Genomic DNA, 139,404 nt, shown 5'->3' with positions numbered 1-139,404 from the left:
ATAATGCAACTGGGAGACTTAGAAACAACAACAATGAATACTACTGGTATTTATTTGCTTGTGTGGTTTCCATTCCTGACAATTGATGAAGAGGCAATGGGTGGCCATTTCCAACTCACAGAGTGTTTGTTGTGGGGGAGGAAGGGAAAGGAGAATGTTAGCTGCTTTGAGACTCCTTCGGGTAGTGATAAAGCAGGATATCAAACCCAAACTCCTCTTCTTCCTCTTCTTCTATCCAGCTATGATTCTCATCCTTCAGGGTCTCATTCACGGGTTTCTTAGCCAAGGGTTCAGCAACGTGGCTGGAGAGCGAATGACCTGAACAGAGTCTGGATCAAACTGCTTATTCCCACAGGATTATCCAACTAGCTGTTCTATTCTAACTAATTGTTTGTCCCCCACCCCCCCCCAGGGTAGCTGCAAGTCTTGCTGGGCGTTCAGCGCCGCTGGAGCCCTGGAAGCTTTGCATTTCCGTCGGACTGGCAAGCTGGTCTCGCTGAGTGTGCAAAACTTGGTGGATTGCTCCTGGCGACAGGGCAACCAAGGATGCAAAACCGGATCCTCCTCAATTGAAGCCTTCCGATATGTTTGGCAGAACAACGGCATCGCCTCATGGGATGACTACCCATATACCGGAAAGGTAAACTGTGGACAAGGCCTGCAATTCTGCAATCGTGCAGCATACTCGTGAGGCTCAACAGAACCTCCTTCCTTTTATTTCCTTTCACCATTTTCACTCCTCCTTTAAACCAGTGCTTTTTTGGTGGGGGGACGCAGGGGTACCCATGCCTGTAAACATTTTGTGAATCTGACGCAGGGGTACCCCATACCTGTAAACATTTTTGTTGACATGCTTTCTGCAAAGAAGCAAAGCCCATGCTTCCTTGCTGCCGCACTTACCACGCGGTCTGGCCTGCAGTGCGCCTGAGCCAGGCATCTCTCCTGGGAGTGGCGCGGTGGTTCGGGGCCCCGTGCCGCCCAAAATGGCAGCGTGGAGCTTGCGCCCGCCAGGTAAACTCCATGGGCAGCTTGCCCCACATAGAACATAGAAAATGTATTGGTCTGCAACTTCTTTGCAGGTTGGGAAATGTCGATACCATGCCTCTAAACGAGCTGCCACAATCAAAGGCTTCAGACGGATTCGCGAAAATGATGAGGCTGCCTTGCTCAAAGCTGTGGCCACGATTGGGCCAGTTTCTGCTTGGCTGAATGCCTCCTCCATCAAGACGTATGCTCGAGGTAAGATGCCTCATGAATAGCAAAGAGGCTGGGCGGAATCCTAAATTTGACGCTGAATATCTTTGGTCTTGCCTTGACATTTGGCGGGGGCAGCAGCAGCAAAAGTGAGTTGCCTCTCTCAGAGACAACCCTGGGGTGTACCAGTAAGGGCCCCCCAAACTTCACTGCTTTTCATGATTGATTTGTTTCCCCTCCTTCCACCCACAATTCCTCCTTTATCCAGGAACCATTCTTTCCCGCTGTGGAGGTAAGATGGAACACGTGGTCCTGGTGGTTGGCAAATTGCTGCCGAAAGGTTGAACTGAATTTAAGACTGGATAAATGTGAAACTAAGAGCTGATATGCTCCATAGTCTGCCCCCCACTTACCGTATTTTTCACTCTATAAGACGCACCAGACCACAAGAGGCACCTAGTTTTTGGAGGAGGAAAACAAGAAAAAAAATATTCTGAATCTCAGAAGCCAGAACCGCAAGAGGGATCGCTGCGCAGTGAAAGCAGCAATCCCTCTTGCTGTTCTGGCTTCTGGGATAGCTGCGCAGCCTGCATTCGCTCCATAAGACACACACACATTTCCCCTTACTTTTTAGGAGGGGAAAAGTGAGTCTTATAGAGCCAAAAATACGGTAAATGCGTCACACTATCCTGCTGTGCCCTTCTTAAAATGACCCTCTCCCCCCCCACCCTCTTCCTTCCATAGCTGGGGCACCAACTGGGGTAATGATGGATACATGTACTTGCTCAGAGGAAGAAATATGTGTGGCATTGCAAGATACGCAAATTATCCCGTGTAACCAGCTAAGGCTCCGCGGTCCCTCTTCTTCTGATCAGCTTCAGAGCAACGAATCATCAGCAATCTTCCCCTTCGCTTCTTATTTCACGGCTCTCAGATCGAGCAGAAATAACCTCCTGGAAACAGACCGCGTAGAGCAGCATCTTCTTCATTCTTCCTTTTAAGCAATAAAAAAAAATTGAGCATCTATTTGGCTGCTTTGAGTGCATATTTGCATAGAGCCAAGGCTTCTCTGCATTTGTTTGTAGGTGGTGTTCTGTTTGAGATTTTTGTTCGCACCAGCAGTCCGCACTTTGGCACTCGTACCGAGGGCCGACTGAAGCAGGGAGAGAGTTCCACTCATACAATGAGTAAACAATGTGGATGAATAGGTGGAAATAAATCAGAAATGAATTCAGTTAGGTATATGGCTTTTATAAAATTGCTTGGAGGTTTTCACTTGATGTGCTCAGTCCAGCCCCTGTCGAAAAAGGGGGAAGAGGAGGAAGCCACTATCTGATAAAGGGGGAAATGCTCTATAGGTGGTGCCGGACGCCCAGTAAAATGGGCTAACATGTACAAGAGAGGGTCCAAAATGTGTTGGAAATGTGAAGAAGAGATCGAGGGAACTTTCATACGTAGGTGGTGGCAGTGTAAATATGCCCAGAAATATTGGGGAATAGTTTTAGGTAAAGGAAAAGGGACCCCTCCCCAATAGGTCCAGTCGTGACTGACTCTGGGGTTGCGGCGCTCATCTCGCTTTACTGGCCGAGGGAGCCGGCGTACAGCTTCCGGGTCATGTGGCCAGCAGGACTAAGCCGCTTCTGGCGAACCAGAGCAGCGCACGGAAACACCGTTTACCTTCCCATTGGAGTGGTACCTATTTATCTACTTGCACTTTGACATGCTTTCAAACTGCTAGGTGGGCAGGAGTGGCCTCTCTGTGGCCCCTCTACCCCTATTCAACCTCTGAGACCCCTCTACGTTTTTCATAGCTCTGTGGCCCCTCTACCTCTTTCATACCTCTGAGACCCCTCTACCCTTTTCATAGATATGTGGCCCCTTTACCCCTTTCCTACCTCTGTGGCCCCACTACCCTTTTCATAGCTCTGTGGTCCCTCTGCCCCTTTCCCACCTCTGAGACCCCTCTACCTTTTTCATAGCTCTTTGGCCCCTCTACGCCTTTCCATAGGTCTGTGGCCCCTCTGCCCCATTCTACCTCTGTGACCCCTCCACTCCTTTCATAGCTCTGTGGCCCCACTACCCTATTCTACCTCTGAGACCCCTCTACACGTTTCATAGCTCTGTGGCCCCTTTCCTACCTCTGAGATCCCTCTACCCTTTTCATAGCTCTGTGGCCCCACTACCCTATTCTACCCCTGTGACACCTCTACCCTTTTCATAGCTCTGTGGCCCCTTTCCTACCCCTGTGACCCCTTTACCCTTTTCATATCTCTGTGGCCCCTTTCCTACCTCTGAGATCCCTCTACCCTTTTCATAGCTCTGTGGCCCTTTCCTACCTCTGTGACCCCTCTACACGTTTCATAGCTCTGTGGCCCTTTCCTACCCCTGTGACCCCTCTACACGTTTCATAGCTCTGTGGCCCCTTTTCTACCCCTGTGACCCCTCTACCCTTTTCATAGCTCTATGGCCCCCACTACCTTATTCTACCTCTGAGACGCCTCTACCCTTTTCATAGCTCTGTGGCCCCTTTCCTACCCCTGTGACCCCTCTACAATGTTCATAGCTCTGTGGGCCCTTTCCTACCCACCTGTGACACCTCTATACTTTTCATAGCTCTGTAGTCCCTTTCCTACCCCCTATGACCCCTCTATACTTTTCATAGCTCTGTGGCCCCTTTCCTACCCCCTATGACCCCTCTATACTTTTCATAGCTCTGTGGTCCCTTTCCTACCCCCCCCTGTGACCCCTCTATACTTTTCATAGCTCTGTAGTCTCTTTCCTACCCCTGAGACACCTCTACACTTTTCATAGCTCTGTGGCCCTTTCCTACCTCCGAGACCCGTCTACCCTTTTCATAGCTCTGTGGCCCCTTTCCTACCCCTGTGACCCTTCTACCCTTTTCATAGCTCTGTAGTCCCTTTCCTACCTCTGAGACACCTCTATACTTTTCATAGCTCTGTAGTCCCTTTGCTACCCCTGTGACACCTCTGTACTTTTCATAGCTCTGTGGTCCCTTTCCTACCTCTGAGACACCTCTGTACTTTTCATAGCTCTGTGGTCCCTTTCCTACCTCCAAGACACCTCTGTACTTTTCATAGCTCTGTAGTCACTTCCTACCTCTGAGACACCTCTGTACTTTTCATAGCTCTCTGGTCTCATATGCCACATAGAGCGACCACAGAGCTATGAAAAGTACAGAGGTGTCTTGGAGGTAGGAAAAGACTATAGAGCTATGAAAAGTATAGAGGTGTCTCGGAGGTAGGAAGAGACTATAGAGCTATGAAAAGTATAGAGGTGTCACAGGGGTAGGAAGTGACTACAGAGCTATGAAAAGTACAGAGGTGTCTTGGAGGTAGGAAAGGGACCACAGAGCTATGAAAAGGACAGAGGTGTCTCAGAGGTAGGAAAGGGGCCACAGAGCTATGAAAAGTACAGAGGTGTCTTGGAGGTAGGAAAGGGACCACAGAGCTATGAAAAGTACAGAGGTGTCTCGGAGGTAGAAAGGGACTACAGAGCTATGAAAAGTATAGAGGTGTCTCGGAGGTAGAAAGGGACTACAGAGCTATGAAAAGGACAGAGGTGTCTCAGAGGTAGGAAAGGGGGCCACAGAGCTATGAAAAGTATAGAGGTGTCACAGGGGGGGTAGGAAAGGGACCACAGAGCTATGAAAAGTATAGAGGTGTCTCAGGGGTAGGAAAGGGACTACAGAGCTATGAAAAGTATAGAGGGGTCACAGGGGTAGGAAAGGGACTACAGAGCTAGGAAAAGTATAGAGGTGTCACAGGGGTAGCAAAGGGACTACAGAGCTATGAAAAGTATAGAGGTGTCTCAGAGGTAGGAAAGGGGCCACAGAGCTATGAAAAGTATAGAGGTGTCACAGGGGGGTAGGAAAGGGGCCACAGAGCTATGAAAAGTATAGAGGTGTCTCAGGGGTAGGAAAGGGCCCACAGAGCTATGAAAAGTATAGAGGGGTCACAGGGGTAGGAAAGGGACTACAGAGCTAGGAAAAGTATAGAGGTGTCACAGGGGTAGCAAAGGGACTACAGAGCTATGAAAAGTATAGAGGTGTCTCAGAGGTAGGAAAGGGGCCACAGAGCTATGAAAAGTATAGAGGGGTCACAGGGGGTAGGAAAAGGACTACAGAGCTAGGAAAAGTATAGAGGTGTCTCAGAGGTAGGAAAGGGCCCACAGAGCTATGAACATGGTAGAGGGGTCACAGGGGTAGGAAAGGGCCCACAGAGCTATGAAAAGCGTAGAGGGGTCACAGGGGTAGGAAAGGGCCCACAGAGCTATGAAAAGCGTAGAGGGGTCACAGGGGTAGAAAAGGGCCACAGAGCTATGAAACGTGTAGAGGGATCACAGAGGTAGGAAAGGGGCCACAGAGCTATGAAAAGGGTAGAAGGGTCACAGGGGTAGGAAAGGGGCCACAGAGCTATGAAAAGGGTAGCAGGGTCACAGGGGTAGGAAAGGGGCCACAGAGCTATGAAAAGGGTAGACGGGTCTCGGAGGTAGGAAAGGGGCCACAGAGCTATGAAAAGGGTAGAGGGATTACAGAGGTAGGAAAGGGGCCACAGAGCTATGAAAAGGGTAAAGGGGTCACAGGGGTAGGAAAGGGGCCGCAGAGCTATGAAAAGGGTAGAGGGGTCACAGGGGTAGACTAGGGGTAGAGAGCTATGAGAAGTGTAGAGGGATCACAGAGGTAGGAAAGGGGCCACAGAGCTATGAAAAGGGTAGAGGTGTCACAGGGGTAGGCTAGGGGCAGAGAGCTATGAGAAGTGTAGAGGGATCACAGAGGTAGGAAAGGGCCACAGAGCTATGAACATGGTAGAGGTGTCACAGGGGTAGAATAGGGGTAGAGGGGCCACAGAGCTATGAAAAGGGTAGCGGGATCTCAGAGGTAGGAAAGGGGCCACAGAGCTATGAAATGTGTAGAGGGGTCTCAGAGGTAGAATAGGGTAGTGGGGCCACAGAGCTATGAAAGGAGTGGAGGGGTCACAGAGGTAGAATGGGGTAGAGGGGCCACAGACCTATGGAAAGGCGTAGAGGGGCCTCAGAGGTAGAAAAGGGGTAGAGGGGCCATAGAACTATGAAAAGGGTAGAGGGGCCAAAGAGCTATGAAAAAGGTAGAGGGGGGTCTCAGAGGTGGGAAAGGGGCAGAGGGACCACAGAGCTATGAAAATTCAAGAGGGGTCTCAGAGGTAGGAAAGGGGTAGAGGGACCACAGAGAGGGGTAGAGGGACCACAGAGCTATGAAACGGGTAGAGGTGCCACAGAGACAGAATAGGGTAGAGGGGCCACAGAGCTATGAAAGGGGTGGAGGGGTCTCAGAGGTGGGAAAGAGGCAGAGGCACCCTTTGTAGAAAAGTGTAGAGGGGTCTCCGAGGTAGAATAGGTTTCAGAGATGGGAAAGGGCCAGAAGGGCCACAGAGCTCTAGGCCTTTCCTACCTCTGAGTCCCCTCTACCCTTTCCTACCTCTATTCTCTCTTGCAGCCCTTTCCCTACCCAGAACCCATCACTATTAACTTCGGAGTGCGTCTGTGTGAGTGTGTCACTCTTCCCTTTTCCTAGCTCCCTCTCCCTTCCGTCTCCACCCCTCTTTCCGCTCCCTCCTCCCCTCTCTACTGCTCCTCTCTGTCCGGGCCGCTCTAGCCCTCTCCCTCTCTCCTTTCCCCCTCCTTCCGGCTTCCCCCTCCTCCCTCGCATCCGGTTTTTTTCTTTGTTTTGGTCCAGTTCCTTTTCCCTTCCGGCCTCCTCCCTCTCCCCTCGACAGAAAGGTTCCGGCTGCTTTCCTTTCCTTCCCTTCCCAAGCTTGGCTGCTGAGGACGTTTCGGGACATTCTCTCTCTTTCTCTCTCTCCTTCACTCTCTTTCTCACTTTCTCTTTCTCACTTTCACTCTCTCTCTCTCTTTCTCTCTCTCTTCTCCATCTCTCTCTCCTCCTCCTCTCTCTCTCTCTCTTTCTCTCTCTTTTCTTTCCTCCTTTCTCTCTCTCTCTTTCTCTCTCTCCTTCGCTCTCTTTCTCTCTCTCTCTTTCTCTCTCTCTTCTCCATCTCTCTCTCCTCCTCTCTCTCTCTCTCTCTCTCTCTCTCTTTCTCTCTCTCCTTCACTCTCTTTCTCACTTTCTCTTTCTCACTTTCACTCTCTCTCTCTCTTTCTCTCTCTCTTCTCCATCTCTCTCTCCTCCTCCTCTCTCTCTCTCTCTCTTTCTCTCTCTTTTCTTTCCTCCTTTCTCTCTCTCTCTTTCTCTCTCTCCTTCGCTCTCTTTCTCTCTCTCTCTTTCTCTCTCTCTTCTCCATCTCTCTCTCCTCTTCCTCTCTCTCTCTCTTTCTCTGTCTTTCTCTCTCTCTCTCTTCTCCATCTCTTTCTCTCTCTCTCTCTCCCCCCTATCTTGATCTGCCCAGAGAAAGTGAAGGAAGGTGAGGACAGGTGACCTCACCTAGGCCCGAAGTCACCCCCCCCCCCAAAGCAGGCTCAAAGCTTCTCAAAATCATTTTCTCAGCAGCTAAGCATCAGAAACATTCCGCTCTGCTGTAACAAAGGTAGAGAACAGTCCATTGTTTCTCAGGCCTTTCTCATGTCTTCTGGCCTTGCTAAAGAACCACATTGCAACTTGCTTTCAGTCCAGGAACCATGCCAAAGCACAAGAATGAAACAACTGGAACACACTGAAACCCCCTCACCCCCTTTCCTGCCAAGAGTCCACAATAGTTCCAAGACAGCTTTCTGTACATGCTCAGGGGAACACATAATGGGGCAGGACTCCTGAGGGAGGAGAAAGGGGGAGGGAACTGGAAAGTGGTATATATGCTTGTGCACATGACTGTGAACTTCGTGCATGCTTTTGTGGACTATCACACTTGCTCCTTCTACCAGTTCATGGATGGTAGAAATAAAACCTTTTTCTCTGAAACTATTCCTTGAGTGTCTGTTGACTCCCACTTCCCTTTCCCAGGCGCAATATTTTTCCCACCCGAGGGCAAAGCCTCATAAGGCTACAAAAGGACACTGGGCCAGTGGCTGGGCGACCCAGAATGGACGATAAAAGAGGGGTGATAATCTCATTCCTCAAGTCTTTATCAAGAGCGCAAGCCAGAAGGGCATGTGCCACCAATTCGGGACTGCCGTCTCCATAGCGATGCTTTTCGTGTGGGATCTGTTGGCATCATCCCCTAAGTCCAGCCAAGGGCAAGACATTCAATCTCGCAAGAGTCAAAGCGCTTCTGTATTTTAGAATTGCCCGATTATGGAGATAGGGTGCCAGAGAGTCAGAATGGGAAGGCGGAAAATAGCCAGGCCATGGGCAAAATTTCCTTATTGTGGCCAAGTTGTTCCGACACTTGATATCATTTAGGCACTGACAAATTAGGTGGTTTGCTTTGCCAAAACCTAGACAGGTTTGCCATCACTTTTCTCTCTAGCCAGCCCTTGAAGCCTACAGGGCCAAAAAATGGGTTCATCCCAACATACAGTCCCTCCTCTGACCATTACGCTCAATCAGCTGCAATTCCTGCCTTGCCTTGAAAGGGGGTCAGACTAGATGACCAGGTGGGGTCCCTCCCAACTCTACATCTCCGCCATGCTAAGATTCTCTCCTTGGCAATTCCTGCGCCTGCTCCGAGGTTACACGGATTGCCTACTATCAGCTGGGGGGGGGGAATCACATTTATCCAGTTGATAGTATTTTTAATACTATCATGGATCATACTATATTTTTAATCCTTCATGGATCACTACCTTGCCGTGGCGAAGGGGCTTGAAGAACTCAGAGAAGCTATGAACTATGCCGAGCAGGGCCACCCAAGATGAACAGGTCATAGTGGAGAGTTTTGACCAAACGTGATCCACCTGGAGCAGGAACCGGCAAGCCACTCCAGTATCCCTGCCAAGAAAACTCCATGGACAAAGACAACAGGCATATAAAAGTTATGACGCTGGAAGACGAGCCCCTCAGGTCGGAAGGCGTCCAACATGCTACTGGGGAAGAGCAGAGGACAAGTACAAGTAGATCCAGAGCTGATGAAGCGGCTGGGCCAAAGCCGAAAGGACGCTCAGTTGCGGATATGCATGGAAGCGAAAGGAAAATCCAATGCTGTAAAGAAAAATATTGCATAGGAACCTGGAATGTAAGAACCATGAACCTGGGTAAGTTGGATGTGGTCAAAAATGAGATGGCAAGAATAAACATTGACATCCTGGGCATCAGTGAACTAAAATGGACGGGAATGGGCGAATTCAGTTCGGATGACCATCATATCTACTACTGTGGGCAAGAAACCCACAAAAGAAATGGAGTGGCCCTCATAGTCAACAAAAGAGTGGCAAAAGCTGTACTGGGATGCAATCTCAAAAATGATAGAATGATCGCGATACGAATCCAAGGCAGACCTTTTAACATAACAATAATCCAAGTTTATGCACCAACTACTGGTACTGAAGAAACTGAAATTGACCAATTCTATGAAGACTTACAACACCTTATAGAAGTGACACCAAAGAAGGATGTTCTTTTCATTATAGGGGATTGGAATGCTAAAGTAGGGAATCAAGAGATAAAAGGAATAACTGGCAAATTTGGTCTTGGAATTCAAAACGAAGCAGGGCAAAGGCTAATAGAGTTCTGTCAAGAGAACAAGCTGGTAATCACAAACACTCTTTTCCAACAACACAAGAGACGACTCTACACATGGACATCACCAGATGGGCAGCATCGAAATCAGATTGATTATATTCTCTGCAGCCAAAGATGGAGAAGCTCTATACAGTCAGCAAAAACAAGACCTGGAGCTGACTGTGGCTCAGATCATCAGCTTCTTATAGCAAAATTCAAGCTTAAACTGAAGAAAGTAGGAAAAACCACTGGGCCGGTAAGATACAATCTAAACCAAATCCCTTATGAATACACAGTGGAAGTGAGGAACAGGTTTAAGGATTTAGATTTGCTGGACAGAGTGCCTGAAGAACTATGGATGGAGGCTCGAAACATTATACAGGAGGCAGCAACGAAAACCATCCCAATGAAAAGGAAATGCAAGAAAGCAAAGTGGCTGTCCAATGAGGCCCTACAAATAGCGGGGGAGAGAAGGCAAGCAAAATGCGAGGGAGATAGAGAAAGATACAGGAAATTGAATGCAGAATTCCAAAAAATAGCAAGGAGAGACAAGAAGGCCTTCTTAAATGAGCAATGCAAAGAAATAGAGGAAAACAACAGAATGGGAAGAACCAGAGATCTGTTCAAGAAAATTGGAGAGATGAAAGGAACATTTCGTTCAAAGATTACCATAATAAAGGACAAAAATGGTAAGGACCTAACAGAAGCAGAAGACATCAAGAAGAGGTGGCAAGAATACACAGAGGAAATATACCAGAAAGATATGGATGCCTCGTACACCCCAGGTAGTGTGGTTGCTGACCTTGAGCCAGACATCCTGGAGAGTGAAGTCAAATGGGCCTTAGAAAGCATTACAAATAACAAGGCCAGTGGAAGTGATGGTATTCCAGCTGAACTATTTAAAATTTTAAAAGATGATGCTGTTAAGGTGCTACACTCAATATGCCAGCAAGTTTGGAAAACTCATCAGTGGCCAGAGGATTGGAGAAGGTCAGTCTACATCCCAATCCCAAAGAAGGGCAGTGCTAAAGAATGCTCCAACTACCGCACAATTGCACTCATTTCACACGCTAGCAAGGTTATGCTTAAAATTCTTCAAGGAAGGCTCAAGCAGTATGTGGACCGAGAACTCCCAGAAGTGCAAGCTGGATTTAGAAGAGGCAGAGGAACCAGAGACCAAATTGCAAACATGCGCTGGATTATGGAGAAAGCTAGAGAGTTCCAGAAAGACATCTACTTCTGCTTCATTGACTATGCAAAAGCCTTTGACTGTGTCGACCACAGCAAACTATGGCAAGTTCTTAAAGAAATGGGAGTGCCTGATCACCTCATCTGTCTCCTGAGAAATCTCTATGTGGGACAAGAAGCTACAGTTAGAACTGGATATGGAACAACTGATTGGTTCAAAATTGGGAAAGGAGTACAACAAGGCTGTATTTTGTCTCCCTGCTTATTTAACTTATATGCAGAATTCATCATGCGAAAGGCTGGGCTGGATGAATCCCTAGCCGGAATTAAGATTGCTGGAAGAAATATCAACAACCTCAGATATGCAGATGACACAACCTTGACGGCAGAAAGTGAGGAGGAATTAAAGAACCTTTTATTGAGGGTGAAAGAGGAGAGCGCAAAATATGGTCTGAAGCTCAACATCAAAAAAACGAAGATCATGGCCACTGGTCCCATCACCTCCAGGCAAATAGAAGGGGAGGAAATGGAGGCAGTGAGATTTTACTTTCTTGGGCTCCATGATCACTGCAGACGGTGACAGCAGCCACGAAATTAAGAGACGCCTGCTTCTTGGGAGGAAAGCAATGGCAAACCTAGGCAGCATTTTAAAAAGTAGAGACATCACCTTGCCAACAAAGGTCCGTATAGTAAAAGCTATGGTTTTCCCAGTAATGATGTATGGAAGTGAGAGCTGGACCATAAAGAAGGCTGATCGCCGAAGAATGGATGCTTTTGAATTATGGTGCTGGAGGAAACTCTTGAGAGTCCCATGGACTGCAAGAAGATCAAATGCATCCATTCTTAAGGAAATCAGCCCTGAGTGCTCACTGGAAGGACGGATCCTGAAGCTGAGGCTCCAATACTTTGGCCACCTCATGAGAAGAGAAGACTCCCTGGAAAAGACCCTGATGTTGGGAAAGATGGAGGGCACAAGGAGAAGAGGACGACAGAGGACGAGATGGTTAGACAGTGTTCTCGAAGCTATAAACATGAATCTGACCAAACTGCGGGAGGCAGTGGAAGACAGGAGTGCCTGGCGAGCTCTGGTCCAGGGGGTCACGAAGAGTCGGACACGACTGAACGACTAAACAACAACAACAAAAGAGTGGTGCTGAGAGTCCTTAGGAGGCACCTTGTCCCCCCCCCAAGAGCTACCATTCCCAGAGATTCCTGGGAAGAGGGATAGATTCTTAAGTCACTATTAAGTGACCAATTCTTCCATTCTTCCTTCCTTCCTTCCTTCCTTCCTTCCTTCCTTCCTTCCTTCCTTCCTTCCTTCCTTCTCTCTCTCTCTGTTTTCTGCCTGCCTTCCTGCCGTCTCACTCAGTTTCTTCCTTCCTGCCTGCCTGTCTTCTTTCTTCCTTCATTTCCTTCCTTCCCTTCCTTCCTTCTCCTTCTCTTTCTCTCTCTTGCCCGCTCGCTCTCGCTCTCTTCCTCCCTCCTCTCTTCCCTTCCTCCCTCCTCTCTCTCTCTCTCTCTTCCTTCCTTCCTTCCTTCTCTCTTTCTCTCTGTTTTACTGCCTGCCTTCCTGCCTTCTCTCTCTCTCTCTCTCTTCCTTCCTTCCTTCCTTCCTTCCTTCCTTCCTCCTGCAGCAGTTGGATCCTCAAGTTTCAAACGCCGCCGTTGGGCTATTGTATCGGTCGCGAGGAAGCCGACCTAGCTGGATAGGGTTACCATCAACAATAAGCTTCAGAAATACAATCACGCGCTCTCCTCTGCACACCCAGTTTCCTGGGCTGAGCTCCATATACATCATAGAAACGTCGAGTTGCAAAGGGACACCAAGTGGTCATCTATCCCAACCCGCTGCAAGGCCCACTCTCAAGGCAGAAATATATGCAGCCATCCCAGACAGGGATCAAACCTGCAACCTTGGTGTTACCAGCACCACAGTCAAGCCAACAGAGTTACAGTGGGACCTTGGATCTCAAACGCCTTGGTTCCCAAACACCAAAATCCCGGAAGTAAGTGTTCTGGTTTTCTAATGTTTTTCAGAAGCCGATCGTCCGACGCGGCTGTCGGCTATTGTTTCCGGGGCGCCTGCGCCAATCAAAAGCCGCGCCTCGGTTTCCGAACATTTCGGAAGCCAAACGGACTTCCGGAACGGATTAAGTTTGGCCCTTTTGCTCTTTATTTTGCGTTTTTGAGGCTTTTTCGGTTCATTTCTTTTTGTGACTGTGCAGAACCCAGATCAGCTACTGATGGATTGGTTGTGTGACTACGGAAATGGATAAAAGCCCCCCATCCCATCCAATCAATGACTATCATTAGTGCAGGTAAAGGGGAGGGGAATGTAATTGTAATTTTTATCATCTACAATACTGTCTTATTGGGGGTTGGGCTGGATGACCTCTTAGGGTCCCTTGCAAGTCGACAATTCTGACAGATATAGAGCTCAGCCAGGGCCGGATTTAGGTTTGATGAGGCCCTCAGCTCCTGAAGGTAATGGGGCCATTTATATGTCCAGCTGTCCTTTGTCAACAACAAATTGTCGCTGGTTTTTGTGTTGAATATATGCCATATGGCGCTGGAGGAGGCTCTTGAGAGTCCCATGGACTGCAAGAAGATCAAACGCATCCATTCTTAAGGAAATCAGCCCTGAGTGCTCACTGGAAGGACAGATCCTGAAGCTGAGGCTCCAATACTTTGGCCACCTCATGAGAAGAGAAGACTCCCTGGAAAAGACCCTGATGTTGGGAAAGATGGAGGGCACAAGGAGAAGGGGACGACGGAGGACGAGATGGTTAGACAGTGTTCTTGAAGCTACAAACATGAGTCTGACCAAACTGCGGGTGGCAGTGGAAGACAGGGGTGCCTGGCATGCTCTGGTCCAGGGGGTCACCAAGAGGCGGACACGACTGAACGACTAAACAACAACATATGCCATATGGCAATTTATGGACCTAATAGGTATCTCAAGCCATTTGCCCATGTGGCCCTGCAACCAGTCCATGCAGAATGTCGGCACCCTATATATAGAAAGGAGCAAACCAGTGATATTTTAGGGAGCAGGCGGGGCCCATGACTTACACCCTAGGAGCCTACACAACACAAAACACTGTTGCTGGATGTAGGTTTTATCTCATTTGTTTTTTATCTTACATTTTGGAAATGCACATTCAGTGTATTTTTCCCTTTAAATTTTTTTGGGGCCCCCAAGAGAGTGGGGCCCTAAGCTATAGCTTGTTTAGCTTATACGTAAATCCGGCACTGATCTCGGCCCAGGAAGCCGGCCAGGCGAAGGGGAACGAACGATTGTGTTTCCAAGGCTGTCGTTGGCCAAGGCGACGGGTAACCCGACCCGGCTGGTTCGCTTTCCTTGCGGCCGATACAATGGCAAAACGGCGTCTGAAATGTGAACCTCCTATTATGAGCGGACGGCAGGCTGACGGGAGATGCTTCCAGGAACCTCGCTGAGGCCACCCAGCGCCCAAAAGCGGACCGCGGGTTCGGCGTTTGCCGGCGGGACCTGGACACAGTGAGGATGGAGCCTCGGCAACAGGAAATGTAAGTTTTCTCCTGTCTGTTGTTTGCATGAAACCGGTGTTAGAAATTAGCCAGTAGCCAGGCGCGTTTTGCAACAGAGTCCAGTTGTGGCAGAACATCTCCGTACGGCTAGTTCCTCCAGCTCTCTCCAGCTAAGCAACTCAGTCTCTTAAGCCAAGAAAGGGTATTCTCTATAAGATATCAATATACGTATCAAGACTTTGAGATTAGACCACTGAAGGAGCCCAGAAAACTATCTTCAGAGCGTGCTACCTGCAAGAAACAGGTGCAAAATGCCGGCACCCTGTCTCTATCTACAACTCCATCCCCTCCAACGTTTCTCCCCTGAAAATAGGGACGTCCTATTCCATCCCCTCCAACGTTTCTCCCCTGAAAATAGGGACGTCCTATTCCATCCCCTCCACCGTTTCTCCCCTGAAAATAGGGACGTCCTATTCCATCCCCTCCAATGTTTCTCCCCTGAAAATAGGGACGTCCCATTCCATCCCCTCCAACGTTTCTCCCCTGAAAATAGGGACGTCCCATTCCATCCCCTCCAACGTTTCTCCCCTGAAAATAGGGACGTCCTATTCCATCCCCTCCAACGTTTCTCCCGTGAAAATAGGGACGTCCTATTCCATCCCCTCCAACGTTTCTCCAGTGAAAATAGGGACGTCCTATTCCATCCCCTCCAACGCTTCTCCCCTGAAAATAGGGACGTCCTATTCCATCCCCTCCAACGTTTCTCCCCTGAAAATAGGGACGTCCTATTCCATCCCCTCTAAAGTTTCTCCCATAGAAATAGGGACGTCCTATTCCATCCCCTCCAACGTTTCTCCCCTGAAAAGAGGGACGTCCTATTCCATCCCCTCCAACGTTTCTCCCCTGAAAATAGGGACGTCCTATTCCATCCCCTCCAACGTTTCTCCCCTGAAAATAGGGACGTCCTATTCCATCCCCTCTAAAGTTTCTCCCATGGAAATAGGGACGTCCTATTCCATCCCCTCCAACGTTTCTCCCCTGAAAAGAGGGACGTCCTATTCCATCCCCTCCAACGTTTCTTCTGCAAAAGAGGGATGTTCCGGGATCGACTCAGAAACCGGGGCGGCTTCTGGCAATCCAGGACTGTCCCTTTAAAACCAGGATGCTTGGAATCTCTGCTAGCTCTGACCTCTCTCTCTCTCCCCCCCAGGACACCCCAGTCTCCTCCGGAGCCCGAAGGCGGCGTGGAGGTGGCCGAGCTGCGGTCAGAGGTCCAGTTCCTCCTCTCGGGCCGCGGGAGCCCCAAGATGGACTGCATCGTCTGCTACTGCTCCTACGACCTGTCCGGCCGCCTTCCCCGGCGCCTCTACTGCGGACACACCTTTTGCCAGACCTGCATCCGGCGACTCCACGTCGTGGCCAATGAGCAGCGCTGGATCCCTTGTCCCCAGTGCCGCCAGAGCACGCCGGCTCCCCGTGGAGGGGTCACCATGCTCGACCTGGATCTGGCGGCCTTCCTGGCGGTCAAGTCGGAGAAGGACCACCCTCGGGCCATGGCCAGGACGGAGGCGGAGACGGCCTCCAAGTCGCCTGGCAAGGACCAGCCCGTCACCCAACAACCCGCAGGCCTGTGCCACGAGGCAGTGGCGCGGCCGTACTTGCCGCAAAACAACTGCTGCGCCGGCTGCCTCTGCTGCGGGACCACGGCAGATTTCCAGAGCTGACCGGGCACGTCTGGGGCCCCTAACTATTGGGATTTCAGCTCTGTTTGTCTGAGCTGATAAGGCTCATCTTCCTCTGAGTCCTCCCAGAACAGCATTAAAACAGCACCACAGCGGAAGGACGAGATAGGTATGAGCTACACGCCATGCTTTATTCCTAAGCTATGCAGAGAGCAAAGAAATATACATGTTCTCTCTATGAGAGCAGAGAGCAACTGAACAAAGAAAGCAAAGGAACAAAGGAAACAGGAAACCAGTCACGTCACATCCCGTCTCCCTTTCCCGTGAGAATCCAACAGTATCGGGACTCTGTGGAACGTAAACAGAGTCCTGTGGCTCCAAGCAGCTGCACAGTGATAAGAACAGAAACTAACATCCTCCCCCTTTCTGTGAACACCACTGGGCAGCGTGTTCGTACAATATCAGTGCAAACCCAACTTCTGCACATAGGTACAGTGTTGATCCCTTGGAACAACCTTGGACAATAACTCAGCAGGAATTTCATTACCTGGCATATAGGACACCGTTACGAGTCCTTTCTGAACACATTCTCTAGCATGTTGCAACTTCAACTGCAAGTGCTTCGTGCTTTGCTTACAAGCTTCAGAAGTCAGCAAAGCCAAACATGCTTTGTTGTCCTGATAAACCTGGATTGGACATTTGACAGGAATCTTCTTCGTTTTGGGAGACGATATACGACGAGATGGAAAAGGTGTGATGATCCCAAAAACGCCCCAAGCTTTTCCTTTTCGTCCCAAGAGATTGTTGTTGTTGTTGAGTTGTTTAGTCGTGGAAGACTGGAGTAAATATACGAACTATTTGAAAAGTAATTGTAATGAACGGATTACGCTAGTAGGACTGCAAGAAGTTTTGTAAGGAGGATTATCTGAAACATTGCAAGAAAGACTGTGAGGAGAATTATTTTTTTGTTGTTGTTTAGTTGTGTCCGGCTCTTCCTGACCCCCCGGACCAGAGCACGCCAGGCCCTCCTGTCTTCCACTGCCTCCCGCAGTTTGGTCAAACTCATGCTGGTAGCTTCGAGAACACTGTCCCACCATCTCGTCCTCTGTCGTCCCCTTCTCCTTGCGCCCTCCATCTTTTCCAACATCAGGGTCTTTTCCAGGGAGGCTTCTCTTCTCATGAGGTGACCAAAGTCTTGGAGCCTCAGCTTCACGATCTGTCCTTCCAGTGAGCACTCAGGGCTGAGTTCCTTCAGAATGGAGAGGTTTGTTCTTCTTGCAGTCCATGGGACTCTCCAGAGTCTCCTCCAGCACCAGAATTCAAAAGCATCAATTCTTTGGCGATCAGCCTTCTTGATGGTCCAGCTCTCACTTCCATACATCACGACTGGGAAAACCAGAGCTTGAACTATACGGACCTTTGTCAGCAAGGTGATGTCTCTGCTCTGTGGGCAAAGTGATGTCCCAAGAGATATGTGGCCACAAAGAACGGACTTTCCCGAAAAGTTCGGGTACGAGAAGACGATGAGGGAGAGCTCTGCTCCAAGGTCCCTGCAGAGGTCATTTTCCAGCACAAACCGGGGACATTAATTTATTTTGTATGCCTAGGGGGGCCTTGCTGCTATGCCAGGGTACTGAGACCCACCTGGGTCCGTTTGCAGGATTGCACCAAGGTCAGCGTTTTCTGGGCAAAAGTATATTTTTTCAGATCTCTTGGATAACTGGGCAAAAACCACCCACCCCTCCTTTTCGTCCGCATCTTTGGAATTTGTATGTTTTATTATTTACGCCTATATAACAAGGAACTAGTTTTCCATCCGACCACGACTTAAAAACTGCCAAATTTTGGGTGACCTCAGCCGGGCAGATTCCTCGCTACTTCTCAAAGCTGAGACTTGTCGAAAAAGTATTTTGTCTGCGGAGACCAAACTGCCCCTTCGGAGGAAAATCAGGTTGTCGGAGCCCCAAAAATGAATTTCAGCAAATTTAGGAACCGGACTTCGAGACCTGCCCAAGTCCACTATGTCAGAGCGAGACAAGGCTTGGGTTCAAATTTCCAGCTCCCCCTTTGCTTTGGTTTTCTCGACACCCCCTGGGTTCCTATTTGCTTTTTAAGAATTCCCAATACATTGATCCCGACAGACTTTGGGGCTCTGTCTTTTGTATAACGGCATTTCATTAGCAACCGCGAGGACGGAGATTTCTGCACAAAAGCAGGTTGGGCTAGATGACCCCAGGGTCCCCTTCTAGACTTAAGCAGTCGCCTAACCTACGGACTTCTGAGGACGCTCTTGACGGACTCTGCCACGTCCGCGATAGCCTGGCCAAAGATGAGACGCGGTTTGGAGAAAGAAGTTGAATTTTTAAAATTTTTATTATTATAGTAAAACCAGAGTAGAAGGTTTGCTCCCAATAAAGCAGGGTTTTTGAGGCTTTGGTATGTTTTGTGGCATGGGTTTAACTCCCTAATCCTATTGTGCCTGCTCTAACCACTGCTCCTTACTGCCCAAACTAGCCGTTCTCCTCCCTCTCGCCCCTCCCAAGCCCAAATCTTTTAACTGCCCTGTCACCTGTCTGTCACGCTCCCTCCTCAGCCAATCAGCATGCGGCGCACCCCAAAGCTCCCGCCCACTGGACTCCACCTTACCTTAAACCCCACAAATATCTCTTTGGGTAACACTTGGCCGTATGTCTCCTAATATACGAACCCTACACAAGTCGGTTAACAACGGCAAGCACCACACACACACAAACACACAGAAAGCAGGCTTGTATTGGGGAGTTTATAAAGTTTGGCGTTTTATTGTGTTTTTATATGCGCTGCAAGCCGCCCAGGGTGGCTGGGGAATAATGATGATGATGATGATAATAATAATAATAATAATAATAATAATAGGGCTCTGGCACCTCCTCCTTCCTTGGAGCTTTTGAAAGCAGAGTTTGGATGGCCATTCATCATGGATTCTTCCGCTGGGGTTCCTGCATCGAAGGGGGTGCACTGGATGACCTTTGGGGGTCCCTTTCAACTGTTATAAGAAAGAAAAAAACCCTGCTCCTTTTCCCTTACGGGGTATCCAAGAAGCCGTCTAGAGTCCTTAAATGGCTTCCCTATCGGTAGGAGGAAACGACAGCGGCCAAGCAGACGACACAAAAGGAAAGAGGGATGAGGAGGGATGAGGGAACCGAGCAAGCTCAGGCTCCAACTCTTCAACTTGTCGTTTCTGCAATCTCCAGATGTAATATCTGGTTATGCAATGTGAGAAACGTGAGGCTGGACCAGGCAGATCTATTTTTTGTGTTGAATATATGCTATATGGCAATTTATGGTGGTATCTCAAGCCATTTGCACATCACAAAATATGTATTTTATCCAAGTCATTGTTGAACTGGAATACAATTAAGAAGAAGTATATTAACAGTGAAATAATTACTCAGCTCTGACTTAAAATGATTTTTTTTATTCCCAACAAACTTAACAATGCAAACACATTGGCATTTGGCAATGACAAAAGTTCCTTTAGAAACGCAATTTACAAGGACTCGTCTCTAGAAACTTGCTATAAATTGGTGCAAACATATGATGCAAAGTACTAATAATGATAAATAGCAGAATGTCGGCACCCTATATATAGAAAGGAGCAAAGCAGGGATATTTGAGGGAGCAGGCTAGCAGGCGGGGCCCATGACTTCCACCCTAGGAGCCTACACAACACAAAACACTCTTGCTGTATGTAGGTCTTATTTGTTTTTTATCTTATATTTTGGAAATGTAAATCCAGGCTGTTTGTTCCTTTAATTTTGCGGGGAGTGGGGCCCTAAGCTAGAGCTTGTTTAGCTTATACTTAAATCCGGCACTGATTGATGCCTGAATATCCTCTCTTCAGCGCTCACAAAGAACAACTTTGCAAAGACTGGACGCTCCATAGCTTATTGGATCTTGTTGTTGGCTTTTCGCAGTGTAGTAGCGCAGAGAGCTTGCTGGGGAGAGCTTGCATTAAAAAGAAGGGACTCAAAAATAACTTAAACAAGGTTTTAATAAGAAAAACAAAACTCCTTAAACACTGAATACAAACAAACACGACCCAACCACCAACCCATCCCCAGGGTAAAATGGCAGAACTAGGTGCTGCTCCTTATATACTGCAGCCAATTCCTGACACAGCTTAATCAATGCAACTCAGCAGCACCTGCTATGCCTCACAGCTGCAAAGCTGGATCTCCTTAGTTTGCTCTGGCCCTTGCTCTGGCCCCTTAAAGGTATACACATTGGGTGAAACAATGATGAACCTTTAGATTTAAAGAAACAGTTCAACACTTGTGGGGAGACGCCTGGGACCCCAATTCACCCCATCGACTTCGCTATCTGTCCCCAGGTGACACCCCCCATTCTCATAGCGGTCAATGTTTCCCTTTTTTTAAGGGAAATTCCCTTATTCCTAATAGGATTCCTCGCAAGAAAAGGGAAACGTTGACAGCTATGGCCCTTGTCTGCGTTGTCCTTGAACCCCAATGATGACCTAGCACAGAAGCGAGTTTTCAAATCCATTGCCCCACCCACTTCCCCCTCTGGCTCCGCCCATTGCATACATGTGGCCCCTGAAAGCTTGCGCAGGAGGAGAAAGTGGCCCTCAGCTGCCAAACAGCTCCTTTGTGTCCCTCTCTGGCAAAATCCTTTCCCACCCCTTCCAATCCTGGGTGTCTCATAGGGTGTCTTCAGACCAGCAACGGCAGGGAAGCCGCCCCAGGCGACTCGAGCCAGCGAGCCCAGCCGCGCGGAGAGCGAGAAAAAGGAAAACCGAACAACACCAGGCTTGCTTTTGCAACCTTTCGGGTCGGGGACACCACAGAGAAGGCCCTACATCCCCGAAGAGACAAACCGCATCTCGACGTTGGCGCCGGGCTCGCATCTGCCCACCCGGCGCTTGGCGGCGAAGGGGAAGACTTTGCGGAAAGCCCTCTGGAAACTGGCGCCCATGAAGGCGTAGACGATGGGGTTGAGGGAGGAGCTGGCGTAGGACATGCAGTGAGCCCAGATTTTCAGCTTGTAGGTGTAATAGTTGCGGCGGAAACCGGCGCCGAAGGCTTGGGCGAGGATCAGAAGCTGCATGGGACCCCAGCAGATGGCGAAGAGGACGACAATGGTGCCCACCATCCGCGATATCTTGCCCCGCATGGCTTCCGAGCGCTCAGCTAGCTGCCGGACCTGCGAGGAGTCAAGAAGGGGACTTGCAATCAGATCGGCTTGGTCTCTGCGGTCTCGACTCTGCTGCCCATGGAGGCACAGGTCAGTTCTGTGTCTGCCAGCTCATCTGGTACGCAGGCTGAGACCCTCCCTGCCCGCAGACTGTCTGGCCAGAGTGGCACATGCTCTGGTTATCTCCCGCTTGGACTACTGCCATGCGCTCGACGTGGGGCTACCTTTGAAGGTGACCTGGAAATTGCAATTAATCCAGAATGCGGCGGCTAGACTGGGGACTGGGAGTGGAGACCACAAATCACCGGTCCTGAAAACCTACCTCCCAGGACGTTTCCGAGCACAATTCAAAGTGTTGGTGCTGACCTTTCAAGCCCTAAATCGCCCAGTATCCCTGAAGGAGTGTCTCCACCCCGGACACCGGGGTCCATCTCCCAAGGGCCTTCTGGCGGTTCCCTCCCTGCGAGAAGTGCGGTTACAGGGAACCAGGCAGGGGGCCTTCTTGGTGGTGGCACCCGCCCTGTGGAACACCCTCCCATCAGATGTCAAGGAAATAAACAACTACTTGACTTTTAGAAGACATCTGAAGGCAGCTCTGTTTAGGGAAATTTTTAATGTCTGATGTTTTATTGTGTTTTTAATATTCATCTGGTACGCAGGCTGAGACCCTCCCTGCCCACAGACTGTCAGGCCAGAGTGGCGCATGCTCTGGTTATCTCCTGCTTGGACTACTGCCATGCGCTCTAAGTGGGGCTGCCTTTGAAGGTGACCTGGAAACCACAACTAATCCGGAATGCAGCAGCCAAACTGGGGACTGGGAGTGGAGACCACATAACACCGGTCTTGAAAGACCAACTTTGGCTCCCAGACATTTCCAAGCACAATTCAAAGTGTTGGTGTTCATCTTTAAAGCCCTAAATGGCCCAGTAGACCTGAAGGAGCATTTCCACCCCGGACACCGGGGTCCTCCTCCCAAGGGTCTTCTGGCGGTTCCCACCCTGCGAGAAGTGAGGTTACAGGGAACCAGGCAGAGGGCCTTCTCGGTGGTGGCACCCGCCCTGTGGAACACCCTCCCATCAGATGTAAAGGAAATAAACAACTCTCTAACTTTTAGAAGACATCTGAAGGCAACCCTGTTTAGGGAAATTGTTAATGTTTGATGTTTAATTGTGTTTTTAATATCCATCTGGTACGCAGGATGAGACCCTATCTGCCCGCAGACTGTCTGGCCAGAGTGGCACATGCTCTGGTTATCTCCCGCTTGGACTACTGCCATGCGCTCTCCGTGGGGCTGACTTTGAAGGTGACCCGGAAACTGCAACTAATCCAGAATGCGGCAGCCAAACTGGGGACTGGGAGCGGCTGCCGAGACCACATAATACCGGTCTTGAAAGACCTACATTGGCTCCCAGGACATTTCCGAGCACAATTCAAAGTGTTGGTGCTCACCTTGAAAGCCCTCTATTTCCTAAATAACTCGTCGGAAAGATCTGCCTGGTCCAGCCTCACGTTTCTCACATTGCATAACCAGATATTACATCTGGAGATTGCGGAAACTACAAATTGAGGAGCTGGAGTCTGAGCTCGCTTCCTTTCCTCTTCCCTCCTCATTCCTCTTTCCTTTTGTGCTGTCTGCTTGACCTCTGTTATTTTCACCTACCGATAGGGAACCAACTTAAGGACTCTATAGGGGCTTTTGGATACCCCATAAGGGAAAAGGAGTGGAGTTTTCCCTTATAACATTTTGATAATAAACCTGATTTGCAAGCGGTGGTAGTGGAATAATTTCGACGGCGACTGTAAGATTGTCGTGCGATTGATACCTGGTTCTCGGAGGTCTCCACCGTGGGACGTCCCATATGGTACAACATAGCGGTGTAGCATAGGAGGATGATCAGCAAGGGGAGAAGGTAAACCACGAGGAAATTGTAGAGGATGAAGGCCCTCTCGTGAGTGGCGGAGGGGAAAGCCTCGCTGCAGTAGGTCCGGGGCCCGAACCAGTAGCCTTCGGTCAGCTGGTTGTAGACCAAAACCGGAGTGGAGACGGCGAAAGAACCTGCAGGCGGAAAGGCCAGGGTCCCAAATTCACCCAACGGTTCTGAAGTCTCGGACAGAACCGGCTCGAACCCTTGGCCAAGTGGGGCAACGTCCTCCGGCAGAGGATGTTCTGCTGGGGTTTGCGGCAAAGAAAATGGACTTCCTGGTCCGATAAGGTGCAATGGGCTTTCTATACAGAAGATAGATGGTATACAGTGGCGCCTTGGTTCTCAAACGCCTTGGTACTCAAACAACTTGGAACCCAATCACTGCAAACCCAGAAGTGAGTGTTCCGGTTTGCGAACTTTTCCCGGAAGCCGAACGTGCTCCGTTTTGAGTGTTGCACCTCTGATTTGAGTGTTATGCCTAGGTCCGTCTGGTTTTGCTATATACAGTGGTACCTCGGGTTACATACGCTTCAGGTTACAGACTCCGCTAACCCAGAAATAGTGCTTCGGGTTAAGATCTTTGCTTCAGGATGAGAACAGAAATCGTGGCAGCAGCAGGAGGAGGCCCCATTAGCTAAAGTGGTGCTTCAGGTTAAGAACAGTTTCAGGTTAAGAACGGACCTCCGGAAAGAATTAAGTTCTTAACCCGAGGTACCACTGTATTTGTTTTTGTGACTGTGTGCCACCCAGTTCAGCTATTGATGGATGTATTGTGAGTGTGACTGCGGTACATTGTTCATCGCTTTCGTTTTATGGATCAATGGTCTTGTTAGACAGCAAAATTTGTGTTAAATTGCTGTTTTAGGGGTTGTTTTTAAAAGTCTGCAACGGATTACAGTGGTACGTCGGGTTACAGATGCTTACAGACGCTTCAGGTTACAGACTCTGCTAACCCAGAAATAGTACCTCGGGTTAAGAACTTTGCTTCAGGATGAGAACAGAAATCGCACAGCGGCGGCAGCTGGAGACCCCATTAGCTAAAGTGGTACCTCAGGTTAAGAACAGTTTCAGGTTAAAAACGGACCTCCGGAACGAACCCAAGGTACCACTGTAATCCATTTTGGTACCTTGGTTGTCAAATTTAGTCCGTCCCAGCACCAAAGCGTTCCAAAACCAAGGCGCGCTCTCCCATAGAAAGTCATGCAAAACGGATTAATCCGTTCCAGACTTTTGCCCCGCAGGAGATGAGTGGCAAGGGCGCTGGCCGAGGTTTGGGCCGAAGCGAACGGGCAGGGACTCCCCTTTTGTGGAAGTCTGTCCCAGAACCAAAGCGTTCCAAAACCAAGGCACGCTCTCCCATAGAAAGTCATGCAAAACGGATTAATCCGTTCCAGACTTTTGCACCGCAGAGATGGGTGGTGAGGGCGCTGGCCGAGGTTCAGGCCGAAGCGAACGGGCAGGGACCCCCCTTTTGTGGAAACCAAGGGGTCCTCCATGCTATGCCCCCCCCCACTCACCGACCCAGATGCTGGCGCTGACAGTGGCCGCCACGAAGGGGGTGCGTTGCCGCAGAGCTCGAAGGGGGAAGACAGTTACGTACCAACGGTCAACGCTCATAGCGGTCAATGTGATGCATGTTGCTTGCACAGAGACCTGTGAAGCCAAAAAGACAGGGTGGGATGCTCATTACAGCGGAACCTTGGTTCCCAAACGCCTTGATTCACCAAAATCAGAATTGGCTTTGACAGCCCAAGTCTCCATCGAGGGACCCCTAAGTCCGTTATCGGTCAGAGAAAGATGGGATAATAATAATAATAATAATAATAATAATAATAATAATAATAATTTTATTTTATTTATACCCCACCCTCCACAGCCAAGACCGGGCTCAGGGCAGCTGTTAGACTAGCAGATGAAATTATTGGACTATATTTTTTTTGGGGGGGGGGAATGAATGAATTCGTATGCCCCACAATTAACCCAGAGATGCATTTTAAATACAGTGGTACCTCGCAAGACAAATGCCTCGCAAGACGAAAAACTCACAAGACGAAAGAGTTTTTCATTTTCTGAGTTGCTTCGCAAGACGAATTTCCCTATGGGCTTGCTTCGCAAGACGAAAACGTCTTGCGCCTTTTTCTTGAAACCGCCAATGCATCCCTATGGGAAACCGTCAATGCATTTCCTATGGGAAACCGTGCTTCGCAAGACAAAAAATTCACAAGACGAAAAAACTCGCAGAACGAATTAATTTCGTCTTGCGAGGCACCACTGTAAAAGGGCACATTCTATTCATGTAAAAACATGCTGGTTCCCAGACCCTCCGCGGGCCGGACTGAGAAGGCGATTGGGCCAGATCCGGCCCCCGGGCCTTAGTTTGCCTACCCATGGTTTAAAGGTTTTTGGGGGGCAGATCGCCGCTGCAAGCAGCCGCAAACTCACCTGCTGGATGTAATTCACAAATTTGCACATAAACTCCCCAAATATCCAGCCCGGAAGAGGATAAAGGACAGCCGTGAATGGGACGCAGCAGATCAGGAAAATGATATCCGTAACGGCCAAGTTCGCTGTTTGGACAAAGGGCACAATTTGGGAAAAGATTAGAAGAAGAAGAAGAAAAGATAAATTGAAGGGAGCAACTTCCCTGTAAGGAAAGCGTGGAGGTTTTTATCATTTAGAGGAAAAGCATGAAATTACGTCGAAAGTAACTAGAGGAAAGTTTTCTTCCCTTTCAGAAATGGCTAGCTTAACTGGTAGAATAAGGGACGGATCTACACAAAGGGGGCGGGGGGAGAAACGCTATAAATAAGTCAGAAATCAAATCGTCATAACGAAAGAAAAATACCGCTATGGAAAAACGGCATAGAATTTTTTTTACTCTCCTGCGCCCCCTGGTGTTGCATGTTTATAATGCTGATTTTTAAAAAAATCTAATGTAGCTGAGTCCTGGAAGAAAGTCTTTAAAGAAGAATGGGGGGCGACATTGAAACATTTGAAAAAAAATATTGTCAGCAGCTTGAAACGTTAGCAGGGCAAGAATAAATTTAGCGGCAAAATCATCAACGGAGAGAAAATGGGAGGAGGAAGAATAAGGAATAATTAGAATACGCGGCAATAAAGGGAAAATTGAAATGAACCATGGAAGAGGGAAGGGAAGTTGATGCTTGGCTTGTTTTTGTTTGAGAATGATAAATAAAATTTTTATATAAGTTTTTCTCCCTTTCTAATAACACCAGGAATCGTGGGCATCTCGCGAAGCTGAAAGATTCTGGACAGGTTAAAAAAAAAGTGCTTCCTATAAGTGTGGGGTGTGAAACACAAGAGCAGTCAAGTACAACATTCCTAGAGTGAACATGTTTTGACATGGGGAGGGATGTTTGTCCAGCCAGCAGGTAAACTTCCTGTTTCCTTTTAGGCTGGGACAGACTTCCTCTACATGTGACCAGAGGTGGGTGTGGCCTCACCTGTGCAGGTAATGATAAAAGCACAGGGCAGGGCAGCCATCTGTCTCTCTTTCACCACATGCATCGAAGACACAACATCTACTGAGCGAAAGATGCCCTCTTGACTCCCAGCCGAGAGAGGACAAAGGGACTGTCTTCTTAAAAGATAGATTCCAAATGTATGTTACTTCATTAAGCTTAAGTCTGCCTTCTGGGATCTGATTGTGAACAGAATGTGAGTAAACTCTTTTTATACTTTTGTAAAAGACTGTGTCGTCTCTTCTGTTTTATGAGGGAATAAGGGGAAATTACCAGAAGAGTTATTATAGAGGCTTTAGCAAGCCTGAGCAAACGCTGCCGTTGCAAACTTAAAATAAAGGGGAATGTTTACTCTGCTGAAATTGGGGGACTTGTTAACACAAGTTGGATAAGGATATAATCAGACAATATATCCTCTCCTGCATCCCTGAACATTCCCACAATAAGAACATCCCAAAAGAGCGTAAGAACTGCTTGGCCCAACTTGGCCAGCACCTTTTCTCCCAGCGGCCGACCAGATGCTTTTTGGAAACCTGCAACCAGGATTTGAACCCGTGGCACTACTGCTCCTGACCATGGATGCAGAGCAGAGCGGTCCTGGCTAGCAGGAAACAGAACAGGCACCAGCTAGTAGCCCTAGCAGCTTTGACCCTCCTTCCCACCCATCCAGATGCCCCCATTATTCTTACCAAACTCACCAATGTAGAAATTGGTCGCCGTCCTCATCTGCTTGTGCTTGGCGAGGACGTAGATCACGAGGGAGTTGCCCGCCAGACCCACCACCATCAGCACGGCGAAGACGAGGGGCACCAGCCACGCGTCCACCAGGCGCGGAGGGCTCCGGGGCTCCGAGACATTGGCGCACCACAGCCCTGCGGTGCATGCCGAGCTGTTCGGGAACAGAAAGGAATCGTTGAGGTCGGAGACAGAGGAGTCCACTAGCATGGCTCCGCTTTGCGTCGAGAGCAGCCTCTGCCAGCCAGGAGCACCGAATTGGGGCTTGGGACGTCCTTTGGCAAGAGTATTCAGCACCTCGGACAGCTCAGCAAGCAAGAGAGATGTTGCGCCACTCCTCAAATGGGGATCCAGGAAACTCTGGCGGACTCAGGGCTGAGGGACACTGAATTGGGGCTTAGGGCGTCCTTTGGGAAGAGTATTCAGCACCTCGGACAGCTCAGCAAGCGAGAGAGATGTTGCGCCGCTCCTCAAATGGGGATCCAGGAAACTCTGGCGGACTCAGGGGCTGAGGGACACGTTGGGGATCTCGTCCTGCCTTGGCGTCATCTTAAGAGGAGCCAATTCTGTGACAGTTATGACTCTCTCCTCCCCTGAAGTCTCAGAAAGAGACCTGCATCTCTCCTACTCCAGAGTCCTTCTTGCACATCTTTTGCAGTCTCCTCTGCTTCTCAGGTTCCTTGCAGAATGCAGGCTGCTCTCCTGAAACTCAATGAGGACCGGCAACGCACAAGGGACCAGTTCTCGGGCACAAAGGTGTCATCCGTCAGCAACACATGCCATCAAACGGGCACGCTCCTTTCAGAGCAGAGGGTTCTTATTCCGACCCAGAGGAATGGTGCTCCCATCTGAATGGGTTGCCAGTCCAACCATCCAGCCACCTGGGACCACCACCCAGCTCCGAAAGGACCCGGGCGTCCTGCAAGTTGGAGAAAGCCGGGAGGAAAGAAGGGCTGGTGGGTTTTAAGTGGCGGAGCGATCGCTCCCCTCCTGCTCTTTGCAAAAGCAGAATTTCTCCTCTCGGGTCTCCAAGCAGGCGATTGGCTGATTGTTCTATTTTTTCCTCTCTTTCTCCACCTGGGGAGGGGGAGATCTTGCTACCAGGCAACCCCATTTAGAGAGGACTCGACTGATGGGCTAATTCAGCAGGCATGGAAGGCATGAGATTATTAGGCCACGTGCAGAGAGAGAGAGAGAGAGATGGAAGGCACAGACATTTCATTTTGCTCTTTGTTCTGGCTTTGCAGACAAAGCGCACCAGATTCAGGAAAATCCACGTGCCGATTTTTTTTTCCAGAGTAAACTCTATTTATTTAAAGATAATTTTTATTAATTTTAACATATAAATTATAGTACAAACCACAAAATTTCGCCACCTATACAATCTTTTTTTTTTGACTTCCATCAGCACCTCTGATGATCCACCGTTTTAATCACTTCTTATACATTTCTTAACTTCATATTGCCTTTAATTATCATAACTACCATCATCCTCCCCTATATCCATTTTTGTAATAGTTCCAATAATACTCCTCACAAAACTTCTTGCAAACCTACAAACGTGGTCTGATCATCACAATTACTTTTCAAATAGTCTGTAAATTTACGCCAGTCTTCTGTGAATTTCTGGTCCCGCGGATTTTGAATCCTTCCTGTTAGTTTATCTAATTCTGCATAGTCCATTAATTTCATCCTCCATTCTTCTTTCGTCTGTAATGACCCAGAGGCTGTACGCCAGCTCCCTCGGCCAATAAAGCGAGATGAGCGCCGCAACCCCAGAGTCAGCCTTTACCTATTAATATACTTCTTAATTGTATTTCGGTTGAACAATGACTTAGATACACTACATATTTTGTTATGGGCAAAGGCTTGAGATACCTATTAGGTCCATCAATTACTATATAGTCAGATTGTTTATTTCCTTGACACCTGGTGGGAGGGCGCCACCACCAAGAAGGCCCTCTGCCTGGTTCCCTGTACCCTCGCTTCTCGCAGGGAGGGAAATGCCAGAAGGCCCTCAGGAGATGGACCCCGGTGTCCGGGGTGGAGACGCTCCTTCAGGGATACTGGGCTGTTTAGGGCTTTCAAGGTCAGCACCAACACTTTGAATTGTGCTCAGAAACAGAGTGGGAGCCAATGTAGGTCTTTCAGGACCTGGGTTATGTGGTCTTGGCAGCCGCTCCCAGTCACCAGTCTAGCTGCCACATTCTGGAATAGTTGCAGTTTCCGGGTCACCTTCAAAGGCAGCCCTACAGAGAGCGCATATTATAAAAGGTACATTCTCTTCCTCTAACTTTTCCATCTCTTTTGTTTTTCCATTTGCTGGATTCCCCAATGCAAAGCTGTGTGCGAGAAAGACTTTAGATTACAGGGGTCAGCAAACTTTTCCAGCAGGGGGCCAGTCCACTGTCCCTCAGACCTTGTGGGGGCTGGACTATGTTTTGGGAGGAAAAATGAATGAATTCCTATGCCCCACAAATAACCTAGAGCTGCATTTTAAATAAAAGCACACGTTCTACTCGTATAAAAACACCAGGCGGATCCCACAAATAACCCAGAGATGCATTTTAAATAAAAGGACACATTCTACTCATGTAAAAACACACAGATTCCCAGACCGTCCACGGGCCGGATTGAGAAGGCGACTGGACCAGATCCGGCCCCCGGGCCTTAGTTTGCCTACCCATGCTTTAGAAATTGCCCAGGCGCTTAGCCAAAGACCGCCAGAAAAGCACTGGTAAGAGGCAATCTGCAACAGAAATTTGCGAGTGAAGATTGTCTTTTGTCTCGTAATGTGGGGAATTCAGCTAAGCACCCCTTCCAACCTCTGCTTTAAAAGCTAAGAGAGGCCACAGGCCTAACGTTCCCGAGTTTTCACGAGGACGTCTTCGTGCAAACGTGGAGATTTAAAGTTTGGGGGGTGAGGAATGGAAAACAGAGATACAAACCGAAATTGGCACCTTTGGAGCACAGATGCTAAGCTTTTTTCTGGCAGCGGCGAAATAAATTATCCGGTGTTTTTGTTTTCTGGGAACAAAGACCTTCACCTGATGATGCTCCAATTTCAACCACTTTGGGAGCGAGGGAGAGAGTCAATTTTGGCTGCGTTTTGCCACTTAGCACTCTGCATAAGTGCTGGTCTCACATGCCCTCTATTCCCTTCGGGTCAATGTGCACCCGAGACAAATGTTGAAGCGTTTTTCAAGCACCTGGAAGCAGCAAACACGCCTCCTTCTTCACGGTGTTTAGGCAGAAAGCTGCGTTGGCTGAGAATGATTCATTGCTTTGTTATGCTTCTCCTTCGGCGACCCCTCGTAGCCAAATAAAATTGACTTCCATAAACACGGTTTTAACAGTGAGTCCGTAAGGGACTGTGGAGGCCAGTTCTGGACCCACACGTTCTGGACCCACCCCAACCCATTGGTTTCTGGGCGGGAGTTGATCCCGGTGTGGATTTGCCCAGCGTGTCTTCCTCTTAGCACGTTTCTCCCTTGCGTCCTGAATTCGAGTGTCTCCAAAGTCCACGACACCTTTGGTAAAGGCTGTTCTCCAACTGGAGCGCTCGCAGGCCAGCGTTTCCCAGTTGTCGGTGTTTATACTATATTTTTAAAGATTTTCCTTGAGAGAGTCTTTGAACCTCTTTTGTTGACCACCAACATTACGCTTTCCATTTTGAAGTTCGGAATAGAGGAGTTGCTTTGGAAGACGATCATCAGGTATCCGCACAACATGACCAGTCCAACAAAGTTGATGTTGAAGAATCATCGCTTTGACACTGGTGATCTTTGCTTCTTCCAGTACACTGGCATTAGTTCGCCTGTCTTCCTAGGTGGTGTGTAAATTTTTTCAGAGACACCATTGATGGAATCTTTCGAGGAGTTGGAGATGGCGTTTATAAGTGGTCCATGTTTCACAAGCGTACAGTAAGGTTGGTAGTGCAATAGCTTTGTAAACAAGCATTTTGGTTTCCCTGCGAATGTCCCGGTTCTCAAACACTCTGCACTTCGATCGGGAGAAAGCCGAACTCACAGAGCTCAGGTGAAGCTGGATTTTGGTATCAATTTTGGCCCTTGTGGAAATCGTGAATATTTCCCGCTGTAAAAACAGACAAGGCCAAGAGATGAGATAAAGTAAAGCTAAAGGGACCCCTGACCATTAGGTCCAGTCGTGGCCGACTCTGGGGTTGCGGCGCTCATCTCGCTTTACTGGCCGAGGGAGCCGGCGTACAGCTTCCGGGTCATGTGGCCAGTAGGACTAAGCCGCTTCTGGCGAACCAGAGCAGCGCACGGAAACGCCGTTTATCTTCCCGCTGGAGTGGTACCTATTTATCTACTAGGTTGGCAGGAGCAGGGACCGAGCAATGGGAGCTCACCCAGTCATTGCGGGGATTCGAACCGCTGACCTTCTGATCGGCAAGTCCTAGGCTCTGTGGTTTAACCCACAGTGAAATACAATTAAGAAGAAGTATATTCATAGTGAAATAATTATTAACCTCCAACTTAAAATGAGCAGGGGCCCAATTCTCCAATCTGTTAGTCATCTTAAATCTCATTTCTGTCTTCTGCGGCATTTGTTCCCCATCCCAGTTTGGCGTCATCTGCAAACTGGGAGGCATCGTTGATGGCTGAGTGGGGTCGGGGTCCTTCGCAGCGCAAGGGCCGCATGCCTTTGTGCCCAACTTCCAGAGGGCCGGTAAACCAAGTTTGATTTCACCTCTTCCTCCTGAGATAGCTACACTCACCCTTTCTGCCTCCCAACTTTCACCATTCTCAGGCTCCTGCAAATCAGCAGCGACCTAAATGCAGAAATCCACCACCTCACCTGTTGGATTTCTGTCTGCGGCTTGGAAATGCGAGCCTTTCCCCCCTCAACCTCCCCAACGAATCCCCTTTCTGCATTTAAGAAAAGCAATACTGCAACGCAGCTCTTAAAAGCACGATTTTTAATTATTATTATTTACACAAAAAACATCTTACGCGGAACGACGTTTTGTTCTTCCGGAAAATGCAAAGTTGGTTTGTACATTCGGCAGAAGGTCTCAGCGCCGTTGTAGTGCAAGAAAAGTGTGTATTGGGGGGGGTGTTTCGTGTTCAAATGCCCCCCCCCCCCCAATTCTTCCTGCACGTGGTAAATTAGAAAGGTTGGGCAGTAGTTTCCTTGGCAGATTAGATTTCTGCAGGAAGGGAGTTTTTCCCCATATAGGGGGAGCTTGCAAACTTGCAAACACCCCCCCCCCAAAGTATATTTCAGGGGAAAATGTGTTTCCTCTGACTAAGGGCCAAGTTAATTTGGCTGCCCTTCCACAAAATCCCACTGTTTTGACACCATCGTGGCAACACGAGAGGAAGAAGAGATCGATCAAAAATACCCAGAAATTGTGGCATCGTCTCGGAAAAAGTCTGAAAAATCACAATAAGTGCAACAACTCTCAATAAGAACATTTGCAAAGGGACATTGCAGATAATCATAAAACCGCACACACACTCACACAAAAACTCAACTTTGGTATAGTTTTCTGAGCATGCAACAATCAAAATAAAAATCCACATCTGATCAGTAGCCGGGGCGAAAAAGGACAATAATTTAACTGATTTATAAGACCCTCTATTTCCCGATGATTCCTAGTTGGAAGGGTCCCTCAGAGGTCATCCAGACCAACCCCGTGCAATGCAGAAATCTCAGCCCATATCTTTATTGATAGCCAGTGGTTGAAGCCTAGGCTCCCGAAGGTCAGAAATCGATCCCCTGTACAGATAGGAATTCAAACTAGCATGTGAAGGGCAGACCAGTATATCAGACAGAGGCACAGCGCGAAGCCTCCTCCAGGTTCGCCCTCTTTAAAGGATCCAATCGCATCCGATGCGAAGAGCCTTTGACAAAGATGCTTCAGGGCTGATATCCTGGGAGGTTCCCTGTCGCCTCCCTGCCTGAATTATTTTTATTTTATTAATTTATTCAATTAATGATGACCCTCGGGGCTGATATCCTGGGAGGGGGTTCCCTGTCGCCCCCCTGCCTGAATTATTCTTAATTTTATTCATTTATTCAATTAATGATGACCCTCCAGGTCCCTTCCAACTCTACAGTTCTACGATTCTAACAACAGAAAGACCACAGGTTTCCCTTCCCTGCCCTACGGAGGGAAAGGAATCCGTTCCCCAGGAACGGGCTCGGCTAAATTCCTTTTTGAGGTCTAGTAACTTGCGTAGACTTCTTTGGAACCGGCGGCGATGCACGTTTCAATTGAATTTAATATTTTTAAAAACTCGCTTTATGGCACGACAGAGCAAATTGGGGGAAACCAAACGAATGAAAGAACCAGCGGCAAAGATAATTAATTATTATTATGGTGCCAGGGTCATTTCATCAGTAGATAGCAATTTGGGGGGGAACTGAAAACAAAATCCGAATCCATTGGCCATAAAACATACGGATACACACCTATTATCTTTAAAAATACACTATATTACATTTTACAAAACGCGGGCTGTCTTCTGACAACTTGGGAGGCGCTTGGCAAAAAAACGGGGAAACCTGCAACTGTCATTCATACGTTTAGAAAATGAGGCAGTTCGGCTGAGAACGGATGGCTGCTGTGGTTTTTTTTTGGGGGGGTGTAGTTTCGCTACAGACGGGATGCCACCCGACCCCCAAAATTCAGAGAAATTCGGATTACGAATCGAAGCACCGTTAAGGCCAGTTAGAAAAGTTTTTCCTTCTTTTGCAGGAGGCACCCAATTTCCAAGAGGCGTTGAGTCCCCCGCCATCCCATAATAAAAGAGCGTTGAGACAGACACTAAAGAAGCCCGTTGAAACCAAGAGAGAGAACCTCCAGTCCCAGAAGCCGGATCGGATTGGCAGCCGTTTCCTGGCACGACCCCCCCGCGAGGCGGACCCGATCCTCTGCCAAAAGGGTCTTGCGCACCCCCCAAAAAAAATTATTCAGAATTCAAGGCGCTTGTGGGAAAACCCAAATTTTGCCGCTTTAAAATCGAGCCGAGCCGAAGCTGTAGCCAGCCATTATAACGCCAGCTCTCTAACATTTGCTTTTCAAAAACCAGGGATATATATAAACAGAAAAACATCTCCAGGAGGTCAGAACGGTGACTGCAAAAACGACCGATAGGAGAGGCGTTGATAGTTCTTTCCAGAAAGCTTGCAGGGGAGAGGAAAGCTTTTCCTGAAAAAGCAAAAAGCGAAGGATTTCCCTTTTTTCGTATTGCAAAAACGCAAAATGAAAAAACAACTGTGTCAAATTGGGTTGGAGAAGTCGCCCCTTTTCAAATTCTCCAAATCTGAGATGCGATGCTTTTATTTCCAGGGGGGGAAACGAGCTGTGGCCCATTCGCACTGAGCCATCTATAAATCCCAGTTTTTTCAAAAAAGGAGGGACCTATTAAAAATATACGCATTTTTATAAATTGCCTGCAGACTAAATTACGGGCGGCATTTTAAAATCAAAGGATTGTTTTAAAAATCAAGCGACCTGGGCCACTTGAGTCTAACGACGCAACACAACCCTACTTTTGGGGTGCGCGGCCTTAAAAAAGGGACGAGTTTTCACCCAGGCCCCCCTCAAACTTTGTGGTCTCCCACCAGCCCCAAGCAGCTTCATTCACTACGAACCCCAAAATCCAGGACCCCCCCCAAAACTGGTGCCAAAGTTTCACGGTCCTTTTTTCGCGGTGAAGAAACACCCTGCGTTTTGCGGCACCCCAAAAAAACAGAGCAATAGATAGACCCTCAAACCCGGGGGGTCACCCCCCTTAAAACCCCAATGAGTTTAAGGGTCTATGGCGCTGCAAAACGCGGGGTGTTTTCGCTGCGAAACGTTTGCCCGGCTATGATTGGGAGCGAATCGGATGACATTGGGTTTGGGGGTGACCCCGTGACACCCCCCTCCCCGGTTTGTGGGTCTATGGCTGTCTGTGGGGTGCGGCAAAAAGGGGGGGGGTTCTCTGCAAAAAAACCCCCACAAAAACCGACTGCAAAACTTTTACACCAGTTTTGAGGGGATTCTAACTTTGGGGGTTCGCAGTGAATGAAGCTCAGCATTGTTTGGGGGTGATGGAGGTGGGGGGGACCCCACATCCAGGACTTCCCAGGCAGAATCGGGGCCTCCGAAATGGGCCAGGGAGCTCCTACTCTGAGGGAGGGACTGGTAACAAAAGCATCAGTGGCTGGCCTGCATCTTTTGGGTACCCGAGATGGGAGGCGGTTGCTAGGCAACCACAGACAACACCTTCCTTCCAGCATCTCTGGTGAGAGGCGCCCTCCCCGCCAAAACTCATTTGCCTTTAAATACTTTTTTAAAAAGCCAACGGAAGCAGAAATTTCGAAGCGGGGGGGGGAGGCAGGGGGGACACCCCCGGAAGACGACCCGGAACCGCCATCAGCTCATTTGCTCCAGGTAAGTCGAAAGCAGCGGATCCGGAGGTAGGAAGATGGTGTGCTTGTTGCTAACTTTCATCTGGCGTTTGCCTTCGTAGTCAGAACCTAAGACGGACAATATAATAATAATAATAATAATAATAATAATAATAATAATAATAATAATAATATTAACAACAACAAGCTTAGTTGGTCTCTAAGGTGCTACTGGAAGGAATTTTTTGTTTGCTTGTTTGGTAGTAATAATGATAATGATAATGATAATTTTGGCTTATTTAAACACCTTGAAAAACAGGTGTTCTTTTCCAAAAGGAAACAAGCAAATACAGTGGTACCTTGGTTCTCAAACGCCTTGGTTCCCAAACGCCGCAAACCCAGAAGTGAGTGTCCTGGTTTTCGAACGTTTTTCGGAAGCCGGACGTCCGACGCGGCTGTCGGCTATTGTTTCTGGGGCGCCTGCGCCCATCAGAAGCCGCGCCTCGGTTTCCGAACATTTCGGAAGTCAAACAGACATCTGGAATGGATTAAGTTTGGCGCTTTTGCTATTTATTTTGCGTTTTTGTTTTTGAGGCTTTTTCGGGTTCATTTGCTTTTGTGACTGTGCGGAACCCAGTTCAGCTACTGATTGATTGATTGATTGACTGCAGAAATGGATAAAAGCCCCCCATCCAAACAATGACTATCATCAGTGCAGTAAGAAAAAAATATATTTTAATTTTTATCATCTACAATACTGCCTTATTTATTTCATAGTACAGCACATTGATTATTGCTTTCGTTTTATGGATCAATGGTCTCGTTAGATAGCAAAATCCATGTTAAATCGCTGTTCTAGGGGCTGTTTTTACAAGTCTGGAACAGATTCATCCGTTTTGCATTCCTTTCTATGGGAAAGCGCTGCCTTGGTTTTGGAACGCTTTGGTTTCGGAACGGACTTCCAGAACGGATTAAGTTTGAGAACCAAGGGACCACTGTAGAATGAAAACCTTAGGAGATTTTTTTGGGGGGGGAGGGGGTTGGGCGCGGAAGAAGAGCTTTCCAATTGCAATTTTTTAAATAAAAAAAGTTATTTTCCACTTATCACTCAGCCACGGAGGCCGGAATGGAAGGCGGATCAGAAGGGACTCGCCCCTCCTGCAAGGGAGAGATAGCCCCGTTCGACACAGGCAAGCAAGTTTCCTTCCAAAATAAATACGAAATATTATCAGAAAGGAGCCCTTACTGGCAGAAGCGAGGTCCATGTATTGGCAGACGGCGTGAAGGAGAAGCCTTTCGAAGCTGTAAGAAAAGAGATCGAAAGACACGTTTTTATAACTTTCTGCAAGTTCTTTCCTTAGGTTCAATTCACAATTCTGGTTCCCAATTCTTTCCTTATATTCCCAATACTTTCCTTATGTTCCAATTCACAATTCTGGTTCCCAATTCTTTCCTTAGGTTCAATTCACAGTTCTGGTTCCCAATTATTTCCTGAAGTTCCCAATTCTTCCCTTACGTTCAATTCCCGTTACGTCGATTGATTGATTCCGGCCGTACGTTTACAAAACGATATTATATATACCTTCGCGGAACGGAAGAATTTGCAGCATCACCCCCCCCCCCGTCTGTTTTAAACCATTACTTATTTCTATATTGATTTCTCTTCCTTATCATCTTGCGTTGGGCAACTTCCCCTCCCCTCCAGAAAATTAACTTTCTACTCTCCATCCTATGTAATAATAATAATAATAAATTTTTATTTATATCCCGCCCTTCCCGGTTCAGAAAACCGGGCTACCGACAAATTTAAAATACTTAATTGCTGCAACAAAAAACAGCACGAAATGCAGTATAAAACGTGAATAACGATAAATTCAGAATTCAAAAATCAATTTAGGGGGAAAACCAATTCGATAAACATTAGGGCTAGCTGGCTAAATTAGTCCTATTTGGGCCAGCGAGGAGACCAGGGAGAATTAGCTGTGGGATCCCAGAGCGGGGAATCTTCATAAAAAGGGAAGGAAGGGGAATAAGAGATCAGGCTAAGTTCCAATTGAAAGCCAGGAAATTAATAATAATAATAAATTTTATGTATATCCCGCCTCCCCAGTCGAAGCTGGGCTCAGGGCGGCTAACAACAATAAAAGAATACAACAGGAAATTATTAATAGGAAATAATTAATAGGAAATTAACTTCCTATTTTCCATCCTTTATAGATCCTTTGCTCTGGATACGTCCGGTTCCCAACAGCTGTTGGCTTTATCAGTACGAAAAAAAAACCATGTTGTGCATTGCCTTCTGTACTACAATTCCCATCCGGCCGCAGCGCCCGGCGCGAGAACCGTTTTGTCACCTGTTGTCCATCATTGCCGTGTAGACGGAACGAGGGCTGGTCGAGAAAAAGGCCAATAGCTCATCTTCGAAGCATTCCAGGGTCCCCTGAGGGGGGAAATAGAAGCGGCGGCAAATAACAACAAAGCCGTTTTATTATTTGTACCCCATGCCCAGGCAAAGCTGCAACAGCAAAGCTTCCCAAGTGCTAGTTTCTTCTTCGGTCCTGCGTTCGAAACCTACCATCGGGATGCGGCTCCGCTTCAGCGTGGTCCTCAGGCGCCGGCTGATGCGCTGGAAACACTCCTGAGGGGTGTAAGGGGCGTGTTCTGCAACGGAAAGAGGAGGAAAACAGGTCTGCGGTTTCTGCATCGCACGGGGTTGAGATGGATGACCCTGCGGTGTCCCTTCCAGGTCTGCACTTTTGTGGTTCTAAGGGGAAGAACAGGGACCAGGGGCTTCTACCTTGTTTAGATTATACAGAAATCCGGCACTGCCAGGAAGGGTAGGGAGTCTTCCCCCGGCTGTCGCTCCTGAACAGGGAGCGTTCGAGGGTAGACCGCTCTTGCATATGGAGGTTTGGCTGAAAGCAGAAATCTCTCTTCCTCCCTCCAAGAGGAAAGATGGTCTGGAAATTTGAGTGGGGAAGACAGATCCCCACTTGACTGGAAGGAAGGAAGGAAGAGAGAGAGAGAGAGAGAGAGAGAGAGAGAGAGAGAGAGAGAGAAGGAAGGAAGGAAGGAAGGAAGGAAGGAAGGAAGGAAGGAAGGAAGGAAGGAAAAAGAAACTGAGAAGGAAGGAAGGAAGGAAGGAAGGAAGGAAGGAAGGAAGGAAGGGGAAGGGAGAGAGAGAGAGAGAGAGAGAGAAAGAGAGAGAGAAGGAAGGAAGGAAGGAAGGAAGGAAGGAAGGAAGGGAAAGAGAGAGAGAGAGAGAGAGAGAGAGAAGGAAGGAAGGAAGGAAGGAAGGAAGGGAGAGAGAAAGAGAGGTGGGGAAGGAAGGAAGGGAGAAGGAAGGAAGGGGGAGAGAGAGAGAGAAGGAAGGAAGGAAGGAAGGAAGGAAGGAAGAGAGAGAGAAGGGAGGGATTTTTTGCCCCGGAAATGCAAACCAACCCTGCAAGGCAGCCCAGGCCAAACCCTCCATACCGTTCCACTTGGCATCTGCTTTTCCGGCCAGTTTGCCCTTCTGCTGCTTCTTCTTCGCCTCCTCTTCCAGGTACAGGAGCACCCTCTCTTGCTCCTCGCCGGAGCGGTTCATGAAGTCGTTCCAAATCTTAGCCAAGACACAGACACACACAAAAACGAGAGAATCCCATTAACGCACAACCCTCTCTGCCCATCCTGAGTCAAAAACCCAGCGACTGGAGCGGGAAAAAGAGCTGCGTTTCGCAGGGCCGATAATTTCATTTTATTTTCCCGTCGGAAGATCAATCCACTTTCGAGTTGATTAAGTGGGCGGAAAGCCGAAGAACCCAAAGTGTGGTTTGTGCAGGTTCCAAGTGGAACTTGAGACTCTGAATATCAGGGTTGTGGGTTGTGTGCATAAAAATCAGTGACTTTTTTAAAAATTTAAATCGGATTTTTTTTAAAAAAAAATGGATATATATATTTTTTTAAAAAAATGCTTTTGGAGAAAAAAATCTTTCTAAACGTAGTTTTCTATTTAAGTTAAAGTCCAAAGGCCTATAAGGATTTGTTTTAAGTTTTTCATGTGTGCTAAAACTCAGTCTAAGTTGTTTTTTTTAATGCTTTTAACAAGCACAGATACGTATACTGCAATGTTACTGTTTTTGATTTAAATTGGATTTTTGGAACGGACTTCCGGAACAAATTAAGTCTGAGAACCAAGGTTTTTAAAACTGAGTTTGTGTATTTATTTTAAAATAGGGTTTATGTATTTATTTAGGTTGGCCGAGTTACGGCAAACTGCACATCAGGAAGAACTTTCTGAAAGTAAGAATTGTTCGATTGTGGGTGGTTTTTAAGGAGGGGTTGCAATTGTGCAATTTAAGTCTTTTCGGCAATCGCTCCACGTAAGGTAACTCGAAATAATTTTGCAATTAAAAAGACACGTGCAATAAAAACAGCCCACACGATTTGATACATAAGGCGAAACAATTAAAAGATCGCTTTCGTACGCAAAAACGTTTTGAAGTTTTGCAGAAACAAGCTGCAATATGTAAAAAAAAAAGGTCTTAAATCTGATACATGCTATTAAAACAACAACAATGCCTCCTTTATCTCGCACCATCACTCCCAAGTGGAACCCGAGTTCGAAAGACGAATTCCCGACCCGGGTACGGAAAAAAGGCTTCGGAATTCAGAACGCAGACTCGTTCAGATCCCAATTCCTGCCTAGGACTGAAAACGACAAGAAGGGGCCACTTCAAAGTCCACAAAGCTTTCAGAATTAAAAACGTGCAAAAGCGGCTGAGGTTTAGCAACGCTCTCTTCCCATCTGGCAGCTCAGGTCCGGCAAAGTTCCTTTCCCGTCGCAGCTGAGGTCTTGCAAAACGATTTGCTTTCACCTCGCAGCCAATTTGACCGAATGAATCAAAACCGAATTTGGGCGAGATGCGATTCCCAGCTACGAAATGAAAATCTGAAATATTGCTGAAATTCCAGCTACGAAATGCAAATTTGAAATGTTGTTGAATTGTTGATTCGTTTGAATACAGAAAAGATGCAATTTGCAAAATAATAATAATAATTTAATATTTATACCCCGCCCATCTGGCTGGGCTTCCCCCGCCACTCTGGGCGACTTCCAAAAAAATATTAAAATACTGTGAAACATCAAACATTAAAAGCTTCCCTAAACAGGGCTACCTTCAGATGCCTTCTAAAAGTCTTTGACATCTGGTTGGAGGGCGTTCCACAGGGCGGGCGCCACCACTGAGAAGGCCCTGACCCTGGTTCCCTGTAACTTGGCATCTCGCAGGGAGGAAACCGCCAGAAGACCCTCGGGAGATGGACCCCGCTGTCTGGGCTGGACGATGGGGGTGGAGACTCTCCTTCAGATATACTGGGCCGAGGCCGTTTAGGGCTTTCAAGGTCAGCACCAACACTTTGAATTGTGCTTGGAAACGTCCTGGGGGCCAATGTAGGTCTTTCAGGACCGGGGTTATGTGGTCTCAGCGGCCGCTCCCAGTCCCCAGTCCGGCTGCCGCATTCTGGATTAGTTGCAGTTTCTGGGTCACCTTCAAAGGCAGCCCCACGTAGACCACATTGCAGTAGTCCAAGCAGGAGATAACCAGAGCATACACCACTCTGGCGAGACAGTCCGCAGGCAGGGAGGGTCTCATCCTGCATACCAGGTGGAGCTGCCCTGGACACAGAACTGACCTGCGCCTCCATGGACAGCTGTGAGTCCAGAATGACCCCCGGGCTGCGCACCTGGTCCTTCGGGGGCACAGTCACCCCATTCAGGACCAAGAAGTCCCCCACACCTGCCTGCCCCCTGTCCCCCCAAAACAGTCCTTCTGTCTTGAGCTGAGCTGTGCCTCTCAAGGAAGAGAGCTGGAATTTAACGAAAAGAGACCACAACGCGTACCTTGACGTACGTCTCGTTGTTGCAGGCTTCGGTGAAGATGCTCGGATTGGCCGGACGCACAATCTCCCCGTCTTCCCCTGTGCATTCGTCTTGCTCCAAAAGAGTCATCAGATAACGTGCTGGAGGAGAAAAGCAGAAGTCACGAGACACCGCTGCAGGTTAGCAATGGGTCCAAATGACTGTACAAAGCCGAAATCTGCATATATTGCCCCTCCCACTTTTGCAGCTGGCCCCGCCTCCACTGGCCTGCTGCCCCGCCCCCAGAACGGACTTTGGCCCCCGGCCGGAAAATGCTTCCCCTATCATTATGCACTGGGACGTGGGTGGCGCTGTGGGTTAAACCACAGAGCCTAGGACTTGCCGATCAGAAGGTCGGCGGTTCGAATCCCCGCAATGACGGGGTGAGCTCCCGTTGCTCGGTCCCAGCTCCTGCCAACCTAGCAGTTCGAAAGCACGTCAAAGTGCAAGTAGATAAATAGGTACCACTCCGGCGGGAAGGTAAATGGTGTTTCCGTGCGCTGCTCTGGTTCGCCAGAAGCTGCTTAGTCCTGCTGGCCACACGACCCGGAAGCTGTACGCCGGCTCCCTCGGCCAGTAAAGCGAGATGAGCGTCGCTACCCCAGAGTCGGTCATGACTGGACCTAATGGTCAGGGGTCTCTTTACCTTTACTATCATTATGCAACACAGCTCAGTTGGCAGAATCACAGAATTGCAGAGGTTCCAAACCTGTGCAATTCAGGAATCGAACCCGCAGCCCTGAGAATCTCAGGCTCAAGCGACTGCAGCAGTCTGGAGCTTTTTAGCTTAAGGGGAACTGCGAGGAGAGGAGAAGGGACCCCTCGCTGGGGGTCCTGTAGCCCAACGCCGTGCAATGCAGGAATCTTTTGCCCAAGGCGAACCTCGAACTCGCAACCCGGAGTCTCAGGCTCAAGCGATTGCAGTGGCCTGGGGCTTTTTAGCACAAGGGGGGCTCGAACCCACAACCCGGTGTTTATAAGAGCCTCCCATTCCACGGACCGAGCTCTCCCCGGCTCAGAGCAGCTTGGTCGTGGGTTCGAGCCCCGCGGGTTTGACTAGATGACCCCTGGTCCCTCGCGACTCCCACTGGGCAAGGAGAGGCGCCCCTAACCCGGAACTCAACTGTTCTCGAGGCGCTGCAAGCTCTTCCGCCCTTTGGCCCGGGGGATGAGATCAGAGTTGCGTATGGCTTGGTTGATATAGTACTGTTTTCGCTTCGCCGGGGAAAACCTCTTTGCTGTGGGGCTGGCCAGCGGCGGCAGGCAATCCTCAATCCTTCTGCAAAAAGGGAAAGCGAAGCGTTTTTAATAATAATAATAATAATAATTTATTATTTGTTCCCCGCCCATCTGGCTGGGTTTCCCCAGCCACTCTGGGCGGCTCCCACAAAGACCAAAAATACACTAAAATGTCACACATTAAAAACTTCCCTGAACAGGGCTGCCTTCAGATGTCTTCTGAATGTCAGGTAGTTGTTTATCGCTTTGACATCTGATGGGAGGAGAGACTTTGGCCACCTCCGGAGAAGAGAAGACTCCCTGGAAAAGACCCTGATGTTGGGAAAGATGGAGGGTGCAAGGAGAAGGGGACGACAGAGGACGAGATGGTGGGACGGTGTTCTCGAAGCTACCAGCATGAGTTTGACCAAACTGCGGGAGGCAGTGGAAGACAGGAGGGCCTGGCGTGCTCTGGTCCAGGGGGTCACGAAGAGGCGGACACCACTAAACGACTCAACAACAACAAACTCTGCAATTTCTATGGATAAAAATCAAGTTTGCAGAATTCACAGCTCTTGCGGCGGTCCAATAGATGCCGCAAAGCTCTCCCCCAAAACTGGCACTTGCAGGTATTTTACAGGCTCTGGCAGTTGACGTCATTCGAGGAAGTTTATTCAGAGATGAGTAAGCGAGGTAGGGTCATGTTGTCCCAGATACATTGTGTATGTGTGTTTGTGTTTGTGTTACCTAACAACCCAAATCATCCCTGGTGAAACCATGGCAAAAGGCTGCCTGCAACGTACCGTCCTCCCGACGGAACTACCCGCCACAAGAGATGGTTTCAGTAGCTTTTAGGCCAGGCAATGAGGAAGGGCTCCTTCTGCCAAGCAGAACCTCCAGCTTTGAGGCGCCGTCAAAACGTCTGGTAAGCCAAACCGGCCGGGTGTGTGTGTGTTTGCATGTTGTGTCCCGCACACCAAGCTCACGGTCTGCCCAGGGGCTGCTGTTGTTGTTGTTTAGTCGTTTAGTCGTGTCCGCCTCTTTGTGACCCCCTGGACCAGAGCACGCCAGGCCCTCCTGTCTTCCACTGCCTCCCGCAGTTTGGTCAAACTCATGCTGGTAGCTTCGAGAACACTGTCTAACCATCTCGTCCTCTGTCGTCCCCTTCTCCTTGCGCCCTCCATCTTTCCCAGAATCAGGGTCTTTTCCAGGGAGTCTTCTCTTCTCCTGAGGTGGCCAAAGTCTTGGAGCCTCAGCTTCACGATCTGTCCTTCCAGTGAGCACTCAGGGCTGATTTCCTTCAGAATGGAGAGGTTTGATCTTCTTGCAGTCCAGGGGACTCTCAGGAGTCTCCTCCAGCACCAGAATTCAAAAGCATCCATTCTTCGGCAATCAGCCTTCTTGAAGGTCCAGCTCTCACTTCCATACATCACTACTGGGGAAACCAGAGCTTTAACTATACGGACCTTTGCTGGCAAGGTGATGGCTCGGCTTTTTAAGATGCTGTCTAGGTTTGTCATTGCTTTCCTCCCAAGCAGCAGGCATCTTTTAATTTCGTGGCTGCTGTCACCATCTGCAGTGATCATGGAGCCCAAGAAAGTCAAATCTCTCCCTGCCTCCATTTCTTCCCCTTCTATGTGCCAGGAGGTGATGGGGTACCCTTCTCCAAATCAGGAACCCCCAAACGGGGTCTGATCCGGCAGAGCTCTCCGCACCCCGATTTCCTGAGTTGTGCCTCCGAAATGGAACCTCCAGTTACAGGAGAAGTCTATCTTAGGAGATGGATCAACTTGCTTCCTCCCGGAAGGAAACAGCTGTTGCATTACCTGTTTGTTTGCAAGCTTCTTGCAAAGGTTCCTGAACCCACCATGCTTTTATTATTTTAAAGAAATCAATTCCTTTTTTCCAAATAATAGCTACAGATATTCAGTGGCAAAGCTGTCCCCCTTACTCACCCATAGGGCTGGTTTAGGGGGGCTCCCGGTTGCTCCTCGTGGCCGGCTCCTCTTGCAGCGCCAGGATCTGTCCCCTTCAGCACCACCATGGCTCCAACCCCAACCCTGCAAGATCCTGAGGTCTGGGACCCGGATACCACCCCAGGTTTTTGCAAAGGCACCCGGCCCAGCCGCCTCCCCGGCTGCACCGCCCCAGGAAGACGCGTCAGCTCCGGGGGGAGGAAGGGAGCAAAGGGCTGAAGGAGGAAGAGGCGGCGCTACGGGCCGGGAGGGAGTTAAGCCTCCCTTGCAAAAAAGCAAAAGCTGATGCAACGAGCGCTGCCGCCTTTGCAAGATGCAGTTTGCTCCGGGCTTTGCAGGGCGCGGCGTTGCACGGGATGTGTTTGCGTGGCGTTGCATTGCATTGCATTGCAGCGCGTGAGAGTTTTGCATTTGCATTGCACAGAGTGTGTGTGTTTGCATTGCACGGAGTGTGTGTGTGTGCCTTGCACGGAGTGTGTGTGTGCCTTGCACGGAGTGTGTGTTTGCACTGAACGGAGTATGTGCGTGCATTGAACGGAGTGTGTGTGTTTGCATAGCACAGTGTGTGTGTGTGTGCCTTGCACCAAGTGTGTGTGTTCGCATTGCACTGCAAAGGGCTTTTTTTGCATTCCACTGCAAGTCGTGTGTGCTTGTGAGCTGGACAGCACTGCAATAGATCTCCAGTTGTGGCCGCTGCGAGGACCTCCAGATGTTGCTGTCCTCCTACCTCCCAATCCCCAGCCCCTTAGCCAGCATGCCCAATGGTCAGGGACGAGGGGAGTTATAATTCAGCTGTGTTGTTGGGTCTCCCTGCCAGCAGCTTGCGCAAAGATCAGGGCTGGATGGGAGTCCAGCAACCTCTGCAAGACCCCTGCACCCCGGTTGCACCACCTGCAAAGGAAACTCCTTGTTGCCCCTCTGCATGAGTGCCTGCTCTGCCTTGCATCAGGATTGACAGCCCCAACCAGAAGCCCCTGCAGACATTGCAGGACTCCAGGGATTCCTCTCAGCTCCAGCCAATGGGCGTTCCCATAGGAGAGGTGACGACAACAGCTTTCATTTGCATACTGCCCTCCCCACAATTCAATGCGGTTGGACCCCATTAGGAATGTACCATGCTTCACATATGTGTTGGAAATAAAGCGCCAAGTTATCTTTCGGAAGCGAGAAGATGATTTAAAAATAATAATAAAATAAGCAAAAGATTTGGTAAATAAATAAAAGGGCAGTTCATTTTAGTTCGCCATAACGTCAAAGTTCTCTTCAAGGAAACCTTTAAATACCAGACGGAGCAGAGATAGGTTTGTGCTCGCTTCGGCAGCACATATACTAAAATTGGAACGATACAGAGAAGATTAGCATGGCCCCTGCGCAAGGATGACACGCAAATTCGTGAAGCGTTCCATATTTTATGCGCCCCTGCATTACTTTTCTTGCACGGCATCCTCAGGCCAAAGACACGCCTTTTTTCCTTCCTCTCCCCCCTCATTCTTCAGCTTGCAAACTCCACATTAGTTGCGCCATCCTTGCGCCAAAGGGGTATTTATGGTTTGATTGCAACGTGCACCCCATAATCTGACATTTTGGGAAATTAGGACGCCCCGGAAGGGTTTTGAACAAAGGATGAAGCAATAAATAATAGTATGTTTTGCTGGTCTTAATACAGCCCCATGCATAGTCAAGCCGCAATTGTCACCCCTTAAATGGCTAAGGCTGGCAAATATTTAAAAAGAGCCTTTGGACGATGCAAAAAAAAGGAGGAGGAAATAATAATTAACAGCACGGTCTGGTTTGCTGGTCTTGAATCAATAGGAGTATAGCATCTAGATCAAGGGAAGTAATAGTGCCACTGTATTCTGCTCTGGTCAGTCCTCACCTGGAGTACTGTGTCCAGTTCTGGGCACCACAGTTCAAGAAGGACACTGACAAACTGGAACGTGTCCAGAGGAGGGCAACCAAAATGGTCAAAGGCCTGGAAACGATGCCTTATGAGGAACGGCTAAGGGAGCTGGGCATGTTTAGCCTGGAGAAGAGGAGGTGAAGGGGTGATATGATAGCCATGTTCAAATATATAAAAGGATGTCACCTAGAGGAGGGAGAAAGGTTGTTTTCTGCTGCTCCAGAGAAGCGGACACGGAGCAATGGATCCAAACTACAAGAAAGAAGATTCCACCTAAACATTAGGAAGAACTTCCTGACAGGAAGAGCTGTTCGGCAGTGGAATTTGCTGCCAAGGAGTGTGGTGGAGTCTCCTTCGTTGGAGGTCTTTAAGCAGAGGCTTGACAACCATATGTCAGGAGTGCTCTGATGGTGTTTCCTGCTTGGCAGGGGGTTGGACTCGATGGCCCTTGTGGTCTCTTCCAACTCTATGATTCTATGATTCTATGAATATGCATGCACATTATTGTATCAATTGCTGCATGCATGCATTAATATATCATTATTTGGGTGTAATAGCCACGTTGCAATCAGCTGGCATTTTTGGAAAGGTTTTTTTTGGGGGGGTTGGGGGTAAAGAGGGATGCCAAAGGGGTTGCAACTAATGTGGAGTTTGCAAGCTGAAGACTGAGGGGGGAGAGGAAGGGAAAAAAGGCGTGTCTTTGGCCTGAGGATGCCATGCAAGAAAAGTAATGCAGGGGCGCATCAAAATATGGAACGCTTCACGAATTTGCGTGTCATCCTTGCGCAGGGGCCATGCTAATCTTCTCTGTATCGTTCCAATTTTAGTATATGTGCTGCCGAAGCGAGCACAAATTTACCCTGTACCGCAGCCGTATATAAACCTCTGAATTGAAAATATTTCCAAGTCATGGTATAAAAATATTAGCTTCGTTCTTTCCTGTGTGTTGCTCCTCTTGTTCTGATTCAAACCCCCACCAAGATACCCCTTAGTCTCCTCCACCTTCTCAAATTAATCCATCCTATTTCTTTTAATTTCCCGCACCCCGATGCATGCTGGGAGGCCGCCTATGCAAATATGACCCCTCCTCAGCCTTTTCCTATTGAACAGGCGAGAGGCGGGTTGAGAGAGGCCCTCACTTTGTCTATTGAACTGCCTGAAAAGAAAAGGGGAGATTTGAATCGCCCCACTGAAACGAGCCCGTTTTGACAGAAGAGGGAAGGGATGCGTCTAGTTGCCGTGAGGTTTTTTAAATTATTTTATTCCGGCGGTTTGTTTGTTATTTTTTCAGGCACTCCTGAAGACAGCTGAGAGGAAGGGGTCCTTAACTAGGGCAGCAGGAGTTGGCGCAGGCGCAGAGAAGCTGGGCAGCCTGGATAGAGCGTTGGTGAGTAGGGGGGGAATGGAAGAGTTCATTTGTTACCCCTGGGGGGGGGGATGTCACAAAAACTAGCAATTTAACCCCAATAGGTGATTTTCAGGGCAATTTCCAACTCCAGGGGATTTTCTCCCCTTTTTCTTGCTGGGGCAATTAATCTTTGCGGTGCAATTGAATTAAACCTGCTGTTGCAATTCCTTTGCACTCTTAATTTTGCAGATTTAAATGCATGCCTTAGCAGCTGGATTTGCAAAATTAAGAGTGCACTGATTTCTCCTAAAAAATTAATTTAAAAAAACCGGTTTGGAAAAACGCTCCATTGGCCTTCTTAAAAAAAAAATGAACTCACCATTTCATTGCCAGTGAAATTCAATTTTCCCTTTCTTGCAAAGCAAAGCTTTTGGGAGCCAGCGAGAAAGGGGTGGTCTTAACCGAACCAAACACTAGGAATTAAAATTGCAAAATTAAGGGTCCTCCCATTTCTTGCTTTCTTTTATTTTTAAATGCTTCCTGGATTTGCAAATAAATGATTATCGGGTCATTGAGCGCATTCAAAATAATTGCAGGTGCAAAAACATTTCTTTTCACTCCCTTCTTTCCACAAAATGAAATTGATGGTGACAGCATGCTATAAGTGACTTTCACCGGAAACTTAAAATAAATAGGGTTTTGGTTTATCAACAGAGGTGTTGGGCAATGATTCAAATTTGGGGCTTTCCCCATGCAACCTTGTAACAAAATACAGGGATACCTTGGTTTGCCTTGGTTTATTGGTTTTCCAAAATTTTAAACAAACAAACATACATCTTAACTGTACTCAATCCAATCTTGGTAACATTGTTAAGTGACTTCCTCAAATCCCCCTGGCTGAGTTTCAATGTATATCATTGTAACGGTTTTCCAAAACCAAAATTAACTTCATCACTTAACATCATACTTTATCTTCATTTGGACTTTAAACATATTATTCTCTAACATCCCATAATTAAATCCTAAGCCTATCTGGTATTTGCAAGTTTTTCCAGTTAAGTTATTTTAGCATATTTAACTAAAGAGTCCTTGAATTTCATCCATTCCTTCTGGTATTCCTCCTCCTTCTGGTCGCGGACTCTTCCGAAAAGTCCATCATCTTCATCTGCCATTCCTCCACTGTTGGGACTTCTTGTGATTTCCCATTTTTGGCCAACAAAACTCAGGCTGCACTTGTGGCACACAAAAACAATCTAACATCTGGAAACGATGCCTTATGAGGAACGGCTAAGGGAGCTGGGCATGTTTAGCCTGGAGAAGAGGAGGTTAAGGGGTGATATGATAGCCATGTTCAAATATATAAAAGGATGTCACATAGAAGAGGAGGGAGAAAGGTTGTTTTCTGCTGCTCCAGAGAAGCGGACACGGAGCAATGGATCCAAACTACAAGAAAGAAGATTCCACCTAAACATTAGGAAGAACTTCCTGACAGTAAGAGCTGTTCGACAGTGGAATTTGCTGCCAAGGAGTGTGGTGGAGTCTCCTTCTTTGGAGGTCTTTAAGCAGAGGCTTGACAACCATATGTCAGGAGTGCTCTGATGGTGTTTCCTGCTTGGCAGGGGGTTGGACTCGATGGCCCTTGTGGTCTATTACAACTCTATGATTCTATGATCTTTTTGGGGCAATTCCAAGAAGAAAGGCCTCTGGTTTCTTAATAAATGTATATTTCAACATTTTTTTTCAATTAATTATAAATCTTCTCCCAGAAGTCTTTCACCTCGGGGCAAGTCCACCACATATGATGAAAGGTACCCTCTTTTTCTTTGCGTTTCCAACATAGATTATCAACTCTTGCCCCGCGCTGCTGATCTTGGAGCGAGATGGACCTAGCTTACGTCTGCGAGTGGGAAAAGCGCCCTAAAAGCAACCACTGTCCCTCCATTCCTCTGGTCTGCGCCTGGTCCTGCCGCAACCTGATCGCGTTCACGACGGACCTCAAGAACGAGGAAGAGAAAGGTAATTTCTTTGCAGGGGAAAGCCTGTAGAGAAAACCCAGAGCGGCTTCTGCTCTCCAGGTGAGCATCACTCGTAAGTCTAAGGCTGGCTCCCCTCCTTTCTTTTTGCCTTCTTCCTTAGACCTCACCCACATGATTCACATCTTGGACATGGAGCACCCCTGGGACGTCTGCTCCATCAATTCCGGACACGTGGAAATCATCACTTGCTTGGAATGGGATCAGTCGGGTAAGGAAAGCCTCAACGCGGTTTGCAAAATGCACATAGCAATGAAATATATAAGCATAGCAATTATGTGTGTATGTGTTTTTGTGTGTGTGGTGTGTGTGTGTGTGTGTGTGTATGTGTATATATATGTGTGTGTGTGTGTGCGTGTGTGTGTGTATATATATATATATATGCAGGTTTTGGTGTCCTCGGGTGTCTTCCCGTGTAAAAGTTGGGGTGTCTAGGCGACGTTTCGACGAGGTCTCACTCGTCATCTTCAGGCTGGTGCTTTCGGCTTCTTGTTACTGGAACAGAGCAGGATCTCAGTGTTTGAGTTCCTATAAATACTGTTGAGGAGGTGTGGTGTATAGCCTCCAATGTTCTGGGCAGAGAGGAGGTTCCCAGGCTAGTGTGCCTTTTCTTCTTTTGTTCCTTAATTACTTGAGGGATATCTTGAGTGATTTCTTGAGTGATTTCCTGAATCCCACTTAGGTGGGTCATTAGGTGTGGATTAGTTGCTAAAGCCTTTGTGTCTTGAACTCTTGAACTTTGTGAAGAGTTTTTCTGAGAAGATGGCTGTACTGCACTTGGTTGTGCTCTGGCTTGGCTTCGTGTATAGGGGCGAGCTGTGGTTTTGTGGCCTGTGCCAGCCAGATCTGTGTAGGGATTGCAGGGGGGTGCAGCATCCGGAGGTGCCACCCTGGTTTGGCTACTGGATGGTGTCTGTAATTTATCTGTGGAGAGGGTCTGGGTTTGGGTCTGGTGTGGTTGATTGGTGATGGCGTTCTGTGTGCCTCTGGATCTGGTGTCAGATTTTGTGGGGAGGGCTAATTTCCAGATGTCTGGCAAGCGGGATGTGTCGTCACGCTTGTTCATGTTGTGAGGGTGTTTCTCTATCTCGATGGCTTCCATGATTATTCTCTTGTGGTGATGTTCCATGTTAAAGAGCAATTTGGAATCTGCAAAATTAATTTCGTGTCCTGTTTCTTTCATGTGTTGGAAAAGAGAGGAAGTTTTTTCTTCTTTTTTGACGGCATTCTTGTGTTCTGCGATCCGTGCATTTATTCGTCTGTTTGTTTGTCCAATGTACGTGGCTGGGCAGACTTTGCAGGGTATTTCATAGACCCCTTGGTTTTCCAACTGAATTTTATCCTTGGGGTTTCTGAGGATATTGGCTATTTTTTGGTTGGTGCAAAAGGCTGTTTTGATATTGTGTTTATGGAGGATTTTGCTAATTTTATCTGTAGTGCCCTTGATATAAGGAAGGAGGGCTATGCCATTGTTTTCTTCTGTGTCTTGGTTTTTGGGGGGTGTTTCTTTTTGGATTAGCTTCGTAACCCTGTTTTGCTGGTATCCATTGGCAATTAACACATTTGAGAGATTCTGTAACTCAGTTGTCAAGTGGTCTTCGTCAGCCAGGCGTTTGGTTCTGGAGATGAGAGTCTTGGCTACGGAGTTTATTTGTGCAGGGTGGTGGTGTGATTGTGCATGTAAGTAGCGGTTGGTGTGTGTTTTTTTCCGGTAGATAGTGTGTCCTAGGGAGCCATCAGGTTTTTTGTAGATTAGGACGTCAAGGAAGGGAAGTTGGTTGTTGGCTTCTATTTCCATAGTGAATTGTATTTTGGGGTGTAGGCTGTTGAGATGTGTGAGGAAGCTATCCAGTTTTTCCTTCCCGTGTGGCCAAATTACAAAGGTGTCGTCAACATATCTGAGCCAAAGTTTGGGTTTGTGTTCTGACTTGTCTAAAGCATTGGTTTCAAAGTGTTCCATGTACAGGTTAGCGATGACCGGTGAGAGGGGTGATCCCATAGGTGCTCCTTCTATCTGTTTGTATCTTTGTCCATTGTGGATGAAGTACGTGTTGGTTAGGCAGTGGTTGGTCAGGTCCAAGATGTATTCGGGGGGATTGTATTTGTTTTGAATGGCTGTCAAGGCTTCATTAATGGGCACTTGTGTGAAGAGAGATACAACATCGAAGCTCACAAGTAGGTCATTGGGTTGTAGGTTTTGCTTCTTTATTGTTTCTATGAACTGGAAGGAGTTTGGAACGTGTGAAGAGATGGATTCTGCATAGGGCTGAAGTTGCTTGGCGAGAAATTTAGCGAGATTTTGTAGAGGTGAGCCTATGGAGCTGACTATTGGTCTGAGTGGTGTTCCTTCTTTGTGTATCTTGGGGAGGCCGTAGAGTTTGGGGCATCTGGATGATTTTTCTCTGGGGATGATTCTTAGCTGGATTTCTTCACTGATAGGAGAGGCTTTTATTTTGGATTTGGTGGTTTTTTCCAGATAGGTGGTGGGATCTGTTTTTATAGGTTGGTAGGTAGGGTCTTGGAGTAGATTTGATAGTTTTGCTTGGTAGTCCGATGTGTTCATCACAACAGTGGCATTACCTTTGTCTGCTGGGAGAATGATTATGTTGTTGTCTTTCCTCAGGTTGGTGAGTGCTTTCTGTTCTTCTTTGTGTAAATTGCTTCTGGGTGGTTTGCTGGAGCAGAGGATGTTGGTGACTTCCTTATATCAAGGGCACTACAGATAAAATTAGCAAAATCCTCCATAAACACAATATCAAAACAGCCTTTTGCACCAACCAAAAAATAGCCAATATCCTCAGAAACCCCAAGGATAAAATTCAGTTGGAAAACCAAGGGGTCTATGAAATACCCTGCAAAGTCTGCCCAGCCACGTACATTGGACAAACAAACAGACGAATAAATGCACGGATCGCAGAACACAAGAATGCCGTCAAAAAAGAAGAAAAAACTTCCTCTCTTTTCCAACACATGAAAGAAACAGGACACGAAATTAATTTTGCAGATTCCAAATTGCTCTTTAACATGGAACATCACCACAAGAGAATAATCATGGAAGCCATCGAGATAGAGAAACACCCTCACAACATGAACAAGCGTGACGACACATCCCGCTTGCCAGACATCTGGAAATTAGCCCTCCCCACAAAATCTGACACCAGATCCAGAGGCACACAGAACGCCATCACCAATCAACCACACCAGACCCAAACCCAGACCCTCTCCACAGATAAATTACAGACACCATCCAGTAGCCAAACCAGGGTGGCACCTCCGGATGCTGCACCCCCCTGCAATCCCTACACAGATCTGGCTGGCACAGGCCACAAAACCACAGCTCGCCCCTATACACGAAGCCAAGCCAGAGCACAACCAAGTGCAGTACAGCCATCTTCTCAGAAAAACTCTTCACAAAGTTCAAGAGTTCAAGACACAAAGGCTTTAGCAACTAATCCACACCTAATGACCCACCTAAGTGGGATTCAGGAAATCACTCAAGAAATCACTCAAGATATCCCTCAAGTAATTAAGGAACAAAAGAAGAAAAGGCACACTAGCCTGGGAACCTCCTCTCTGCCCAGAACATTGGAGGCTATACACCACACCTCCTCAACAGTATTTATAGGAACTCAAACACTGAGATCCTGCTCTGTTCCAGTAACAAGAAGCCGAAAGCACCAGCCTGAAGATGACGAGTGAGACCTCGTCGAAACGTCGCCTAGACACCCCAACTTTTACACGGGAAGACACCCGAGGACACCAAAACCTGCATTCCTGTACCCGTGAAAATCTACGAAAGCATATATATATATATATATATGGATAATCTCATTGCTCTGTGTTTGTGTGTGGTATGTATAATATATATGTGTGTGTGTGTGGAGGCAGTGAGAGATTTTACTTTCTTGGGCTCCATAATCACTGCAGATGGTGACAGCAGTCACAAAATTAAACGAGAGAAAAGCAATGACAAACCTAGACAGCATCTTAAAAAGCAGAGACATCACCTTGCCAACAAAGGTCCGTATAGTTCAAGCTATGGTTTTCCCAGTAGTGATGTATGGAAGTGAGAGCTGGACCATAAAGAAGGCTGATCGCCAAAGAATGGATGCTTTTGAATTCTGGTGCTGGAGGAGACTCTTGAGAGTCCCATGGACTGCAAGAAGATCAAACCTCTCCATTGTTAAGGAAATCAGCCCTGAGTGCTCCCTGGAAGGACAGATCCTGAAGCTGAGGCTCCAAGACTTTGGCCACCTCAGGAGAAGAGAAGACTCCCTGGAAAAGACCCTGATGTTGGGAAAGATGGAGGGCACAAGGAGAAGGGGACGACGGAGGACGAGATGGTGGCACAGTGTTCTTGAAGCTGCCAACATGTTTGACCAAACTGCGGGAGGCAGTGGAAGACAGGAGGGCCTGGCGTGCTCTGGTCCAGGGGGGCACGAAGAGGCGGACATGACTAAACAACTAAACAACAATGTGTGTGTGTGTGTGTGTGTATGGATAATCTCATTGCTCTCTCTGTGTGTGGTGTGTATGAACATATATATGTGTGTGTATACATATGGATAATCTTATTGCTCCGTGTGTGTGTGTGTGTGTGTGGTGTGTGTGTGTGTGTATATGTGTGTGTGTGTGTGTGTACGGATAATCTCATTGCTGTGGGTGTGTGGGCGTATACACACACACACACACACACTGTTTTACAATTTAAAGTGCAGTGGTACCTTGGTTCTCAAACTTAATCCGTCCCAGAAGCCCGTGGAAAGTCATGCAAAACGGATTAATCCGTCCCAGGCTTTTAAAAACAACCCCTAAAACAGCAACTTAACATGGATTTAAGATTAACCTCCAGGCGCAATGATGCATTTGGGACGCAGAGCAGGACAGTGAAAATTGGCCTTAAGATCTTCCACTTGAAAGCTTTCGTAGGTCCAAGGCGAGAGCCTGTCCCAATCTGTGGGGAGGTTTTTTTCTGGTGCTTCTTCCAGACGGAGGAATTGCCATGAAGGGGCTGCTCCGAGCTTTTTCGACTCTCTCCCGCCGCAGGATCCCGGCTGCTGTCCGCCGACGCCGACGGCCACATCAAATGTTGGAGCATGGTAGAGCACTTGGCCAACAGCTGGGAGAGCGCCGTGGGCAGCGTGGTCGAAGGCGACCCCATCGTGGCCCTCTCGTGGCTGCACAACGGCGTGAAGCTGGCTTTGCACGTGGAGAAGGTGAGCGAGGCCAGGCGGGAGGGTTTTGTCGTCTAGGACTTGCTGATCAGAAGGTTGGCGGTTCGAATCCCCGCGACGGGGTGAGCTCCCATTGCTCGGTCCCTGCTCCTGCCCACCTAGCAGTTCAAAAGCACACCAGCGCAAGTAGATAAATAGGTACCGCTCCGACGGGAAGGTAAACGGCGTTTCCGTGCGCTGCTCTGGTTCTCCAGAAGCGGCTTAGTCCTGCTGGCCACATGACCCGGAAGCTGTACGCCGGCTCCCTCGGCCAGTAAAGCGAGATGAGCGCCGCTACCCCAGAGTCATCCACGACTGGACCTAATGGTCAGGGGTCCCTTTACCTTTACCTTTAAACAAGCTCTAGCTTAGGGCCACACTCTCTTGCGGACCCCCAAAAAAATTTTAAAGGGAAAAAACCCAACTGGACGTACATTTCCAAAATACAAGATAAAAAACAAATGAAATAAAACCTGCATGCAGCAACCGTGTTTTGTGTTGTGTAGGCTCCTATGATGTAAGTCATGGGCTCTCTAAAATATCACTGATTTGCTCCTTTCTATATATAGGGTGCCGACATTCTGCTATTTATCATGATTTGTAGTTTGCATCATATATTTTACACCTCTTATTATTTCATGCAATAGCAAGTTTCTAGAGACTGGATTATGAATTTTTCCCAGTTGTGCTTCTAAAGGAACTTTTGCTATTGCCAAGTGCCAATGTGTCTGCATTATTCAGTTTGTTATGAATAAAAAATCATTTTAAGTTAGAGCTGAATACATATTTCACTATTAATATACCTCTTCTTAATTGCATTTCAGTTCAACAATGATAAAATACATATTTTGTTATGTGCAAAGGGCTTGAGATACCTATCAGGTCCATAAATTACCCTATAGCATAGATTCAACACACAAAAAACAGTGACAATTTGTTGACAAAGGACAGCTGAACATAGAAAGGGCCCCATGACCTTCAGGAGCTTAGGGCCACATCAAACCTCAGTGCAACCCTTGATTTTTATCTACTCCCTTTTTTAAAATCATTTTTATTGGTTTTCCAATAAAAACCTTCTAATTAAATATCCAATCATAATTAGAAAAATAAAAAAACTAAAATAAAAAAGATCGAATGGTATTTATTGATTTCTCGATTTTTTTTGTCCCGCAGTCGGGAGCGTCGAACTTTGGCGAGAAGTTTTCGCGGGTCAAGTTCTCCCCGTCGCTGACGCTTTTCGGGGGCAAGCCCATGGAAGGCTGGATCGCGGTCACCATCAGCGGCCTGGTGACGGTCTCTCTGCTGAAGCCCAATGGGCAGGTGCTGACCTCGACGGAAAGCCTGTGCCGCCTGCGGTGCCGCGTGGCGCTGGCCGACATCGCCTTCACAGGCGGGGGCAACATCGTGGTGGCCACCTCGGACGGCAGCAGCGCCTCGCCCGTCCAGTTCTACAAGGTCTGCGTCAGCGTGGTGAACGAGAAGTGCAAAATCGACACGGAAATCCTGCCGTCGCTCTTCATGCGATGCACCACGGATCTCGCCCGCAAGGACAAATACCCGGCTATCACCCACTTGAAATTCCTCACCCGGGACATGTCCGAGCAGGTGAGGGCTTCCCGGGTGGCGAGTTCGAATCCCCCCCCCCCGCCGTAACTGTCAACTGTCCCTTATTTGGCGGGACAGTCCCTTATCCCAGCGCCGTGTGCCGCTGCTGTCCCTTATTGATGATGTCACTTAAATTTCCCGGGTTTCAAAGGAAGCAGCTCCTCTCCCTCCCTCCCTGCCGGCCCGACTTGTTGCCCTATTGTGGTTTTGTATACAGTGGTACAAGGGATGTGGGTGGCGCTGTGGGTTAAACCACAGAGCCTAGGAATTGCCGGTCAGAAGGTCGGCGGTTCGAATCCCCGCAATGACGGGGTGAACTCCCGTTGCTCGGTCCCTGCTCCTGCCAACCTAGCAGTTCGAAAGCATGTCAAAGTGCAAGTAGATAAATAGGTACCGCTCCAGCGGAAAGGTAAATGGCGTTTCCATGCGCTGCTCTGGTTCGCCAGAAGCGGCTTAGTCATGCTGGCCACATGACCCGGAAGCTGTACGCCGGCTCCCTCGGCCAATAAAGCGAGATGAGCGCCACAACCCCAGAGTCGGCCACGACTGGACCTAATGGTCAGGGGTCCCTTTACCTTTACCTTATACAGTGGTACCTCGGGTTACATACGCTTCAGGTTACAGACTCCACTAATCCAGAAATAGTACTTCGGGTTAACAACTTTGCTTCAGGATGAGAACAGAAATTGTGCTCCGGCGGCACGGCAGTGCAGCAGGAGGCCCCATTAGCTAAAGTGGTGCTTCAGGTGAGGAACAGTTTCAGGTTAAGAACGGACCTCCGGAACGAATTAAGAACTTAACCCAAGGTACCACTGTACGGCGTTTTCCTCTGCTCACCCCCCAGATGTTGCTCTGTGCCTCCAACCAAAACAACAGCAATGTGGAGTGCTGGTCTCTCCGGAAAGAGGGCTTGCCGGTCAACAATATCTTCCAGCAAATCTCCCCCACAGGTGAGTTTCTGGAGCTCAGGTGATGCTTCCCTGCATTTGTAAACGTTGCCCACCTGACTGGATTGCCCCAGCCGTTGATTTCTCCATCTCTCTATATCTCCTTTCCTCCCTTCTGTCTCTCTTCCATCTCTCTGTCTCTCCTTTCCTTCCTTCCAACTCACTTTTCCATCTCTATCTCTCCTTTCCTCTGACAACAACCCTGCGAGGTCAGTTGGGCCAGAGGCACAAGTGGCCGGCCCCCTGAGGCGTCGCCCAGAGAGCTCCGCGGCCGAGAGGGGGAATTCGAACTCAGGTCCGACTCTCTTAACCACTACGCTGCGCTTCTTATTCTCCTACCTTCTTCTTATTTCTCAGTCGGCGACAAGCCGCCCATGATTTTGAAGTGGCGGATACTCTCGGCCGCCAACGACCTCGACCGCGTTTCGGCCGTGGCTCTCCCGAAACTCCCCATCTCCTTGACCAGCACAGATTTGAAAGTCGCCAACGACACCAAATTCTACCCTGGCTTAGGTGAGGAAACCTCTCCCTGTGCCCTGGAAATGTTGTCATTATTATTCTTATTTCGCGATATACCCGTATTTTTCGCTCTATAAGACGCACCAGACCACAAGACACACCTAGTTTTTGGAGGAGGAAGACAAGAAAAAAAATATTCTGAATCTCAGAAGCCAGAACAGCAAGAGGGATCGCTGCGCAGTGAAAGCAGCAATGCCTCTTGCTGTTCTGGCTTCTGGGATAGCTGCGCAGCCTGCATTCGCCCCATAAGACGCACACACATTTCCCCTTACTTTTTAGGAAGCCCCACAGAGAGTGCATGGCAGTAGACGCTCCTTCAGGTCTACTGGGCCTTTGAGGCCATTTAGGGATTTCAATATGGGACGCAGGTGGCACTGTGGGTTAAACCACAGAGCCTAGGACTTGCTGATCAGAACTTTGGCGGTTCAAATCCCCGCAATGACGGGGTGAGCTCCTGTTGCTCATTCCCTGCTCCTGCCAACCTAGCAGTTCCAAAGCACATCATGTGCAAGTAGATAAATAGGTACTGCTCTGGTGGGAAGATAAACGGCGTTTCCGTGCACTGCTCTGGTTCGCCAGAAGCGGCTTTGTCCCGCTGGCCACATGACCCGGAAGCTGTACGCCGGCTCCCTCGGCCAGTAAAGCGAGATGAGCGCCGCAACCCCAGAGTCGGCCACAACTGGACCTAATGGTCAGGGGTCCCTTTACCTTTATACAAACAAACCGATCGATTGGTCGTTTTGCGAGTGATTTCCAGGGAACGCATTGTGTTGAGTGTGTGGGTCTTGAGTTCCACTTTCCCTCTGAAATGTCCCCCACCTCGTGCTGTTTTCCCCCCCTCCTCCGCCGCCCAGGACTCGCACTCGCCTTCCATGACGGCAGCGTCCACATCATCCACCGCGTCTCCCTGCAGACCATGGCGGTCTTCTATGGCTCGACGTCCCAGCGTCCGGCGGACGAACAGGCCATCAAGAGGCAGAGGACGGCCGGACCCCTGGTCCACTTCAAAGCCATGCAGATGTCCTGGACGTCACTGGCCTTGGTCGGCGTCGACAGCCACGGGAAGGTACATAGAAAACTTACAACTACAACGACTAATCTTTATATCACAACACTTTATATGTTTTCCAATTCTAATATAAAAGGTAAAGGGACCCCTGACCATAAGGTCCAGTCGTGGCCGACTCTGGGGTTGCGGCGCTCATCTCGCTTTACTGGCCAAAGGAAAAAGGATTCTGGAATTTTAACAAAAGCCTTTTTAAACATTTTCTTTAACTCGTTATATATCATTTCCCAGAAAGCCTTTACCTCATTGCAAGTCCGCCACATGTGGTAGAATAAACCTTCCCTTTCTTTACATTTTCAGCACTCGCTAGATCTTGCCTTAGACATTTTAGCAAGTTTAACTGGCATTAAATACCATCTGTACATCATTTTATTTAAGTACACTGCATGCAGTTAAATTAATGCCTTCCTTCCACAACCTTCCTCAAGATCCTAACTGAATATTATATCCAAAATCTTTAGCCCAGTGTTCAGCAAACTTTTTCAGCAGGGGGCCGGTCCCCTGTCCCTCAGACCTTGTGGGGGCCAGACTATATTTTGAAATAAATATATGAACGAATTCCTATGCCCCACAAATAACCCAGAGATGCATTTTAAATAAAAGCACACATTCCACTCATATAAAAACACCAGGCAGGCCCCACAAATAATCCAGAGGTACATTTTAAATAAAAGGACACATTCTACTCATGTAAAAACATGCTGATTCCCAGACCATCTGTGGGCCGGATTGAGAAGGCGATTGGGCCGGATCCGGCCCCCTGGCCTTAGTTTGCCTACCCATGTTCTAGTAGCAGGTGGTTCCCCAGGCTTGCTTGCCTGAACTGAAGTTCAGTATGGATAAGACAGGTTCTAGTCCAGGGGTCAGCAAACTTTTTCAGCAGGGGGCCGGTCCCCTGTCCCTCAGACCTTGTGGGGGCCGGACTATATTTTGAAATAAATATATGAACCAATTCCTATGCCCCACAAATAACCCAGAGATGCATTTTAAATAAAAGGACACATTCTACTCATGTAAAAACATGCTGATTCCCAGACCATCCAGGGGCCGGATTGAGACGGCGATTGGGCCGCATCCAGCCCCCTTGCCTTAGTTTGCCTACTCCTGCTTTAGTCCATTGTATCGCCACCCCTTTAACCTCTTCATCTTGAGTATGATTACGTTTCCAACGCTTATTTGGTGGTTAAATGGTTATCTTCCCTTCCGACCTCTCCGCAACACCAGCTCAGCATGCTCCGGATCTCCCCGTCTATGGGCCATATCCTGGACATGAACATCTCCCTCCGCCACTTGCTATTCCTCCTGGAGTATTGCATGGTGACCGGCTACGACTGGTGGGACATACTGCTTCACGTCCAGCCCAGCATGGTGCAAAACCTGGTGGAGAAGCTTCACGAAGAATACATGCGCCAGAATGCGGCCCTTCAGCAGGTGAGGCCGGAAGGGGAAGGGAGGAAGCTCCTTCGCCCCGACTGCGTTGGAATTGAGTGGACGGCGCCAAAGGGTGCTGGCATGCATGGAGGTGCCTTTTCGCAACCCACCAGCAGGTGGCGCTAGCCATCTCGAGCTCCTCGGGGATAGGAAAGGGTTCCTTTGCGACGGGCGCATACGTCTTTATCTACTTGCACTGGTGTACTTTCGAACTGCTAGGTTGGCAGGAGCAGGGACCGAGCAACGGGAGCTCACCCCGTCATTGCGGGGATTCGAACCGCCGACCTTCTGATCGGCAAGTCCTAGGCTCTGTGGTTTAACCCACAGCGCCACCCGCGTCCCCTTAGACAGGGTGGACTTGATTGAAATCAAATTGATTTCAATCAAGATTTCAATCGTTAGCCAGTAAGACTTGGTTTAAATCATTATTGCTGGTATCGTCTTAATATTTACAACCAGACGACTGGATTTCTTAGGGACAGGGCCAATCCTGAATGTGACCATTATGCTCATTTGCCTTCAGTCCCAGTGAAGCTCTGTTGGATGAAATATTCATTGCCTCTGGTCTATTCTGGGGGGATCCTGCAATGTGTTTTAAATTTTTACTGCGCTGACTAACACGTCGGAATCTGCTCTGGGTCAATATCGTGTGGAATTTCACGACAGCATAACTCTTTTTTTTTTTTTTGCTTTGGCAGGTGCTCTCGACTCGGATTATTTCCATGAAGGCGTCGCTGTGCAAGCTCTCCTCCACCACCGTGTCTCGGGTCTGCGACTATCACGCCAAGCTTTTCCTGATCGCCATCAGCTGCACCCTCAAATCGCTCCTCCGTCCCCCGGTCTTGAATACCCCAGACAAAAGCCCTGGCGACCGTCTCACAGAAATCTGCTCCAAGATCACCGACGTGGGTGCGTGACTCCGCAGTGACATACCGTATTTTTTGCTCTCTAAGACTCTCTAAGACTTTTTTTTTCTTGTTTTCCTCCTCCAAAAACTAGGTGCGTCTTTTGGTCTGGTGCGTCTTATAGAGCGAAAAATACAATGATGATGGTGATAATAATAATAATAACAATAATAATATATCACAGGCATGTCCAGCAGGTCAATCGCGATCTACTGGTCGATCGCGGGGTGTCCCTGGTAGATTTTGTAATCTTGATCGATCTCCCAAAAAAACAACAACAAAGAAGGGGGGAAAGGCTCAACAAATTTGGGTCTTCCTCTCCAAAAAAGGCTCAACAACTTTGGTCAATCCAATATGTAGATCGCTGCCAGTTTTTTCATAGTGAGAGAGTAGATCACAGTCTCTTGGGAGTTGGACATGCCTGATATGTCATAACAACAACAACAACAACAACAACAACAACAACACGATAACAGGGCCGGGTTTAGGTTTGATGAGGCCCCCACCTCCTGAAGGTGATGGGGCCCTTTATATGTCCAGCTGTCCTTTGTCAACAACAAATTGTCGCTGTTTTTTTGTGTCGAGTATATGCTATATGGTCATTGATGGACCTAATAGGTATCTCAAGCCATTTGCCCATGTGGCCCTGCAACCAGTCCATGCAGAATGTAGGCACCCTGTATATAGAAAGGAGCAAACCAGGGCATATTTTAGGGAGCAGGCGGGGCCCTTGACTTAAATCATAGGAGCCTACACAACACAAAACACTGTTGCTGGATGTAGGGTTTTTTTTTATTTCCTTTTTTTGGAATTGGACATCCAGGTTTTTTTTTCTTTTAATTTTTTTGTGGGGCCCTAAGCTAGAGCTTGTTGAGTTTATATTAAATCCGGCACTGGCCAACGTTCAATGTTCCCTTTCCAGATATCAAGAAAAAAGCACAACAAGAACTCAGGCCAATGTAAGTTTCAATAGCGGGAGCAGTCCCTACTCACAATTCAATAGTCAATCGAAACAGAAACGAATCCATTCCAAAGTATGTATTGTAATAAAGATTCCAAACTCAAATAGAGATTACAAACTCTAACAGAGATTAGAAACTCAAAGAGATATGTATAAAACTCTTAATTCGTTACAAAGGTTTTTTTCCTTTTCACCCAACAATAATGCTCAGTGATTGAAACTGAGTCTCCATCTGCAAGCTGAGAAATCATAAGGATCATTGATTGTGGAGTGAAAAGGCGGAAATATTTCTAATTACAGTTTTATACATATCTCTTTGAGTGTGTAATCTCTGTTAGAGTTTGTAATCTCTATTTGAGTTTGTAATCTTTATTATAATGTTGTTTTTGAGTTGTTTAGTGGTGTCCGACTCTTCGTGACCCCCTGGACCAGAACACGCCAGGCACTCCTGTCTTCCACTGCCTCCTGCAGTTTGCTCAAACTCATGTTTGTAGCTTCCAGAACACTGTCCCACCATCTCATCCTCCGTCGTCCCCTTCTCCTTGTGCCCTCCATCTTTCCCAGCATCAGGGTTTTTTCCAGGGAGTCTTCTCTTCTCCTGAGGTGGCCAAAATATTGGAATCTCAGGATCTGTCCTTCCAGTGAGCACTCAGGGCTGATTTCCTTCAGAATGGAGAGGTGTGATCTTCTTGCAGTCCATGGGACTCTCAAGAGTCTCCTCCAGCACCAGAATTCAAAAGCATCCATTCTTCGGCGATCAGCCTTTTTTTATGGTCCAGCTCTCACTTCCATACATCACGACTGGGAAAACCAGAGCTTTGACTATACGGACCTTTGTTGGCAAGGTGATGTCTCTGCTTTTTAGGAGGCTAAAAATATTATTATGTATTATAATATTATTTATTATAATACAGACTTTTGAATGGATTCGTTTCTGTTTCCATTGACTATTGAATTGCGAGTAGGGAACCCCTTCCACTGCTGAAACGTCCATCGGCCTGAGTTCTTGGTGTGCTATTTTCTCGGTATATTTAATAACAAGAACTCCCTTTCCAGATATCGACAAAGTGATGATCAACTTGAAGACGGAGGAGTTTGTCTTGGAAATGACCACTTTGCAGTCTCTCCAACAGCTGATTCAGTGGGTGGGCGACTTTGTCCTCTACCTGTTGGCCAGCCTTCCGAACCAGGTGAGACCCCCTGAGACCCCCATTGCGCCAACGGTTTCCCAAATTGCCTTCCGGGTCGACCGGCAATCCGACTTTCCGGGGACGGCGCGTGAAAACCCAAAATACCTCCAGCTCCGAACGCTCATCATATTACATAGCTTTCCTTATCGTACATTTTCTTATTCATAAATTTAATCCCATTTTAGTCCTAGGCCTAATTGTTTCTTTCTTTCTTGAATATTACAATATTTATTCCAATAGTCTTTAAATTCCTTCCAGTCTTCTTGGTATTCCTCTTCTTTCTGGTCGCGGATTCTCCCGGTCAGTTTGGACCTTCCTAACTGTAGCCTTATTGGAGTTCACCGATTGGGTCTGCGTTGCTCCGGGACAGGAGGAAGGAAGTCAAATGACACCGAGGTTGATTCCAAGAAAGAGTTTATTCTGCTCTCCGGATAGCAGAAGGCACTTGCGTGATCAAGTCCAAAGAAATCACAAGTTTCACGCAGTACATATATCCTCCAGGCACCCTTTCCCTCCTTCCCATATAAATCCATCCACGTCATCCTATACACGCAGGTTGACATCACATATGTTCTTGCTCTGGTATTCTTAACCATAAAAGGGAATTTCTTCCTGTACTTCTGACCATAAAAGGATCTTTCTCCTCTTTATCTTGGAGGAAGAGGTCGTCATCTCCGAGAACACACTTTTGGCCTTCTTCCGGACTTAGGTCTGCGCGTCTTTTGTGGTCAGCACATAAGATAAGGCATGGACGTGTCTTCTCTGTTCTACTGATACAGTCAAGGCCATCCCTGCCATCACAAACTGATAAAGGAGAGAGATTTGAGCACAGCCGGGTTTTTGGTTATACATTGACTCAGAGCTCAAGTTAATGGATTTTAGCTAAGGAAAAATAGGGATTTTGGTGCAGTTTCAAACTGCCTGCGCACTCAGTTTTGGGTTTGGGAAACCCATTTATTCAATAATAATAATAATTTATTATTTATACCCCGCCCATCGGGCTGGCTTTCCCCAGCCACTCTGGGCGTCTTCCAAAAAAAATATTAAAATACTGTGAAACATCAAACATTAAAAGCTTCCCTAAAGAGGGCTGCCTTCAGATGTCTTCTAAAAGTCTGGTAGTTGTTGTTCTCTTTGACATCTGGTTGGAAGGCGTTCCACAGGGAGGGCGCCACCACCGAGAAGGCCCTCTGCCTGGTTCCCTGTAACTTGGCTTCTTGCTGGGAGGGAACCACTAAAATACAATAATCTATTAAACATTAAAAGCTTCCCTAAGCAGGGCTGCCTTTAGATGTCTTCTAAAAGTCTGGTAGTAATTTGAGATATAAATCGAACGTCGAGAGTTTTGACCTTCCTAACCTGCCCCCTTTCCCCCCAGGGCTCGGGTCCCGTCCGCCCGGGACACAGTTTCCTCCGCGACGGCTCCTCCCTGGCCATGCTGCGGGAACTGATGGTCGTGATTCGCATCTGGGGCCTCTTGAAGCCCAGCTGCCTGCCCATCTACACAGCAACTTCCGATACGCAGGACAGCATGTCCCTCCTCTTCCGGCTCCTGACCAAACTTTGGCTGTGCTGTGAGTAGGGGATCGAGGCTCGATGCAACCACAGACAGAGCAATATAGAAATCACATTAAAGCGGAACCGACTCATTCAGCCTTTGTTTGTGTAATTCAGACCAGGGTGGATAAAAACCAATGCAAACCAGATTTTTTTAATTATTTAAATCAGATTTGCTTTTTATTTAAATCAGATTTTAAAAATAAAGTCCTAAGTTGTTGCTTTTTAAAAAAAACAGATTTTTAAAAACTTAAATCAGATTTGTTTTTTATTTAAATCAGATTTTTAAAATCTGATCTATTACGTTTTCAGAATGTATTGGAAAAATTATATAGAAAGGTTTATTGGTTTGTGTCCATTCAAATGTAAGATAAAAGATACGCAAAGGGACTTGACAGGAAGTCAAAGATGAAGAAAGGATTTTGGGAGATAAAAGGGGAAAAAATAATTTACTTTCATTATTATCATTTTGTGTGCGGGTGTAGGTGTGTGGGTGTCTGCACATAGGTGTGTTGTATGCAATGTCTGGGAGGAAATAAGACGGTAAATAACAAATAAACTAAATATCGCTATATGTAATTTTTTTTTCTTAATTATATTTAGTGCTAGTAGGGCTGTATTGTTTTTTGTAACATAAAATCATTCAATAAAAATTACCGTATTTTTTGCTCTACAAGACTCACTTTTCCCCTCCTAAAAAGTAAGGGGAAATGTGTGTGCGTCTTATGGAGCGAATGCAGGCTGCGCAGCTATCCCAGAAGCCAGAAGAGCAAGAGGGATTCCTGCTTTCACTGCGCAGCGATCCCTCTTGCTGTTCTGGCTTCTGAGATTCAGAATATTTTTTTTTCTTGTTTTCCTCCTCCAAAAACTAGGTGCGTCTTGTGGTCTGGTGCGTCTTATAGAGCGAAAAATACAGTATATTTAGTGGTAGTAGGGCTGTATTGTTTTTTGTAACATAAAATCATTCAATAAAAATTAATTAAAAACAACAACAACAAAGAAGCCAGGTGTGTCCTCTAAGCCTGACGGCCCCCCGTTGCCCCTCACAGGTCGGGACGAAAGCCACCCCAGCGAGCCGGACGACGCTTTGATTGACGAGTGCTGCCTCCTGCCCAGCCAGCTGCTCATTCCGAACCTCGACTGGTTGCCTGTCAATGACGCCATCATCCACAAGCTTCAGAGCAAGCAGCCCGTCCGCATGCAGTTTGGGAAGCCCCCTGGGCAGGGCCAGGGCCACCCCGCCTCCCTGCAGTTCGACGCCTTCGTCAGGTAGGTGTCGGGCGATGGGGAGACAGCGGAACTCCCTGCCACAGGAATGCCACCACCAGCTGTCATGGCTTATTTAAAAGAGGACTGGGCATACAGTGGTACCTCTCAAATCAGAACCAGTGAAGGCGGTGAAGGTCCTGTGTGAGTGTCTGGAGGCGGTTGGAGGATGGATGGCGGCTAACAGATTGAGGTTGAATCCTGACAAGACAGAAGGACTGTTTTTGGGGGGCGGGCGGGTGTGGGGGACTGCCTGGTCCTGAATGGGGCAATTGTGCCCCTGAAGGACAAGGTGAGCAACCTGGGAGTCATTTTGGACTCCTGGCTGTCCATGGAGGCGCAGGTCAATTCTGTGTCCAGGGCGGCTCCATCTGGTACGCAGGATGAGACCCTCCCTGCCCACAGACTGTCTGGCCAGAGTGGTGCATGCTCTGGTTGTCTCTTGGACTACTGCCATGCGCTCTCCTTGGGGCTGCCTTTGAAGGTGACCTGGAAACTGCAACTAATCCAGAATGCGGAGGCCAGACTGGGGACTGGGAGTGGAGACCACATAACACCGGTCTTGAAATTGGCTCCCAGGACGTTTCCGAGCACAATTCAAAGTATTGGTGCTGACCTTGAAAGCCCAAAACGGCCCAGTAGACCTGAAGGAGCGTCTCCACCCAGGACACCGGGGTCCCTCTCTCAAGGGCCTTCTGGCAGTTCCCTCTCTGCGAGAAGTGAGGTTACAGGGAACCAAGCAGAGGGCCTTCTCGGTGGTGGCACCCGCCCATCAGATGTCAAGGAAATAAACAACCGTCTGACTTTTAGAAGACATCTGAAGGCAGCTCTGTTTAGGGAAGCTTTTAATGTTTGATGGATTACTGTATTTTAATATTTTCCACCCAGAGTGGAAACCCAGCCAGATGGGCGGGGTATAAATATTATTAGTATAATAATATTATTAGAATATTATTATTAGAATAATATTATTATTATTGCTTCCCAAACGCCGATGTTTTGCCTCCTTAATTCAGGGCCCCCGGGCAGCCGAAGATCGACCACTTGCGGCGGCTCCACCTCGGAGCGTACCCCACGGAGGAGTGCAAATCATGCACCAGGTGAGTGCCAGGGAAGAAACAAAACCCCGGCGACGGGAGGCAGCGTCTCCCAGCGGTTACAGCATCCCCGGTCCGGTCTTCCCCGTCTCCTGGCGGGAGAGCGGCGGCCAGTCAGCCTGGGGTTCGAACACCAGTAGGGCTGGGGAAGGAGAAGAGGGGAAAATACCCGCGTGGTTTAGACCTGAAGGTAGCTGCTGCCGACCCGTGCCGGCCGTATGGGGCTAAGATGCAACTTCCGGTCTTGACTCCGCAGGTGCGGCTGCGTCACCATGTTGCATTCGCCCAACAAGACGACGGCCGTCAAACAGTGGGAGCAGCGCTGGATCAAGAACTGCCTCTGCGGCGGGCTGTGGAGGAGGATGCCGCTGGGCTACTCGTGACGGCGCCCCCGCCAGGCCGGGAGGAAGGACTGCAGGGAAGCCGGACCGGAAAAAAATAAGGCGGTTTTGTAAATATAAAGGTTCTGAGTTTTGCAAAAAGGCTGTTCGTTTTTGTGTTTCTTGGCATTCCCTTCTGCAGAGTCTCTGCTTTTTCGAAGATTGAAATGGCCACCTCTCATCGGTTTGCAACAGGTTTGCACTTTTTCATTTATGTTTTTAAAAATCGTTTTTTCCGATCCGAATTTCGTGGTGCGCTTTTGCAAAAAACGCAGAAAACCTCGGGGTAACGACGAGCACGTCCGTGGAAACGACGTGCAAAAACGCCTTGCGCCAGGAGAAATTTTTGCTTGCGGGAAACAGCAGGGATTGCACAAAAAAACAGAGAAAATTGTGCTGAAACGCCGAAGGATTTTTTTGCAGGTTTGGAGAACTTGAAGCCTGGAACGCGTGGGAAAGACATGCAAAATCTAATTTTTGCATCTTATTATTTTTTTAAATTGATTTTATTTAACATCATCATTACAAAATATTGCAAATACATACATACATATTTCAGATAAGCACACGTATATAAAAAAGAACAAGAAAGGAAAAAGGAAGAAAAGTTGGAAGAGTCAATCAATGACATTTTATTATTGAGATATTTGTAGAATAAATTTGGAAGAAACTCTTCTAATATTTGCATCTTAAATTTGCGGGGCAAGGAGCAATCCTCTAGCTATTGGCGCTTAAATGGCCGCAAGGGATCCGTTGGTTGCGTTGGCCAAGACTCCGTCGATCCATCCGGCGTACGGAGCGGTTCGGGTGTAGATCCCGGGTTTCTTCCAGTTGCCGCAAACTCGCGAGCCGGTGGACACGACGGCTTCGGCGACGCCGTTGCAGACGAGGGGCCCCCCTGAATCTCCCTGGGGAAAGGGGGTGAGAAAAAAGCAAGAACATCGGATTTTTGCCACTACTCTATAAGCCTGGGGTCAGCGAACTTTTTCAGCAGGGGGCCAGTCCACTGTCCCTCGGACCTTGTGGGGGGCCAGACAAAAAAATATATATGAACCAATTCCTATCCCCCACAAATAACCCAGAGATGCATTTTAAATAAAAGCAACATTCTACTCATGTCAAAACATGCTGATTCCTGGACCGTCCGGGGGCCGGATTGAGAAAGCGATTGGGCCGGATCCAGCCCCCGGGACTAAGCTTGCCTACCCATGTTGTAGTGGCAGGTAGTTCCCCAGACTTGCTTGCCTGAACTGAAGTTCAATCCGGATAAGACAGAGAGGTTCTAATACAGGGGTCAGCAAACTTTTCCAGCAGGGGGCCAGTCCCCTGTCCCTCGGACCTTGTGGGGGGCCAGACTATATTTTGAAAATAAATAAATGAATGAATTCCTATGCCCCTCAAATAACCCAGAGATGCATTTTAAATAAAAGGAAGGACACATTCTACTCATATAAAAACACACTGATTCCCGGAACATCCGAGGGCCGAATTGAGAAGGCGATTGGGCCTGATCCGGCCCCCAGGTCTTAGTTTGCCTACCCATGCTAATAAGCCACGTCCTGTGTTCGAATTATGCCTGCACTCCCAGGATTCTCAATGATGATGGTGATTTCTCATTAACATTTTATTAAACAGACATGACATACAAAAAACCCCAAACCAATCTTGCATTAGATACTTCTAGACTTAAGAGATCGTTATCACAGTATACGTAATCCAATTGTCCAGATATCTAGAATAGAGTGTGCCATATAATGGAAATAAAAAGAGAGAAAGAAAGGAAAAGGAAAATAAACAACGATAAAAGCGAAAAGTTGGCGTAACTAAAACAATCAAAGAAAAAGCAGTAATTCATTCATTCCAAAAAATAAATACCGTATTTTTTGCTCTATAAGACTCGCTTCCCCCCCCTCGAAAGTAAGGGGAAATGTGTGTGCGTCTTACGGAGCGAATGCAGGCTGCGCAGCTATCCCAGAAGCCAGAACAGCAAGAGGGATTTCTCCTTTCGCTGCACAGAGATCCCTCTTGCTGTTCTGGCTTCTGAGATTCAGAATATTTTTTTTCTTGTTTTCCTCCTCCAAAAACTAGGTGCATCTTGTGGTCTGGTGCTTCTTATAGAGCGAAAAATACGGTGATTTTTGCAGAGGGTCATTTAGTGGGGAAAAAACCCTGTGACGCGGTGAGGCGAGTTTTGTACACTAGAATCCTTCTGTTGCCCCGTGCGAAGAGGAGGAACTCTCGTGCAAAAACGTACCTTGCAGGAGTCTTTCTTCCTGGAGTCGGCGCACATCATTTTCTCGGTCACCTCCCCGTCGTGGTGAATCCGCTGGTTGCATTTGGCTCGGCCGATGACCCCCAGCTCCACGTGCTGCAAGACGTCCGGCCGCTTGCCCGTATTGCGAGTGATACCCCAGCCGGCCACCTCACACAGGGTCCCTTCGGGGACGTCCCCGCCCTGGCGTTGGAAAGCCAGCTTCTGGACATCCGGGTTGAGGGAGGCCGCCTCTTCCAGCTGATTTGCAGAGAGGGAGAGAGACGGTTGAAAACACAGCAGGTTTTCATAATAATAATAATTTATTATTTAGAATCATAGAATCCTAGAGTTGGAAGAGACCACCAGGGCCATCGAGTCCAACCCCCTGCCAAGCAGGAAACACCATCAGAGCACTCCTGACATATGGTTGTCAAGCCTCTGCTTAAAGACCTCCAAAGAAGGAGACTCCACCACACTCCTTGGCAGCAAATTCCACTGTCGAACAGCTCTTCCTGTCAGGAAGTTCTTCCTAATGTTTAGGTGGAATCTTCTTTCTTGTAGTTTGGATCCATTGCTCCGTGTCCGCTTCTCTGGAGCAGCAGAAAAAAACCTTTTCCCCTCCTCTAGGTGACATCCTTTTATATATTTGAACATGGCTATCATATCACCCCTTAACCTCCTCTTCTCCAGGCTAAACATGCCCAGCTCCCTTAGCCGTTCCTCATAAGGCATCGTTTCCAGGCCTTTGACCATTTTGGTTGCCCTCCTCTGGACACGTTCCAGTTTGTCAGTGTCCTTCTTGAACTGTGGTGCCCAGAACTGGACACAGTACTCCAGGTGAGGTCTGACCAGAGCAGAATACAGTGGCACTATTACTTCCCTTGATCTAGATGCTATACTCCTATTGATGCAGCCCAGAATTGCATTGGCTTTTTTAGCTGCCGCGTCACACGTTTCCCCAGCCACTCTGGGCGGCTCCCAATAGAATATTAAAAACACTATCAAACGTTAAAAAGCTTCCCTAAACAGGGCTGCCTTCAGATGTCTTCTAAAAGTCAGGTAGTTGTTTATTTCCTTGACATCTGATGGGAGGGTGCTACCACCGAGAAGGCCCTCTGCCTGGTTCCCTGTAACCTCGCTTCTCGCAGGGAGGGAACCGCCAGAAGACCCTTGGGAGAGGGACCCCGGTGTCTGGGGTGGAGACGCTCCTTCAGGGATACTGGGCCGTTTAGGGCTTTAAAGATCAGCAGCAACCCTTTGAATTGTGACCAGAAACGTCCTGGGAGCCAATGTAGGTCTTTCAGGACTATGGTCATTAGTCTGGCTGCCAAATTCTGGATTAGTTGCAGTTTCCGGGTCACCTTCAAAGGGATCCCCACGGGGAGCACATCGCAGTAGTCCAAGCGGGAGATAACTAGAGCATGCACCACTCTGGCCAGACAGTCTGCGGGCAAGGAGGGTCTCATCCTGCATACCAGATGGAGCTGCCCTGGACGCAGAATTGACCTGCGCCTCCATGGACAACTGTGAGTCCAAAATGACTCCCAGGCTGCGCACCTGGTCCTTCAGGGGCACAGTGACCCCATTCAGGACCAGGGAGTCCCCCACACCTGCCCGCCCCCTGTCCCCTAAATACAGTCCTTCTGTCTTGTCAGGATCCAACCTCAATCCGTTAGCCGCCATCCATCCTCCAACCTTGGCGTTTTCAGCGCCACACTCTCACCGACGGAGATTAAATTAGTCCAAAACTTCTGGCGTTTGCCAGAATACCCTGCGTCTTATTTGCACATGGGATTTCCCGTAATGCAAACGTCGTGTTTTCCAGAAAACCGGTTGCTCAACCTTTTCCACCTCTTTGGGGAAATTCCCTGAATCTGCCCTCCTCTAAAATTCTCAATTTCGGGGATCAACACTTCTTGCTTCCTTGTCGCAGAGATATTTTTCGGGGAAAGGGCGGTCAAAATGGCAAGGCGATCCAGCTAGGGCTACCCTAATCAGCCTGACTTTGCCCCCTATTTTATTTTCAATTTAAATCCTTTTTATTGGTTTCTACAAATGCAAAATGCAGTTAAATAGAACATAAACAAGCATAGAGACCACATCACACCGGTCCTGAAAGACCTACATTGGCTCCCAGGACGTTTCCAAGCACAATTCAAAGGGTTGGTGCTGACCTTGAAAGCCCTAAAGGTAAAGGTAAAGGGACCCCTGACCATTAGGTCCAGTCGTGGCCAACTCTGGGGTTGCGGTGCACATCTCGCTTTATTGGCCAAGGGAGCCAGCGTACAGCTTCCGGGTCATGTGGCCAGCGGGACTAAGCTGCTTCTGGTGAACCAGAGCAGCACACAGAAACGCCGTTTGCCTTCCCGCCGGAGTGGTACCTATTTATCTACTTGCACTTTGACGTGCTTTCGAACTGCTAGGTGGGAAGGAGCAGGGACCGAGCAATGGGAGCTCACCCCGTTGCGGGGATTCGAACCGCCGACCTTCTGATTGGCAAGTACTAGGCTCTGGGGTGCCACCCACAGTGCCACCCGCGTCCCATATTGAAATCCCTAAATGGCCTCAAAGGCCCAGTAGACCTGAAGGAGCGTCTACTGCTATGCACTGTCCGTGGGGCTACCATTTAAGATGACCCAGAAACTGCAACTAATCCAGAATGCGGCAGCCAGTTTGGGGACTGGGAGTGGAGACCATATAACCCCAATCCTGAAAAACCTACATTGGCTCCCAAGACGTTTCCAGGCACAATTCAAAGGGTTGGTGCTGACCTTGAAAGCCCTAATCGGCCCTTTATCCTTGAAGGAGCGTCTCCACCCCGGACACCAGGGTCCCTCTCCCGAGGGCCTTCTGGTGGTTCTATCCCTGTGAGAAGCGAGGTTACAGGGAACCAGGCAGAGGGCCTTCTCGGTGGTGGCGCCCCGCCCTGTGGAACGCCCTCCCCTCAGACGTCAAGGGAATAAACAACTATCTGACTTTTAGAAGACATCTGCAGACAGCCCTGCTTAGGGAAGCTTTTAACGTTCGAAGTTTTATTCTGTTTTTATATGAACTGGAAGCCGCCCAAAGTGGCTAATGGGAAAATCAGAGGGCCACTATGGTTTAGGGGTTAGAGAGCGACCTACTGGGAACTGAGAGACCCGGGTTCAAATCTCCCCTTGGCCCTGAAGCTCACCGGGTGTGACTTTGGGCCCGTCGCTGCCTCTCCACCTGACTTAGTGAGGTTACAGGGAACCAGGCGGAGGGCCTTCTCGGTGGTGGCGCCCTCCCACCAGATGTCAAGGAAATAGACGACTTTCTGACTTTTAGAAGACATCTGAAGGGCAGTCTTATCTAGCATCACTCACCTGTACCAGCAAGAGGTCGTCGTGGTTGGTGTCTCGGTGGCTTCCAGGGTGGGCGATCAGCTGGCGGACCCCATAGAGGCGCTTGTGGGGTTCGGGGAGAGAGAGCGATCGTGCCCCTAGGAGAACCGCAAAAGTTCCGTTGCCCCTGCGTGGAAAACCACCGTTAGGTTACTGGTTCCAAAATGCTAGACTTCTGCAATGGGGTCTTTGTGGGGCTGCCTTTGGGGCCGGATTCGGGGGGCCCTGATCGGCAACACCATTGCGGAAAAAGCCCCACCGGTTGTTCCCTTACTATTGAGCCGGGTTCGAGGTGTTGGTACTCATTTACAAATCTGTCCCCATGCAAAACCCTATCATTCCTATTGAAGTTGAAAAGTGTCCCCAGATTCATTGGGGGGAAATCTGGGAAACTTTATTTACAAGGCCCTGAACAACTAAGTCCAGAGTCCCTCGGGAACGGTCGGAGTAATTCCTGAATAAATTTTATTGGGGTTTATAAAGAATGCTGGATATCGGATATCTTTTGTGTCCAAAACGCAAAACATTTATCTAAATGCAAAAAAGGAAAAAAAGATTGAGTTCCTTCGACTACAATACGGTTCCTAGAACCTCATATCTTGGTTGTCTGTAATCGTCTTAAACTTTGTGGAGAGATAAATTTGTTCACCTGCGGAGTTTTCGATCTAGACTACGCCGGTCACACTTTGAGGAAGCTACCTTCTCCGTATAATTTATATGAATCGTATAATTATTCTCTCCTGGTTTTTTTCACTCGATCGACTTATTTGGAATGATTTCACGCAGGATCTATTGCTTCCGCCAAGCGGCAGAAAGGATTGGCTCGGCAGAGCAGCGAAACCCAACGGGGAAATCCAAGGGGACAGCTCTGTCGGTTTAGAGCCCGGTGTGGGGATCATGCCAAGGTTGCGGGTTCAAATCCCGTACGGGGCATCCGAATTGTGGCGGGTCAGGCTAGATGACCCCCCGGGGTCCCCTTCCCGACTTGACAATTCTACAATTGGAAAACTTACGCATCCTCCAGGCAATGGGCAGCGCTCAGCACCCATTCGTCAGCGATGAGGAAGCCGCCGCAGAGGTGCTGCCCATTCAGTTGGAGGGAGGCCATGTACGGGCGCCGGGGGGCGTCCCGGCCCCCCAGGATACGGCCTCTGGGGCGGCTTGCTGCGAAGGCAAGAGCACAGAGGGTTAGATCATGGGTAGGCAAACCTAATTATCTGTATGCATGTAAAAACTGTTGCTATTAGAAAAACGGGAAATGAAATATTTTTAAAATTAAAAAAATAAAATAAAAAGGCACAGCATCAAAGGAAAGAGGGAGGAGGAGGGCAGAGGAAAGGGAACGCAAGCCAGAATAAAGCAGTTTCTATGTTCCGGTGTTTGGGGGGGTAGCACAGGGGTCCGACAAGCCCAAGATCTGCCCCCCAAAAAACCCCAGAATGCACGCTTTTTTAACAAACTTGCTTAATAGGGCAGCATACTGAGACTCAATTGTGCTTTTGCGCAATCTACTCGGCGTAGAGCTGTTGAAATGAATGGCGGCGCGGTTTGGATGGATCTGCCCCGATTGGGAGCCCAGAGAATCCCATATTCTCAGAGTAAAACCTAATTTGCAAGAGTCACCCAGCAACCTCTGAAAGTCGGCCTATATTTGCATCGATTAGCATATGCAGATGTTATGCAAAATCCGCATCCCAGAGCCTGTGTTGTCTATGAAGTCCTTTGGAAGACACAGACAACGTCGGACCACGAGGCAGCATAGTGGTCAGAGCGTTGGACGAGGTCCTGGATTCGAATTCCCCCTGAAAGTCTCTTTGTGTCCATCTCCCTCTCTCTCTGACCAAACGCACAGGGTTGTTGTGAAGTTAAAACAGAGGGGAAAAAGGAAAATGTCTTGCTCCCTGGACAGGATAAGGCAGGCTATCTCTATGTGGGACAAGAAGCTACAGTTAGAACAGGATATGGAACAACTGATTGGTTCAAAATTGGGAAATGAGTACGACAAGGCTGTATATTGTCTACCTGCTTATTTAACTTATATGCAGAATTCATCATGCGAAAGGCTGGGCTGGATGAATCCCTAGCCGGAATTAAGATTGCTGGAAGAAATATCAACAACCTCAGATATGCAGATGACACAACCTTGATGGCAGAAAGTGAGGAGGAATTAAAGAACCTTTTAATGAGGGTGAAAGAGGAGAGCGCAAAATATGGTCTGAAGCTCAACATCAAAAAAACGAAGATCATGGCCACTGGTCCCATCACCTCCTGGCAAATAGAAGGGGAAGAAATGGAGGCAGTGAGAGATTTTACTTTCTTGGGCTCCAGGATCACTGCAGATGGGGACAGCAGCCACAAAATTAAAAGATGCCTGCTTCTTGGGAGAAAAGCAATGACAAACCTAGACAGCATCTTAAAAAGCAGAGACATCACCTTGCCAACAAAGGTCCGTATAGTTCAAGCTATGGTTTTCCCAGTAGTGATGTATGGAAGTGAGAGCTGGACCACAAAGAAGGCTGATCGCCGAAGAATTGATGCTTTTGAATTCTGGTGCTGGAGGAGACTCTTGAGAGTCCCATGGACTGCAAGAAGATCAAACCTCTCCATTCTGAAGGAAATTAGCCCTGAGTGCTCACTGGAAGGACAGATCCTGAAGCTGAGGCTCCAAGACTTTGGCCACCTCATGAGAAGAGAAGACTCCCTGGAAAAGACCCTGATGCTGGGAAAGATGGAGGGCACAAGGAGAAGGGGACGACGGAGGATGAGATGGTGGGACAGTGTTCTCGAAGCTACCAGCATGAGTCTGACCAAACTGCGGGAGGCAGTGGAAAACAGGAGGGCCTGGCATGCTCTGGTCCAGGGGGTCACGAAGAGTCGGACACAACTAAACAACAACAACATAATAAATACCTAAATAAGAGATATATATAAATAAGAGTAAGCAGAATTTTGCAGCTGACTCACCATCTGCGACGAAGAGGCCCAGAACAACTGGGAGCCAAATGGAAGAAAAAGCCATCTTCATGTGAAGCTTTCAAAAATAAGTTCTGCTGAACTTAGGAAAGATATATATTGGTGTGTTTGCATGTGATTTCCAGGACGTATTTTATCGCCTCCGAAGCGTGGGATTTTATTTTTCCCCTTCTCTGCACAAACACAGAAGAGGAAGCAGCCTGTTTGCATTGGCAATCTGGTCGTTTCCTCCGTTGACACATGAAATCTGATAAAAGCTGTTTGCCAGAGCTCTGCAAGTTGCGTGGATTTCGAAATCCCGAGTCCTTGGGACAGGCCTATGTCGTATGTCCGTCAATCGATAAGTCACATTCCTTTGGGGCGTTAAAAAAAGAAAAGCTCTTTTGGGTTTCCCTAGGGGGGGGGGGGGACTCAACAAATTTGGGGCTTTCCCTGGGAAAAAAACAACTCAAATGCAATGCAGGACAAATTGGAGCCAGTAAGTTGTATTTGAGTTTTTTCTGCTTCTAAATGTTTTCCGACCACTGCTTTATATTTTTGTCGCAACGATCCTTTCAGTTTTTCTTTTACGTTGCATACAGCTTGGAGACCCCCCCCCAACCAAGGCTTCTAAATAAATAAAGTATGTCACCAATGAATCCTGCCTGCCGTTGCATGTCAGGCCCCGCCGACGCTGCCGTTGCATGTCACCTATCGAAGTCCACAAACGCCACCTGGGCATGAAAACCAGACTTTTAAAGAGACTATTTTGGGTGAATATTGGGCAAGGATTCCTGGGATATATTGGAAGCCGGGGGGGGGGGGGAGGATTCATTCAGACCCATACATTGGTTCTCAAATGCCTTGGTACTCAAACAAATTGGAACCCAAACACTACAAACCCGGAAGTAAATGTTCCGGTTTGCGAGCTTTTTTTGGAAGCTGAACATGCTCCGTTTTGAGTATTACAGTGAGTTCTGTCTGCTTTTCCTATTTATTTCGCGTTTTTGTTTTTGCGGCTCTTTCCAGTTTTTGTGACTGTGGAATTGATGGATTGATTGTGTGACTGCAGTACGTTGATTATTGCTTTCATTTTATGGGTCAACGGTCTCGTTAGAGAGTAAAATTCACGTTAAGTTGCTGTTTTGGGGGTCGTTTTTAAAAGTCCGGAACGGATTAATCCGTTTCGCATTCCTTTCTATGGGAAAGAGCGCCTTGGTTTTGGAACGCTTTGGTTTTGGAACGGAATTTCCGGAACGGATTAAGTTTGAGGACCGAGGTGCCGCTGTGTTGAGATCATGATGGTCAAAGGGAAGCAGGTTCTGTCCCCAGCTGCCCCCAACAGCTGTAGGATTATCCAAGTGGCTTAAACTAAGCCTCTCGGCTCCCAATAAGTGCAGGGGCTCAAGTTTCCTCCTAATTCATAGCCTGGGCAGGGGGCTCAGGAATAAGGGGCAGCCACTCTGCACGAGCTCAGAGGAAGCTACCTCTGAGCCCTTCGTAGTGGAAACAGGTTTGGGGGCATAAACCCAGCCCCAGCCCCTCCTTTTCTTCCGGTTCCGCCAAGGTACAGTTAGCCTGAAGACGGGAACAGGTGCATTTTTATAAACAAAGAAACCAGCTCCCAAAGGATTTATCTCTCTCTGCGCTGGAACCACTCTGCCTGTGCTCAGAGACTACTTCCGCTCACTCCTCCCCAGGATGGAGAAACGGATTCTTGCCTGAATATATTTTTAAAAGTGGGTTTAAAAGGCTACCACACCCTCCTCCCCAAGGGTTATGAAATGGATTCTTGCCTGTTTTTTGGGAAAGTGGGTGAGATACAATCTGTTTATGCTCAGGGGCTAACCCCACCCTCCTCCCCAAGGGTTATCAAATTGATAATTGCCAGTTTTTTTGGAAAGTGGGTGGGTGGGATGTACTCCTCCCCAAGGATTATGAAATTGATAATTGCCTGGTTTTTTGGAAAGTGGGTGAAATGCACTCTGATTATGCTCAGGGGCTACCCCACCCTCCTCCCCAAAGGTTATGAAATTGATTCTTGCCTTTTTTTTGGAAAGTGGCTGAGATGCACTCTGTTTAAGCTCAGGGACTACCCACCTTCCTCCCCAAGGGTTATCAATTTGATAATTGCCTGGGTGTGGGTTTTTGTGTGTTTTTTTGAAAGTAGGTGAGATGCACTCTACTTATGCTCAGGGGCAAACCCCACCCTTTCCACCCCGAGGACTGGGGAACCGTTTCCTCCCTAATAATAATAATAATAATAAATTTGGCCCTGTTCTAAGGGAAACTAAAAGAGAAGGCGGGGGGAAATCTGCCTGGGGGGGGGGTTGAAGCCCCCGGACCTGTTTTTTTCACCGAGAAAGAATCGGATGGGGACCTGAAGGGTGGGCATTTTCTGTTGCTGAGTCTGTGCAGAGAGACCCCCCCCCCTGCGCAGTCAGTGATGGAGGGTGTGGCTCACGAGCCCATCTCTCCCCCCCATAAAGAACCCCCCCCCCAGCGTACCCTCCCCGCTCCCAAAATACCGCGCAACCCCAAATTTTGTCATTTGGAGATGCGCTTTTTGCGCCAAATCACCCGGGCATCACCGCGCTCGCTATGGAAACCGGAGGTTAGATAGAGACGCGCGCGCGGAGGAGCCGCCACCCACCGCCTCTCCCCCCCACCCACAAATCAAACCAGCGGGGGCCCCCTCCTCTTTTTCGCCCCTTTGTGCTCAGGCTTGCAGGAGCTGGGGCTAGAGAGAGAGAGAAATAAAGAAAGAAAGAGATTAAACCATGCTATCCATTTTTGGCTAGCGCAGAGCGCAGGGAAGGAGAGGCGGTCTGAACCCCCCCCCCCCAGTTCCTGAGCCCCCCCTCTCTCCTTGGTGGGGTGCAGGTGGTCATTCTTCCAGTGCCAACCCACGCCCCCCCCACCCGGATTTTGAAAACCTCTCCAATTTCAGAACCTTTTTAACCAAGGATAAAGGAGAATTGATTATTTTTTCGCTCTTCTCCCAAATCTCCCATGGTGGTGGGCGGAATCTAAAGCTGGAAGGAGACCCCCCCCCCCTTTAAAAAAAAAAAGCATGCATCCCTTTCGCCACTAATCCCAAGCAAGAGGAGGCGATTGAAATGTCCTTTTGTATCTTGGAGCGGCAAAAAGGGGCGAGATAAGATTTTTATATTTTTTGGAGAGGGTTGCGTCCTCCCTAGATGCGCGCGCGCCCCCGCCCCGTTTCCAGCTGCAAATCGAGGGGTGCCTCGCAGACGCCGGGCAGGTAAGTTTGATTTTATTTTTAAAAAACTGTTTTTCCTCCTCTCCCCTCGTTTTCTTTCTTTTTTTCTGCCTCCATCATCCCTCTCTCTCTCTCTCTCTCTCGCACGCGAATCCAGGCTTCTCTCTATCCACCCCATTTTGCGTCTTCAGACAAAGAGATGGTTTGGACTCTGTGTCACGCTGACTGCAATGAGACCCCCCCCCCCAAAAAAGCAAGCAGGGGGCTCTTTCCCCTCCCCCCAGCTCACTCTCTGACATTTGCATTGTCCTATTAGAACCCATCCCCGAACAATAGCCGCAAAATATCCAACCCCAAAAAATAAAAGGAGAAAATAAATCGCAGAACAGTCCATTATTATCAGGGCGATTATTCCCAGACACACATCACTTGGGGTTTCGGGTTTGGGGGTGGGAATGGTCTGAGACCCAACAAGACCCCCCCCCCGGGTTTTATGTAGTGATGAGTATTTTTATTGATCGATCGATGGATCGCTTATAGCCTCTCGGTCCTTGAAATGGAAAAGAAAAGGGATTTTTTTTATAAAAAAAAGATGGATGAAGCTGTTTGGTCACTTGTAACTTCCGAAAGCATCCATTAGCTCTGTGGGGAGGAAAACGCACACACCTTGGGTTGCGGGTTCCTTCGGAACTCACCGCCACAAGATGCTGGTGTTGGTGGTTCCTTGCCCGCCTTCGGAATGAATCGGTTTATTTCCGTCGCTGACCAGAGAGCTCTCCTCCGCCTTTCAAAAGGGAGTGGGCAGTTTAGACGCTGCTTATTGGTGTTGGCCGCCAAATGGAAACTCCATGTGGATTTGAAGTCTATCTGCGATTACCAGGGGCTGGTAGAAGAGGCTGCTGTGACCTTGTAGGATTTCTCAAACTGCGGTTGCTGGATGGAAATGGACCCTGAAACACTTCCCTTATTGGGTTGACTTAAAAAAATAATAATACATTTCTACGGCCATTTGATGCATCCTCTTTCAATGTTTTCTTTGCCTCTGCAGCAAGAGCCCTGGAGTCTGAAGCTGGCCGTTTCTGAGCCTCGGTTGGCCACCTCTGTGAAATGGGTTGATACTGATATTCCTCCTTCCCTGTTATCCCATGTTACAGAAGTAGCTAACAGAAGCTCAACAGGGGCTTGGCAAAAAACGCAGATAAACCTCAGGTTTGGATCTGAGCTGGAGAGGAGCGAAATAAATAAGAAAGAACGCAGCGGCTCAGAGCATGTGCAGAGTACACACTCCTCCTTAAGTAAATCAAGGAAACAGATTTGTTTGGGATCTGGGGAAGGGACTGGATTTCATAACGAAGGATGCCTTGCTCTGAGAAAATCCCAGGAGCTGTGAAATAACTGCTGGGTGAGTTATTTAAATTCATTTAATGGAAAACATGGGCTTAATCGTTTTTTAAACAACAAAAAACCTGTATTTCACATTTAAAGACTGTTTTTCTTGTTTCGTTCTATTTTTTTTAAGATATCTTTTATTAAAGTTCCAATTTTACAATTCCAAAACAACATTTAACCAACTTTAAAATACCCAGCGACTTCCATTCTTCTTTTTCCATGGTTCGTTTTACATTTCACACATCCCTGCACCTTTCGCTATAACCGTTCAAATCGGTTTTCCGCTTTCACATCCATCAAATATTATTTTCCCCTGTTTTGTTCCAATCCACCCTGGTCTTCGGGAGACGGTTCACATATATTCTGGCCTGTTCAACCTCTTTTTCTTAACGCCGACATGCCGTTCATAACATGGGAATATTCTTCCCAACGTGGAGCAGGGGGGGAAGCGAAGGCAAGCAGCCACAAATCGCTAAAACGCCGTTCGCTGCTCCTGCTCAGGCTGCACAGAAGTAGAATTTCGGTTCCTGAAATTCTTTCCGATTGTGCAAGTAAAATATAACAGATGGAATTCTACAGGGTGGGGTCTTAAGTGTGTGGAAACAGTCCAGGTTCAAGGATCCCCAGATGGCGGAGGCGTCAGGTGTCATCCTGGCGCCCGAGAATCTTCACTCGGTGGCAAACGGCCAAAAGCAGAGTGCGAAATACGCCTGGCTAATTTCGAATGCCGTCTGGTGTGGCTTTTGAGACAGATGTTGGGCAAGAAATGTTTCAGAGAGAGAGAGAGAGAGAGAGAGGAAGGAAGGAAGGAAGGAAGGAAGGAAGAGGAGGTTTTCTCCTTTCCATTTTTAAAACTGTATTATGAAGCCTCTTGTGTTACTTGGGTGCGGGAGTGGATTAAATAAGAAAATACAGATATGTTAGATCTGGAACGGCATGGTAATAGATTTGGATGGCATGCGTTTTTATGGCACGAGAAAGTACATAAAGGATTTTGCAACCATATAATTAGGAGATCACTTTCTAAAGTGAGGGAATAATATAAAGACCTATTGGAACAAAAGACTCCATGGTGGTTGTCTCCAACAGAGGTAATGGCAATCAAAAAATGAAACAGGGACACAACATGGTCTACAGATAGGGACCTACTAATGGAGATAGATGGGGAATTATAATACATTAAGTACGCTATTAAATATAGAGTCGAAAACAATGTTTTTTTAAGACTGTGAGAGATATAAAATAATGATATTAAAACGCTAAAAAAAGGCAACGTAAAGTATTAATAAGGGAGATAAAAGGGGTGAGTTTGCGTTTACACTAGCCACAGGGGCACCAAATATATAATGTTATCTTGTAGTCTGTTAAATCTGGTGCCAAATTTCTGGATGCACTGAAAGCGATCGTTTCCCTCAGTGGCCCGCTCTCTCTTGAGAGGGAATACCACCACCAACAACCCCCCCCCCCAAAAAAACACCCCATAGAATTGCAATAAGCCCCCACGCTTTTTACTAAGGGTCTGCGATCGCCGCTATGACCGCTGGGACTCCAAGTATCGATTTGGGTGTTAAATGGGTCATTTTGACAGACAGCAGATCTATAGGACCTGGGGGGGGGAGAGATGGACGTTCATCTAAATAGGGTCAGATCCAGTGTCAGTCCTGCTCAGAGTAGACCTGTCAAAATCAATATGCCTACGGTCTGGCCATGCCTGTGGATTTTAACTGGTTGGATCCATCGGTAGTCAAGTTCAGAGTAGACCCGTCGGAATCAACGGCTAACAGTCCTGAAAGACCTACATTGGCTCCCAGGTTGTTTCTGAGCACAATTTAAAGGTTGGTGCTGAGGTTTAAAGCCCTAAACAGCCTCAGCCCAGTATCCCTGAAGGAGCGTCTCCACCCTGGACACCGGGGTCCATCTCCCGAGGGCCTTCTGGGGGTTCCCTCCCTGCGAGAAGCGAGGGTACAGGGAACCAGGTAGAGGGCCTTCTCAGTGGTGGCACTCTCCCATCAGACATCAAGGGAATAAACAACTACCTGACTTTTAGAAGACACCTGAATGCAGCCATGTTTAGGGAAGCTTTTAATGTTGGGTGTTTTTAATATTCTGTTGGGAGCCGCCCAGAGTGGCTGGGGAAACCCAGCCAGATGGGCAGGGTATAAATATTATTATTATTATTATTATTATTATTATTAGTCTTGTTGGTTTTAGCAGGTCTCCTCAATTGGATCCGACTGGGATAGGTCAGCATGAGACTTTCAAGCTCAGTGTTGTGGGTTCGAATCCCATGCCAGGCAAAGGGGGTTGGGCTAGATGACCACTAGGGTTCCCTTCCAGCTCTACAATTGTGTGATTTTAACTCCTGCTTGTTTTGGCTCTGTGATGTCCCGTGGCAGCGATGAGCAGGACCTAGGCTGAGAGCCCGACCCACCAGATTCCTCTGAATCCCACCGCTGACACCATGATCTCGGCAAAGGACAAGGCCAAGGCTCCGAAAGACAGCATGACTCTTCTTCCCTGCTTTTACTTTGTCGAGGTAAGCAGAACTTTTCCATCATAAATGCAGGTAAAGGTAAAGGGACTCCTGACTGTTAGGTCCAGTCGTGGCCGACTCTGGGGTTGCGGTGCTCATCTCGCTTTACTGGCCGAGGGAGCCGGCGTACAGCTTCTGGGTCATGTGGCCAGCATGACTGAGCCGCTTCTGGCGAACCAGAGCAGCGCATGGAAACGCCGTTTACCTTCCCACCAGAGTGGTACCTATTTATCTACTTGCACTTTGAGGTGCTTTTGAACTGCTAGGTTGGCAGGAGCAGGGACCGAGCAACGGGAGCTCACCCCGTCATTGCGGGGATTCGAACCGCCGACCTTCTGATCGGCAAGCCCTAGGGGTCCCTTTACCATTACCCAAAAGATAGCACCTTCTTCTCCCCCCGCCCTCTCCCCTTTGTCTCCCAGCTGCCCATTGTGGCTTCCTCGATTGTGACGCTCTACTTCTTGGAGTTGACGGACCTCTTCAAGCCCGCCAAGGTGGGTTTCCAGTGTTACGACCGGGCCCTTTCCATGCCCTATGTGGAGACCAACGAAGAGATGATCCCATTGCTCATGCTGCTCAGCTTGGCTTTCGCGGCCCCCGCGGCCTCCGTAAGTAGCCTTCCGGCCTCTCCTTCCCTCTTGGGTTTTTATTATAGCTACAGTCGGTAGAGGTGGAGGTTCTTAATCTGCGGCTCGTGGGTACGGGTCCCACACTGGGCAAAAGATTCTTGCTTTCCCACACCCAACCAGGGTTCCTCGGATGAAAATAGGGACATCATCATCATCATCATCGCCCTTGACTAGACTTAGCCATCCAGGGGACCTTTACCTTATAATTATTCTAGTTACAGGTAGGTAGCCGTGTTGGTCTGCCGTAGTCGAAACAAAATAAAAAAAAATTCCTTCTAGTAGCACCTTAGAGACCAACTAAGTTTGTTCTTGGTATGAGCTTTCAGATATCTGATATCTGAAGAAGTGTGCATGCACACGAAAGCTTATTATTATTATTATTATTATTATTATTATTATTATTCCCTGCCCAGCTGACATCAGCCACTCAGGGCGTCTTCCAACATATATAAAAACATAATGAAACATTAAACATAAGAAACCAAAATTATATACAGGCCTGCCTTCAAATGACTCGGGGGTTGGATAACTCCATCCCCTCCAACGTTTCTCCCCTGAAAAGAGGGACGTCCTATTCCATCCCCTCCAACGTTTCTCCCCTGAAAAGAGGGACGTCCTATTCCATCCCCTCCAATGTTTCTCCCCTGAAAAGAGGGACGTCCTATTCCATCCCCTCCAACGTTTCTCCCCTGAAAATAGGGACGTCCTATTCCATCCCTTCCAACGTTTCTCCCATGAAAACAGGGACGTCCTATTCCATCCCCTCCCATCCCTTATCAACCAGCCCTGCACACCTGGGCGGAGAAGTTGCCGGGAGGGGAGGGGCTTGCTCTGACCCCGCCCTCTTCCCTCTCTCCCTCTCAGATCATGGTGGGCGAAGGCATCATCTACTGTTTGCAGTCCAACGTCAAAGGCCGCGCCAGCTCTGAGGGCAGCATCAACGCCGGCGGCTGCAATTTCAACTCCTTCCTCCGCAGGACGGTCCGGTTCGTGGGTAAGTTCGTCCCCATCCTCTGGTAAAAGGTAAAGGTACCCCTGACCATTAGGTCCAACCCCTGACTCTGGGGTTGCGGCGCTCATCTCGCTTTATTGGCCAAGGGAGCCGGCGTCCAGCTTCCGGGTCATGTGGCCAGCAGGACTAAGCTGCTTCTGGCGAACCAGAGCAGCGCACGGAAACGCCGTTTACCTTCCCACCGGAGCGGTACCTATTTATCTACTTGCGCTGGCGTGCTTTCAGATTGCTAGGTTGGCAGGAGCAGGGACCGATCAACGGGAGCTCACCCTGTCATTGCGGGGATTCGAACCTTCTGATCGGCAAGTCCTAGGCTCTGTGGTTTAACCCACAGCGCCACCCACGTCCCTCTCCCCATCCTCTGAGCCCCCCCAAACCCCACTTTTCAGGGCATACACAGGGCAGAGACTGTCTGGCTCTCCCTTCTCATTCAGCCCTGCAGAAAAGAAAAGCACAAAATTCTTAGCATCCAAAAAAGAAAACTCCGTAGCTCAGTGGCAAACCATCTGCTTCCTTTTCCCCCCCTTTGCCAAATCATTTTGATTGATTTTCCAAATCTTAACCAATCAACCACAAACCAAAACCAATTCAATACAGTTTTTCAGCATTCCCACACTCTGTCCTCGATGCATTCAAAATTTCCTGCAGTTATTTCTAATTCACGTTTCATTCTCTATCGTTATCCTTAGCGGGGATTTTGGTTTGTTATTTTTAACCTATTATCCTTCTCCATCTGCTATCTGTTTGCCAATTCCTGCAGGTGCTATATTTTCACACTTCCGAAAGCTGCGGTTGCTCGTGAAACAGCATTTGGTCGATAATTATTATTTCTAAAATAAACCCCCATCCTTCTGTGTGCACGAGAACCTAATAGTTTGCATTCGTTAGATGTTCTCCCTTTGCTTCTTAATTAAGCACGGTCTGCTTTGTTCAAGATTCTTCCAGCCCAAATCCACTCTAATTTCCAGTCCATTTATGTCCTTCCTCCTCTCATGGTCTATTGTCCATTTCAAAACAGGAATTTCAATGACATCCACCTTATTGAGCTGATTTACGTCTAAGCTAAACAAGCTCTCACTTAGGGTCTCAGTCTCTTGGGGGCCCCAAAAAAATTAAAGGAAAAAAACATCTGGATGTACATTTCCAAAATATAAGAAACAAACAGAATAAAACCTACGAACAGCAACAGTGTTTTGTGTTGTGTAGGCTCCTGTGATGTAAGTCATGGCCCCCGCCTGCTTCCTAAAATATCATTGCTTTGCTCCTTTCTATATATAGGGTGCCTACATTCTGCTAGGGACGCAGGTGGCGCTGTGGGTAAAACCACAGAGCCTAGGGCTTGCCAATCGCATGGTCGGCGGTTCGAATCCCCGCGGCGGGGTGAGCTCCCGTCGTTCGGTCCCAGCTCCTGCCCACCTAGCAGTTCGAAAGCACGTCAAAGTGCAAGTAGATAAATAGGGACCGCTTTATAGCGGGAAGGTAAAGGGCGTTTCCGTGTGCTGCGCTGGTGCTGGCTCGCCAGAGCAGCTTCGTCACGCTGGCCACGTGACCCGGAAGTGTCTTCGGACGGCGCCGGCTCACAGCCTCTTGAGCGAGATGAGCGTGCAACCCTAGAGTCGGACACGACTGGCCCGTACGGGCAGGGGTGCCTTTACCTTTACCTTACATTCTTCTATTTATCATTATTAGTAGTTTGCATCATATGTTTGCACCTATTCCATGTTTTAGCAAGTTTCTAGAGACCAGATGATGAGTCTTTGTAAACAGTGTTCCTAAAGGAACTTTAGAAATGTGTTTGCATTATTCAGTTTGTTATGTATCAAAAACCACTTTGAGTTGGAGCTTAATAAACATTTCACTATTCATATACCGTATTTTTTGCTCTATGACTCACTTTTCCCCTCCTAAAAAGTAAGGGGAAATGTGTGTGCGTCTTATGGAGCGAATGCAGGCTGCGCAGCTATCCCAGAAGCCAGAACAGCAAGAGGGATTGCTGCTTTCACTGCACAACAATCCCTCTTGCTGTTCTGGCTTCTGAGATTCGGAATAATTTTTTTCTTGTTTTCCTCCTCCAAAAACTAGGTGCGTCTTGTGGTCTGGTGCATCTTATAGAGCGAAAAATACGGTACTTCTTCTTAACGGCATTTCAGTCCCACGATGACTTCGATAAAACAAATCTTTTGTGACGTGCAAATGTCTTGAGATACCTCTGAAGTCCATAAATGACCATGTAACAGATATTCCGCACACACAAAAAGTGACCATTTGTTGTGGACAAAGGATAGCTGGACATAGAAAGGGGCCCCCCATGACCTTCAGGGGCTGAGGGCCGCATCAAACCTAAATCCGGCCCTCTCCGTGGGTTTGGAGAGATGGATAAGGACCCCAACCCCAGGCTTGCTGTTTCTCTGCCCCTGGGCTCCATTCCTGCGGGAAACAAATCTCTAATGTCCCGGCAGGTGTGCACGTTTTCGGGCTTTGCGCCACGGCCCTCGTGACGGACGTGATCCAGCTGGCCACCGGGTACCACGCCCCGTTCTTCCTGACAGTCTGCAAGCCCAACTACACGCTCCTGGGCATCTCCTGCGATGCCAATCCTTACATCACACAGGATATCTGTTCGGGGCAAGACCAGCACGCCATCCTCTCGGCCAGGTGAGGCCGGGACGCTGTTCCGAAATTCGGTGGTCAAATTGGCGAAAATGTACAAAACGGGAAACAAAGTTTGTTGGAAATGTAAAAATAAATTTGGGGACCTTTATCATATGTGGTGGCCATGCAAGAAAACGAAAAGATTTTGGAACCTGATATATGATGAATTAAAGAAACTTTTTAGATACACCTTCCAAAAAAACCCAGAGGCATTCCTATTAGGGGTAATAGGGGATGAAATAAAAGAAGAAGACCGTAAGTTATTTCGATATGCAATGGTGGCAGCTAGGGTGCTTGTAGCACAAAAATGGAAGTCATCAGAGATTCCAACAGGTAATTTTTTTTGAATATGCTGAAATAGCAATAATGACAAATAAAATTCGACACCAAAAAGGGTCAAAGTTCACAGAAGAATGGAGTAAATTTATGACATACAGCGGTGCCTCGCAAGACGAAATTAATTCATTCTGCGAGTTTTTTCGTTCTGTGAGTTTTTTCGCATTGCGAAGCACCACTGTGTATTGACGGTTTCCCATAGGAATGCATTGGCGGTTTTTTAAAAAAAGGCACAAGACGTTTCGTCTTGCGAAGCAAACCCATAGGGAAATCCGTCTTGCGAAGCAACTCAGAAAACGGAAAACTCTTTCGTCTTGCGAGTTTTTCGTCTTCCGAGGCATTCGTCTTGCGAGGTACCACTGTATATAGAATGGAACTGTAGAAGTTTAAGAACTACAGCAGGATTAGGATAATTCCTGTCACGTGTGTAGAAAAACAGAAGAAACTGTAAGAGGAGATGTGCATTGTGAAAACCACAACTGGGAGGGAAAGAAGTCGAGGCGCAATATAGCGCAATCTAAAATTCGGTGGTGGTGACCGCCGCCCGCTGGAGCTAAGCGGGGGCCCCCGAATCGCCCCCACTCTGCACCCCAGCTTGCAGCAATTGTTTCTATATTACATTTCCTTTCCCCCCTTTCCTCTCCCCAGGAAAACGTTCCCTTCGCAGCATGCCACGCTCTCTGCTTTTGCCGCCGTCTACGTGTCGGTGAGTCCCCGGTCCCCGTCCGCGATCCGCTGGCTGTAGGATCAGAATCGGCTGCTGATTCCTGGGAAGCAACTCTGTGATCCAGGCTAGGGTGGGGTTGAGGACAGTGGTACCTCGGGTTACATACGCTTCAGGTTACAGACTCCGCTAGCCCAGAAATAGTGCTTCAGGTTAAGAACTTTGCTTCAGGATGAGAACAGAAATCGTGCTCTGACGGCGCGGCAGCAGCAGCAGGAGGCCCCATTAGCTAAAGTGGTCCTTCAGGTTAAAAACAGTTTCAGGTTAAGAACGGACCTCCGGAACGAATTAAGTACTTAACCCGAGGTACCACTGTATTGGGCTGCAACAAGGCCCCAACCCCAATCTGCTTCGGTTTCAAGCCTTCGCAGCAAGGGTGGTGAATTTTGCAATCTTTAAAATTACGTTCTTGTTTTTTAAAATGTTTTTATTAGCAATTTTAACATAACATATCATATTCATTATTTTCCCCCTTTTTCCCACCCCCCAAACCCTCCCCCAGGACTTCCCTCAGTTCCCCTCTCTGATTTCTCAGCACGTCTTATTCTCTGCATGTTATAAAATTAGACAAATCCTTACATTACCTGTCTACCGTGTCATCAGTCAATAAATCTGTGCATGCTTATTCAAAACCTGCCAATTCATTTTGTTGTCTTTCTAAGTAATTTGTGAAAAGTTCCCATTCTTCTTTAAAGTCACAGTTGTCCATGTTCCACAGTTTGTATGTCCGTTTGGCCAGTTCTGCGTAGTTCATCCATCTATCTTGCCACTGTTCTTTTGCCGGGGTTTCCTCATTCTTCCATCCTAAAATTATGTTTCCAAAAGTTTAGCATGTATACTTTGTCATTTTTCCAACTCCCTGCCCTGTTTTCCACGGCGTGGTGGCAAACGTTGAAGGGCAGGACCTTAATTGTGGTGGCCCCCTTAGCCGTGCTCCCCCAACGGGAGCCCACAGCCATGCCCCCAATGAGTCCATAGCATCTCCACCCCCCATCTTTCATCCCGGATGCCGGGGTCCAGCTCCCAGGGTCTTCTGGCAGAAGTTAAGTTACAGGGAACCAGGCACAGGGCCTTCTCGGTGGTGGCACCCACCCTGTGGAACACCCTCAAGGAGATAAATAACTACCTATAATAATAATAATTTATTATTTATACCCCACCCATCTGGCTGAGTTTCCCCAGCCACTCTGGGCGGCTCCCAATCAAATGTTAAAAACAGCACAGCATTAAATATTAAAAACTTCCCTAAACAGGGCTGCCTTCAGATGTCTTTTAAAGATAGGATAGCTGCTTATTTCCTTCACATCTGAAGGGAGGGCATTCCACAGTGCAGGCACCACCACCGAGAAGGCCCTCTGCCTGGTTCCCTGTAACCTCACTACTCGCAATGAGGGAACTGCCAGAAGGCCCTCGGCACTGGATCTCAGTGTCCGGGCTGGACGATGGGGGTGGAGACACTCCTTCAGGTATACTGGACCAAAGATGTTTAGGGCTTTCAAGGTCAGCACCAACACTTTGAATTGTGCTCGGAACGTACTGGGAGCCAATGCAGATCTCTCAGGACCGGTGTTATATGGTCTCAGCAGCTGCTCCCAGTCCCCAGTCTAGCTGCCGTATTCTGGATTAATTGCAGTTTCTGGGTCACCTTCACAGGTAGCCCCACATAGAGCGCATTGCAGTAGTCCAAGCATGAGATAACCAGAGCATGCACCACTCTGGCCAGACAGTCCGCGGGCAGGGAGGGTCTCATCCTGCATCCCAGATGGAGCTGCCCTGGACACAGAATTGACCTGTGCCCCCATGGACAGCTGTGTGTCCAAAACGACCCCCAGGCTGCACACCTGGTTCTTCAGGGGCACAATTGCCCCATTCAGGACCAGGGAGTCCTCCACACCCGCCTGCCACCCCAAAACAGTACTCCTGTCTTGTCAGGATTCAACCTCAGTCTGTTAGCCGCCATCCATCCTCCAACCGCCTCCAGACACACACACAGGACCTTCACTCGTTCTGATTTAAAGGAGAGGTAGAGCTGGGTGAACCACCTGACTTTTAGAAAGCATCAGAAGTTTTTTTTTTATTTAAATGTGATGTTTTATTACGTTTCAAAAAGCGCCTTCACGACCCCCTCCGTCAATCTTTGCAGATGTACTTCAACTCCATCATCTCCGACAGCACCAAACTCCTCAAACCCATCCTGGTCTTCGCCTTCGCCATCGCGGCCGGGATCTGCGGCCTGACGCAGATCACACAGTACCGCAGCCACCCCATCGACGTCTACGTGGGTTTCCTGATCGGGTCCGGCATCGCAGCATACCTGGCAAGTCTCTGGGCATGTTTAGCCTGGAGAAGAGGAGGTTAAGGGATGATATGATAGCCATGTTCAAATATATAAAAGGATGTCACATAGAGGAGGGAGAAAGGTTGTTTTCTGCTGCTCCAGAGAAGCGGACACGGAGCAATGGATCCAAACTACAAGAAAGAAGATTCCACCTAAACATTAGGAAGAACTTCCTGCCAGTAAGAGCTGTTTGACAGTGGAATTGGCTGCCAAGGAGTGTGGTGGAGTCTCCTTCTTTGGAGGTCTTTAAGCAGAGGCTTGACAACCATATGTCAGGAGTGCTCTGATGGTGTTTCCTGCTTGGCAGGGGGTTGGACTCGATGGCCCTTGTGGTCTCTTCCAACTCTATGATTCTATGATTCTCCTAATACCCCTTTCCCGGACTTTGGGGGGGACACAGGGGTTGGGGGCACCTCGCTGAAGCTCAAGAGGTCCGCGGCGAGTCGGGGCCCGGGTGGGCGAACACGTGGGAATGTTCAGGGAGACAGGAGAGGATATATTGATTATTAAAATCCTTTCTAACTTGCGCTGGCAAGTTCTATATTACAGGGGCCAGCAAACCTTTTCAGCAGCGGGCCGGTCCACCGTCCCTCAGACCTTGTTGGAGGCTGGACTATATTTTGAAAAATAATAATAATAATGAACGAATTCCTATGCCCCACAAATAACCCAGAGATGCATTTTAAATAAAGGGACACATTCTACTCATGTAAAAACACACTGATTCCTGGCCGTCCGCGGGCCAGAATGAGAAGGCGATTGGGCCAGATCCGGCCCCCGGGCCTTAGGTTGCCTACCCATGACCTATAGAGTCCTTAAGTGTCTTCCCTATCGGTAGGAGGAAACAACAGAGGCCACGCAGACGACACAAAAGGAAAGAGGGATGAGGAGGGATGAGGGAACCGAGCGAGCTCAGGCTCCAACTCTTCAACTTGTCGTTTCTGCAACCTCCAGATGTAATATCTGGTTAAACAATGTGAGAAACGTGAGGCTGGACCAGGCAGATCTTCCCTACAAGTTATTTAGGAAATAGAGGACATCTTTGCATGCTCTTGTTATAAGAAAAAACCTGCTCCTTTTCCTTTATGGGGTACCCAAGAGCCCGTCTAGAGTCCTTAAGTGGCTTCCCTATCGGTAGGAGGAAATAATAGAGGCCAAGCAGAAAATATTGAAAAGCAAAGCAGCTAGTAAGCCTGATCTTTATGTTCGCGGAACCGGAAATCGCTTCTGCACATGCCCAGACACCAAAAATTTAGATAAATAGATAGATTAGATAGATGATAGATAGATAGATAGATAGATGATAGATAGAGATAGATAGATAGATAGATAGATAGATAGATAGATAGATAGATGATAGATAGATGATAGATAGATAGATGATAGATAGATGATAGATAGATAGATAGATGATAGATAGATATAGATGATAGATAGATAGATAGATAGATGACAGATGATAGATAGATAGATAGATAGATAGATAGATAGATATAGATAGATAGATGATAGATAGACAGACAGATAATGTTTTGGAAATGTACATCCAGTTCCCCCCCCTTTAATTTTTTTTGGGAGCCCCCAAGAGAGTGGGGCCCTAAGCTGTAGCTTGTTTAGCTTAGACGTAAATCCAGCACCGGTCTTTAACACCTGCCGTCTCCTGCCCCCAAACAGGCCTACCACGCCGTGGGCAACTTCCGCGCTCCGGCCGAGAAGGCCCCGTCCAACCCCCCCGCCAAGGACGCTTTGCGGGCCCTGACCCAGCGAGGCCACGACTCGGTCTACCACCAGAACAAGTCAGTCAGCACTGATGAGCTGAACCCGCAGACACGGCTGGAGGGCATCAACCGTCAGGTCCAGCGGGAGAAGAACTCCCTGGGCAGCCTGAAGCGGGCCAGCGTCGACGTGGACCTCCTGGCCCCCCGCAGCCCCATGGGCAAGGAGAATATGGTCACCTTCAGCAATACGCTGCCCAGGGTCAACACGCCCTCGATGGACGACCCCGCTCGCCGCCACATGACCATCCACGTCCCCGTGGACGCCTCGCGGTCCAAGCAGCTGATCACCGAATGGAAGCAAAAGTCCGTCGAAGGCCGGGGGATGACCTTGGCCGAGGAAGTGGCCCGGCGAGTCGGCTCCGATTGCTTGGTCGGAGAGGACGACGAACATATCCCGCCGTCGCTGTACCCGACTGTCCAGGCCCGGACGGCCGAGCGCGCAGCCATGGGGCCCCGGGTCCTCATCCAGCCGAGACCCGGAGCGACCCAGCTGGTCCACATCCCCGAAGAAAGCCAGGCGAACGCCGGGGCCAACATTTCGCCCAAGAGCAGCTCGGCCGTGCGGGCGAAATGGATGATGATGGCCGAGAAAGGGTCAGCGTCACAGAGAGTGGCCAACCCGCCGCGCCTGATGCAGGTCATCGCCATGTCCAAGCAGCCGGGGATGGTTTCGGTGACGCCCAAACATTCGGAGACGTCTTCGTCGTCCACCAGCTCCGATTCCTCGCAGTACCGGTCGCCGTCGGAACGGGACAGCTCCAGCGTCGTCACCATCGACGCCCACGCCCCACACCATCCGGTCGTGCACCTGTCGTCCGGGAACGGGCCGTGGGAATGGAAAGCCACGCAGAAAGTGCCGGACGGGATGGACGCTTACGAGCTGAACGACATGGCCAAGGATTTCCGCGGCTTCCGGCCGGCCAAGAGCGCTGGCGTCTCCCCGGGGTCGTCGGTCAGCGACATCGAGCAAGACGAGCCGCGGTACGGCAGCGTGGCCACCATCAACGTGGCGGCGGGAGTGGGGGGTGGCGAGACCAGCCCGGCGGAAAACATGCTGGGGGGGCCCAGCCGCGAGTCGACACTGCGCCGCAAGCCGACGAGCCTGACAGTCGGAGAGAAGGACGGCCAGGCGGAGGAGACGGAAAACTTCTACAAGAAGATGCAAGTTAACCGGCGGTTCAAAGACTAGGTCCGACCTGCGGGGCCAAAACAGGATGGGGACGATTCCTCCCGTTTCCAAAAATAAAATTGATTTCGGTCACCGTCTCCGTGGCAAAGATCTCCGTTTACCGAGCGTCGAACAGCGGGGACCCGGTGTCTACTTTGGGGAAGCTCTGTGGACCAAATTTTGGGGATTCTCTGCTGTTTTTTAGCCCAGGAATTGCCTGTCCCTCTTCTGGATTATCGCAGGGACATTGAGGGACCGCTGAAGGGATTGTTTTTTAAATACCCAACCAATTATCGGTGCTGTTGATTTTCAGGACAAGTGTAATTTATTCGTAACTACTGATTGTAAAGCCAGCCAGAGCGGGGAGCCTGGCATGGGGTGGTTTAAATATTACGGAAGGGACGCAGGACTGTACCCCTTGGTACGATCTCCCATCGCCCTGGAGCCAACACATTTTTGCAAAATGGGAGGGTGTGTCGTATTTGGAAAGTCAAGGTGGGCGGGTAATTTAGCTTGCAAGATGACGCCTCGGATGATTTGGAGACGTTTTCTTTGTCTCCAATGCAAGCAGGGAGGGAATCTGTAAATACCTGGGGTGCCCAAAGGAGACAGAAGAGGAGGAGATGATAAAAGCCTTGGAAAAAGATAGGATGTCCGGCTAGGGTGCCGGGGGAACAGAAGAATCCGCCGTGTCCGTTCTTCCCTGCAGCGGCCAAGGAGAGTATAATAATAATAATTTATTATTTGTACCCCGCCCATCTGGCTGGGTTTCTCCAGATTATACCAGGAGGCGACAAATGTGGTTTACCCGAAGCATTTAGTCTCTGGAGATAGACTGCCCCTGTCCTTGGGGGCTCTGGCTGTTGGCAGGCCCCCCAGCGAGCATCAGACGTTATCAGGCCGATACGTTTTGTTTGGGGGAGGCGAAGGGGGCATTCTTGGGGTGCTGGATTCTGCCCTCCCCCCAAAATTGGCACAAAGCGAAGGCAGAACTAGTGGGATTGGGGAGACCCCGGTTGCCCTGTCTGGAGAAAAACGGTGGCCTTTATTAGTCACGAGGCTTGTGGGGCAGAATCCGTCGTGCCCCTAAAGATGTGATGGGGAGATATGCGTATTATGAGGGTTTATAGCGTGGCATGGCTCAGTGGTTGGAGTAGGGAAGGAATGTAAAATGTATAGCCTTATGGGGGGGCGCCTTTGGGGTTGTAGAGGGGATGGCACCCCCTCTTCGCATGAGATGGGTTTATTAACTTGGGGGGCGGGATGGGAAGGGAGGAATGGGGCTCGATTTTGAGATGCAACGTTACCGAGACGTCAAAATTGGAAGTTACCACCGTAAGATCCAGTATTGCTATAGACCAGGTTTCCTCAAACTCAGCCCTCCAGATGTTTTGGACTACAACTCCCATCATCCCTGACCACCAGTCCTGCTAGCTAGGGATCATGGGAGTTGTAGTTCCAAAACATCTGGAGGGCCGAGTTTGACGAAGCCTGCTATAGACAACCAGATGTTTAAACTCACTTCCGGGTGATGGGATTTGGAGTCTGGCGACATCCAAAAGGGCGTCAGGTTAAGAAGGCAGGTTTAGGAAGTTTAAGTAAACCAGGAATTCCCTTGCTGCCGAAAATTGAATACCCCTTTCATGATTACACGTTATTTATCCTCTTCCTGTTCACGGAGTTTCCTGAAAGAGGAAGTAGCCACGGTTTCCGCCAATTTGACGGAATTGCATTTTTAAGCAAGCGCCTAATGGTTCCTAACGGAAAAGACTGCCCTTTCTTTGGACTTTGTTGTTAGGAAAGCTTCTGGGCAGACCGCCGCAAGGGTCCCTATTTTCCCGGAAAAGTCCTGGACATACAAAAGAGGTCTTAGTTTCTGACTGGATCCCATAATGCCCTCCTTTCGCTTAGGATGTCCCTTTTTTCAGGGGAGAAACGTTGGAGGGGATGGAATAGGACGTCCCTATTTTCAGGGGAGAAACGTTGGAGGGGATGGAATAGGACGTCCCTATTTACAGGGGAGAAACGTTGGAGGGGATGGAATAGGACGTCCCTATTTTCAGGGGAGAAACGTTGGAGGGGATGGAATAGGACGTCCCTATTTTCAGGGGAGAAACGTTGGAGGGGATGGAACAGGACGTCCCTATTTTCAGGGGAGAAACGTTGGAGGGGATGGTATAGGACGTCCCTATTTTCAGGGGAGAAGCGATGGAGGGGACGGAATAGGACGTCCCTATTTCCAGGGGAGAAACGTTGGAGGGGATGGAATAGGACGTCCCTCTTTTCAGGGGAGAAACGTTGGAGGGGATGGAATAGGACGTCCCTATTTTCACGGGAGAAACGTTGGAGGGGATGCAACTTAGGAGTTATCCCAGCTAAGCTATACTGAGACTCAAGCATTGAAATGAGTTGGCCTTTTAGTCCTGCCCATTCATTTCAATGGGTCTCAGTAGGACTTAGTCTGTGATGAATCCTATATATATATCACTCAAGAAATCACTCAAGATATCCCTCAAGTAATTAAGGAACAAAAGAAGAAAAGGCACACTAGCCTGGGAACCTCCTCTCTGCCCAGAACATTGGAGGCTATACACCACACCTCCTCAACAGTATTTATAGGAACTCAAACACTGAGATCCTGCTCTGTTCCAGTAACAAGAAGCCGAAAGCACCAGCCTGAAGATGACGAGTGAGACCTCGTCGAAACGTCGCCTAGACACCCCAACTTTTACACGGGAAGACACCCGAGGACACCAAAACCTGCATTCCTGTACCCGTGAAAATCTACGAAAGCAAATATATATATATATATATAGTTTGGGGTCGGTGGAGGGGAAGACTACCTAGTATTGTGGAGGGCTCCCCAAAAGGCCCCCGGGAATTCTGGGCCTCTGTTTCCATAGCGACGCCGACTGGGTACCTGAGCCCTGAGTGCAGGATCCGCCGTCTTAAGGGGAATGTTGGCATGGATAGAAGCGTTTATGTCTGCAAGGAAGGAATGTATAACCTTATGGGAAGATGATAGGGGGGGCTGTTGTTTTAATAGGGGCCCCCCATCAAATGGCATGGGGAAGTGGTTAGGTAGGAAAGGGGGGTCCTTTTTTGAATGGGGAAGCATGGGGGGAGAAATGGGCACAAGGTGGACATTAAAGGCATTTAGAAGGTTCCTCTCTCCCTGGTACTTTCAAGGAGCAAGAAGATGCAGATTTGAGTTTAATTGGCACGGTGCCGTGATTTGCAATGCATCCAACAGTCCTGTGAACAATTTTTAATATATATATAAATGGGGGGCAGAAACAGGAGACTTGGAGCCCACCCCTTAAGAACGACCCCTGCAATTCAGGCATCAGGTGGGTCTTTGCCTTTGATTTTGGGAAGCCTTGCTCTGCCACCGAGAAATAAAAATTAATCATGGACCGATTTCCAAGTGTGTGGTTTTGAGAGCATGGCGGGGTCTGGGGGTGGGAACTGTGCTTTCTCACTTCCCCCATCAGAGCCTGCTTGGGTATAGCTGCTGCTGCAGCCAGAGTGCTTTACAGAGGCTGCAAATCAACCGCTCGCGAAGAACAGGCGGTGTGTGTTAATAATAATTCATCGAGATGAGCTAAGGGCTTGGCATTTTTCCAGATCGAGGCAGCACCCCAAGTCACAATCCGCACTTGGCACACATCTCTTCATCTTCTTCGGCGATCCCTCATAGCCGACTAAGATTGTCTTCCATAAACACGGTTTTAGCAGTCAGTCCGTAAGTGGCTGTGGAGGCCAATTCTGGATCCACACGTCCTTCCACAGTGGGGACATTGGTTTCCGGGCTGGAGTTGATCCCAGTGAGGGTTTGCCAAGCGTGCCTTCCTCTTAGCACGTTTCTCCCTTGCGTCCTGAGTTCGAGAGTCTTCAAAGCCCAAGACACCTTTGGTAAAGGCTGTTCTCCAACTGCAGCGCTCGCAGGCCAGTGTTTCCCAGTTGTCGTTGTTTATACTACATTTTTAAAGACTTGCCTTGAGAGAGTCTTTCAACCTCTTTTGTTGACCACCAGCATTACGCTTTCCATTTTTAAGTTCGGAATAGAGTAGTTGCTTTGGAAGACGATCATCAGGCATCCGCACAACATGACCAGTCCAACGAAGTTGATGTTGAAGAATCATCGCTTCGACACTGGAGATCTTTGCTTCTTCCAGTACACTGGCATTAGTTCGCCTGTTTTCCCAAGCGGTGTGTAAAATATTTCGGAGACACAGTTGATGGAATCTTTCGAGGAGTTGCAGATGGTGTTTATAAGCGGTCCACGTTTCACAAGCATGCAGTAAAGTTGGTAGTACAATAGCTTCGTAAAGGAGCATTTTGGTTTCCCTGCAAATGTCACTTATGCACAGCTACACAGAGCAATCTGAAAGCCAGGTTGCATCATCACAGTGGGGAATCCCAGGCCATTCTGCAACCATCTCTCTCTTTCTGCTTTGCTGTCTCCCGGGAGGTTGGCAAGAAAAAACACTTTCGCCCTTTGCGATTTACTCCTTCCAAAGCAGCTAAGCCTTTAATATCTCCTCGTTGAAGCTCTCTCTTTTTATCTGGGCGCACAAAGCTAATTAGAGCTCAGCTTGGCGGCGAGGAAAATAACACCAGAATCCTCTTTTTTTCCACCCGGCAGCTGGAGAAACGATAATGCCTTCCTTCTCGCTTCTGTGCAGAGGAAATGGCCAAATCTGCAATATCCGGGTGGATATTGTGAGAAGGGGATTTCCCCCACACACCCAGAAACAACTCATAGAAATTCAGAACCAAAAGGAGTTGGGATTCTGCAAATCCACAACAGGACTTTCAGGGGGGGACACACACAAAATCTTCCTTAATTTCGTTGTCCGCTGGGAGTTGCTAAGAGACTCCTCATTCCTCTTTGCAGAGCTACAATTTCCAGGTTTCCCTTCAAAGCTTCTAGAGTATTTCGTGTCACAGCTGAGAAGGATCAATTTATATATTTAGCAAGTCAACATCTGGCCAGGGTGTGTGTTGGGATTAACTACGAATAGCTTCAGCCACCTGCCTCCGTTCCTCTCAATTCAGGCCTCTGCCGCCAAAGATGCCAATATTTTTCAAATTTTATATACCGCCAGGTGTTAAAGAAGGACGCAGGGCAGTTGACGTTGAAGGGCGCCACCGGCATAAGTGTCAACACATCGCCTAGCGTTCATGCAAAAAATAATAATAATTCAGCAATGCACAATATCATTCCTGCAGCAATAAACTCCAAAACCACTGCAGAAGGCAGGGGGGTTGTTATGCCGCTAAGCCATACTCAGAGTAGACCTGCTGAAATGAACAGATCGGAATCGGAGCATGCCTTTCTGTTTCCAGGAGGTCTTAATCGGACGCAACTGGAGTCCCGTAAGTTGTTACCTGCATAACTTGGGCGCCACTGTAAGACGTAGCCAAGTAACTCCAGGAAAATAAGGAAGAGGGGGTGCTTTTGCCTGGCTGATGGCACAGTGCCTCTTGCTACTTAGGTGGAGGATAATGAAATAATAACTTATAATAATAATAATTTATTATTCATACCCCGCCCACCTGGCTGGCTTTCCCCAGCCACTCTGGGCAGCTCCCAACAGATTAAAAACACAGTAAAACATCAAATGTGAAAAAACTTCCCAAAACAGGGCTGCCTGCAGATGTTTTCTAAAGTCGGATAATTGATTATTTCCTTGACATCTGGTGAGAGGGCGTTCCACAGGGCAGGTGCCACCACCGAGAAGGCCCTCTGCCTGGTTCCCTGGAACCTCACTTCTCGCAGGGAGGGAACCGTCAGAAGACCCTCGGGAGATGGACCCAGGTGTCCGGGGTGGAGACGCTACTTCAGGTTTACTGGGCCTTTGAGGCCGTTTAGGGCTTTCAAGGTCAGCACCAACCCTTTGAATTGTGCTCGGAAACATCCTGGGAGCCAATGCAGGTCTTTCAGGACCGGTGTTATGTGGTCTTGGCAGCCGCTCCCAGTCCCCAGTCTGGCCACTGCGTTCTGGATTAGTTGCAGTTTTTGGGTCATCTTCAAAGGTAGCCCCACGGAGAGCACATGGCAGTAGTCCAAGCGGGAGATAACCTAAGGCATGAGTAGGCAAACTAAGGCCCGGGGGCCAGATCCAGCCCAATCGCCTTCTAAATACAGCCCACGGACGATCCTGGAATCAGCGTGCAACAGTTCAATAAAGATCAGACTTACTCGCTGCTTTGCTTTTCAATATTCTCTGCTTGGCCTCTGTTATTTTCTCCTACCAATAGGGAACCCACTTAAGGACTCTAGACGCGCTCAGATACCCCATAAGGGAAAAGGAGCAGATTTTTTCTTATAACAAGCGCATGCAAAGATGTCCTCTATTTCCTACATAACTCGTCAGAAAGATCTGCCTAGTCCAGCCTCACGTTTCTCACATTGCATAACCAGATATTACATCTGGAGATTGCAAAAATGACAAGTTGAAGAGTTGGAGCCTGAGCTCGCTCGGTTTCCTCTTCCCTCCTCGTCCCTCTTTCCTCTTGTGTCGTCTGCTTGGCCTCTGTCGTTTCCTCCTACCGATAGGAGGAACTCTAGACGGGCTCTTGGATACACCATAAGGGAAAAGGAGCAGGTTTCCCCCCCATAACTTAATAATAATAATCACTCCGTTTATCCCGGATGAACAAATTCTATGTGCAAGAGTGACTAATGCGCCAGTCTCCTCCTGATCTGACACGGAGATGGAAGAGGTTAGGGAAGGAGGGAGCGTGGATCACCCACACTAAATGCTAAATGCGGGCACCCAGAGAGGGGGGGGGGCGGATAGGGTTGCCATGGCAAACAAGAGAGAGCGTGGGAGAAAAAGAGGGATTTTGAAAGCAGAGGGGGTGGAAAGCGAATAGCTCTGAGGTCATGGGGCCCACAACGCCCGTCTTCTAATAGGGGAGGGGGCGGAATAGATGAAAAGCAGGGGGGGGGGTTGGGGGGGAAGAGGTGTCCCCCCCAACAACGTCCCCCCGCCTCGCTTTTCCCACATCGCATGCATGCCGTTCTCACAACTCCCTTGCGATGAAGACAGATGCGCTCCCTCGGTGGCTGGCCTCGCCGTTGCCGCGGCAACGGGTACCGCTCCTCCGAGCATCTCTCCCCTCGCCATCATCACTATTGCTGCAAACATCAGGCTTTTCTTTTCTCCCCTTCCAAGAGATTGGGTGCTACCAGGACACCCCAAGCAGCTCGGGTTGGGGAGCCAAGCTAGAAATTTAATGAAATTTCATTTCCATTTTGACATATAATTCAGTTTCCAAACAGGTCAAACTCTGCCAGGAACAATCCGCAGATCTTTCCTTTTAGAAAAACAAAACGTTTTAAAATTAAATTTCAAGAAAGAAGTATTCCACATATACGCTCCAGTAAATTTTGGGTTTTTGGGGAAACGAGTGGCGCTGTGGGTTAAACCACAGAGCCTAGGAGTCGAGTCTTCTCCTGAGGTGGCCAAAATCTTGGAGCCTCAGCTTCAGGATCTGTCCTTCCAGTGAGCACTCAGGGCTGATTTCCTTCAGAATGGATGCAAGAATGATCTTCTTGCAGTCCATGGGACTCTCAAGAGTCTCCTCCAGCACCAGAATTCAAAAGCATCCATTCTTCGGCGATCAGCCTTCTTTATGGTCCAGCTCTCACTTTCATACATCACTACTGGGAAAACCAGAGCTTGAACTATACGGACCTTTGTTGGCAAGGTGATGTCTCTGCTTTTTAAGATGCAGGTAAATGTTAGGATATACTAAATGCAACAAAAGGGCCTCAGTTTCTCTCCCCCTCTCCTTTGGTTTCCTTAACTTATTCTTGCTCCGTAGACTAGTCCGATCCTTTTGGTATTTTGCGTTAATTTTCAATTAAAATATCCCCACCACCAAAAAAAATAATTGCATATACAGGGCAAGACACACAGGTTCCAAGTTTGATTTTACTGTTTACTATTCGATTCTAATGGGCTATTGAATATGGCTTCATTTCATATCGGCTGCTTATCGTAAAGTTATGGCGACTTCTTATATTGGATCCGAGTGCTACTATTAAGTGTTTGACGTGTTATTAGGTTTCCGTGTGTTGGAAGATGCTCAGAGTGGCTGGGGGATAGATACCGGTATCTGAGCCCAAGCGTTATGTCTCCCCCCTCTCTGTCCATTGCTGGCATGTGCCCCCCAGGTAGCTAAAAAAGACCCCCCTCCAGGCCCTTTCTGCATACACCAAAATATGTGGTTTGTGACTTTTTTGACATAAAGGCAGCTTATGTTCCTTGCTGGAGAGCCCCCTCCCCAATCAAGCGAGAGCATCTTTTTGCAAAGGCTCGTTTATAGCTACCCCCCAAAAACATTTGATGCACTTTCTATGGCAACAGAGGACTTTGCTGTCCCGGGAAAGAGCTTGCTGGGAGAGAGAGAAAAACAAAGACAGGAATACAATAGCCAGCCCCCCACTCCCTTTGTGCTTTTTCCCACTGGGGTTGCTATAGAGACCGCTGCACAATCCAGACATCTGATAATTAACGTTTCATTGCCATGCAGGGCTAGTTTTAAAAAATCTTAAAATTGCAGGACACTCATTTTTATTTTTTTGTTTGGGGAATTTTGCTTGTTTGCAAAAATACATTTTGCTTGCAGTGGAGAACCATGGGCCCCATTCCAAACCACTACTTCTTCGATCCCTCGTAGCCGAGTAAGATTGTCTTCCATGAACATGGTTTTAACAGTGAGTCCATAAGTGACTGTGGAGGCCAATTCTGGATCCACACGTCCTTCCACAGTGGGGACATAGGTTTCCACGCAGGAGTTGATCCCGGTGAGGGTTTGCCAAGCGTGCCTTCCTCTTAGCACGTTTCTCCCTTGCATCCTGAGTTCGCGTGTCTTCAAAGCCCAGGACACCTTTGGTCAAGGCTGTTCTCCAACTGAAGTGCTCACAGGCCAGTGTTTCCCAGTTGTCGGTGTTTATACTACATTTTTAAAGATCTGCCTTGAGAGAGTCTTTAAACCAACTTTACTGTACGTTTGTGAAACATGGACCACTTATAAACACCATCTCCATCTCCTTGAAAGATTCCATCAACGGTGTCTCTGAAATATTTTACACATCACCTGGGAAGACAGGCGAACTAATGCCAGTGTACTGGAAGAAGCAAAGATCGCCAGTGTCGAAGCGATCAACATCAACTTCGTCGGACTGGTCATGTTGTGCGGGTGCCTGATTATCGTCTGCCAAAGCAACTCCTCTGTTCCGAACTTAAAAATGGAAAGCGTAATGCTGGTGGTCAACAAAAGAGGTTCAAAGACTCTCAACGCAAATCTTTAAAAATGTAGTATAAACACCAACAACTGGGAAACACTGGCCTGCGAGCGCTCCAGTTGGAGAACAGCCTTTACCAAAGGTGTCGTGGGCTTTGAGGACACTCGAACTCAGGACACAAGGGAGAAACGTGCTAAGAGGAAGGCACGCTTGGCAAACCCTCACCAAGATCAAATCAACTCCCACCCGGAAACCATTGTTCCCATTGTGGAAGGACGTGTGGGTCCAGAATTGGCCTTCACAGTCACTTACGGACTCACTTCTAAAACCGTGTTTATGGAAGACAATCTTCCTCGGCTACGAGGGATCGCCGAAGAATACCTTTAAGGGAGTTCCGTTTCATGGTGGAAATGCAGAGTGACCATCTTTCAGTGGGGCGAAAACGGGGTTGAGGAAGGCAAATTGATGGACAGGGTTAATACTGATGTGCTACAGCCAACTTTTCCCCATTGAAAGTTGTCACTCTATAGTATAGCACCTTTCCCTCTTCACCACCAGAAACTTAAAAAAAAGAGATGTGTTTAAGACTTGCAGAGTTCCCCCCATCCCCAGGAAAGCATGGAAATAAATAATAATAATAATAATAATAATAATAATAATAATAATAGGTGCATAAAATGGGAGGCAGCTGGAATTATATTAGGAGGAAGGGCAGTTGAGCATAAAAACAAAAGAGAACGAAACAAAAAAAAAAGGCACAATAATAAAAAGTAGGGAAGAAACAGAAGCAAAGGATACAGAAGACATTTATTGAGAGCCAAAATAAAAAGAAGTACAGATAAGCCAATCGACTGCTTTCTACAATCCAAACAAGAAAAATAAGTAATGGGCTACAGAAGAAAAAGTACTACGTTCAGTATAGAATAGTTTTAATTTCTTTTTTTTGTTTTCTTTTTTTGCATTACATTTTTCCCCCCTCGTGAGCCAGGCGATGGAATTTCTGACACGAATGGTAAGCCCTCCCCAGCCCCCAATACTGAACCTGTAATAAGCTGGTTATCAAAATATACAATACATCTGTTTTTACCAAAAAACGTGGGTTCTGCTGCCCCCTCATGTCTTACAACAGGTATAAAAAATTATAAATATTTACACCTTTTTTTCCTCATTACTCACATTTACATGCAAAAAAACACAGGATTGAAAAGGAGAAGGGGGGGGGGAGAAACCAGGGGGGGAAAAAGGAAAGATGAAACCCCCCTTCTCCCCCCCCCCACTGCAACCCAGTTAAACTGCTATACGCCTGTGTGCGTCTGAAAACGTAGCAACTCAACGCATACGGATATAGAAGGTTTGCTGGCGGATTCTCAAGCTATTTCTTAAAAAGAAAAAAAACACACGTCAGCAGGGAGAGGGGTTGCGATGTCCAAGCAGCTCGCCCAAGACGCAAAGCAAGCTTCTTAAAACATTAAAAAGATGCTCGAGATCGTTCTTAACAAAGGTTAGCATTTAAACTGGTACTTTTGCTGGGCGCCGCTGGGGGGGGGGGTGCCTCTCCGCGTGGTCCAACGGTGGCCCCCTTCTTCCTAAATCAACCGGCGTGGGGGGCCCCACCCCAGACCCCTCTTCCCCCTCCGGAGCCCGTTGCCTTTGGAGCCGGGCGAAGGAAGGGGTGATGGTGCTACGTTTCTCAACCCGGAAAGTGGCGCTGACCTTGCTGAGAAGGCCGACCCGTGCCCTCGACGCCAGCTATGGATCGGGGGGCAAGTAGGCAGGGGAGACGGCCGCCCGCCAAATCAAATGGCTCCCCGCCTCTTCCCCCAAGAAAACACGCACAAAAGGCGATGTGCACAGGGTCAGCCGAGAAAGCGAGGGCCACCCGACGGCTTCAGATCGGCCCTAGATTCCGGGATGGCGTTATTGCGAGCTCCGGGGAGGGCTGCCGGCCGAGAGGCTCTCCCCCCCCCCCCTCTACGCGGGCGACCCAAGGACAAATCCTGACTCAAAAAGACATCCATACACACCTCCAGCATAGATTGCATCCCCGTGATACTGGGATGGATATATTTTTTTTAAAAAAAGAAGATTTAAGACTTTTTTTCCTTTCCTTTCCAAAACCCACAGTGACAAAAGGGAAAAAAAGCAAGCCGTCCAACGGATCCCACGAAGAAGGGGATGCGGGCTGCTTGAGAGACAACACCACATACGTCGAAGAGAAAGAAAGAAAGAAAAAAAAAACGAACAACAACTTTGGTCCACAATTTGAGGAACTATAACCCTGATATTAAGTAGAAAGATTCTGGTTATCTTAAAATCTCACATGAGCCGAGAGGGAAATGTAAGGCAACGTCGGAATATAAAGAAGGCAATATATCAACCCGGGAAAGTTGGAGGTCACAGAAGAATTGTGTTTTTAGGTGCTATCTGGGTGGAGAGGAAGGAAACAAATTTGCATTTCTTTAAATAATATAGATACGTTTGGATTATTACAGTAAGACGACTCCTTTTAAATGTGGGTCCTTTCCTTCTCTCGAATTTGCTACTTTAAATACTTCTTCAAAGTACAACGTTAATCTTCAGAAACGAATTCATCTCGATAAAACTAAAATTATGTGCTAGTTGGGGGTTTTTTTTTTCCAGCTTATGAACGAAGAAAAAAAAAACTACAAGAGTACAGGATACATGGGTAATAGAAAGAGCAGGTTTAGATATATTTATACCATCTATATATAAAAAAAAGTTACGCTATTGCATTTTGCATATATAGATATATACGTATGAATTCATTAGAATATTTGGTCAACTGGAAATATTGCTAGGCAAAGGTAAGACTGCATTGTAGAACAAAATTATAGTAGGAAAAGGGGTTAAAACAAGAAGCTGAAACTACTAATAGTTTGAGATCGGAGATATATGCTGGTGGTTAAAGGGTGAAATCGAGGTTACAAAGGAATCTTAAACCAACCCTTTCGGGACGAGCCCCAAATTAAGATTCTGAACACAGATCTGGAGAAGCTGGCTGCTCCGGTTTAACTAATTGACAGTTTCCGCAGCTTTGGGGAATACTTAATGCGAAAAGGGGAACCCCCTTTTCGCTGAAACGCTGACTGATGGGGCAAAGGACACTGGCGCCCCCCCCCAAAAAAAATTCAAGCACAAATACATTATCGGCCCGATTTTGCGAACTTTGCGGGCTGGAGGAAACCCAACTCAGTCTGCAAGTTAATTTACATTTTATGTAGAGATATATTAAAGGACGGTAATGCTTTATCCGCCCCCCGCCCCCCCTCTTCGCAACTTTTAAGAATTTTCCCAGTGGCTGCTGTCCCCCCCCCCTTTTTTATTTTTACAGAAAAAGCTTCTAAGGCACAGGATGCTTGATGCAAGGCTTAGGGGAAAGGGCTCCCCCCCCCCCCAACAAAGGAAGGCATCTGTGTTCAGGAAAAAAAATGTATTTTAAGAAAGGGTCAGACTAGAGATAAAAGGCATTGCTGTGAAGCTGGTCAGCTTTCTGGGAATGGGTGGGTTTCCGTTAGTTTCTTAAGGGGGGGGGAAACCCCCCGGAGAAGCTTCTAACCAAGAACTGTAAACTTCTAAGTTTATGGTTTGTTGGTTTTTCTTGGTCAAATCTATCTATAGTCAACCCCACTCACTGCAAGAAAGGTTATAGCGGCGTGAATTAAGAACTTGCATTTTTCTTTTTATAAAAAGGAACACCCGGTAAACTGTTTTATCTTTAAAAAAATAAAATCTGCTGTCTTTTTAAGGTCACTTTAGCTGCAATCTCAATCTCTCTCTCTCTCTTTAAAGTGGCTTCTTATTTTGTTTCTGGAATGACGGAAGTTGTCCCACCCCCATGCCGGTGGCCCAGCCCTTGGGGGGAAAAGGACGCCGAGGCCACGAGGAAGGGTGGCGAAGGCGCTGGCTTTTTTTGTTTCGTTTCGTTTCTCAGTCAGGGTCCATATTCTGCCGCGCGGGCGCCTCCGGAAAAACCCCGCCTAGATGGTGGACTTTGAGAAGGAGACGCGCAAGTGGTGGTTTTCGCCGAGGTCGTGGTTGTGGAGGTCAATAAGGGACTGGATGGCCTCGTCCACGGAGCTCATTTGGATGAGAGCCATCTTGCGGTCTTTCCTGCCCGGGGAAACAAAAGCGTTCCGAGTCAGAGGACGGGGGAGCGCACACAGAGAGACCACGCGCGAGGAAGAGAGAGAGGACAGGAGCTGGCAATCCCAGGGGTGGGGCTGGATGAGCTTTGGGGGTCCCTTTCCAACTCTGCAGCTCTACGGCAAACATCAGAGAGGGGAGGCTCGTCGTTCAGCGGGCTGCCTCGCCACGGGGCAAGCCACTCCATTTCAGCTTTTGTGATCCGGACCAAAACCAAGGTTGAATTTGAAATGTGCCCCGAATCAGATCGGGGAAACAATGAACTAGGGGAATGTTGGTGATCAGGTACGGGGGACCCATCAAAAAGTATTTCCCGTGGCACTGTGTTGCGGCTCCTTCCCTCTGAGGTGTGGGGGAAAGAAGGAGCCTGCAGTCTGAATAACGCTGTATCTAGAGACCCGCAGGCAACTGGCCCAGTGCAGATACTCATGTCAGGAAAAGGGAAGACATTTCAGAGCCCTGTTCTTAAGAGGGCAATCTGCCTGGGCTCCAGGACTGCATCTTAAATTTCTAATGCTGAGCTCATCCGCCCAATGCAACACAGTAGAGTAGCTACCAGCGGCAGCTTCTGCAAGGCAACGGGGATCCACACTTACTGGAAGAATTTGAAGCCTTTCACCATCCCGCCGTTACTGGAGAACAGCAGCTTGAGGTCGTCTTCGATTATCGAAGGCCTGTGGGAACAGAAGGAGAATATGATTATGCCAAGGTCCGAGCTCTGGAGTCGCTTCACACATTCAAAGGGCCCAATTCAACAACCTCTGGAAAAATCAACATGAAATTCACTGCTTGCTTCACATTGAGATATTAGGTCCTGATATATCAAAGAAAGTCTCCCAAAGCAACTCCTCTATTCCAAACTTAAAAATGAAAAGCGTAATGCTGGTGGTCAACAAAAGAGGTTTAAAGACTCTCTCAAGGCAAATCTTTAAAAATGTAGTATAAACATCGACAACTGGGAAACATTGGCCTGCGAGTGCTCCAGTTGGAGAACAGCCTTTACCAAAGGTGTCCTGGGCTTTGAAGACTCTCGAACTCAGGACGCAAGGGAGAAGCGTGCTAAGAGGAAGCACGCTTGGCAAACCCTTGCCATGATCAAGTGCTGCCTGGAAACCAATGTCCCCACTGTGGAAGGACGTGTGGATCCAGAATTGGCCTCCACAGTCCCTTACGGACTCATTGTTAAAACTGTGCTTATGGAAGACAATCTTACTCGGCTACGAGGGATCGCCAAAGACGACGACTTACGGAATATTGGAGAGGTGGAGGGTGGCGGAAGGGGGGAAAATGTTTTGGAAGTTCTTGGAGCCTGGCTTCTTGAAACGGTGGAGGGGAGAGTTGCCGTAGTCCTTGGTCAGCCCCTGGTCTTCCTGCCCTTCGCGGGGCAACTGTACTGTCTGGTGCTTTGACAGAGTGATGCGGATGGGCTTTCCGTGAAGCTTTTGACCATTGAGGTGGCTCATGGCTGGAGAGAGAGGAAGAGGGAGTGTGTTAAGGAAACGATGGGGCTGTATCCAAGTTCCTAGGGCAGAGCAGACCCAGATGTGCCCCACAAAAGGTTTTTTTTGGGGGGGGGCAAGAGGAAACACTGGAGAAACACCCAGTGTGCTGGGTGCTGATTGTAAGCTACAGAAACCAACAGTCTGGCTTTGCGGAAATGCCCAGGGGCCGAGGAACAGAAGGGGGTGGTTGCATCAAACTACTGTATTTTTTGCTCTATAAGACACACCAGACCACAAGATGCACCTAGTTTTTGGAGGAGGAAAAGAAGAAGAAAAATATTCTGAATCTCAGAAGCCAGAACAGCAAGAGGGATTGCTGCGCAGCGAAAGCAGCAATCCCTTTTGCTGTTCTGGGTTCTGGGATAGCTGCGCAGCCTGCATTCGCTCCGTAAGACGCACACACATTTCCCCTTACTTTTTAGGAGGGGAAAAGGGAGTCTTATAGAGCAAAAAATACAGTAACTCTTACTCACAGCAGACCCACTGAGATAAATGGACCAAAACTGGTTAGGAACGTTAATCTCCGTGGGTCCACTGCAATCAATGGTTAGCTCATTGCAACCCAAACTCCACTGTGTCCCATAACCAATGGGAAGGTGGCGCTGTGGGCTCTGTGGGAAATGGCAGAAATCGCCTCCCTACTTTCCCAAATGCAAACCCCCCCGCTGCGTCTCAGTCCCTCCTGAGGATGGAAGGAGCCTTTCCAACTGCAGGAGCGCAACTCTGGATCTAACCCCTTTGCGTTGGCTGGAGCGATTTTACCCTACAGACGGGCCCCTAAATCTTCATTATGCATTTATAGGAGCCGGGCAAAATCGATTCTCCTCAACCAGACGTTTGGCTGATTCTATGGCCTTTTTCTATCTATCTGTTGCAGGGGATGGGGGCTATTGTTTTGCTATCTATTTGGTGGTTTCACAATTGTATTCTTATGTTGTGAAGCGCCCGCGATCTTCAGATGAACGGGAGGACAGTGGTACCTTGGTTCTTGAACTTAATCCGCTCCACACCCGAAACTGTTCGAAAACCAAGGTGTGGCTTCCGAAAAACATTTGCAGACCGGAACACTTGCTTCCGGGTCTGCAGCATTCGGGAGCCGATTTGTGGGGCAGTGAAGCCTGTTTGAGGACCAAGGTACCACTGTATACAAATTTAATAAACAACAGCACAGAAGCCTTTGTTAGCGCCACTCCTATTCCCCAACCCTCAGAGAAGAGGGGATTAATTAATAATAATTTTATTATTTACCCAGCTGGGCTTGATTGCCATCTGCCATTTGAACCAAGGCGTTTTCTTTCTTATTGAACAAGATCTTCACTCTCTGCACATCACCATACACGCCTTGGGAGGAAGCAAGGGAAGAGGGGGCGGTGGTGAAAAAAAGGAGGTTATCAAGGAAGAAATCCGCTTGCCTCTAGCCCAAAATCCAATCAAAGCACTTCCAAACCCCCCACCATTGCTCTCACTCCCGCTCGAAAGTTGGGTTTTGTTCTGCTCAGCAGCAGAAAAAAAGGTGGAACGATCTTTAGGTGGAGTTATAATAAAACACATGTTTTATCTTTGGGGGTGGGGGTTGTGCCCCCCAAAAAGTCACCCGTGGAGGCCTGGAGGGGCGCTCTGCACATGCTCTCTCTTCCTGACCCAACGAAACAGGCATGCAAAGCAATCAAAACCATGCACGATGATGTACGAAACAAAAAAAATGATTTAAAAACGGGGGAGAACTAAAGCTAGGGTAACGCAAATAATAAAAAAGCATCCGATCGAAGCGGCAAAACCCATCCCGCCGCCCCTTCCCCACCCCCCACCCCCCGCCGAAAAGCAAAACCTCAAAGTGAAATAACAACATTTTAAAAAAGGTAATAAAAAAAGTGTGAATGATAACGTACCGAAAAGAATAAAGAGGCATTGGGGTGTAACTCTCTTTAGAGTACAGCAGAGGCAAGGCAGCGGAGAGACAGGGAAGAGGTAAGGAATCGGAGGGGAGAGCGGAGGTTGCGTAAATCGTCGACAACGAAGGAAAGGTAGAGTCCCCGCAGGAAATGGCGAAATTGGTTGATGGATGATGAAGTTTTCAAGATGGTTAATATTGAAGGGCAGGTTGGTTTCCGAAGAGCAGGAAGGTATATTTTTTTTGTTTGGTTTGGTTTTGGTTTGAGGGGGGTGTTTGTTTTATTAAAAAAATAATATATAAAAATATATATATTTGTTTCAAGCAACAACAGGAAGCAGAGGTACCGTGCAGTCAGTTGGCAAAGAAATTCCGGATCGGGGAGAAGGGGAGGGGGAGAAAATAATAATAATTGAGGGATGGGGGTGGAGAGAAAAGGAAAAAAAAGTAGCAAAAAACATAGGTCAGTAAATACATAAAAGAAATATGTAGTGTTCCATCAGTAAAAGATTTATAGATTTCTAAAAACGTACAATACTTCGGTTTTACAGAGGAAAAACTAGTTAATAGGTTGTGGTTGGTTGGTTTTTGGTTGTTGTTTTTTTGTTTAAACCTAGTGGAACACAACAGTAAAAAGGAGAGCACTTTACTTAAGTAAGGTATAACTAAGAGGGAGAGGCAGTATCGCAACAGAGGGATTCACAGGCAAGAGGGCAAACTCCGGATCGTGACCACGTATAACAGTCACGTGGGGTGACGAGGGAGGCAGGAGTTTGAAAGGGTCCGGGTCAGCCTCCAGGACACAAGTACGTTTCCGAGCACAATTCAAAGTGTTGGTGCTGACCTTGAAAGCCCTAAACAGCCTCAGTCCAGTATCCCTGAAGGAGCGTCTCCACCCCCATCGCTCAGCCCGGACACCGGGGTCCATCTCCCGAGGGCCTTCTGGCGGTTCCCTCCCAGCGAGAAGAGAGGTTATAGGGAACCAGGCAGAGGGCCTTCTCGGTGGTGGCGCCCTCCCACCAGATGTCAAGGAAATAAACAACTACCAGACTTTTAGAAGACATCTGAAGGCAGCCCCGTTTAGGGAAGCTTTTAATGCTTAATAGTTGCTGGGGAAACCCAGCCAGATGGGCGGGGTATAAATAATAAATTATTATTCCCCAGATGTTGTCAGGTTGTAACGCTAACCACCCCTGGAGACTTGGCCAAACTGACTGGGGACGATGGGAGGACCCTCGTGCCAACAGCATCTGGGGGACGCCACAAAAGGCCTGCCCCACTGAACCCCTTCAGTATGGCAGGCTGTGATGATGGAGTAGGCCGGAGTTCAGCATTCTTTGTAAGCCAGGGAGTTGCCTGGGAGCACAACTGAGCTTTCCCCCCTTCTGCTTACAAAAAGGTTCCCCGACTTGACACCAACTTGCTAAGCCGGGAAACTCCAGCGCAGGAAGCGATCAAGGTTTGAAGAGAAGGGTCCTCGGACTAGCCACCTGCCATATCGATACTGGTGGGTCCTGGTGGTGGGGAACGGGAGGATTCCCTCTGGAGAATACTGCCTCTCCAAACAGTATGCACAGATTAAGTTTCTACAACACTGATTATACAAGCAATGGAAAAAATAAAAAGGTCGAGGAGACGTTAGTTCACAGCTTCACTACAGGTATCGAGGTTTTTAGCCCAAAAGGAGAGAAGCTGAATGGATGAGGGAGCGTCGGAGGAACATACACGCAAGAGGCGCGAGGAGCTGCTCAGCAATTCGCCTAAGGCACTGTTCCCCAACCTTGGGCCTCCGGCTGTTTTTGGACTACAACTCCCATCATCCCTCGCTAGCAAGACCAGTGGTCAAGGATGATGGGAATTGTAGTCCAAAAACAGCTGGAGGCCCAAGGTTGGGGAACACTGGCCTAAGGGACAGACAAAACCACGGGGGCATTTGAAGAGAACGTGGCGGCCACGTTTTGAGACTGGAGGTGCAGAGTTCAGCAGGCAGCGACACAGCAGACGGCTGCGCTTGCATGGGCTTCCTGGGAAACAACTGCAGCACAAAAAAGGGGCAGGTGCGTTCAGATTCTGAAACTCCTTCTCCTCTCCCTAAAGACTCTCAGACCCTTAGCATATAATGCAGTTTTCTGGTAGAGATGTGAGGCCATTCTGCCATCGGACGGTCCTACCCACCTGTCGAAAGTTGGCCCGCGGGGTTGAGGGGATGGTAAATGACCTGCCCTGCCGGGCCAAAAAAAGGCTGCTCGCCTCCACTCTAAAAGAGGGCAACGTTCAGGGTTACCTCCATCCTGCGCCATAGCATCCCTATGCCCCAAACGGTTTCTCTCTCGAGGAAGTGGATTGTGGCGGAACATATTGTTCACCGGACATTTCGCTGATTTTTACGTTCTGTGGCAGAACCCCACTAACTGCTTGCTTTGGGAAGTGGTTTTACCGCTTAATGTTTTAACCCACCTCCCTGCTTTTCCCCTGTGATTTATACTACAATGGCCCAACGGTTACAAGCAGCAAGAATGCAGCTAATTGCATGCTCCTCCTAGCTAATGTTATTTCCAACAGGCTCAAGAATTCAAGGATCTATGTGGGAGCTCAACGCTGTGCCTCTCTGTTTTGTCAATTCAGGGGAGCTACTCAAGGCTGACCACCCCTCCATGCCTTCTTTTGCTAGTGAAAGAGGAGAGGGGTTTCTGGTTGCCAGGGCTCAAGGGCCCACTAGGCTGAAGACTAAGGCTTAGTTCCAGTTTTTGTGACAATCTGCGTAAAAAAGGTAAAGGGACCCCTGACCATTAGGTCCAATCGTGACAGATTCTGGGGTTGCGGTGCTCATCTCGCTTTATTGGCCGAGGAAGCAGGCGTACAGCTTCTGGGTCATGTGGCCAGCAGGTCTAAGCCGCTTCTGGCGAACCAGAGCAGCGCACGGAAACGCCGTTTATCTTCCCACCAGAGCGGTACCTATTTATCTACTTTGACGTGCTTTCGAACTGCTAGATTGACAGGAGCAGGGACCGAGCAAGGGGAGCTCACCCCGTCATGGGGATTCGAACCGCCGACCTTCTGATTTTCATAGAACTGTAGAGTTGGAAGAGACACCCTGGATCATCTGGTCCACCCCGCCTTGCAATGCAGGAATTTTATCCAGTTTGCTTTTTCATGAACCTGTTTTCAAAGTTGATTTTTACTGAAAGTTCTAGTGAATGTTTTATACTCTTTGTAAGCAGCTTGTTTTATTTACAGTTCAGCAGAAGACTAATTTTGTTAAACAGGTAAACTGAAATTTAAATGGGTCTACACTGAGAGAGTAGAGCTTCATTGGGCACAACCCCAACATGGGAGCGAGAATTGCTGGCAGCACCTCATGCTCTGAAAAAAGCAGTTATAGTGGACAGAAAAAGACATAGCAAAACAGATTGAGATTGGTTATTTTCCTATTAAGTTTTTTTAAAATTTTATAGTGGTTCTCTCATCCATGTCTCTGCTTTGGAGCTTCTGAAACAACCAAGATAAGCAGAAATCCAAGATTCTGGCCACAGCCTTGTCAGTTTCAAGCACCGGGGGGCTCAAGCAATGTACACAAACACATTGCAATAACACCTGAATGCAATTTCACAGAAACCCACTTCAAAGGCAAAGTGGGTCTCTGCTGAATTGCATCCTTTTTTTACACAGAAAATACCAGGCTTCATTTTTTGTTTGCCTCGAGAGCCTCAGTTTGCAAGGCAGCCAAATGTTCCAACTCAAAAAAGGGGAAAGGGGGGTGGGAATGTTAAAATGGAACTTAAAAATGTTTTAAAAAGTTAAGGAGCAAAAATTAAGTAAGGCACAACAACACCAACAACAACTTTAAAGGAATTTCGGTCAAAGGTGGGAATGTACCAATGCATGGCAAAGGAAATATATAACTTGCAAAAGGTAAAATGAAGCTAAAGCTGGCAAGGGGAGGGGAGGGCAAGGAATTAAGATACCCATGAAGGGGACAGAAGCCACATCGTCACTCCAACTGAAGAGTTCTTAAAAAGTCATGACATGCCAAAGGGAGAAACCAAAGGGGAGGATCTGGGCTACTGTGAGGTCGACCCAAGTAGAGACAAAAGCTTAGCGGGAGATTTCACATTCTGAATTTTTCGCTGTTGGGAGTGAGAGCAGACCAGCTAAACCTTTGCGCTTGGTAAGGCAAGGAAGAGGGCAATGGTTTATATAGGCTTCCACCTGCGTCTCTTTTAAGTCAGGGACGGGGAACCTCTGGCAATAGGAACTGGGGGTCCAGCAATGTCTGGGGAGCGGCTGCTTCACCCCCCTTCTTGCTTTAAGTCACCCACTTAAGAATTACACCGGGCTGCCCGTTCATCCCCCCCTCATTTTATCGCATTCCAGTTCAGAGAAAGGAAAGGTGGTTGGCACTGTGACGCTTCAGCGTTAAAGTATTTCGTGAGAAGCGACTGGAGAGAGAGGCGAGAGCAGAAAGTAACTGGAAGAAGCAAAAGTAAATAATAATATAGATATATATATATGAGATATTAAAGTTGGACAGAAGAAGATTTATTACAAGGCTTCCACTAACCTCGGCGTTCAAATTGCTAACCAGCAGAACGGAGTTCCCAGCCCCGGAAAGGCCGGGAATTGCAATCCGCCCTGCGGCTGCTGCGGCGGCCGCTGCTGATGGGATACCCAAAGGAGCAAGAGCTCCGTGTACATTGGGGACTGAGAGGCCTGGAAAAATTAAAGCGTATTAACCAGTGAATGGAAGTCCACAGCGCATCCTCGGCTGACACGCCGTGGGGCTGACCCACGGTGCTTCTTTGGAGAGAGGGGGTTTGCGTCTCGGTGCCCCCCTCAACGCAAAGGGCCACAGAGCCTCTCCAGTTCTGCGTTTGTGCTCTCGGGCTTCTGGCAACAGTTGGGGGGGGGGAGGCATTTTTCTCTCTCCTTGGGTGCTGGGGGGGGGGGGGGGCAACCAGACAAGCTCTAGGTGTGTCTGGTTTCCGAACTGGATTCGGCAACATTCCACGGGTTTATCTAAAGCAAAAAATTCCACCACTGGGGAGAGAAGCAGGGGAAAGGGGGGTGCGACACACACAAAAAGCGGTGCATTCCTAAGGGGTCTTTCCACCAATGCATGCCTGGAAGTGCCTCATTCAGTCGGATCATGCACATACCAAACCACAGCTGTGTGCATTCCAGACATTTTAAATATATATATATATATGCACATATATATTTCTACAAGGGTTTCGTTTTCAGAAGGGGGCCTTTCGAAAGCAGGCAACCGAACACCAGCTTGTCTGAAAAGCCCCCTTGCGTGTTACCACTCGTCAAAATTCCTCGCTCGAAAGGCACGTTTTACCTGTTGTACGCCACAGCACACAAATAAAGGGGGGGGGGCTGGTTCTGCCGTTTTCCCATGGGATTACACCACGGGCAGGGAGAGACAGGTACAGGGGCCGAGCATTATCAATATATGCGCCCCGTCACACAGACACCTCCCCCCCCCCCAGGACTGCCGTTATGCGCAGCAAGCTTCAGAAACAAAGAATCTCACCCGAGATTGCTATAGGGAGGTCTGCCTAGACACTTAGACCAACTGCTACCAGGGTCCTTACCCGAAAAGCAGCAGTAAATCTCAGGACGGTCTGTGATCCTTCCCTCCCTCCAAAATTCTCCCCTTGATAACCCTGTGAAGTGCAAAGTGAATTTCCTTCGGCCAAATATCTGTTTGCTGCTGCAACTGTGCTACTCTACAAAAGCTGAACCCTTAGTGGCCTGCAGAGTTACGGGCAGGATCGTACCCACGAGGACGTTGGCACGCTTGGGGGAAATCTCCCAGATTTTGCAAGTAGTACAAAAAGGACTTTTGGGAAATAGGTGGAGCCTCTGGCTATGGAATGCTGAGCATCTGTTGGGGAAACAAATATAGTTGGGTTTTTTTTTTGGGGGGGGGGGAGAATATCCTGGAAGGGGGGCCAATGCTAGCTGGCACCCCTAAAAAGGAATGCTCCACGCCACAGCATTTTGCCCTGGCTTCCCCAGCTTTTCAAGTCATATACAAAAGCCTTTTGCCTTGAGCGTAATTCTAGCTATCTCCCCTTGCTCATTTTGGATGCTCGCTTAAGTATTCACTGGGCTCAAGTATTCACTTAAGTATTCGCCCAGAGTGGCTGGGGAAACTCAGCCAGTTGGGCAGGGTATAAATAATAAATATTATAATTATTATTATTACTTCTGTGCGGTTCCTACCTACCTCCTCTTTGTGAGATCAGTGTTGGGACATTAAAAAGAGAGGAAACCAGCCCTAATAACCAAAGAGGAAATTTGTCCCACAGGGATCTTCAAGGATGACAACTAATTTTTTTTAAAAAAACCAGGGGCTCAAATGCTGAAACCCCGAGGTCTGCCTAACGCAGATTATGCTCAAGGGCTTCGTAATCTCTTCCTTTCCTCAGCTCCTCAGCCCCTGATCTGCTGGCTGCGTTTTGGGACTCTTACAGGCCGTAAGGGTGAAGGGGAAGGAGCTGCCGGCGTCTGTACGGCAGAAGCGTGCGAGTGGCGTTTGGGAAAAGGCAGCAACCTCAAAAAGGAGCATTACCTGCAGCTTGAGGAATCGCAAAAGCGGGCGGGAAGCCGGCCCCTGTGTAAGGAGAGGCAGAAATGATCCCTGGAGCACCTACAAAAATAAAAAGAACAAACAAGGGGACCTGTTATTTAGATTTCGTATGGATGCGTACATCAGAAAGGGGCAGCAAGAAGGATGTCACGGCCTTAAGAAACAGCAGTCTGTAAGCGTCATGCAAGCTAAAGGGGGAAACTGCGCCCCCCACCATCAGTTCTGGGTGCCTTCCTTGGAGATCCAACAAAACGACCCTTGTCTCAAGAGGTCCAGAGGCTAGCCACCCCTGCTGTAAAACACTCAAGGTATCTTCATGAGGGGGAACAGAAAGGGGTTGCTTCTTTGCTGTCTTGTGGTGGTGATCTTTCATCTAGCAGTGGTGCCTTTTCACCACTTAATTTTTTTGCTAGTTCTCAGATGGCAGAAGCTAAGCTACACATGTTTAGGTAGCGCAGGAAACAACAGTTTGCAACTCACTCTCCCGCACTGAGCGTACCCACAACTTTACTTATACAAAGCTAAGGCAGATACATTTTGCATCGGCCTCACTAAACAATTTTATTTCTGAGCAAACATGGAGTTTTAATCACAGTCGTACCCTGGAAGTCAAACGGAATCCATTCCGGAAGTCCGTTCGACTTCCAAAACGTTTGGAAACCAAAGCGCGGCTTTCAATTGGCTGTAGGAAACTCCTGCAGCCAATCGGAAGCCCCGTCAGACGTTCGGCTTTCAGAAATAGTTCGCAAAGCGGAACAGTCACTTCCGGGTCTGCGGCGTTTGGGAGTCAAAACGTTCGAGAACTAAGCTGTTCGAAGACCAAGGTACGACTGTATTCTGCCCACCCTAGTGTCAAAAATTAAAGGACGTTTTGCATTAAAGGGTCATGCTTCCTGTAAGATCTATTTTGCTGGCTACCGTCAGATTAGGACACTGGACAAATCCAGCAGGACTTGATTCTTCCAAGCCAGACACGGAAAGGGAACTTGCAGCCATTTGCTGCTACTATGACAGGCAGGGAGAAAAGGGCTCAAGCTGAGAGCAGCTTGCCCAGTCGCTGAATCTACAGCCAAGGGGAGCGTTGGAAAACTCTTCCCAGTTCATAGCACGTTTCCGAAGCCACTCCTCACCCCCGTCACACACCCCAACCCGCCCCTCACCAAAAGCAGCTGCCATGGTCTGGTCGAGGGAAGGCTGGCTGTCTCCAGAGGGCAGATCTGGCCGGGTATAGTCCCTGCTCTTGTCGTTGTTGTATTTCACGTTGAGGCTGGTGAGCTTGGAGAAGTCGATGCGGAGTGTGCAGCAGGCGTTGTAGATGTTTTGTCCGTCGAGAGACTGCCGGGGGGGAAGAGAGGCAAAAGGACGGGTTAGGTTCAAGCCAACCAGGGTGCTTAATGAAAAGTTCGCTACTTGTCCAGGACGTGTAGCTTGGGGAAATAACCGAAAGTAAATGCCCAACGAGCGCATCTGCACTCTCTGTAAAACAGTACTTGAGTACGTCCCCCTACGAGGAATGATCCTTGTTGGGTCTTTCGGGGTTGATGATTAGAAAAAAAAGGAAACACACCTTTGCAAGGTGGGAGCCCAACTTTCAAAGCCTGCATCTCTCCCAAAAGACTATGTGCGGCATGATTAGGCCATTTCCCCTTTTCATTCTGTTTTCAACTGAAACCGTCTCATTTGCAAACCCGCCTGTGCAATTTAGGCCTCTTACCGGTAACTTAACCGCCACCAGCACACCCTGCAAGCTTGCAGTTCACACAAACATATATACATATGCAGAAATCAACGCCTTAATTTTCGGCCGGTCCCATGTTTGCTTCCAGATGGGGCAGAAACACAACCGCCCAAGTTTGCTATTAAGGTAAAATGACGCCGATTCTAAAAACAAAAGTGATTTATAGTTTCTGAATTTGCATGCGGTCTATTAAAAACATCCGGTGCGTTTTAGCTGCCAATTCAGACCTCGCAATGGTTTAAACCAGGCATGTCCAAAGTCTGTACTGGGGGGTCTAATCCGGTGGTCGATGAATTCCAGTTCCCGTGGCAGTACATGTCCTGCCAGCAAAATCCTAAAAAAAAAGCTCAACAACTTTGGTTGGCCCTCACGCATGCTCACTTCAACAAATCTGGCCCTCTTTGGAAGAAGTTTGGGCACCCCTTGGCTTCACGAACCCTTGTTTAACGGGATGCCTGGATTGGGCTGAGGCGAGGCCTGCCTGCCAATTCAAACTTCAGAGCTCTTCTTTGAAGAGACGCAGCGGGGTCTAAGATTGTGCCTGTTACATCTGTGCACCTCGAGAGACAACGGAGTCCACCTGGTGACCTCCCCAGGTGTAGTGGGCTGCCTAGACAACACCCCCCCCCTCGGCCTTGCTGACGTGGTCCAAAGGAAAGCAGAGCAAGACGGTTGTCACTGGCTTGGCTGCAGAAGGAGCCTGAAGGCGGCGCACAAGGCACCATCCAACCCCCTTAGGGACTCCACTCCCAATTTGTGTAGAGTTTACTCCCATACCTTTCCTTCTCCCGAAGGTACCCCATAAAGGCAGCAGAGGTTTAAGACCAGCGTTCTCCTCCACCAAGATGGTCCGCCTTCCCAGGTTGACAAGCCCCACCTGCCCCTCACTTCCCTTTACAGCAGGGGTGGCCAACTCCCAAGAGACTGCGATCTACTCTCGGGGTTAAAGACTGGTAGTGATCTACCCCATTTTTTGGGGTTTAGGTCAAAGTTGTTAAGCTTTTTAAGGGAGGAGGATAGCCCCTTTTTTTAGGGGTTCAGGGCAAAAACGCTGAGCTTTTTTCAGACGTGCCTGCTCTACAGAAACCGCCTTCTTGACTGACTCTTGGTCTTGTCTGCTCACTCCGCCAGAGCATGCAGGAGAAGCCCCTAACTCAACAAGGGTTTAAGACCCACCGGCTCCCCTCATCTGGTTCAGCCGGCTAGTCGATGCTTTTCCCTGGGTGTGGCCGCTGTAGCATGCCAGCAGCTTCCAGGAGCCACAGGTGAGAGCACCCGTGTTTAGGCATGCTTTGCCATGCTCCTCCTGAACAGCTGCCTCTTGCAACATGCCTCTTCCCCTTGTGTTGCGGCAGATTCGAGACCGGAAGGAACCGCGCAAAGCAGGACTCACCAGTTTGGCGTGCTGGGCGCTCATCGGGTCTGCATACTGCAACAGCGCCTGGAACTGGTTGTTCTTGGTGAAGGTGATGATTTTCAGCACGGTGCCAAACTTGGAGAAAATCTGCGTGCGCACAAAACAGAAAAGCCGCGTGAAGTAAACTCTGGAAGTTGCGTTTTTTGGCCAAGACTGAAACTCTCCGTTTTGAAAGCATGAAAGCAACACAGCAGGAAGACTGCAGCTGCTATGGATCTGCCAATTTGCCCAAGGCGCTTGTGAAGTTTCACAGCAGAAAAGAAAAAATGGCAAGGAAGGCTCTTCTCCCAACTTGCCTCACCAGGCAGATCAGAGGCCCCAAAGCCCCAGACTGAGCCTGGCAACACTAGAGGGCAGCAGAGGCGTAAGGAAACCCACAAATCTTTCTGCTCCGGGAGCGTAGTGTCTACGGTGAACAGCTGGAGCCTGGGCTCTGTTGCAAGGGCAGGAAGTGAAGAGCACGTCGCCCACAGAGGCTTTTGTGACTTTTTGAAACAAGAGGACCACCCAGAGCAGGAAGAGACCTAATGGCAAATGGGGCCAGGCAAAGGAAAGGGGGTTATTTCCCATCTGGCAGGAAAGCGAGTTTTTCTGTTGCATATAAGCAATGTCAAGTGTGTGCAGCTGAGATGGGAGCTCCTTGCACCCTTATCTGGGAGAGCCGAGCGAAGAAGCCAAGCTTTGCGCAAGGAGTTAATGTGTCACAAGCAGCTTCAAGCACGGTTAACTTCTGAAAACGCGTTTCGACCTTTAGAACCACACTTTCAGAAGCCTACACCTTGCTCTCCCCCCACCCCAAAAGGCACAGCCAGAAAATGCAAGCTCAACTCCCTGTGTCCTGAAAAGAGCAGAACTCAAGAACTTTGCACCCAACGTAAGTCGCAGAAAATCTGCTGAAATTAAAGGGCATCTCTCGTCCACGTCGACGGGCCGAGCCGGAGACAAATTTAGTTGGGGGCCAGGCTCACGCGGCCGTGCGCAGGCCTCTATGCAGATACCAAGACTTGCAGGGCAAGGAAAACAGGCCCACAAACAAAACTCAAAAAGTAGGCAGTGAAAAAGAGCTTTCTTCGCCCCACAGCCCCATTTTCTCTTAAATTCTCTTCCCTCGCAAGCCCCCACATGGCCAGAACACCAGGTGATCTTTTCTGGCCAACAACCATCCAAGCCTATTTCGTATGAGCTGCCGGGAGGAATTTTTTAAATTAAAAAAAGATACATCACACACAACCCCGGCACCTGGCCGCTCCCCATGCCAGAGGACCCTCTCTCACCTGATGCAGGACATCCAGGGTGACAGGGTAAAAGAGGTTTTCCACAATGATCCTCAGGACTGGGCTCTGCCCGGCCATGGCCATCCCAGCATCCACAGCTGCGGCCGTGGCAGACAGCGCGAGGTTCCCAGACTGCACGGAGTTCACCGCTTGCAGGGCTGCCTGAGCGCGCTGGGGAGCCAAACGTTTTCAGTACGTTAATAAGCAGAGAGGTGGAAAGAGAAAGATGCGAATCGGCTTCAGAATCATGTTGCCCCCTGTTGAACAGGACATTGAATGACAGGCAGGCATGCAGGGGGGCCTTGGGAACCTGGCCTTTAGCCTTAAGAGATGAACGGGGATGACGACAAGATGTTTTCTTCATCCTGTACACAAAAGGACAGGGACCCTGCGGAACTCGAGATGCTGTTAAGACTCCCAGGAGCCAGACAATGGTCAGGCTGAAGCAAGCCGAAGTCCAAGCAACACCTATAGGGCCCACAGGTTCCCCTGCCCTGCTGCACATTGAGTGTGAACTCTTCCAACAGCCACAGGTAAGACATTAACACACCATCTATGTGTAATTCGTTGAAACCGATGGCTTCCATGGCCTGTAAGTTAGAAGTAACCAAAATGGAACATGCACGTTCAGGCCAAGTTAATACATGTTACCATGCTGTGAGCCACAGAAAAATAAGGAAGACCTCAGGTCAAGTGTGGGCTCGATCCGGCTAAGTTTCACCCAGAGCAGACACACTGAAATTAAGGGCCGTGACTAACTTAGGTGCATTAATTTCAATGAGTAAATGTTTGTTGGACAGAATCCTTTGTTTCCGTTATAAACTCACTAGGTTACCCTGGGCAAGCTGCTTTCAGCTATATTATACCCTTTCTGTATTTAGGTAGGAGTGCAATGTTGATCTAACCTACAGGGTTTTTTGGAAGGTTAACGCAACGCGGTGGGTTTTGAGCACCCTACAACACTAGAAAATGTGAAGGCGCATCATGAAATACTAAGGTAAAGGTAAAGGGACCCCTGACCATTAGGTTCAGCTGTGGCCAACTCTGGGGTTGTGGCGCTCATCTCGCTTTATTGGCCGAGGGAGCCGGCGTACAGCTTCCGGGTCATGTGGCCTGCAGGACTAAGCCGCTTCTGGCGAACCAGAGCAACGCCATTTACCTTCCCGCTGGAGTAGTACCTATTGATCTACTTGCACTTTGAGGTGCTTCCGAACTGCTAGGTTGGCAGGAGCAGGGACCGAGCAACGGGAGCTCACCCCGTTGCGGGGATTCAAACCGCCAACCTTCTGATCGGCAAGTCCTAGGCTCTGTGGTTTAACCCACAGCGCCACCCGTGTCCCCATTAAATTCTAGGTAAGGTAAAATGAAAATAAGTAAGGACTTCGATCTGATCCAGCATGAGTATTCTTAGTACACTCTTCCCTGCCTTACTTTACCTCACTGGGCTACAGACAAATTATGTTCACCTCTTCTCAGCAACGTTGCCGTCGCTCGTCTCTTTCCTCAGCAAATTTAAATACAGCCATGGACACAGAATGTTACCCCAAAGCCCTGCTGCTTGAAATCCCGACTCACCGCCTGGTTTGGAGAGTTGTCTGTCTTCAGCTCTTTGTGGTTGGAGAACTGGATGTAAATGGCCTGGCTCCGAAGGACAGGAGTTACCGTGGTGTAGTAGCTAACCATGGTGTTAGCTGCTTCCTCCGTGTTCATTTCTATGAAAGCCTAATTGAGATAGACGGACGTAAAACACGTGCTGCATCAGCCTCAAGTAATCTTAGCCCAAAGGCTGCAGTTCAATTTCTGAACAAGTCATTTCTTCATATACACAGAGCCCTTAAATACCATATCACAATCTACTCTAATTTGGGACATTAAAGGTGTTTTTTTAAGGTGCCTGCATGCCACACAGGAAACAGGGCTCTTAGGGTGCTGGAGGTCACTGACTTCACGACGGTTCAGTCTTTGGAAGTTGGGGAGCTGGTAGGCCTCATAGCCGCCCTACTTTCAGCAGTGCTTTCTGACTTAATTTCTGATTCAAACAAAACTTCAAGCCCCAGCTGTTAGGATCCAATTGCCATCAACTGACAAGAAAGATCCCTAACCTGTTTTTTTAAATAAGCGAGGATAGTGGAAGGTCAGTCTTCAACAACAAAAAATGTGAGGTACACAGGCTGCATGTGGCTACCATTAGCTAGTGTTTGCCTTTGCAAATTGTTTCTGAATTAAGCCTGAGCAACAGCAACAACAATAAAGGCATCCAGGCATCGTGAGGTAGCCTTGCACAGCTGCTGCCTCCAAACCCAGCCTCCGCCTCGGCGCTCTCCTTCCTGATCTGCCCTCTTCCACAACCAGAAATGCATAGCTTTTATTATTTATGGATTGCTATTCTGCACTTCCATTTTCTGGGCAGCTTGCAAGACGAACCCAGACGCGAGAGCATTTACGTGAGCCTAGGCAAGACATTTTTACCCAAGAGCTTCAAACTGGGGATGCCAACAAAACTAAGCAAAAAACTTTATACATGCAAGGGATGTCACTGACTTCCAGCCCCAAGGATGTCAGTACAGTCTCTTATCTTGAGTATCTCAAATTGTCAGGTTATTGTTTACCACGCATGGTTTGTCCGGGGGGGAGAGAAGACCACGAGCCTGGGTTCAGACGTAATGTTAAGCTACGCCATAGCTTAGCCCCAGGGAGCACAGAAACAGTAGGACTGGAGTAAGGAGTGCCAAGCCTATTATTTCTGCTTTGAGAAGCTGCATGTCTGCTCATTCAACTAAGCTATGCCTTCCACTTCACAGCCAATTTGAAACTTGGTGGCTTGCGTTGGAAACTAGCTTCTTTTATGGAATATGGTCCCTAAAACTGATATAAGCCAGTTTCTATGCCTGCTCAGGAAGGAAAACGCCGCCGTCTACGCAAACGGTTTCACTTCTCCAAGCAGCTGCAAATCAAGCTATCGATTGGAAGGCTGAAGCTTCTGCAGCTGAAAGTGAAGATTCCGATGGTACAGCTAATCACTTCTACCAGAGTTAAATGGCTCCACCTGTACGTACATACCTGATTCTTCCCTTTCAACATCAGCAGGTTAGTGACCTTGCCAAAAGGCAGCCCCAGGGAAATGACTTCGGCTTCTGTGACGTCACTGGGCAGCTTGCGGATGTGGATTACTCGCGAGGGGATTCCTGCAGTTCTGCTATCGCCTTTGAACTTTTTGCTGTCATTTCCGTTGGCTGGAAGAGAGATCCGGCAGGGACAGGTGAGGTCTCCGGGGCAACCCCTGGCCATTTCTTCGCCCATGGCAGTCAGATTGAGGAGTCGGGAAATGACGTCACTTCCTAGCCGGTTTATAAGACCTTTCTGGTCACCATTTAGACCAGTCTGTATTAGAACCAGACTGCCCCAGGGGCTGTCTAGTATGGCTAGCTACTCCAGCAAGGCCGGGCAAGGTACGCATCAAGTTTAGCGCGCAAACCAAGAGTAATCCAAGGAGGCCCTGCGTCCTCTGTGGCTAAAAGGTGGCAACTGAGCACAGAAGACACCTCCGAGACTTGCAGAGCTATTACACTGATGCCGTGGCCATGCAAAACTGCCCCACCCAACCCCCAGTTTAAACCAGCCCCTAGAACTCCACCCACCGCATGGGTTGAGCGTAGCTTCTGGCTGGCAGAAGCGATATAACCAGTGCAGCCAGTTGTGCCTTTGAAGATGGCTGTGCACAGCCTGAGAAACGCGCAGGCCAGCTGGTTACACAACCAGGGAAAACTTTATGAATCCTTTCGTATTTTTGAGTTCTTAGACGCACAGCTAGCCTGGCATTGCAACCCCTTCCAAACGCAGCTGGGAAGGGGGCACTTGCTCAGCGGTGGACACCACATTCCAGAGATGATACGATCTGGATGGACTGTGGCTCGTGTAGATTTCAATTGCCTGCTGTGTAGATTAGTTGCCAGAGGCTTGATAAATGCCAAATTAGGCTAGGTGGACTAGTAAATTCCTAGGGCTGACCAGCTTGGTGGCTAGCATCCCTAGGGCATGGCATACTTCCCCAAGCCCCTGCTGTGTCGTCTAACATAGTGCCATGATGTGCTTCTTGCAAATGGCACAGAATGTTTGCACATCACAGCAGCGGTGTGGGAGAACGCTAACCTCTTTTAAAGTCAGCTCTTGGCTATCAGCAACTTGTGGCCAATCCTTTAAAATCCCCACCCTCGCAAATGTGATGCGGGCACCGAAATGGGACTTTAAAGCCACACGGACACCCTGAAATTTGCTGCGGTAAATTTGGGCCCACGGAATGCCAAGAAGGGGTTCTGGGTTGCGCCCTTGCAACGCTACGCCGACTGGCTAACCACAAACTTCTAATCGCTTCGCTAAGGCTTTCAAACTCACAGGCTACCTGTCCGGAAGCCTTAGGATACAGAGCCAGACAGTGGGAAAGTAAAACTAAAAGGAAAGGAAGCTTCTGTTTAAAACCAAGGCCTCGTGGTTTGCCAAACGCCAGCGCAACCAGCATTGACTGGTTCTGCAAAATGCTCAGGCAAGTGTTCAACACGTTACCGAATACTCTTCCTACACTCATCTGACATTCAAATACTGCATGGAAGTTTTAATGTGAAAAGAGGCGGGGCTCAGAGTCAGTGGTGACTGTGGGCGCGACAGTGAGGGGCCAGCAGAAAAAGGCCAGGATCAAAAGTCCAGCTCACCCCCGAATAAAGAGGCATCATTCAGTTCCCAGCTGTCAAGAAGCACCCTGTGTAGTGATCCTAGCAGCATGCCTGAAACAGCAGACCCAAAAAACAGACCCCTCGTTAAACGCCAAAATACCAGGGTGTTCGAAATGTATGCTTGCAATCTTATCTTCTGCTGGTAATTGTCCTCTGCCCTTACCTGTGCGGGACGCTTTGCTAGTATAAACACATCTTTAATGAGATGCTCTGGGGCAGGTTAAAGTCAAGGTATTCGTTCTGGGGGTTGGGGGGGGGCTGCAAGTCTGTTGAAACTTGTAAATCTAACATGGCAGCAGAGAGGCTCCTTCCTTGGGGGCAGGGCTGTTCCTTGAATGGAGGAATAAGCATATTGGGGGTGGCGGTGGCTGGGAGGGGGAATATAAGGAAGAGGGCTAACTTTGGCTGACAACTGGGCCCTTCAGGAAAGCGCTGAACTCCTTGGGCTAGCAATGTTACCTGCAGAAGCAGAGGTGCTGCTCATGATAAAAGGTCCGTTAGTGACACAAGTAGAGAAAAGTTCGTCAGATCCCCGCTGGAAGAGAAAGAGAGGAGGAGAAAAAAAAAAGGGTAAGTTGACAGCACTTTTCTAAATTCTACACAGGAACTGCGAGAACAGGAGGACAATCCAGAATTGAAGTGGGAGAGAAATTGAGCGGAAGGGCGGGGAAAGGGGGGAGTCTGGATTTCCAAGCCCATCCCCTTCTTTCAACCACATGAAATGGAGAAGTTGACGTTAAGAAACCTAGTAAGTAAAAGGGCAGAGCTACCCTGGTGGTGCCCATAACCAAGGGTAAAGTTTATTTTCTCAAAGGCAGCCAGTGTGGTGTAGTGGTTAAGAGCGGTAGTCTCGTAATCTGGGGAACCGGGTTCAGGTCTCTGCTCCTCCACATGCAGCTGGTGGGTGACCTTGGGCCAGTCACACTTCTCTGAGGTCTCTCAGCCCCACTCACCTCACAGAGTGTTTGTTGCGGGGGAGGAAGGGAAAGGAGAATGTTAGCCGCTTTGAGACTCCTTAGGGTAGTGATAAAGCGGGGTATCAAATCCAAACTCTTCTGCTATCCTTGGAATTATAATGTGTTGGACACCCTTCTCAGGCACGGTCAAGGCAAGGAAAGGCTATGAAGGCAGACTTGAAAGCCGATCCGCACCAATTTAATGCGCTGCTGAAAAGGTTGAAGTTGCGAGGCCAGAACACTCAACCTACCCAAATGGAGAACGCACTTGCCACTGCAAGCAGCTTACCCCTCAAGCAGACGCCCTTTTTGCTGGCACTTTTATGTTTCTCAAAAACTTACCGTCGGGCTTCACACATTCAATGTTTACGGTAACTAAGCACACACCTTAGAACAAGAAGCATGAATGCTACAGACACACACCTTTCACAGCAGTGCAAAAACTCACAAGGCAGGAGGGCATAGGTTTGCTTTTCCACAACTGTGAAATGATCCCAATGAGACAATGAATGAGTTCGTGGGCAAATTGGCTCTGCAGTTGGAGCAGTCTTCTGCAATCTGGTGGCCTCTGGGTGGCTTAGATTATGAATCCCCATTGGCCCCGGCTAAAATGGCTGTGTCGTAGTCCAAATAATATGGAGGGCACCAGGTTGGGAAAAGTAGTTAAGAGCGCTGATTCTTTTGACCAGAGCAGTTCATAGCCAGCAAATACAGTTGTACCTTGGTTGCCAAATGCCTTGGTACTCAGACGTTTTGGCTCCCGAACGGCGCAAACCTGAAAGCGAGTGTTCCAGTTTGCAAACATTTTTTGGAAGCTGAACGCCCGACGTGGCTTCCGATCGAGCGTAGGAAGCTCCTGCAGCCAATCGGAAGCCGCGCCTTGGTTTTCGAACCGTTCCGGGAGTCGAGCGGATTAAGTTCGACAACCAAGGTACCACTGTAGTCTGTTTAAAAGCCTGTAGCCTTCCATCCTCTCAAGGCAAACACTGCAATGTGAAGGCAGAAAGTCAAGGACAGAAGCAGGGGTTCAGTTTGTATCTAGGCAGTTCTACCTCAGAGCAGAGACTTGGAAGAGAATGATGCCTATTAACATTTCCGTGCGAGTCAGGAGACACACCCAGAACAGCAACAGTAGAGCTCCTTTCAGCACCTTATGCTTAACTGATGGCATTTATTATCTTCCAAGCTCCAACTGAAAACATCTCATGAAACCACAACTAGGAGCTTGCTCAGAGTTCCTTTGCCTTTTTTTGCTTAAGTGTTTTTGCTGGAGATAACAAAGTTGAAGATTTGATACCTGGCATTAAAGTAATCTGCCCCCGACTAAGAATGGGCAGGGCAAATATACAGGAATCTGTGGCAGGAAGAAGCTAAGTAATGCGCCAACCCTCCAACATCCTTCAGCTGCTAAGGAAGAGCTGGTTTTTAACCCCAGAAGTGGCCGGAATAGCAACCGCAATCTGCACTACAGTTGTACCTTGGATCTCAGACGCCCTGGCTCCCGAACAAATCAGCTCCCGAATGATTGAAACCTGGAAGTGAGTGTTACAGTTTCTGAACGATTTTCGGAAGCCGAACATCTGGTGCAGCTTCCTGCAGCAAACCAGAAGCCATGCTTCAGTTTCCGAACGTTTCGGAAGTCGAACGGACTTCCGGAACGGATTCCGTCCCACTTCCAAGGTACGACTGTATGAACCTTAAACCAGATTTTTAAACCCCTGTTCGAGCGTATTCATCCGGAGTCCTGCTAGGGTGTTCTTGGAAGCCATGGGAGGTTTCTAACACGGAGATCGTAATAGCGCAGATATTGCCGTTGGCTCTAAGAACCCCAAGACTAACAGGCTTCATATTTTGATGGCACCCACGTATCTGAACTCTCTACCAGCTCCAGACTCCTACTGGTGTGGGTAAATGAAATGGGAAGCCACCTCTCCCAGCCCTGGGTGTATCAGCACATTTTAAATCAGAAAGGGCCCCCTCGCCCCCCCTTAATCCTACGGCTGCCTTCTACGATTATCTTGTCCTAGATTTTTCAACCGGCCACACAATGGGGCCTTGTTAACAAAGCTTGGTTGCTCTTCCTTTTCAGACTCTCCTGAAGCCGACTGGGTGTCCCCTTTCCTATACATCAGGAGAAGAAAGCTTTCTGTTAGCTGAAACACTACCTCGTAGGGTGCAGAACCCAGCTGACATTCCCAGCAGTTGCTTTACTTTACACCTCAAACCGGTTAAAGTAGGCCACGCCATCCGAGCTCTGAGGAAGTGAAACACTTAAGGGCCTTTCGCCTTGATTTTGTTTGCCCAAAGCAAACAGCAGGGCCTTGGCCAACACCCCTGCTGAAGTTCTGAGCATGCACATTCTCCGTGGGCCCTTCGGGCTTGCCATTTTGACCCTACGGTTGCAGGCTGCACTCTCTCTCTACCAAGGACAGGTTAATTCCTCTATTTCCCGTGGGTGGCCAAACTGCAGGGGTCAAACATCACCCTGAACGACGGCTTGCCTTGGCCTTGGGCTAGAAGGCAAGTGTTTCCAAACATGCAGCCAAACAGATGTTTTAAAACTGCTTCTCTGCTTTCCCCTGTGGAACCCGCAATTTAGACCTGCACTTTCATATTTCATCTCCATGCCACTCCTATAGCCATTCCCACAGCAGCTGCCCCCAGAGGAAGAGCGATAGCCTCAATTATGGCTCACCAAATGAAGGCATCACACCAAACCATTGCTAAATACAATGCCTGAACTAAGACAGCCCTGTATAGTTTCGGAATGCATCATATTTTATTTACCCATTCCAGATAAAAAAATCTTCTGCATTCAGCATGAGGGCAACACAGATCTCCACCAATGAGACTGCACATCCACTACAGACATAAAGCACTGTACTGGAATACTGTATTGCTGTTTCAAATGGTACAGAGGCTTATAAGATGTGTTTTTTTTAATGCCAGATCCTAGGAGGCAACCGGCATATGCCTATTTCTTAAAAGTTCTGTTCACAACTGCAGAGAGGCAAAGAGAAAATAATAGTCGTACTCTGCTCTCCCTCCATGCCCCAGCCAGACTCCTTCCAGCTACTATGGAGACACGCCATGAAACAAACCTGCCCTTTGAGCGAATCTGAGGGGTGTGGCTATTGTTATTAACCGCTCAGAATTCCTGAGCTCAGAGTAACCAAAGTTATGCAGTCATGCTTGTCTGATAGGGCACTCCACACCCAAGCGAGCTGCCTGCGGCTTTTACAATTATGAGGACAAGCCATGGTTCCGGACCTAAACCCAATTTTAAAGCGCTTCTTAAAAGCTGGCAAAATTCAGCGGCTACACACTGAAAGGCTGCATCAAACTAAGTTCTACTCAGAGTAAACCCAGGGAAACGAATGGGCCTCAGTTACTCACGTCCTTCAATTTAAACAGGTTTACTCTGAGTGCGACTAACACTGGCTGCAACCCAAAAGATTAAGGTTTTAGCGTTATGTTGAAAACTTCCCGCAAACTCACCTTGCAATCGCACAATTAGGTGAACTTGCCAAAAAGTATCTAGAGGGGAAACTTCGCACCAGACATAATTCTAGGGCAGGGGTAGGCAAACTAAAGCCCGTGGGCCGGATGCGGCCCAATTGCCTTCTCAATCCGGCCTGCGGACGGTCTGGGAATCAGTGTGTTTTTACATGAATAGAATATGTCCTTTTATTTAAAATGCATCTCTGGATTATTTGTGGGGCCTGCCTGGTGTTTTTACATGAGTAGAATGCGTGCTTTTATTTAAAATGCATCTCTGGGTTATATGTGGGGCATAGGAATTCGTCCATTATTATTTTTTCAAAATATAGTTCGGCCCACCACATGGTCTGAGGGACAGGGGACCAGCCCACGGATGAAAAAGGTTGCTGGCCCCTGTTCTAGGGCCCAGGTTATGTCAGAATTGGGATGGGCCTGATATTTAAAAGGCACGGACCACAACTGCACCTTTGTAATGGAAAAATATTATGGATGACAAGGTAAAGGAGGAAGCAACTTGGCCCTTCGGGTCTATTGGCCTGCCACACAGCTAGCTGCCAACCTCTGTTACGGGAGGGCTACAAAGACGCCTCCCCATTTTGAAACCAAGCAACAGAATCACATTTTAGAACTATCACAGCACACTGTAGTGATTTGAAGCCTTTGCCTACAAACCAAGATTGACGTGTAAAACTAGTGGTAACATGCCCAAAACTGTGCAGCACCCAAGCTTTGTGGCGAACGCAGGAGAATCCTGTGCCAGCTTCTGTTCCCAATAATCCAGGCCGTCTTCAAAAGAGGACGGCCGCCCAATAAAAGCTCAGGAATCCAAATAAAGCTTGCAGAGTTGAGGCCAAGGTCACGGCAGAGAAGTGGGTCGCTTGTGAACCTTGGGACATGCTAGCAAGACATGTTTAGCAATGAAGGAAACATGTGCCGAGCACATGGCATACACATAGTCAGGATGCGTCCCGCCTCAACTGATGCCAACAGGACTTGGGAACAAAATTAGCACCTAGCAGAGCCAGGGCAACTTGGGTTCTTCAGTTCTTACACGGTGCGTTTAATTGCAATACAAATCCCTGCTCAGCTTTGCAAACTTCCTAGCAGTTTTATTGCTCCACCGCTAGGTTTATTCAGAACCAGTAGGACAATAGATAAAGCAATGGTCTGTCTCAGTATAAGGGGGTGTTCCAAGTCACCAGGTACTTCTTCCACATGGTAAAAGGCCACTATTTTAAGGGGCCTTTCTACAGGAAAGTGAAAAACTGTACAGTACTGACTTGATGGCTCCAGCCTCACCCAAGGCAAAGCTTTGCAAAATTAGAATGCTTTTCATTTACGTCAAATTTGGTAGTTTTCCCGTAGTCTTTTTATTAGTACGGGCCAGATTCAATCAGTATAGAAACACTCTTTATTTCGTGAAGGGAACATGCAAGTCAGCCTCTCATTTGAAGGAGGTGCCCCTCCCAACAGTAAGGCTTTATGTTACTACCGGCTTCGATAATAACCTCAAGGGGCTAAGCAAAAACTTTAATAACTTTACTTAGGCAAACAGGAACGTACAACCAAGCTAATGCAATCAGAACTAACTTGTACTCACATTTCTCTGCAAGAGGTTGAGTGCAAGAGGCCACGAACATAGCCCAGTGTTTTATATTTGAGATTCAGTTTGTGATTACAATTAGCTTAGCAGCCTGTAAGATGGAAGCACGTTTCTTTGCTCTGAAGTGGCTTCCGCCATTCTGGCGCCCTCCAGATGTTTTGCACTACAACTCCCAACCACCCCAGCAAACACAGCCATGCTAGCGGGAGCTCATGCCGGCTGGACTGAAAAGGGCACCTGGCTGCTGAAGGCTAGCCTATTGGGATCGTCACCACAGGATGAGGCCCTTACAATTATTTGATTCCACCCCTTTGCAATTTTACTATCAGAACTTTTAGAAGGCCGAGAGATTACAGGCAAACAGTGAAAGTAGATGTACGCTCATACACACTTTATGTATTTGCAGTATCGGTGCAGAGGGATTTTGATCGAGTTCTCTCGTGACTTGCGAATTGTGATAACCTGAGTATCAAGGATTATTATGAGGAAGTTCAGTGAGGATAGTTTATGCAAGTGATATTAGTGCACACTGCTTGCTTGCCATAAACCTTTCTATTATTGGTCATCATTTATTTATAGTCTTCTACACAACAGTTTAAATGTGAAGCACAATAAAAACAGCAAAAAAGTTTTTTAAAAATAAAACATAGCCAAAACAAAACAAAACACTCATATTAAAGGTTCATTTATCCAGCTGGAAAATCCTGTTTGAACAAACGAGTCTTCAGTTGTTTCCAGGGAGTGTACAAAACAGGGAGGCAGCCACGCAAAACTGCTCCAAGTTACTGTGGGACGGGCCTCAGAACTTTGGATTTTGGAGGATAAACTTTCCCGCAGAGTGCAGGGATATACTGGGTATATAAGGGATAAGGGGTTGCATATAATGTATTTGTTGATGAATATGTTTTGTATATTTATAAGAGGGGAAAGATCATGGAAAAGCTACTTCTGATTGCTATACTGTACTCCCAAACAAGGCTTCTGGTGTATAAGTTTAACACAAAACAGACCTATTTGCTTCAAGGAATCAACAAAGCTATAAGTATCTGATTCGTTGGGTTGTTGAGAGAATAAACAAGGCCACAGCGCACACGGTATGCTGAAGGAGGGTGCAAAGCTAAAGCGCACAGTAGGCAAGATTGTCTGTCTGGAAGCTACACTGACTTGGAGCAAGGTCCACAAACACAAAACAAGGTGAAGGCTGAAGGTGAGGGCTATAATTTGAATTGCTCCCTTTACAGCGACATACATACTGCAAAAGGAAAGCAGCCTGTTGTTGCATTACAAAACACAACTTTCTAGACCTTTCTGACTGCAAGTGGCTAGTTTTCCACTTGCAGGGAGTGTTGCGTTTTACACAAGATGGAGCATCCAACACACACACACACACACACACACACACACACACCCTTGCAATTTGTGGAGGTAAGCCCTTGTCTACCTTAACGTTTCCCAAATACTAGCACGGATGTAAATTAGGGAAACTCCTATTCCCAGTTACTCGGGTCATCTGTTCCCAGCAACAATTTCACTGTAGCTGTGCCAGATACATTCAGAACCAAGGAAACGGGAGTTTCGCCATTTGCAGCGCAGATGGGCACCTCCACACATATACAGCAACATTAACTGCATACCCTACGTGTTTCCCATATTTTTAGACTGCCAAGAAAAGGTCTGCGTGAGTCAATATCCCTTTGTGTCAGCACATGTGGCTCTCATCTGTGGCCAAGCCCGCTCCAGCAAGGCCTACCAAGAGGCAGCCTGTTGCAGCCTTTGAACTGAAGCCGTAAATTGAGGGGCCAGAATTCCTCTGCTCGCATTCTTGGCCTGCGGCCCGAAGCCGTAATTGCTGTTCCCATGGCAAAGATCCTGGCTTCCCTACAAAACCAGGTCTATCCAGCCAGGCGGAGCTAATTGCTCTCAAGCGCGGCTCGCAAAGGAGGGGACAATGAGACGCGTTGCGGAGCCTGTGGAGTTTGTATAGTGGGACACAGGCAGTTCAGTCATCGTGGCAAAGGGGGAGGGGTTTGGAAAACGTCAGGGTCCCCCCCTCCACCCACTCAAGGCTCGGTGGTGTGCTATGAGGTATGATTTCACGTTCTCTTTCCTGGATTCAGAGCAAGCTAGCGATTAAAATAATTATTTCTATTCCCCATGTTAGGTACCAGCCGATGACTGAACAGCCACGGGCTCCTTACTCAGTGATGGTCCGGGACTGAGAAAATGGAGGCGCCGGCAGCCTTCAGGGTTTGATCACCTAGGATTTTAACAGGCCTGCACAGCTCCCATCCCATGATCTATCGCCTTTCGAAAGTCAACAGTGCTTGCTGGTTCCCATCTCCTTTCCAAGTTGTGATTACAGCAGGCTGAACATTCATTCCCCCCCCCCCCTTGCCTTCAGAAGTGATTTTAACCAGCTTTCGTAAACCAGAGGTCTTGCTGGGGGCAGAATTTTCTTTAGATTTCAAACTTAAAAGACAGGAGCCTGTTTCAAACTAGGTGCCACTCCTCTCAACTAAGTAAGGAACACATCTTTACACTCCTGCCAGTAGCTAAGTCTTGCATTTTTACTGCAGCCCTTTCAGGCAGCACATCCTATCCTTTACTTTCCTTGGAGGTTTGCTGTCTCAGCTTTTATGCCGCCACCACTGCTGTTCCTACCGCTGCTATTCTCTGTAGATAAAAGCTTTACTTCAAGGCTGGGTCGAAACTAGCAGGATAAAAGGACAAGCGTTATTGTGCTCCCAGGGTATAGGTGATGGTTTAATCGCAAACCAACTTTACAATACAGGCTTGGGGTGTGCGCCAAGACAGCTGGAGCTGTCCCTAAAATTAGGGACTCGTTCTTTCTCAGGGAGAAATACTCTCACCAGACTTCTTTAATAGCAATGCTGTTTTGTATTTTCAATCACCAAGCTATCTACAAATTGTCAAGGACATCCTGCATACAACAGAACATTCAAGGACCACTCAGAGTGGGCAAAGTGGATGAATGACTTGTGATTAGGAGGAAATTGGCAAGGATTGCTGACTTTTAACACTAGCAACAAAACACCCCTGCTCTCATATTATACAGCTGAAATTAAGGAAGCTGCGTGTGTGTGTTAACCAGAAGTGGATTTTTCTGTAGAAAGACTGAGTACCATTATGTTATGCTGTTCCGAACAAATTCCTGTGCTCAGAATTCTTTATTTCTAAGTGTATGTCTTTTGAACCTTTTGATGGATCTTGGGGTTCTAGCAAAAACACAAGTTGCTCAACATAAGCCTTACGTCTGCCTATACCACAACCCTGCACACGCTGAAACGTGTGCCTGAAAACACACCAGACATTTCCCTACCGTTGTGTGTTCCAGTTCCTACACAACAGACATGTAGAAACAACTATATAAGCCTCATGCCAGGTAACACAAGTCACAAAATACCAATTCTTTTAAAAGGAGCTTGTTTCTGCAAGAATGCGGTGGTTTACAGGGCAACATGCATTTGCTGAAGCAATGAAAGAAAGAAGAAGAAATGCCTACCTTTGTACCAACTGTTATATCTTGGACAATGCTGTAAGAGAAGGACAAGACGTTAAAATATTAGATTGGTTTTCAAATACAGGAGGTATAAAAACAACAACTATGCAATTCTTAGCAAGAAAGAAACTCTGTATGCTTAAAATAGTGATAAGGAACAGAGCGCCAAAGGTATTCAGAAATCTACGAGACAGCAAACTATTTCTTCCAACACATGGATAACAAGGTAAGCGCTTGCTATTTCTAAGAATACAACACAACTGAACACAACTTCTAAGTCAAAAGGGCAGACGTGTTACATGCAGTCACATCTCAGTCTGTAAGTCATAGTGGCAATCCACCCCCAAAAGGAGAATTGCTAGTTTACGTTAATTACTGTGGGGAAAAAACAAGAACTGTTTCAAATTGTACTCTTAACCTTTCATCCAGCTCTGTCCAACTTAGAGAAGCAAGGTTTTTTTGCATTTAATGATGCATAAGTTGCTCTTTAAGGGACATTGAGATCTTATCCCTTTCTGCAGACACCCTTGTTATAAATACCTGTCTAGAATCAGGTCCTCTAATCTCACTGAGTCCATCTTTTCCCCATGTATCAAAGGGAAAAAACTACTGACCTCAAGAAACTTCCCAGCCCTGACTACAGAGCTTGGGCTCCCCAAGCAATGGGGTCTGTACTTGTCCCAACAGATGATTTCTGTTCCCTCACCCCTTCCCCCCAGCCCAGCATATCAAGACTGCAGTGCAGCTGGTAGCCCTAGTGTTAGTCACAAGGGAAAGACAGAAGGAAAATGAGAAGGGCCACATTGCAGGTTGTAAGGTCCCTCAGAGACGCATGATTACAAAATGAGAGCACATGGTGGCAACCCCAAACAGCTAGGTCTCTCAGAATGGCGATCATGGCTGCAGCTGGTTAAGAGCATGGTGCTGACAAGGCCAAGGTTGCAGGTTTGATCCCCATGCGGGGCAGCTGCATATTCAGATTGGACCAGGTGATTCTCAGAATCACTTCTAACTCTATGAGTCTATGAATTTAAATGGGTCTATCCCCTGGTTGTTTTGCCACTGCGCTAGGCCACAGTCTGGCTCAGGATGCCTGAGAAATCCAGGCTCATGGCCGAGTCCACCCAAACCACAAGCTGGAAACCACAGGACAAATCTTGGTTGCAGTTCATGGGTTCATCTGGAGAGTGCTCGACCACAAGCTTGGGTTTGGACAATGCAGTAGCCAAACCATGGCTTAGCTCAGCGCAGCAGCAAGTGGCTGCTTGCTCAAACCAAGCCATGGTTTGGCTTAGCGTTTATGTGTGAAGGGGGCCAGAAGGTTTACTTCACCACTCCCCTTAAAGGTAAAGGTAAAGGTACCCCTGCCCGTATGGGCCAGTCTTGACAGACTCTAGGGTTGTGCGCCCATCTCACTCAAAGAGGCCGAGGGCCAGCGCTGTCCGAAGACACCTCCGGGTCACGTGGCCAGCGTGACATCGCTGCTCTGGCGAGCCAGAGCCGCACACGGAAACGCCGTTTACCTTCCCGCTAGTAAGCGGTCCCTATTTATCTACTTGCCCCCGGGGGTGCTTTCGAACTGCTAGGTTGACAGGCGCTGGGACCGAACAAAGGGAGCGCACCCCGCTGCGGGGATTCGAACCGCCGACCTCTTGATCGGCCAGCCCTAGGCGCTGAGGCTTTAACCCACAGCGCCACCCGCGTCCCTACCACTCCCCTTACTCACTTCAATTGATCTCATTTGGCAACTTCGAAGAAACCAGGCCAGACTGCCTCTATGTTTAATCCCAGCAAACCACTGGGCTCCCTTGCCCCAACTGCCTGCGCATTTCTTCTTCAGAAGCCAACTTTTGACTCCTCACCCCCAGCAGTTCACAGCCGGCGTTAAGTCTGATTCAGGACTAGCTGCCAGGAGTACTACAAGCTAGCAGCAATTGCCACTGCGAACCAATGACTTTTTTTTTTTAAGAAAAAGCTCAAGTGAGGGAACGCAGAATTTTCACAATCCCACTGGTGTTTAGAATTGCCAGCGGAGACAGATGGGTTTTGTTGAGATCTTGAATGCTTAGTTCAAGTGGACTAATTAAACCCATCTGTGAAATCAGCAGAGAAGCCCAGCCAAAGAGATGCTTTTCACTGCTTCGTCATCATGCAAATTGTATAAGGCCAAAAAAACAAAAAAACAGGGTTATTGAAAAGCCATTTTGCTTCTGTTCATCTATAGGAGGAAATTCCCAAGACAAGACTAACTCTCAAAAGTTATTCTGAGAGCAATGACTCTTATTTCCTGCTTCTCTGGGGAAAGGCTCATTCAATGATTTTTTTTTTTTTTACACAGCAAGTTGAGACAATGGTTTTAAACTGATCACAACCAAGCAACTATTAGGTTCAGTAATACCTAATGAGAAATTGTTATTAGCTACTTAGAAACTATTTTATGTAGCTTCTTGCGTGATCTTCGAGGCAAACCGACAAGCTCCGTCAGAACATACTGAAG

At 48.2% G+C, this 139,404-nt stretch overlaps 8 protein-coding genes across 12 annotated transcripts in view; 3 read left to right on the top strand and 5 right to left on the bottom strand.

Moving 5' to 3' along the window:
* Nucleotides 1-14,416: 14,416 nt before the first annotated feature.
* On the top strand, nt 14,417-16,224 carry LOC310668558 (RING finger protein 224-like; the record flags this gene model as incomplete). Its single annotated transcript, XM_083421959.1, has 2 exons — nt 14,417-14,539; nt 15,711-16,224. Exons 1-2 carry the CDS (start codon nt 14,517-14,519, stop codon nt 16,222-16,224), a joined length of 537 nt encoding a protein of 178 aa, XP_083278085.1. The 5' UTR covers nt 14,417-14,516.
* A 4,276-nt stretch (nt 16,225-20,500) lies between these two features.
* KISS1R (KISS1 receptor) lies at nt 20,501-28,347 on the bottom strand. Of its 2 annotated transcripts, none has more exons than XM_083421808.1 (5): nt 27,481-28,347; nt 25,743-25,867; nt 24,818-24,953; nt 23,199-23,431; nt 20,501-21,384 (listed from the first exon to the last, which is right to left on the bottom strand). In XM_083421808.1, exons 1-5 carry the CDS (start codon nt 27,725-27,727, stop codon nt 21,037-21,039), a joined length of 1,089 nt encoding a protein of 362 aa, XP_083277934.1. In that variant the 5' UTR covers nt 27,728-28,347; the 3' UTR covers nt 20,501-21,036. The 2 variants fall into 2 exon arrangements, with proteins under 2 accessions (XP_083277934.1, XP_083277935.1); XM_083421809.1 differs by lacking the exon at nt 27,481-28,347 and adding an exon at nt 26,765-27,471.
* A 4,097-nt stretch (nt 28,348-32,444) lies between these two features.
* Nucleotides 32,445-45,189, bottom strand: R3HDM4 (R3H domain containing 4). 3 transcript variants are annotated; one of them, XR_014506698.1, is made up of 9 exons: nt 44,957-45,183; nt 42,908-43,062; nt 41,766-41,884; nt 39,359-39,485; nt 38,460-38,545; nt 38,239-38,324; nt 37,131-37,186; nt 35,341-36,013; nt 32,445-35,215 (listed from the first exon to the last, which is right to left on the bottom strand). XR_014506698.1 is itself a non-coding variant. In XM_083421860.1 (8 exons), exons 1-8 carry the CDS (start codon nt 45,043-45,045, stop codon nt 35,910-35,912), a joined length of 822 nt encoding a protein of 273 aa, XP_083277986.1. In that variant the 5' UTR covers nt 45,046-45,183; the 3' UTR covers nt 32,445-35,909. The 3 variants fall into 3 exon arrangements, 2 of the variants coding, with proteins under 2 accessions (XP_083277986.1, XP_083277985.1); XM_083421860.1 differs by having other exon boundaries at nt 32,445-36,013; XM_083421859.1 differs by lacking the exons at nt 32,445-35,215; nt 35,341-36,013 and adding an exon at nt 36,169-36,422 and having other exon boundaries at nt 44,957-45,189.
* A 2,977-nt stretch (nt 45,190-48,166) lies between these two features.
* Nucleotides 48,167-68,497, top strand: MED16 (mediator complex subunit 16). Its single transcript, XM_083421469.1, has 15 exons — nt 48,167-48,264; nt 50,066-50,241; nt 50,362-50,469; nt 55,305-55,474; nt 56,645-57,076; nt 57,921-58,026; nt 58,381-58,536; nt 59,397-59,608; nt 60,833-61,039; nt 61,738-61,948; nt 63,962-64,095; nt 65,474-65,669; nt 66,702-66,921; nt 67,935-68,018; nt 68,272-68,497. Exons 2-15 carry the CDS (start codon nt 50,106-50,108, stop codon nt 68,396-68,398), a joined length of 2,499 nt encoding a protein of 832 aa, XP_083277595.1. The 5' UTR covers nt 48,167-48,264; nt 50,066-50,105; the 3' UTR covers nt 68,399-68,497.
* Nucleotides 68,498-69,003: 506 nt separating this feature from the next.
* Nucleotides 69,004-77,170, bottom strand: CFD (complement factor D). Its single transcript, XM_083421910.1, has 5 exons — nt 76,979-77,170; nt 75,028-75,178; nt 73,997-74,141; nt 70,650-70,907; nt 69,004-69,303 (listed from the first exon to the last, which is right to left on the bottom strand). The coding sequence occupies exons 1-5, from the start codon at nt 77,037-77,039 to the stop codon at nt 69,127-69,129; spliced, it is 792 nt and encodes a 263-aa protein (XP_083278036.1). The 5' UTR covers nt 77,040-77,170; the 3' UTR covers nt 69,004-69,126.
* A 2,461-nt stretch (nt 77,171-79,631) lies between these two features.
* PLPPR3 (phospholipid phosphatase related 3) lies at nt 79,632-96,257 on the top strand. Its single transcript, XM_083421540.1, has 8 exons — nt 79,632-80,231; nt 83,975-84,114; nt 84,534-84,719; nt 85,605-85,734; nt 88,212-88,407; nt 89,389-89,446; nt 91,608-91,781; nt 93,477-96,257. Exons 2-8 carry the CDS (start codon nt 84,040-84,042, stop codon nt 94,767-94,769), a joined length of 2,112 nt encoding a protein of 703 aa, XP_083277666.1. The 5' UTR covers nt 79,632-80,231; nt 83,975-84,039; the 3' UTR covers nt 94,770-96,257.
* Nucleotides 96,258-104,801: 8,544 nt separating this feature from the next.
* PTBP1 (polypyrimidine tract binding protein 1) overlaps nt 104,802-139,404 on the bottom strand; it is a 39,964-nt gene continuing 5,361 nt past the window's right edge. Inside the window, exons 2-16 of one of the 2 annotated variants that reach the window (XM_083421626.1) lie at nt 136,911-136,941; nt 127,787-127,862; nt 127,307-127,378; nt 125,661-125,833; nt 124,176-124,322; nt 122,601-122,771; nt 121,303-121,413; nt 119,332-119,506; nt 118,154-118,231; nt 116,132-116,280; nt 111,569-111,602; nt 110,928-111,020; nt 109,426-109,642; nt 108,774-108,851; nt 104,802-108,144 (exon numbers count right to left, since the gene is read on the bottom strand). In XM_083421626.1, coding sequence (XP_083277752.1) covers nt 108,012-108,144; nt 108,774-108,851; nt 109,426-109,642; nt 110,928-111,020; nt 111,569-111,602; nt 116,132-116,280; nt 118,154-118,231; nt 119,332-119,506; nt 121,303-121,413; nt 122,601-122,771; nt 124,176-124,322; nt 125,661-125,833; nt 127,307-127,378; nt 127,787-127,862; nt 136,911-136,941 — 1,738 coding nt within the window. In that variant the 3' untranslated portion in view covers nt 104,802-108,011. The remainder of the gene's footprint in view (nt 108,145-108,773; nt 108,852-109,425; nt 109,643-110,927; nt 111,021-111,568; nt 111,603-116,131; nt 116,281-118,153; nt 118,232-119,331; nt 119,507-121,302; nt 121,414-122,600; nt 122,772-124,175; nt 124,323-125,660; nt 125,834-127,306; nt 127,379-127,786; nt 127,863-136,910; nt 136,942-139,404) is intronic. The other variant, XM_083421627.1, reaches the window with a different exon arrangement.
* Nucleotides 112,166-139,404, bottom strand: part of MISP (mitotic spindle positioning) — a 53,971-nt gene continuing 26,732 nt past the window's right edge. The window contains exon 7 of the mRNA XM_083421511.1: nt 112,166-112,414. The gene's annotated coding sequence lies outside the window, so the exon portion shown is untranslated. The remainder of the gene's footprint in view (nt 112,415-139,404) is intronic.

The sequence above is a fragment of the Podarcis tiliguerta genome, assembly GCF_965153285.1.
Source record: "Podarcis tiliguerta genome assembly, chromosome: 18".
Classification (NCBI taxonomy): domain Eukaryota; kingdom Metazoa; phylum Chordata; class Lepidosauria; order Squamata; family Lacertidae; genus Podarcis; species Podarcis tiliguerta.
This window is presented reverse-complemented; position numbering and strand designations above follow the sequence as displayed.

What these genes read in the sequence shown, in the direction of transcription:
- KISS1R (XM_083421808.1), bottom strand. Translation starts at nt 27,727, where the DNA reads ATGCTAGTGGACTCCTCTGTCTCCGACCTCAACGATTCCTTTCTGTTC. An exon ending in TTGTGAATTACATCCAGCAG is followed by an intron (nt 24,954 to 25,742) that starts GTGAGTTTGCGG and finishes TTGGCTTCACAG; the next exon opens with GTCTCTGTGCAAGCAACATG. An exon ending in CAGCGCCAGCATCTGGGTCG is followed by an intron (nt 23,432 to 24,817) that starts GTGAGTGGGGGG and finishes TTCCGCCTGCAG; the next exon opens with GTTCTTTCGCCGTCTCCACT.
- R3HDM4 (XM_083421859.1), bottom strand. Translation starts at nt 45,045, where the DNA reads ATGGTGGTGCTGAAGGGGACAGATCCTGGCGCTGCAAGAGGAGCCGGC. An exon ending in AGCGGAGCCGCATCCCGATG is followed by an intron (nt 38,325 to 38,459) that starts GTAGGTTTCGAA and finishes TTCCCCCCTCAG; the next exon opens with GGGACCCTGGAATGCTTCGA. An exon ending in ACGGCAATGATGGACAACAG is followed by an intron (nt 37,187 to 38,238) that starts GTGACAAAACGG and finishes CTTTTCTTACAG; the next exon opens with CTTCGAAAGGCTTCTCCTTC.
- MED16 (XM_083421469.1), top strand. Translation starts at nt 50,106, where the DNA reads ATGGACCTAGCTTACGTCTGCGAGTGGGAAAAGCGCCCTAAAAGCAAC. An exon ending in CAAGAACGAGGAAGAGAAAG is followed by an intron (nt 50,242 to 50,361) that starts GTAATTTCTTTG and finishes CTTCTTCCTTAG; the next exon opens with ACCTCACCCACATGATTCAC. An exon ending in TGGCCAGCCTTCCGAACCAG is followed by an intron (nt 64,096 to 65,473) that starts GTGAGACCCCCT and finishes CTTTCCCCCCAG; the next exon opens with GGCTCGGGTCCCGTCCGCCC.
- CFD (XM_083421910.1), bottom strand. Translation starts at nt 77,039, where the DNA reads ATGAAGATGGCTTTTTCTTCCATTTGGCTCCCAGTTGTTCTGGGCCTC. An exon ending in GGGCCTCTTCGTCGCAGATG is followed by an intron (nt 75,179 to 76,978) that starts GTGAGTCAGCTG and finishes TTGCCTTCGCAG; the next exon opens with CAAGCCGCCCCAGAGGCCGT. An exon ending in GGAAGAAAGACTCCTGCAAG is followed by an intron (nt 69,304 to 70,649) that starts GTACGTTTTTGC and finishes CCCTTTCCCCAG; the next exon opens with GGAGATTCAGGGGGGCCCCT.
- PLPPR3 (XM_083421540.1), top strand. Translation starts at nt 84,040, where the DNA reads ATGATCTCGGCAAAGGACAAGGCCAAGGCTCCGAAAGACAGCATGACT. An exon ending in CCTGCTTTTACTTTGTCGAG is followed by an intron (nt 84,115 to 84,533) that starts GTAAGCAGAACT and finishes TTTGTCTCCCAG; the next exon opens with CTGCCCATTGTGGCTTCCTC. An exon ending in CAGGACGGTCCGGTTCGTGG is followed by an intron (nt 85,735 to 88,211) that starts GTAAGTTCGTCC and finishes ATGTCCCGGCAG; the next exon opens with GTGTGCACGTTTTCGGGCTT.